The following is a 144,179-nucleotide window of genomic DNA, read 5'->3' as shown; positions in this document are numbered from 1 at the left end:
CACCTGCTCTATTCTTCAACTTCTTCCTCTTCTCCATACGGTTGACTTTCAATTCATCAACTTCGGGTTCGGCGGCTTGTGCCAGTCTACCAGCTTCACAATTTGAGAATTATCAAATCCCCACGTTTTGGGCGCCATTTGTAGCAAGGGAATGAAGGGAAAAAAAAGTACAGAAATAAAAAAGCTGCATCTTGAGGTTCATCAAACAGCGCGGTCCACTGCTGTTCGGCGGTGTAGCAGAAAAGAGATTCGCTGCTGGAAGGAACTCGTTAGTAGAGCTTGTGATACAGGGGAACTTGAGAGTCGTTGAAGAGATCCCGAGATAGATCTAGAGAGAGATCCAGATAGTGATGAGATCCTGAGATAGATGTAGATATAGATCCACCTGATAGAGATCCTGAGATGGTGTTGAGATCCACCTGAGGGAGATGTCTAGAGATCCACCTTGCATACAAATACATCTGATGGAAGATGCTTTTTAATTTAGAGGCTTGATGATTCTGTTCATTGTATAGACCATGATGCACGAGATGCTTCTTCACTGCTCGGATTAGGGATAGAGGTATCCGATCAGCTGGGTTTGCGGCACAGTTGGGCAGGTGAAGGACAGGGCATTCGAAGTCCCGATGACCACTGCCAAACATATGGGTGGTAATTACATTGATAAATTGAATGTGATCATTCGTCCAGTCACCCATTCCTATATCACTGGCCTTCCCATTAAGAAAATTGCCCACTTAATTCGTATTAGCGTTGCTAGTTTTAAGTTGCCCTCGAGATTAATTAGTTTGACTGTCCTAACTGAGCTTCGCTAAACTCCCATCGGCCTTATCCTAAGATTCATCCTTTACCATTCTCACTCTCATCCTCTCTCTACGTTCGTTCGTCATATATTCACCCCAAATTTATTTAGCGCCCCTCGAATTCCCTCCGATGGCGTTAGGTGCCTGACTAATAGCGATCTCCCCGGCGAGATAAATGTCTCTTTCCGAAATCCATATGCATGCTCCGCTAACCGGCGACAAAGATACTTACCGCAGGGCCGTCCAGAATAATTGCATAAATATCCACCCTACTAATTTATGGGATTCACTACACGACCGATAGACTTATGGTACACACATACACGATTTATATCCGACTTATCTCTCTACCGGGAGAGATTACCTATGCCCTCTTCCGGTCCGCGTGTAACATTCCCGTTCACGACCCAGGGACCCTAGTTCATATCCTGGAACTATCCTTAACCATGGGATTTACTATTCAAGGCCTTACGTGTCCTGGAGTACATTCTTCCCTCCCCTGAGGCTGTCCAGTACCGATTAGAGTACCTTTACGAAATAAGTATGAGGACTTATCCGGGACACTACGGCTCGCCTTATCCGCCCTTTGGGTGACTCACCCCTGACCTTCGGCTTCTTGCCTTTGGCATAACTTACTCTCCACTGCATACTGTGCCAATCTTCCCCTTCCCCCCTGCCGTAGAAACCTCTCACTGCCTTCTCACCCAGTGTTACCTAAGCGGGAAAATTAACAGTGGCCGGTACCACTGGCGGAAAACGTGCATATGCCCTGCGTACGTGACGGTGTGTCCCTCTTATTATTCCGGTCTGGACGTGGGTTTCGAGAAGTGCATCTGTGTCTCATACAGTCATGCTGGTAAACGTTACGCCATAGGAGGCGGGCAAACAAGCCGTCTGTGCCTCACAATGCCCTGTGCCAATATTGTTGGAGTAATTATTGGCGCTAACTCGCAAGAACGCGAATAGCAGAAACGCATAATTTAACCAAATCTAATCGTAATCTCAAGTCCTAATTGCTGCTACACGCGTGAACCTTATCATCAGTTCTCGTATACAATCCTAGCAGACCTTGAACCGCTCTTGATTTAATCAGACATATGATCTAGAACCAATTAACACGCATCGATCTGCCGTCTGGTTGTGATCCACCGTACCATAGTGAATTACTGAATGCTCAAACGGAAATGCCTCCTTGAAACTCGTTCGATAGCTTCTGATGGGCTACTAGTTACCTAAACAAATTATCTTTATAGAGTGCCAGAATATTGTCATAGGGTCCCTAGCCTTTCATAGGGAATCTAATTTAAATCATCCTATTAGCAGTAAACAATGCGCATCAAACGAAGTGCAGTCCTAGATATCATATAGCATATCATATTTAACTGTCTACGTTCTTATCCCGTTGCAACTTTCCGCAACTAACCAGACTCCTATACGTGACCTTCACCTACCGCCCGCGCCCCAATTACGGCTAACCCACTGCCCCTGTTGTGGCTGCTTCTCGCGCCCTCTGGCGGCTCAACGCCCGTGTCGGGAACGACGATTACGACGGCCGCCGGCCGGCGCCGCGTCGACAGTCGACAGTTGTCAAGGCCGCGCCGCGATGGGCGCGTCATCACTCGCGGTGCAGTACTGGTGTGTGCGGTCTCTTCGGGCCGGGAGATTCAACGGCTGTGTCAGTGAGTGTGAATCTGGTAAAATATCGCTTCGATATCTCCCTGTTCGACATCTCATCAGCTCCATTCCACGTAAGTTTTTTTTTTTTTTTTTTTTACTCCTGTCCCATTTGATCGTTTCCCAACAAAGCTGGTCCTTTCTAGTATTTATTCTACAAAGCACAACGATCGGTACCTATATTAGTCGCATATTAGTTCTAACCACAAACATTTCTACATCTACCTGTTACTCGACATTTCGCAATTTCAATGACGCAAAGTGACCATCTAAAGTCGCAAAGTGTCAAACCGTCAACCTCAAACCACTGCTCGCAACTATGCACCTAAGTAACAGGAAAAATTCCGCCGTACGCTCAAGCATTCGTATCTGTCGCAAATCATAATTCATAGCCATATTCATAGATCGATCGCATGAATCAGTCGCCACCTTAAAACATTACATTCCTTTCAAACGTATTTACCTGTTCTATAATTGATTTCGACTTCCATTTTAGCTTCCATTTTAGATTACAGCAATATTACCAATGATTTCGCAATGCAACTTTTAGTGAGTACAGCACGAATCTAAACCCTTTATTTCACAAACGTTCCAACCTCAAAACGCACCTGGCCATCGCCCATAATAAATCGAACGAACCATCTTGACCGAAGACAAAGACATTTCAACGTTGTCACGCATCCTGTCATCAATTTCAGCGTTCGTGACACTGAGCTACTTATGTAAATTTTCGGATCTCGCTCTTGGCCTAATCGTGAACTCCCACTGACAATAACGGTTTGCTGGCGACTCTGACATGACCTCGAAATTCAGATCCTAACATGCTACTAGGGTGTCTGGACCAATAAGTTCAAAGTAATTTAAGTTTTCCAATTCCAATTGAGAGTGCATTTTATGGTAACCGAAAATGTTTGGCAGTCGTCACGGCACGGCAACCGGGCAGAGGGGGGGGGGGGTTCAAGGATTGGGATTGAGCAGACTTTTCAACAACACTCACATTCTGGAGTTCTCTGCGCTTCCGCTTCTCAGTGTGGTCTCAAGCGTCGGCGGTTGTCCTCCGGCTGTGGTCGGTCGAACTCAAGAGGCTTCTCGCGGGTGACCCCGGACCGACGGCGGCCTCCAGATGGCGTCTCCGGCTCCGGCTGCAGACTGTGACTCTCGGCTGCTCGACTGTGATTCTGCCTCTGGTTGGGTGGCGCACCCTTTTATAGTTGGGGGGGGGAGGGGTGACTGCCACGCCCTTGCGACGTCATCTTCCTCTGCCTTCTTCTGGTGGGTGGGGCCGTAAGATGGCGCCCTCTGTCCTGTTTAGTCACCTTGCTCCTCTGTGCCTGCAATTTTTGGCCGTCGAATCGTCTTCGTGTTGAGTGCTTTATCATTTTAGTAATCGCTGGCATAAAACAATCCCCGAAAGGTTTGTGATTTTCGAGTTTTAATTTTGATTCTTCAATTTCATTTTATTCAAACTTTTGTTTCCTTCCGTTTCGTCTGCCGGCAACGCCCCTTGTGACGTCACTCTTGCTCCGCCCACTGGCCCGGGTGTGGCCGTAAGTCAGCGCCTTCTTCCTCTGCGGAGATCTCTGGAACTACCTCATGAGGCCATTGTGAGGTCGGTCACCCGGTTGTTTTGCCAGGGTCACTCACCCTGGGTTGCTGTGCCCGACAAAGGAGGCTGTGTGCTCCAGCCGGCATCCATCCTTGACACTGCTCCATGATCTGTTGACATCTTTTGCTGATGCAGCGTTATTTGAGGAGGTTCGAATCGCTCATCCTGCGGTAGCTGTCTCCATAGGCGGGCGTCGTAATGAGAGTTTAACGGTTGCCCATTGCGAAGACCTCTGGAACTACTGCGTTTTTGCTTGCCATAGGATCTTCCTGGTTGTGCCATTCCCACCATGTGACTCAGCGCGGTGCAGCTGTTGTGGTACCTGACAGAGTACGTGACAAGTGACAGAGTACCTTAACGTGCTCGCTCGCCGCCGCCGCCGGCCGCGGTCCTGACGTAGCTTGTTGACTCAGCTGTGCCTCGACGGTTCGTACTGATGTAGGCGGCATCGTCTTCTCGCAGATGTGTCTACTGCGGCTATTCCCACGGACAGTGCTCGTTGCGGGAGATGGAGAAAAGTGATGTGTGGGGGATGGTGGGCCTGGTGACTGGGGGGGTGAATAATGAGAGGGGAGGGGAGCGCAGCAGCAGCGCTCCGCTCAGCTGTGCGTCACCCGGTAGCAGCGATGGGTGAGTGAATGGAGGGCTAGGCCTGTGACCGGACTGCGAGGGGGGGGGGAGACTGCCGGACCAAGCCGTGCCGAAAAGATTCTACGTTAAATGTTAAAGATGTAGCGTGCTACAAAAGTGCCTGTGTAGAGTCGCCAAAGATAATCGATGCATACATACCTAAATACACCGCACCCGCCTATGTCTTCTGACCTGCGACCTGGGACCTGTGATCTCTGGCCTCTGACATTTGACCTGTGACCTGTGACATGTGACTTGGAACTGACCAGTAACCAGGGCGGTGGTGGGCTGATCTGTGACCTGTGACCTGTCCTCTGCGACCTGTGCCCTGTGACCTGTGACCCTGTCACCTGTGATCTCTCACCTGTTGCTTTTGACTTGTAATCTCTGACATGTGTCCTGCGCCTTATGCTGACCTATATGTCACTTGTGACCTTTGAACTGTGACCTCTGCCCTCTGAACTGTGGCCTCTAGCCTGTGACCTGTGACCTCTGATATTTGACTTCTGACCTGTGACCTCTGCCCTGTCAGCACGCTGGGCGGCGGCGAGCTGAAGCTGCGCCGCTGCCGGCCGGACCTGATCCGCCGCTGTGACCCGGACTGGCCGCACCTCTCCGACCATGTCAAATGCTCGGCCTACACCTGGATCGTCAAGGGCTCCGAGTCGGTGAGTCATAGCGTCCGAGTCGGTGAGTCATAGCGTCCGAGTCGATGAGTCAAAGCGTCCGAGTCGGTGAGTCAAAGCGTCCGAGTAGGTGGGTCCAATGCTCGGCAGTCGGTGACTCCAGTGTTCGCCAGTCAGTGACTCCAGTGCTCGGCAGTCGGTGAGTCATAGCGTCCGAGTCGGTGAGTCATAGCGTCCGAGTCGGTGAGTCAAAGCGTCCGAGTAGGTGGGTCCAATGCTCGGCAGACGGTGACTCCAGTGCTCGGCAGTCGGTGACTCCAGTGCTCGGCAGTCGGTGACTCCAGTGCCCGGCAGACGGTAACTCCAGTGCCCGGCAGTCGGTGACTCTGATCGGCGGCGGCCCGACAGCCCGCTCGCCCTGAGTATCACCTACCTCTGCCCGGCCTACTGGCCTCCCTATACCCCCGGGATCGGCACACGCTCGGAGTCGGAGGACGCTAAGACGGCGCCGTGACGCTCATCCCGGACAGGCCCTTCCGTCTAAACGTGTTATTTCGGAGGATTGTCGAGATTGGCGCGAGAGAGAAGATGGGACAAAGACGGACATCACGGCAGATAGCAGAGCCGGGGACTTAGTGGGGATGGGTGAGCGCCGTTATCAGAAATATGGAGATAAGTTTCATCATTGGTTATCTCCTTACACTAGCCACGGTGTTTTCGTTTGCCAATTGCCATCTCCAGTGCTTCAATGATATTGTTGCGATTCCAAGTCAAAGAAGGTATAAATACACCAGGCGGATGTATTTTTTGTCAACAAAACCCAGACAAACAAGATGATCACTTGCCAAAAACCCCGGCTATTGAGGGACTCGATATAAACAGCGACCAATCGCAACTGGCGTAGAAATATACTAGTGAATCTCCAGAGACGCTCGAGGAACCCCAAGAAAATACCGCCCTTGAATAGGCTGACAGCCGTGTGGAATAGCGACCTTGCAAGGCACGCTCAAATGTTACAAACAGCTCCGTGAATATGCTCGCCGAACAGGCCGCTCAGACTAGTACGGCTTACATATTCACGGCGCTGTGCTATCGGTGGTTGGGGCAAAAAAGCGAATGAGGAACGAGCCGGACAGACTCAGTCCCAGATTTAGACCCTCGAATGTATATGCGTCGCCGAGTAAGCCGACAGCAAGCCTCTCAGACGAGTCTGCCGACGTCCCCAGCAAACGCATATAACATTCGAGGTCCCAACGCACCAGCCGCGACAACAGACATTGCCCGATTGCCCTCCGCCGGCGCGCCCTCACCCGACCTCACCTCACAATCACGTGGTCAGCAGCCGACCAATCACTGCACGAGTCCGCGCCGCACAGCCCCGCTCCAGCGAGAGATGCTGTGCCGCAATACAGCGGCCGCGCGGCGGCCGAGGAGAAATACGGGCGGCCGAGCCGACACAAGCGGGCGAAAAGACGATAACTAAATTGACAGTTCTAACATACTCCCCACCAAAATGGGGCTTGCCCCATTTTCATAACTAAAGTCCACTTCTCGCATCACCGGCGCACCACTCTCATGACTGTCCCGCGCAGACCGCCGTCATAGAACTGGAGGTCGCCGGCCGTGGCTGCATCTGTGTCAACGCTCAGCTGGAAGCCATCGGCGGCGGCGGCGGCGCGCCGCCAGCTCAGCGTCCTCCTCGTCGTCATCGTCGAAGTGCCTGCCGATGATGAGGACGGCTCTTCCTCGTACGTCTGCAGCGACTCGATGCGGTCCAGGCCGCCGCACTCATCCACCTGGAGAGCCACGGTGCCCTCCCGGTCCACCTGCTCGGCGCACCTCAGCACGTTCGACGGCGCGTCCATGAAGACCATGAGGTTGGCACCCCCGGCGGCCAGCAGGTCACAGCGAGGCTTGGCGGCGCCCAGTCGGCACAGCTCCGCCATCCGCTCCTGGGAGCCGCCCGACGTCAGGTTCAGGATCACCATCACCCGGACGGCCTCCCGCTGCGACCGGTAGTCGTCCTTCTGAAGCATCTCCAGGACGTCAACGGTGACACTAAAAAGACAAGAAAGATTCGTGAGTAGGGAGAACAGCAGATCGCATAATCCAGCGACAATATGGCGCTGCCAAGCTGCCATGCACTCAGCCGACAGACTGAGTTTGCCATCCTGCTACCGCCTATGTTGTCTTCCTGCGACCAAATAATCTAAACACTTAACTAAGCTTATCCTACAGTTAACCTACTATGCTTCTCAGAACCCACGAATCACTGCCAAAAGCCTCCCCACCATGGGGCAGTCTCGGGGATGAACCTCACTGGGGCGCGTTGCGGTGGGTTCACCCTCGACGGCGCCACCGATGCCACCGCCAGATCCCGCCGGGGTGCTTCCTCTGCACCGACGGGATGGGTCGGGGGCCGACGATCGAGGGCGCCTCACGGCACCACGACGGCCGGGAGCGGCGGCCATATGTCGGCCTCTCGTCAGAGCCCCAAATCGGGGGCGGCTCGTGGAGCTTCTCACTCCACATCAGTTGTGAGTTGGAGCGAGAGTCGTTCAGCTCATTGTCATGAATGCCAGTTGGGCTCGCGTCCCAGTCAGCAGCATCGGGCCGACTAGAAGGGCACTGGCTCGTGTGGAGACCATCATTGTCTCCACCTTTCAGCCCATAGTCAAAAATAGTATCGATGGCTCTCAGCCCATCAGCCTCCAACTGATCCTGTAGGACGACCTGATGCACGTCATCAGCCGCTACGAGGACGTCAACCTCACCGCCCCGGAAATCATCAGCCGTCTGGATCTCAGACGGCAACCGAGGTGGCTGAGCAGTTGGGAGCGATGAGCACAGCACGTCTGTGCTCTTCATGTCAAGTTTGACTGACGGGCTTTCGAAACGACTTTCAATATCAACCTCATCTCGATCATAGGCGCAAGGCTGCTCGGTTCTCTCATGGAACCCGATACAGGCAAATGTGTCGGAGCCCTTATCAGGTAGTCCCAGCTCCAGAGCCAGGGAGCTCCTGACATAGGAGGCGTCAGATCCTCCATCAAGGAGATCACGTGCCGGCGTGCGGCCATTGAGACCTGCTGCCACAACAGCAGCGGTTTGCAAGAAGCTCTTTCCTGTAGAGCTGACATTATATCGGTGACGACTGGGCAGCTCAACACCGTGCGTCTCAGCCTCTGCACAAGTACCCGGAGCAGGAGGCTCAGGAGGCTGGAGTGGTTCAGCATCAGGGCTCAACTCAGAAACTGCTGAGGGTGAATGCTGCGTTCCAAGCTCCGCATCATGCAGCAGCGAGTGATGCTGGCGGCCACGCTCAGCACACGGACTGCCCAGACATTCCCTGGCCAGGTGTTCAGAGTCGAGGTCTCTGGTGGTCACCGAGAACGTTGCTGGTGGGTCAACAGCAGAGCATTCACTATTCGGGCCCCTAGCAAGCTCTCTGACCCGAATCTCCTCCTTCAAAAACACCAGGAAGTCATCAAAGTGGTGACTCGATCGCCGGGCCCACTCCAGACGCCAGTCTTCCGGGATATTGCCCTTCACCATGGGCAGCAGCAGGCTGGATAGGCTCTTTGAGGAGACACCCAGAGTGCTGAGAGCTCTCGTGTGCGCAGACAGGTGATCTATGAAGGATCGCATGGCCTTCAAGTCACCGTGGCGGACTGATGACATGTTCATCAGCTCCTTCAAGAGAGTCTCCCGTCGCACATTCTCGAGGTCAAATCGCGCTTTCAGAGCTGACACCGCCTGCACATACCCGTCACCCGTGACTGGGATGCCCTGAATGGCCCTCAATGCCGCTCCGGCAAGATGCGACTTGAGGACCACGAATCTCTGAACGTTGGCATAGCACTGGTTGTCGTGCACAGCAATCGAAAACAGTTCCCAGAACTCGGGCCATCTCATCACATCACCATCGAATGTGGGAATCGCCACGGTGAGAGATGATTTAAAATCGGCGCTACCAGCTGCCTTCATCGACTCTGCCCTGAACTGGGCCTCCTCTGCCTTCTCGAGGCGAGTCAAAAGGCGAGAACCGAGGAAAGCCTCATCCTCCAGAGTCTGAACATGATTTGTCTCATCGGCTTGACCCTGTTTGTCCAGCTGGACCTGCAAGCCCTGCAACTGAGTCTGGATCTTCTCCACATGGTGGAGTTTTAGGGCAAGTTGGTCCGGGTCTAGCGCTTTCCGATCTCCCTCCCTGTAGGCTCGGAGATCGTTGCACGCTTTAGTAGCCTTTGTGCGGAGACGCGACCTAGCAGCCAGTAGCTCCTCCATGTTTGAGTGAAATGGGAACTAAATCAAAGTACAAACTGGACTGTATGTTCAAAACAAACCATCAATTTACCCAGTGGACTCAACAAATTAAATGTCCGGTAGCCATGGGGACTGTGTCCGCCACTGAATAAATGATCCGGCCCCGGTGGACTATGTTGCGATTCCAAGTCAAAGAAGGTATAAATACACCAGGCGGATGTATTTTTTGTCAACAAAACCCAGACAAACAAGATGATCACTTGCCAAAAACCCCGGCTATTGAGGGACTCGATATAAACAGCGACCAATCGCAACTGGCGTAGAAATATACTAGTGAATCTCCAGAGACGCTCGAGGAACCCCAAGAAAATACCGCCCTTGAATAGGCTGACAGCCGTGTGGAATAGCGACCTTGCAAGGCACGCTCAAATGTTACAAACAGCTCCGTGAATATGCTCGCCGAACAGGCCGCTCAGACTAGTACGGCTTACATATTCACGGCGCTGTGCTATCGGTGGTTGGGGCAAAAAAGCGAATGAGGAACGAGCCGGACAGACTCAGTCCCAGATTTAGACCCTCGAATGTATATGCGTCGCCGAGTAAGCCGACAGCAAGCCTCTCAGACGAGTCTGCCGACGTCCCCAGCAAACGCATATAACATTCGAGGTCCCAACGCACCAGCCGCGACAACAGACATTGCCCGATTGCCCTCCGCCGGCGCGCCCTCACCCGACCTCACCTCACAATCACGTGGTCAGCAGCCGACCAATCACTGCACGAGTCCGCGCCGCACAGCCCCGCTCCAGCGAGAGATGCTGTGCCGCAATACAGCGGCCGCGCGGCGGCCGAGGAGAAATACGGGCGGCCGAGCCGACACAAGCGGGCGAAAAGACGATAACTAAATTGACAGTTCTAACAGAAATGACTCTGCATAAAGTGTGATCCAGTGGTCTGGGCTTTTCTCCATTCTAAGAAGTTTGCGTTGTTTATGCTGGACTCTGCAGCGCTATACTGCATAGCACAACGCATCGTATGTAAATCAAAGAATAAAATTGCCAAGTGTAGCAAAGTGTTCTCTGCAAACTTGACTCGTGAAGAAAGGCTACGCAAGGCCACAAATGAACGGAACCCAATACCCACGGGTAAAAAATAACCCTTCTTCGCGTTGCGGAGCACGCGGGTAACCCTAGTGTATACCTATTGTAGAATCACTTTCCGTAGATTGTACCTCTGTAAAATGAACATTGCATGACCATGCACAACACTTAGGCATAGATAGGCAAAATTATTACCTATATTGTGTGTATCAATTATCTTCTTGCATTTCTTTAGATCATCATCGCAACACGAATATTGCCAATGCGAACTCGTACGTCGTTTCGCCACTCGACGTTCATTTTAGAACAAATAATCTCAGATGCTGCGCACGAGAAAAGTCGCTTTTACCAGTCGCTGTCCCGGAACTGAGTGCCTTGAGCTCATGTAGCGTTCAGTGTCGGAGAGCTGCTGATCTCTGGTCAGAGCTGGTCGGCTGCTCCCAGCCCGCGGCTGGTGTGAGTCGCGGCCCCTGAACAGCGCGGCTCTGCTCGCCGGGATGTAAATGACGGCGCGAAAAACGCAGTTCACAGCGGCGGCTGACTCAGCGGTGGCGAATTTTTCCGGGAAGCTGAAACCGGGGCTCAGCCGACTCACACGCTCGCAAACTTTGCAGAGGCATAATGCACCATAGGATAATGCGCCGACCTACGTAGCACCGCTGCCCTTTGGAAGGCAGATCAGGGGAAGGTGTCATTTTGCCATTTTGCAGCTATACACCGACGGAACGATCACTCTGAAACTTGCAGCGATTGGTTAGAGTAACAGTATGTATAAAATGTTTATTTCAGATTTTTGATATCTGTGACCTAAGGTCAGGTCACTTTGCGACATCTCTATATTATAAGTCAATGAGAGAAAATTCAAATGCGCCTGTTTTGGACGAATGTTAGGTATTCTAAACCCTCTCAAACATCAGTTCATATGTACACATAATACACTGAATCGGGCAATTGCACCTGTGCCCCCTCTGTGTGCCCCTGAGGTCATCTCAGATCATGAAAGGTCACCAGTAGTTTTTTTTACTATAACTTTTGATAGACACATGCTAGAGCGGCGAAAGCACGTCAGATGTGTTCAGCTGAACGATACGGATCGACTAATATACAATATGATCCTTTCCGGTCAGGTCATGATTTTGACCTGGGGTCAAATTTTAAAATGACATTTTAAGGTGAACGGATAGTTCTTTCGACGTGTCTCGACGAGAGAAACACGATGCTGGCAAAATAAATGTCGTGGCTCTCTTGGGTCAAAAGTTACTACCGAAAACTTGTTTCGTGAAAACGGCTATTTTAGAGTTTTTGCCCTCTGGAGGCTAAAAAATATGAGAGCAATAATCAGAAAGCCCTTTGAAAGAGCTATCAAATGCGCTTTTCTGCAGCGCTCTAGCTCTGTTGGTTCCCTAGTTATCCGTCGGGTGTTTAGAAAATTGCTGAAGTAGACAAAATTTGACCTTTGATAACCTCTGGTGACCTGACCTTTGCCCTGACCTGAAAATGACAGCAGTATTTCCGCCATTATTTTTGACGTCCTTTCTATTGCCGCTTACCACGTGTCGCTACGTGGCCCAGGAGCATGACACGGAAAACTCGGGGGGCTAACGCTATAGTTAAGCCTCCTTGGATAATGCTCGCGCATTGCAGGTGTGCCAATAATAAAGACGGTCTCTGGTGTAGGATAATTACTAGAGCTGAATTCTACCCAGTGCTGCCAAAGCCTAGTTGCAGCACTTCACATAATTGGGTTTCTCATGTGTGCATTTCTGCAAATTAATTGCTGTGGCGTTCTTAGTGCGCTTAGTGTTGAGTTTTGAAGGTACTTTAAATCCTCTCCTTCACCAGACACGTTGTGCCTTTCTCCGCCCCTCTTGTCGATCAGCAGTCCCCTCCCTCTCACTGTAAAGTGTCACCGGAGGCGAGTTGTGTCGTTCGTTCTCGGCCCCTGTTATCGTTCAGTAGTCAACAGCAGACCAGCGCTCTCTCTCTCTCTCTCTCTCTCTCTCTCTCTCTCTCTCTCTCTCTCTCTCTCTCTCTCTCTCTCTCTCTCTCTCTCTCTCTCTCTCTCTCTCTCTCTCTCTCTCTCTCTCTCTCTCTCTCTCTCTCTCTCTCTCTCACTCTCTCTCTCTCTCTCTCTCTCTCTCTCTCTCTCTCTCTCTCTCTCTCTCTCTCTCTCTCTCTCTCTCTCTCTCTCTCTCTCTCTCTCTCTCTCTCTCTCTCTCTCTCTCTCTCTCTCTCTCTCTCTCTCTCTCTCTGTCCGTCGCCGTTCACCGTCTGTCCGTTCCCAGGTGCGCTACAAGAACCCGCACTGCGCCGCCTGTAACGGCCACAACGAGACCGAGTGTAACGTGCAGCCGTTTATCACGCCCGTGACGCCCGGCGAGCGGTTCGCCGTCTCCGCCGCCGTGCTGTTCGACTTCTACGGCGAGAGTGTGGGCCTGCAGCGCACCTGCAGGTCAGCAGCCGAGCGGCCCGGGCGGGGCAGGGTAGGTCAGCAGCCGGGCGGCCGGGGCAGCGCACCTGCAGGTCAGCCGCCGGGCGGCCGGGGCAGGGCAGGGCAGGTCAGCAGCCGGGCGGCCGGGGCAGCGCACCTGCAGGTCAGCAGCCGGGCGGCCGGGGTGGGGCAGAGTCGGGGCAGGGCAGGGTCAGGGCAGTAGCGGAGCAAATGGTCAGGCCACTCAGGTCAGGTCGGGGAGAAAGGGCGCGCATATGCAAGTCAGGGTGGTAGGCCGAGATGGGTTGGTAATTCAACAGCATTCTAATGGTAAAATGTCGCCGCTCCCCGGATTCGAACCCCGGCCCGCGGTGACCGGGTGTGCCCGGCCGCAGCGTCGGTGAGGTGTGGGACGGCCTCTTCGAGCGCTGTTTCCCGCTGCACTGCGGCGCCAACTTCGTGCTCTCGGGCGACGAGTGTGTGCCGGCGCCGGACGCGTCCAACGCCAGCGACACGCTGCTGTCGGCCTGCGCCAAGATCCGGCTGCAGCCGGCGCAGTTCGAGCGCCGCGCCAACGGCTCCGTGTTCGTGCTGGTCTACGACCGGCTGCTGGCGCCCGGCCAGTTCGAGGAGGCCGACGGCGGCGGCCTGCTGGTCTGCGCCGCCGACCCCGCCGGCGACATCAGCTTCAAGTACAACCGCGTCCAGGAGCACATCTCGTTCGTGTGCTTCACGCTGTCCATCGTCTGCCTGGCGGCGCACATCCTGGTGCACACCTTCTTCAGCAAGCTGAGGAACCTGCCCGCCAAAAACCTGCTGTCGCTCTCCTGCGCGCTGCTCATGGCCCAGCTGCTCTATCTAACCGGTAAGAACGGTGACCCAGCTGCTCTATCTGACCAGTGACCGGTAAGGACAGTGGCCCAGCTGCTCAGTCTGACCGGTAAGAAGGGCAGCTGCTCTGTCTGACCGGTCTGTCTGTCAGAGCAGCTGCCCTTCTTACCGGTAAGAAGGGCCAGCTGACGGGCTTGTTTGCACACGCCGCCCAGCCTGTTGACCAGTGCCCTATTAAAATTAGCTCGTCACTTGCCCTGGTAGTGAAATTCTTAGCTTCTTAATTCGTAATTACGGTGAACTGTTTGATGTTTCTTTTCCCTCTAGTCATTTCCGTCGCTGCCGCTCATTAGGTACCGGAAACCGGTAGGTCCAGGCGGTAGGCCTCCCCATGTCTCCTAGCTAGTTAGCTACTTATCGGACCGTCTCAGGCGGCGTTTCCAGGTCGGTTTTCCCGCGTGTTTCAGGAATCGTGCAGAACAGCATTTTCTCGCTGTGTTTCCTGTTCGGCATCAGCATCCACTACTTCTTCCTGGCCGCTTTCTTCTGGATGAGCGTCATGAGCGTGGACGTCTGTAGGGCCTTCACCAGTGACACCTACCGGTCAGTCAGTGTACTTCTGCTTTGGAACCTGAACGCTCCATGCACATCGGCGCTGCAGTCGAGTCGAAACGTAATAAAATTATCATATATGCAGGAATAGGTAGGCATGCCTAAGGCGGGTTACGGACAAAAGTACGTATCGCTAAAGTACGTAGGACAAAAGTACGTAAGCAAAAGTACGTAGGATTAAAGTACGTATCGCAGAAGTACGTACAGTATAAAGTACGTATGGACAAAAGTACATCAGGGACAAAAGTACGTATCGCAGAAGTACGTACAGTATAAAAACGTATGGACAAAAGTACGTCAGGGACAAAAGTACGTATCGCAGAAGTACGTACAGCATAAAGTACGTATGGACAAAAGTACGTCAGGGACAAAAGTACGTATAGCTAATGTACGTAAGGTAAAAAGTACGTATGGACAAAAGTACGTCAGGGACAAAAGTACGTATCGCAGAAGTACGTAGGGTATAAAGTACGTATGGACAAAAGTACGTCACGGACAAAAGAACGTATAGCTAATGTACGTAGGGTAAAAGGTAAGTATAGACAAAAGTACGTCACGGACAAAAGTACGTATGGCAGAAGTACGTAGGGTATAAAGTACGTAAACGTATGGACAAAAGTACGTCACTTACAAAAGTACATAGGTATAGCAAATGTACATACGTAGGGTATAAAGGTAAAGACGCAAGGTAAAGACCTTGGGCAAGACGCCCCAGATAATTTATTTTGCTACATAGGCCTACCTAAATTTTGTCCTACATCACCTGGAAGGCCAAATTTGTGCTCAATGTGTTTTTTGGACATTTTACTTTAAATTCCACCCCTAAAATTTATTCACTTATGATCGGACTCCCAGCTAGGAAGTGATTTGTGAAGCAACTGCAAATGGGGCATTTTGCCCCAACACCAGGGCAAAACGCCCCACGGCCTGAGGCAAGAAGCCCCATACTCTAGAGTCTAGCTTAAAGATTAAACATGGTAGTTGACTAAATCTTATATGAGAGGTCCATTAGACCGCTGGAGGCACGGCACTGAAGTTAGCACCTTCCATCCTATCAGGTGTTCAGCTATGACACTATTGTATGAGCAGGTTTTTCACGTGCCTCATAAGGCCAAATAATAAATTATTGCAAAGCAAATCAGTTAACAATACACTTCCTTTGCCATACAGCTGCTGAGAAAAATACATATAAATGCATAGAAACTTGCTGTTCGCCAGCTACCGAACATTAGGAAGTGGGTAGTCCGAACAACACATGCGGGTAAAACGCCCCATGGAGCTTTTTGCCCCGCGACCTACTGGGGCGTTTTACCCCATCACGTAGTTCGGTCAGCGAACAACGCCTTGCGCTCCAGCAAGACATGAAGACACGAACCAACGCGGCATTATAAGCGTTAGACAATAGTTGTTCAAAATACATAAAAGTCGTTAACCTGATGTGGACTACAAAAGAACGCGATGATGCATAATCAGATGACCAAACATAAAAATCACTCAAAAACACATTTTTGGCTATATCTCCCCAGAGAGCTATCACAATTTCTTTCCAGTCTGCTCATATAATGATCATATAGTGCACGTTTAACAGAAGAGAGGATCTTTCCCCAGAACCCTGTCAGTTCCGAGAAACATCGGTGAGGCCGCCAGGCGTTTTACCTCGGCGGGGCGACTTGCCCCGGTCTACCCTACATGTGGACCAAAGTACGTCACGGACAAAAGTACGCATAGCAAATGTTCGTATTGGGTATAAAGTACGTACCCCACCCATGGGGTACCTAAGTTGATCAATGCGTAATACCTTTCTTATTCTTTATTTTATGAGCATTTGTTACAAGGCATAGCAAAATTTCTCGATGAGTAAATGGGCGAAAGGGACAAAGCTATACTATTTGGTACCTATATGAATTTATCATGAGTTCCCTGTAGTATGGCAACAGGGTAGCAATAAAGAAAAAGTGGCTCAACTTACACTACTATACCCTACTTCTAGCATACGTACTTATACACTACGTACTTTGGCATACGAACCGTACGTACTTTTGGCACACGTATTTTTTACACTACGTACTTTTGCATACGAACTTTTGCGTACGAACATTTGCGTACGTACTTTTGGCATACGTACTTTATACACTACGTACTTTTGCAAACGTACTTTTGCGTACGAACATTTGCGTACGTACTTTTGGCATACACACTTTATACACTACGTACTTTTGCATACGAACTTTTGCGTACGAACATTTGCGTACATACTTTTGGCATACGTACTTTATGCACTACGTACTTTTTCATACGTACTTTTGCGTACGAACATTTGCGTACGTACTTTTGGCATACGTACTTTATGCGCTACGTTCTTTTGCATACGTACTTTTGCGTACGAACATCTGCGTACGTACTTTTGGCATACGAACTTTAGCGCCTACGTATATTTGCGTACGAACATTTGCATACGTACTTTTGTCCTACGTACTTTAGCGATACGTACTTTAGTCCTAAAATCGCCTAAGGCTCGATAAGCAAATAACTCAGTAGGTATGTTTTAACTCAGAGTATCCAACATTGATTTGCTGAAGGGAAAGCAGCACACTGCTCATGCGCACTGCGCTGCACGAGCGAAGCCGAATTCCTTCGGTCACAGTAGCGGCGGAAACCTTCAATTAAGGGGGGGGGGGCACCGCCGACTTTTGGTCCCATTCTTTCCATGCAACAGCCAATAGGGCTAATGTTAAAATGCAAAAATCAAAGGAGGCACTGTGCCCCGGTGCCCTCCCCGTTCCGCCGCCTATGTTCGGTCAGTGGACAGTGAGCCCAAAGTGGGCCACGGAGACTGCAACTGTCGGTGCTAGTGTCCGTGGGGCGGACTGTGCCGCAGGGCACCGCGGCGCTGCGGTACAGAATATGTACCTACAGACCGATCGGTGTTAGACTGTGCCGCAGGGCACCGCGGCGCTGCGGTACAGACTATGTACCTACAGACCGATCGGTGTTAGACTGTGCCGCAGGGCACCGCGGCGCTGCGGTACAGACTATGTACCTACAGACCGATCGGTGTTAGACTGTGCCGCAGGGCACCGCGGCGCTGCGGTACAGACTATGTACCTACAGACCGATCGGTGTTAGACTGTGCCGCAGGGCACCGCGGCGCTGCGGTACAGACTATGTACCTACAGACCGATCGGTGTTAGACTGTGCCGCAGGGCACCGCGGCGCTGCGGTACAGACTATGTATGTACCTACAGACCGATCGGTGTTAGACTGTGCCGCAGGGCACCGCGGCGCTGCGGTACAGACTATGTACCTACAGACCGATCGGTGTTAGACTGTGCCGCAGGGCACCGCGGCGCTGCGGTACAGACTATTTACCTACAGACCGATCGGTGTTAGACTGTGCCGCAGGGCACCGCGGCGCTGCGGTACAGACTACCTACGCCGTGCCACAGGGCACCGCGGCGCTGCGGTACAGACTACGCCGTGCCGCAGGGCACTGCAGACTGCAGTAGAGACTACAGACCGGTCGGTAGCAGTCGGACTGAGCCACAGGGCACTGTGACTGGAGTGCTGCGGTACCTACAGACAGGTCGCCATCGGAGACGATGGTGTCAGCGAGCGACGGGAATGTAGCGGCATCCTGAATGATTAGAGAAAGGTCTCTCTCTGGATGCAGAATCACAGATATACTCTTTAGCCCAGCGCCCTGTTGAGGTCTGGTAGGTTCCTTCACAGGTCCTGTTGAATGGGGCCCAAAGCCGTATCTCCCGTCGTATCTCCGGAACCAATAGTCGTCGAAAGAGCTCATCGAGATGCACAGGATAGGATATCGATGACCCCGATATTTGACCTGTGACGTCACAGGGAGGTCAAACAAGGTCAAATCTGTCTAATTTGGCATTCACGAGAAGCCGGTCATAAAAAAGAAATTTAGGTATCTCAAATGGGTCTGGATATAATGTATATCATATATCTGACATGTGGATAGTCAACTGAATGGATGATGACCTGTGACGTCACAAAAAAGGTCAGCCTCGACCAGTCAGCAGACACTTGTGTGTGAATCGTATGGAACGGCATGCCGAATTGTGAATATTCGAGTCTTAATGAAGGCATGTCACACCTATGCAGCCACAAAATTCTCCTTGACCATTTTCCTTAACCCTCGCCCATGTAGGGGGGGGGGTTGGTGCAACCCCCCCCCCTGAGGTTTTTCGGAAATAGTGCAAAAACGGCGGCGCGCAGCGCCGCCAAATTTTGGCTACCTTATGGGGCAAACCTTGCGCATCTTTTGATAAAAAAAAATTTGACCGGGTCATGTCAGGTCACGGAGTTATGACGTCACAAAGGGAACAGCCTCCGGCCGGATTTTCACAAACTGAGTGCCAACGCCCGAGGTTTCCTGCCGGTGGTACGGACATCGGTTGATGGATCGTGATGAAACTTCCCATGCATGTTGGGGCAAGTATTGGCTATCATATGGTATAAGAAACTTGACCGGGTCAGGTCAGGTCACGGAGCTATGACGTCACAAGAGGAACAGCGTCCGGTACTATTTTTGAAAAGCGCCCGAACCACTATTTTGCTAATTCTTGTCACCTCAATGGGAATATGCAGCAATATTAGCTTCTATAGGAAGCAAATGGACCTTCCAAATCCAAAAATACAATCAGATTTCAAAAATTTAAATTTTGATTTTTCGAATTTCTGCCGCCGACTGTGACCTTGCCGACTTCCGGCGCTCCCAACGCGCCATTTTTAGAGTTAGGGAAACGAAATACATACCAAACGATAGAGAATTGATCAAGGAACACGATAGTGAAGGTTTCAAGTCGATATCTTCCACCGTTTTGCCGCAATCGCCGCGGAAAGTTGAAAAAGTCTATTTTTCCGAAAATTTGACCTTTGACCGGTCAAAAGTAGGTCAAATGTTGACCTAGGACCAAAAAATATACCACCAATCGCGAGATCTCGGCGAGAGCAATCCGTTGGTCTTTTCCGCTAAGCTCTACGACGCTCCGTTTTCAAACGCCAAGGGGGGGGGGTCGCACCAACCCCCCCCCCCCCTGCATGGGCGAAGGTGGCAGATCGCCGTTTACGGGCGAGGGTTAATTTCGAGTCGAAACTCGCAGCCGTGTCTGAGTTATCAGCGAAAAACCATAGAGACGCACGGGCTTTTGAATCTCCAAACGAGTCGCTGGTTAACAACATCATAATTATGTTTCAAGCATGTTTGGTGCCTTCGTAACATGTTACGAAGCTGTCAGAGGCGGTTGACACGTAGGCACTACGAATACCCGTCACGACCCTTACTGGTTGACCTGACCTGACCTGACCCGACCTGGTCTAAATGCTTAAAAATATCATCTGTGAGTAAAGTAGCACGATATTAGTGATCCAAAATTTTGCCCGAATAGCCCCCATTGTAAAATATGATCTATTTCAACGTTTTTGTGTTCTAACAGCTCAGTTCAGATCGATACAAGATGAGTTTGATGTTTGCTTGCTAAAACACTTAGGTCGGGTCATCGGAGGTCAAATAAGGTCAAACTATTTGCTAGTAAAGTGGATTAATTTGCGCTTAACCCTCGCACGACCAGGCCATTTCTCATAACACGAACGACCAGGGGGGGGGGGGTTGTTACGACCCCCCCCCCCTGGCGTTTCGAAACGGAAGGTTGTAGAGCTTAGCGGAAAAAACCAACGGATTGCTCTCAACGAGATCTCGCGATTGGTGGTATATTTTTTGGTCCTAGGTCAACATTTGACCTACTTTTGACCGGTCAAAGGTCAAATTTTCGGAAAAATAGACTTTTTTCAACTTTCCGCGGCGATTGCGGCAAAACGGTAGGAGATATCGACTTGAAACCTTCACTATCGTGTTCCTTGATCAATTCTCTATCGTTTGGTATGTATTTCGTTTCCCTAGCTCTAAAAATGGCGCGTTGGGAGCGCCGGAAGTCGGCAAGGTCACAGTCGGCGGCAGAAATTCGAAAAATCAAAATTTAAATTTTTGAAATCTGATTGTATTTTTGGATTTGGAAGGTCCATTTGCTCCTTATAGAAGCTAATATTGCTGCATATTCCCATTGAGGTGACAAGAATTAGCAAAATAGTGGTTCGGGCGCTTTTCAAAAATAGTACCGGACGCTGTTCCTCTTATGACGTCATAACTCCGTGACCTGACCTGACCCGGTCAATTTTCTTGCACCACACGATAGCCAATGCTTGCCCCAACATGCATGGGAAGTTTCATCATGATCCATCAAACAATGTGGGTATCACCGGCCAGTGGCGGATCCAGGGGGGGGGGCAAAATGGGCATTTGCCCCCCCCCAAACGGCATGATTTTAACATTACGCCTATGGACGATGCATGGAAAGAATCGATAAATTTTTATGGTTTGCCCCCCCCCCCAAACCTCTGAGCTGGATCCGCCTCTGTCACCGGCAGAAAACCTAGGGATTCGGCGCACACGTTTGGTAACTGTCGGCCGGAGGCTGTACCTCTTATGACGTCATAACTCCGTGACCTGACATGACCCGATCAATTTTTTTCGGCAAAAGATGCGCAAAGGTTGCCCCAGAGGGTATTGAAAATTTCAGCCCGCTACGACAAGCCGTTTAGCGTGCACTTCGAAAAAACCTCAGGGGGGGGGGGTTGATACAACCCCCCCCCCCTAGGCGTTCTAGGGTTAATTAATGAATTTAAATTTACTTAATTAGGAAAAATGTCAGGTCACTTAGACTGGCTAAAAAACATACCTACCATTCGATGCGCAAGAACGCGCGAAGTTCACTGGTGCTTTTGTTTTTGCTCTATCCTTACCAGATCAAAAATTATAGGCCAAAACCTTTGACCTGTTTTAGCGATTTTTTTTTACATTTAAGTCCCCACACCCACCCCACCCCAGCCCCCCTAAATATTGACTAGAGCAACCAAATCTGCACAGGGGCGGGATGTCCTATGGGCCCACCTACCCTGTACAATTTGGTGTTTCTAAGTGTCATAGGAGCCAATCGCCAGGGGGTCGTACCCCCCCCCCGCCCCTGGCCGTCCACGTTATGAAAAAGGTCCTGGCCTGGCGAGGGTTAAAACACGACTACCTACCTAGCCATTGATGTCTAACAGCAACAGCAATCGTGACGGGGGATGACCCATCTATTCTGCTGACACCAGGCGCTGCACCCTGGCAGTGCCGCTATCCTACCTATATCAGTTTCCGGACCGTTAATGCTTCTGGAAGGCTATCCCACTTCTTCAAATTCATCCTGGCATCGCGAACTTTGGCCCCCAAACGTGCCAGCACGACACACATCCACACATGCAGCATGACGATGCCGCTGGGACAGGCCGACTCGGACTGAACGGCACCTTATTCACCACCACAGGAGTCTGTCAGCGACAGCCGACTGCTGTTGAAGGTGAACAATACGCCCGGCGGCAGTCAGCGGTCGGTCGGCGGGACCATCTGCCGCGGTCCCGGTCCGGTCCCGGTCCCGGTCCCGGTCTCGGCGCCGCCGTGGGACGGCAGTTGGCACGTAGTTGTGGTGTGTAACACCTGCTGAGCCGCCCACTGGAGACACCGCCCGCCGGCCGCCGGACTGAGAGACGCGGCCGGCCGGAGTCGGTACCGGAGACAGACCCACAGGCCGCCGGGCTGAGTCGGTACCGGAGACAAATCCGCCGGCCGCCTGACGGAGCGCCGCGGCCGGCCGGAGTCGGTACCGGAGACAGACCCGCAGGCCGCCGGAGTCAGTACCGGAGACACCGCCCGCCGCGGCCGGCCGGAGTCGGTACCGGAGACAAATCCGCCGGTTGGCCGGAGTCGGCACCGGAGACAGACCCACCGGCCGCCGGACTGAGAGACGCGGTCGGCCGGAGTCGGTACCAGAGACAGACCCACCGGACTGAGTCGGTACCGGAGACAGACCCACCGGACTGAGTCGGTACCGGAGACAGACCCACCGGACTGAGTCGGTACCGGAGACAGACCCGCCAGCCAGAGTCGGTACCGGAGACAGACCCGCCAGCCAGAGTCGGTACCGGAGACAGACCCGCCGGCCGGAGTCGGTACCGGAGACAGACCCGCCGGCCGCCGCACTGAGAGACGCACGGAGTCGTTAGCTACGTCTGCCAGAGTCCGAGGCGGGAGAAGTCACTTCTGACAGTCGACACCAACCGACGGGAACAGAGAATGGCGCTGTTCTGGCTTGCGCTCACGATCTTCATAACATTACGATATGCTAATGCTGAAATCAGCATTCCTTATTCTTCATGTGGAACGAAATTGCAGAAAAGTTTCATGAGTGCACGGCAGTTAACACAGCACAGCACAGTCTTATTTGAACAACACCAGGGTGCATTGGAGACTAGTAACCAGGGATGCGGAGCCGCGGAAATTTCAGACGGCTCCGGCTCCGGCTCCGGCTCCGGAGAAAAAATCGGCTCCGGCTCCGGCTCCGGCTCCGGGTGAAATGTCATGGCGGCTCCGGCTCCGGCTCCGGCTCCGAGTAAAATGATCCGGCCCCGGCGGCTCCGGCTCCGGCGGCTCCGGCTCCGGCTTCTACTCAGTACATCCCCTATGCGATCAATTAAATACGGGTGGAAGAAAAAAGGCGATGGGATTGGTACACGTTGCTTCTGTATTTGTATAACAAGGCTATTTTGAATACCACATTGTTTTACGCCTTGTACTGTCAAACCGAACTAGGTAAATAATTGTTTCCTCGTAAGAAAAGGAGCCGGAGTCGCCCCCTTTTTTGACGGCTCCGGCTCCGGCTCCGGCTCCGGCTCCGCATCCCTGCTAGTAACCAATCAGAGACAAGCCGACGACCAATCAGGACTAGCCGATAAGCGAACAAAAAGTAGCCGATAACCAATCAGGGGTCAGCTAATGACTCTGGCGACAACTGGGATGGATCCAACCCCGCCAAGGAGAGAAGAGTCGATAGAGTTGACTCCAAGTGAACAGTTTGTGCTCTATTGGGTTACAAACATTACATCGATCGAGCCATTCTAGTGTTTGTTCCTCTGTGCGTCTGTTGTGGCCATTTGTCCTCTGACTGTATGCCCATGTCCCACAGCCCGGACGCCCGCCGCAAGTCGTTCCGGCTGTACTCGCTGTATGCCTGTTGTGACCCCTCTGTTCTCTGTGTGCTGTACGCTGTGTACTGTGTGATGTGTGCTGTGTGATGTGTGATGTGTGCTGTGTGCTGTGTTCCCACAGCCCGGACGCCCGCCGCAAGTCGTTCCGGCTGTACTCGCTGTATGCCTGAACTTGTGACCCCTCTGTTCTATGTGTGCTGTGCGCTGTGTACTGTGTGGTGTGTGCTGTGTGCTGTGTGATGTGTGCTGTGTCCCCACAGCCCGGACGCCCGCCGTAAGTCGTTCCGGCTGTACTCGCTGTATGCCCGTTGTGGCCCCTCTGTTCTCTGTGTGCTGTGTGATGTGAGGTATGATGTGTGTTGTGTCACTGTGTGCTGTGTTCCCACAGCCCGGACGCCCGCCGCAAGTCGTTCCGACTGTACTCGCTGTACTCGCGGTGTGACCCCTCTGTTCTCTGTGTGCTGTGTGATGTGCACTGTGTACTGTGTGATGTGTGATGTGTGATGTGTCCCACAGCCCGGACGCCCGCCGTAAGTCGTTCCGACTGTACTCGCGGTGTGACTACGCTGTTCTCTGTGTGATGTGTGATGTGTGATGTGTGCTGTGTTCCCACAGCCCGGACGCCCGCCGCAAGTCGTTCCGACTGTACTCGCTGTACGCCTGTTGTGACCCCTCTGTTCCCTGTATGCTGTGTGATGTGTGATGTGTGATATGTGCTGTGTGATGTGTGATGTGTGCTGTGTTCCCACAGCCCGGACGCCCGCCGCAAGTCGTTCCGACTGTACTCGCTGTACGCCTGTTGTGACCCCTCTGTTCTCTGTATGCTGTGTGATGTGTGATGTGTGATGTGTGCTGTGTCCCCACAGCCCGGACGCCCGCCGCAAGTCGTTCCGACTGTACTCGCTGTACGCCTGTTGTGACCCCTCTGTTCTCTGTATGCTGTGTGATGTGTGATGTGTGATGTGTGCTGTGTCCCCACAGCCCGGACGCCCGCCGCAAGTCGTTCCGGCTGTACTCGCTGTATGCCTGTTGTGACCCCTCTGTTCTCTGTGTGCTGTACGCTGTGTACTGTGTGATGTGTGCTGTGTGATGTGTGATGTGTGATGTGTGATGTGTTCCCACAGCCCGGACGCCCGCCGCAAGTCGTTCCGACTGTACTCGCTGTACGCCTGTTGTGACCCCTCTGTTCTCTGTGTGCTGTGCGCTGTGTGATGTATGCTGTGTGCTGTGTTCCCACAGTCCGGACGCCCGCCGTAAGTCGTTCCGGCTGTACTCGCTGTATGCCTGGGGTCTGCCGGCGCTCATTGTCGGCATCGCCATCTTCATCGACCAGTCGGGCGTGCTCGCCTTCTACCGGTGAGTTCCAGCAGAGTATACAGTGTCCGAGAATATACAGTCCGAGTGACAGCGATAGTGCCATAGGGTGTGGGACTTCCAATGAGCTCACACTGGCCAGCCTGAACTTCCGATGGATCTCTCATCTCACTCATCTGGCCTCTGAATGCTATCTCATCTGAACTCTGAATTACCTCCATTTGACCTCTGACTGACTTTTTGGTTGACCTTTCAGCTGATCTTTCATCTGACCCCTGATCATCTCTCAACTGACCTCCGGCTAGCCTCCGACCTTTGACCCCTTCCTGTGCCCAGGCCGGCTCTCATTTGAACTGCGGCTGACCTCTGACACTGACCTCTGACACTGACCTGACACTGAACGTTGACCTCAGAACTTTGACACCGACCTTTGACACTGACCACTGACCTCTGACACTAACCTGACACTGACCTCTGACACTGACCTCTAACACTGACTTCTGACACTGACCTCTGACACTGAACGTTGACCTCTGACCTTTGACACTGGCATCTGACACTGACCTCTGACACTGACCTCTGACACTGACCTCTGACACTGACCTCTGACACTGTCCTCTGACACTGACCTCTGACACTGACCTCTGACACTGAACGTTGACCTCTGACCTCTGACACTGACCTTTGACACTGAAAGTTGACCTCTGACCTTTGACACTTAACTCTGACACTGACCTCTGACACTTAACTCTGACATTGACCTCTGACACTGACCTGCGACACTGACCTCTGACACTGACTTCTGACACTGACCTCTGACACTGACCTCTGACACTGACCTCTGACACTGAACGTTGACCTCTGACCTTTGACACTGACCTTTGAGACTGACCACTGACCTCTGACACTAACCTGGCACTGACCTCTGACACTGACCTCTGACACTAGCCTCTGACACTGACCTGACACTGACCTTTGACACTGACCTCTGATACTCACCTCTGACACTAACTTCTGACCCCTGTCCAGGGACCTGACCCCTGACCTCTGACCTGTGACCTCTGACACTAACCTGACACTGACCTTTGACACTGACCTCTGACACTAGACTCTGACACTGACCTGACACTGACCTTTGACACTGACCTCTGACACTAACTTCTGACACTGCCCTCTGATTCCTGTCCAGTGACCTGACCCCTGACCTGTGACCTGTGACCTGTGACCTCTGACCTCTGTGCCACAGGCCGCGGTACGCCACTCACCTGTGCTGGTTCAACAACCCGTCGGCGCTGGGCCTGTTCTTTGCGCTGCCCGTCGGCGCCGTCATCCTGGAGAACGCCGTCCTGTTCGCCATCACCGTGCACGGCATCTATGTGCAGACGCGCGCCAGCAGGTGAGCGTCGTCAGCAGAAAATTGAACACGAGCCGGACAGTGTCCTCGGCGGCCCCTATAGGCCGGGCGCTGGCTCGTGTTCGGCATTTGATTAATTACATGGATGTGAAGAGAATTTGGCTGTATCTGGCTCTCCGTGTAAAATAAGGGTCACGACGGTGGCCAATGGAGCGAACCACGTGACCTTTCAGCGCTTGAGCCAGGTTAGAGCCAGCGGCCATTGACCACAGTCCATTAGGCGGTGGGCTGTTTGGTACCTCAGCGCGCTGCGCTGGTCGCGGTTCCTAATGGTCGAGTGATTTGACGGTCAGCTGAATCCGCCTGTGTGGAGCTGGTGACCCGTGTCGTGGGTGCTTAACTGCTCTGAAGCCAAGGCGACTCGGAATGATATACGGGTAGTGGAAGTTCCTAACAAAGTCTCACTGGGTGAGCCATACTATCACCCAAGACAGACACCCAGTCACACGATTAACGACCGCCTCTGCCACCGCCAGGTACGCCATGACTCGGTCAGAGAGCATGGTGCGGTCCAAGGCCGGCAAGCAGCGCGAGGCGCCGCCGTCCACCGGCGCCCAGCAGGCGGCCAAGGGCACGCCCGCGCTGTCCAGCCGGCAGGCGCGCACCGAGAAGATACGGTTCGCGCTGTACCTCAAACTGGCCCTGCTGATGGGACTTGGATGGGTGAGCGCGAGTGACGTTCTTTGGTATTTTGTCAATATATACCCGCTTTGGTCAACTTTTACTTCAGTCACTTATTCCTAGAAGAACTTGGATGTTGAAATGATTGAAACTTGTGAATAAGCTGCTATCTGAATGTGTAACAATTTCCTTTTTTCTATATAAAATATCTGAAAGGATGTACGATGGAAAATGAAGAGTTACGCATACTTATATTTATTCAGCTGTTTCTAAAGACGTTCATTCAGACAACACGTGTGCTTACATGAATTGTTACTCAGTTGCCGATTTTCACTGACTATAAAGCCTCTAAAAATGCTAAAAATTAAACAAAATGGACGACACGCCCACCAATGTCTCGTGCGCTGTACGTCCCACTATGTCCGGCAGATTTTTGGCTTCGTAGCGCGGTTCGGCGGCCCCGACTGGCTCTGGTACCCGTTCCTCATCTTCAACGGCCTGCAGGGCACCTTCATATTCGCCGCGTTCGACCTGAAGCGCAAGGTGCTGGCGGCGGTGGTGGAGCGCGTCACCGGCCGCCGGCCCGGCTGGGCGGCCGTCAGCAAGGACAGCGGCCCCAGCTCGGGCTCCTCGGGCCGCACGGCCGTCTCCAAGCTGTCCCAGAGCAGCCAGGACGGCGCGCGCGACTCGCGGCTGCGCAGGCTACCGGCCGCGCTGCGCGACAAACTGTCGGCCGGCTCCGGCCGCAGCCGGCGCGCAGCGCCACAGCAGGACTCGCCGAACAAGAGACGGTCCGGAGAGCAGAGCTCACCCAACAAGAGGAGGTCTGGGGAGCAGAATTCACCGACCAAGAGGAGGTCTGGGGAGCAAAGCTCGCCAACCAAGAGGCGCTCAGGGGAGCAGGGTTCGCCGCAGAAGTCCCAGGACCCCTCGCCGACCCGGCGCCGGACGCAGGAGTCGCCACTGAAGCCCAAGCGCACCACGAAGCCGGACTCGCCGCACCAGCGGCGCGGCCAGCTGGTGCGCGCCCCGTCCGAGCTGGCGGAGCCGCTGCTGCTGCAGCTGGTGACCCACGGCGGTGCAGCTGGCGCCGGCCGGGAGCCGCCGCCGCCGCGCCGCCAGCTGCCGGGCGCGGCGCCGCCCCCGGAGCGGCGCTCCAGCCGCCGGCGGACCCGCGACGACTCGCAGCTGGCGGAGCCGCGCGCCGCGCCCGAGCCGGGCCGCCGCGCCGGCAGCTTCGAGTCGCTGCCCAGCAGCGAGCGGCTCGAGCACAAGATCGCGGAGGCCAAGCGGCTGCTGCGGGAGCTGGCTGACGAGGAGCCGGCGGGGAAGCGGCGCGCGCGCGACAGACGCACACTGGGCCGGGGGCCCGGAAAAGTGCTAGAAATTATTTGTGATTGAGTTGTTGATTTCAGCGACAAGCAAACATGCTAAAAACGAAGTGGGGCTGCTTAACCCTCGCCGGACCTATTGTCGGACCCCCCACCCCCTCGGCCGGCCGAGGGGGGAGGGTTGGTACGACCCCTTTTCGCCGTTTCGCCCCTAATGGAGCTAGAGCCTCGCGGAAAAAACAAGCGTGTGCGCCGTTTCAAGACGGAACGATTGATACCCGATTTTAAGGTCCCATGTCAACCGGTAACCTCTGAGGTGAAGTCAAAAAGCCCAAGGTAGGGTTTGGTTTTTGGTAAATAATTTCGCATAAAATGGCCGCAGAGCAGCGATTTTGGCACCATCGTGTTTGCCTGGCTCAGGCGCGTCGAATGGTATACTTTTTGTTCGGGTGAGGTCAACTTAAGGTGTTGACCTCGAGTCAAGGTCAGGTCAGAGCCCATCAGGCCACGAACTTAATCGAATGAGGTCGTATTGCATATCATTCGATTCAGGAGGTCTTCCCGAGTCCATTGGTGGCTTTCCCGAGTCGCTGGCTCAATTTGATCATGAGTTATTGACAAGAAACTCCTATGACCGTAGTGACGTCATAAATGACGTCACGGAAGGTCAAAAATGCAAAAGTAAAGCATCGGATCTTGCAAGGAGTGCATGAAATCACGATTCCGTGTGCTTGAGATAGTTTGAGATCATTCCATGCGCAAAAACAACAGTTTCCTTATCTCCCCATTTACTTTTAATGGTGATGTCACGTGACCTCGAAGAGTAGCAGGCATTAGCAAAAATTGCGAGTAGGGCATGACAGAAAGATGATTAGTGGTTTGTATGGCACGGTCATTTTTAGCGGCTCGAAATAACATTTCTCAAAAAGTCTAACTTAAGAGCAAGTTGTTGTTGATTATCACTTACTTGTGTTTGGGGGTTAATAATGACTGAATTTTTTAGTTTGGCCCAAAAAATTTGACAGCATTGTGTGCGTTGATCAATTCTGAGCTCAGGGACATATATTTTATTCAGATTATAAGCGTTAGTTTTTCACAACTTCCAGCGCTATAAAGAATGCCGGGCATTCAGTAGAGCGGCGAGGTGACAATTGCCCCTACATCATGTGGTTTACTGGCGCATATCTCGAAAAGTAGCAGGGAAAAGCAGCAAAGCACCTATATGGAACGAAAGATGAGTACTCAGCGGCTAGTATAAGATGTTTATTTTTAGCTGCTCGAAATAACGTTTTTATAAAAGTCTATTTAAAAATTTAGACATGATTTTTATTTAGGTCTTGCAGCTGCTTGCAAAAAGCTAGCTTATCTTGCAGAAAAGCGATGCAATATGTAAGAATGTTGTTGGTACAGTGAACAACAGTGCCCTGACCTAGTCTGACAGAAAACTGCGTTCAAAACGACAACTGGTCAACTAATAAATATCAACTAAAGATTAACATTAAAATCGGCAAATGTGGTGGCCACTAGCGAGTCTAAATAGTCTTGTGTTTGGTGACAACTGACCACCTCAATTTCGACCTTAGGGCAAAAATGGCATCGGAATCATATTCTTCGATCAATTTGGGATTAAATGATACCTATTTTGTTCATATTGCGGACAGTCAGTTTGGGGGAATTTCTAGCGCTTTTTCGGGCTGCCGGCCTACAGTGAGACGCCACGGCGCAGCGCGCTCCCCGCCGGGCCAGCACGGCGGCCGGCGGCCCGACGACAGGCGGGACAGGGACCGGGGCTCCGCCAGGGCCGCCGGCACCAGCCGCTTCCGGTAAGGGGGGGGGGGGCAGTGGAGGTAGCCAGGGGCGTACGGAGCCGAGTGGTGGTTGTAGAAACAGGATCAGATAAGATGGTATCAGATCAGATTGTAGCAAACAGGATTTGTTCACGCGCATGTACATGTACATACATACTCGTATTGTATGACAGCCTAAATTTAGTACTGGAGCGTAGCTACTCAATATTTGCGGACGACTGCTGCCTGCTCCTTAGGTGTATAGTCGGTCAAATATGTGTCTTTCCCGGCCGGCCCTCCCCACGCTGGGCAGGTCGGTAACTTGGCTGAATCCGCCGGCCGCTGCGAGTACTACGGAGGGGAGGGGACAGGTTGTGCGGTTGCCGCGTCGGCCAATGAGCGCGGACCTGGCGAGCGGGCTGGGGCCACGGCGTGTTGACCTAATATGGTCAAAGGTTCATGCCCTGCGGGTATGGTCTGCGGCCAGCTGGCCCACTGATTGAGCCACAGCACCGGGTCGCGGAAAGGTTTCGATAGGTATCTGAATTGGAGAGTGGAGACCGTTAGCTTGAACTTGAGTGTAGTCGCTCTAGGTTTGAGATGCCGTATCACTGCATCTGCATATCAACAGTTGTAGCTTTGGTGCAAGTTCAAACTTTTTGTGACGTTAGGTCACTCAAACCGACCTGTTGACCTGACCTTAAGTCATATAAGGTCAAAATTCGCACACAGTATGCGCAATAGATGGAAACACAGGTATGCAAAATTTGGTGGCGCTGCACGCCGCCGTTTTTCGGCTATCTGCGAAAAACCTGGGGGGGGGGCGCAAATCGCCCCCCCCCCCGGCCCGGCGCAGGTTAAGATTTTCAGTAGATATGGCTTAACGCTTTCCCGTTAATGCCAAAAAAATGAAAAAAGTTTTTGCTTTATCAAAAAATAACCGGTCATAATTCGATTAAATATTTCTCTTGCGCTAATCATCATATCACCAAGCATTCGATCGTATCAAGAGCAACCATCTTAATTTTTAGGTCAGCGACCCCTGTTGAAACACCAGATAATCCTTTGATAGCTCATAGCACTCAGTCTACAATTTACACGGCGCATGAAAGCACAGCCATCATTAGACCATCGCGCTGCCCTCACATTCGTTAGATTCCTAACGCATCCGCTTGCTCGCCTCTCCCGGCCAGACCCGCCGGAGCACTCGGCGGCGAGGCCGTCCAGTGCTGGTCTGCGGTCACTCTCCAGCCGGCCGCTGTGTAGCTCCGCCCCCCGCGCGTGACGTCACAGGGCCGCCAGAGCCGCCAGGGCAGCTGGGGTGTGGGCTCAGCCAACTATCGAATCCAGACCGTAGCGCCACTTGGCGGCCGGGAAAGATACATATTTGACCGACTATACATGACCCTACCTGTACTTACTTGTACTCTTCCCTAGCTGTGGACTGTGGAGAGGATGTTGCAATGATACGGGATTAGTCAGATAAGAGGAGGCATATTTCAGAGGTCTATCCATCTGTCGTTTTGTACTACTGTTTCGGTAAGCGTTCGGTGTGCCGTGCAGGCGCTACTGCCAGTACCTAGTGCAAATGGGTGGATTTCGGAGCCTAGAACACGGTTATGCCGCGTCAGTAAGCGTTTAATTTCTTGTTCAAAAATAACGTGACATACCTATTTTGTCTATGAAGGGATTTGCTTAGCAGGTCTTACTGACCTAGGAGTCAGGATTACATTTGATCCTCGCCCCGCCAAGAAAATTTCCTTTTGGGGATGACCAGACAGAGGCGAGTGCCTATATTGTACTACCCCGAACTGAGAACTTACTCTTTCCTGGAGCGTGAATCCGCTGGGAGAGAGTACCTATGACCAATTTCTTTGATGAGATTTGCAAGTTACACGATGGGATTTCTAGATATGTATTTATATAGCGACCCCGATCAGTTCTAGCATAGGCTAGCACGTAGTGGGTTAGGGACTCATAACCCGCAGGACTATGGACACAATATACGCGTATGACCGATTGTGCTGCTGCAAGCTCAGCCACTCTGCAGTAGAGGTGGCAAAAGATGAAAATTTTGGGAACCAGACTCGAACCAGACCCGGCTGGACATTTCTGGGACCAGTCGGACCCGGTCTTAGTTGGAACCGGAACCAGTTGGACCCGTTCCCCAAAAGTCAATTAATACAAACTACTTGTAGGAATCATTAGTTGCATCATGTAAAACAGCCTATTTCCCACTGGGAATACTCATGAGTTACTGTGTGCAAAGAAACATTCACTTCATATTTTGCAATAATGTGTAGTGTGCAAGATGTATAGTTTATGGTAGGACCCGGTTGGGCCCGTCAGAAAATTTCCAGGAACCGGTCTGGACCCATATGGGTCCAGACTGGTTCTTTGGACCGGGTCCTCGGGTCCACATTTTGCCACCTCTACTCTGCAGTGAACTATATACCTGCTGCCTGACACCATTGAGGGCACCCCCAGGGCGGCAAGAAACTGATACCTATGTGTGATGTGTGTCCTATTGTGTATTTTTGGCCAGTATATAGGTATATGATTGTTGGCTGTTGCCCGTGTCTTGCGCCGAAATAGGAGATGCTGATTGTAGATGCTATAAGTGGAAGATGTTGCTCTTGTGATGTTGTTACCGAGGCCCTTGCCCCTTCCGACACTGCTCGATAAGCCACACAGGCTGTATTGGTCCACCGCCGCACACCGAATGCCCGGCGCGGCCGCGCCGAGCACAGCCGGCCAGCCGGCCGGCTCCGCCAATGCCCCGCGGCCGCGGCCGGGTCGCACGGGCGAGCCCAGCGCGGACAAACTAGAGGCGCGCCACAACGCAGAGGCGGTTCTACTTAGTCCGGGCTTATCCAGGGCTCCCCTCAGCGAAGTGGCGCGACGCAGTGTTTAATTACGCTCCACAACAATGTTCGCGTGATGCGTAATGCTCGCCTGCACGCATAGTTGTAGCAATAGGCATAATTCTAGTCAATTTGGTGGTTGGTGTAGTAGGCTCTTGTGATTGTTCTTTCACCACTTCTCCGCACACAGCTTCTGAAATGTTCAGTTCCGTGTTGAATTTAGGCAGGTAGATCCAAGATTAGGTAGATCTGAGCTCTGCTAAAAGCATAGTCCGGGCTTGGATGCTGTCTGACCCGAGACATCGTCTCGGAGTGTCAGTGTGTCTACGAAGCCCGGCTCTCATTGTTGTGTGGTCAATAAATAACGAACGGAGAAGCGAGGGTGAAATAAGCATTTTTATGTTTCCGTAATATTGGATTCTGCTTTTTCCGTGACTCAAGGCTAATTTTAGAGTAGGAGGGAAAACGACGACTCAGGTAGGTAAGATCGGAAAAAGGGATTTTCACTGGGTCGGCAATAAAGATTAGGGGCGGTATTTCGCATCTGATGGGGGCGGCACTTAGCATCTGATAGGGGCGGCATATCGAACTTTGATGACTAAGAAAGGCGCAATCGACATCTCTTTTATAACCCTTTCTGAGTAATTACTCAGATTTAACCCGCGTCCTGTCGGGCTATCGGCGGACCCTACCACCGTAGGGGGGGGGGGCGTTTCAGCCCCCTAAGATCTCGGCAATTTACCGGCCGATTTTCGCAATTCAAACGGCGTTCGATAGACCCGCCGGGGAACTACCTTGTGACCAAATTTAATTGACCTAGGTCAAGCCGATGACGTCACAGGTCAGGTCAAAGGTCGGATTTTCACCGTTCACAGGCATTTCAAGAAATGTGTTGTGAAGTCGAGTAAATTGGTAAGTTATTGAAAACCATCGATGGTACATTGTTCGTCAAACACATACATTGCTCTCTGAGGTCACTGATACCAGGTCAGGTCACAGAGGTCAGGTCACTAGGGGTCACAATATGAAAGTGTCGTGTGATAGGGTAGCCTGGGGCAAGACGCCCCAGATAATTTATTTTGCTACATAACTTTTGTCCCACATCACCTGGAAGGCCAAATTTGTGCTCAATGCGTTCTTTGGACATTTTACTTTAAATTCCACCCCTCAAATTCATTCACTGATGATCGGACTCCCAGCTAGGAAGTGGTTTGTGAAGCAACTGCAAATAGGGCGTTTTGCCCCAACCCCAGGGCAAAACGCCCCACGGCCTGGGGCAAGAAGCCCCATACTCTAGATTAAAGATTAAACATGCTAGTTGACTAAAGCTTATATGAGAGGTCCGTTAGACCTTGGGAGGCACGGTACTGAAGTAAGCACCTTCCATCCTATCAGGTGTTCAGCTACGACACTATTGTATGAGCAGGTTTTTCACCTGCCTCATAAGGCCAAATAATAAATTATTGCAATGCAAATGTTAACAAAATACTTCCTTTGCCATCCAGTTGCTGAGAAAAGTACATATAAATGCATAGAAACATACCATTCTTCAGCTACCGAACATTAGGAAGTGGGTAGTCCGAACAACACATGAGGTAAAACGCCCCATGGGGCTTTTTGCCCCGCGACCTACTGGGGCGTTTTACCCCATCACGTAGTTCGGTCAGAGAACAACGCCTTGCACTCCAGGAAGACATATTTTAACACGAACCAGCCCGGCATTATAAGCGTTAGACAATAGTTGTTGAAAATACATTAAAGTCGTTAACCTGATGTGGACGATAAAAGAACGCCATGATGCATAATCTGACAACAAAACATAAAAATCACTCCAAAAACACATTTTTGGCTATATCTCCCAAAAGAGTCATCACAATTTCTTTCCAGTCTGCTCATATAATGATCGTATAGTGCACGTTTTATAGAAGAGAGGATGTTTCCCCAGAACCTTGCCAGTTCCGAGAAACATCGGTGAGGCGTTTTACCTCGGCGGGGCGACTTGCCCCGGTCTACCCTACATGTTTTATGGTCCATTTTACATGACAAATGCGATTAGGTGGGTCAGGCAGCCTTTGGGGACAGCGTTGGTCGCATTTTGGTGAATGTCAGGTCAAGGTCAGGTCAAATTAGGTCAAATTTCGAAGTTGATCTTTTTGCATAAAATGGTTATCGATTCGATGCAACTCGTCATGGGGAGTCTAATGATGGTCTTTGTTTTTTCCTACGTGGTCTAGAATTGCCAAAAATTGAGTTTAAAATTTGACGTCATCATTATTGAACAGTTTTTTCGTTAAAACTTGGCCAAAATACGAGATATCGATCTGAAGTTTCGTATGTAGATAGAAGACGGTAGTTACTATTACATATATTCCGTTTTTTCGGAACTCAAAAAACGTTTTTTGATTTTTTGGCTAATATATCTAAAAAATGCTTTTTTATTGTTAGGGCTCAAAACTCAAAAATTTGAAACATCTGAGAAGGTAGTTTTGTAGCCCTGTCAATTCTACACCTTTCATATCTTGATCATTTTTGTTTGCATCTTCAAAGCTGAAGGCTTGACAGCTCTTCTCGCGAAGGTATTTTTTCGGTCGAAAATGGCAGAACATGACGTCATTCTGACGTCATTTGTGGCCAACCTATCATAGTCTCTGGAAAAAGGTTTGGTCAAAATGTGTAACATTGGTGTCCGGAGGGGTGCTGAAAGTTTGGTAGCGATATCTCCAGCCGTTTAGGAGATATCGATGGAAAGGAAAGTGGGGGCCGTTTCGCCCCCCCCCTACGGGGCGCGGGTTAACCCGGCAGGCGGTGGGCCTACCAGCCACCTTCCGCGCGGTGGGGGGGGGACATTTTTTTGCCCCCCCCTATCTCCGAAACTACTGGACGGATCCGGAAAATTCAAACGGCGTTCGATAGCCCTGTCAAATTTGTTGAAAGAAACCAAATTTCATGGACCTCGGGGTCACCGATGACGTCACAGGTTAGGTCAAAGATAAAATGTTTCACCGTTCACGGGGCTTCTAGGAAAAACGCTATAACACCGAGTAAAACGCATTTTGTTGAAAATCAGCGATAAGGCGTCAGTTGTCTAGTACATATGTTGCTATTAGAGGTCACTGGTCATACCAGGTCAGGTCACAGGTCAGGTCACCAAAGGTCACCAAGGGTCACCATATGAGCCCAACTTTACTAAGGTTATGCGATGCATGTTTTATGGCCAGTTTTTCATTTCCAACCCAATGGTGTTGGTTATAAGACCATCTGGTACGGTTTAGGTCACTTTCTGGTGGAGGTCAGGTCAAGGTCAGGTAAAAAAAGATCAAATTTCAAAGTAAATATATTTTTGCATAAAATGGGTATGGATACGATGCAGCTCGTCACGGGGAGTCTAATGGTGGTCTTTGTTTTGCGCTACGAGGTCTAGAATTGCTAAAAATTGAGCTTGAAAATTTGACGTCATCAATTTTGAACAGTTTTTTTCGCTATAACTTGGGGCAAAAAAGAGGTATCGATCTCAAATTCGGTATGTCGATAGAAGGCGGTAGGGACTATCACATATATTCCGTTTTTTTCGAAATTCAAAATACTTTTTGGATTTTTTGGCTATTATATTCAAAAAATCTATTTTTTTTATTTTTTTGGGGTCAAAATAAAAAAAAAATCGTAAAACCGAAACAGCAGTTTTGTAGCCCTCTTGATTCCACATCTTTTATGTTTGAAACATTTTTTCTGTATCTCTAAAGCTGTAGGCATGACAGCTCTTCCCGCGAAACCTTTTTTGGGGTCGAAAATGGCAAAAATGACGTCACTCTGACGTCATTAGCGGCCAACCTATCATAGCCTTTGAAAAAAAATTTGGTCACCATGTGCGCTAGCTGCTCCCGGGAGGGTACTGAAAGTTTGGTGACGATCGGCGCAGCGGTTTTTGAGATATATTGAAAAAACTAAAGGGGGGGGGGGCAAAAAAATGCCCCTCCCCCACCGCCTGGAAGGTTAACCCTCGCTCCGCTGGGGAGCCAACTTGGCCCCCCCCCTCTGTAGTTTTTCCTGAATAGCAAAACAACGGGGGCGCGCAGCGCCGCCAAATTTTCAGTACCTTCCCGGGCATCAATTTGACACTTTCACACAAAATTTCAATTCTTAGGTCACCTTAGGTCAGGAGTTATTAAGGTCAAACTGAGGTCACGTTTGAGCAAAAATTAGCAAAAAAGATGAAATATTGAAACGCAATTTCAAAGTTCTTTATATGCAGGCATCGGGAAAATCCTTTTTGAAAGGATTGCATTCCCAATCCACATTCCTTGTGCCGAAGTGGATTGCATTCCTACCCGCAATCCCCTTTTTTCACTTGGATTGTGATCAAATCCGCAATCCTTTTTTGCAATCCTGTTGTATCATTATGTGCACTAGTGGATCTGGGGGAGGGAGGGTGGCATATGGCCGTGCCTCCATCCCCAAATCACCCATTTCTAGTACCTAGTCTAGGGAGGGAGGGGGGGGGGCATATGGCCGTGCCTCCATCCCCAAATCACCCATTTCTAGTACCTAGTCTTGCGAGTAATTCCTATCTAAGGCACAGGTATTTTATGGGAAATATTTTTGCGTCAAACACCCCCACATTTAAACCTCTACCCAACCAGTGTTTTATATTTTTTTTTTTTAACTCGCCCTCAAATACGTAATTTTGCCCTTCCTATGTAGTTCATCAGCGTATATTATTTTGAGCGTTTAGATTAAAAGCCTTTAAATTATTTCAAGTTTCGATGTAAAGCCCTTGATAGCAAAGTACATTAAGCCGATGAAGCCGATCTCATAATTTTCAATCGCAACTAACCATTTCAAAGCACTTATCAAACACAATCCGGATTGGATTGCAAAAATTGGAAATATGATGCAATCCAATCCGCAATCAAATCCTGTTTTTTGGAATGGATTTCAAATCCAGGTGCAATCCACCAAAAAGGAATGCAATCAGGATTTTGCAATCCTGCAATCACAATCCTACCGATGCCTGTTTATATGGTAATATAGACAAAAAGCGGCGCTACAAAACTGCTATCTTGGATTTTCAAAATTTTTAAATTTTATCCCTTAAAAATAAAAAATATATATTTTTTTTAGAAAAAAGCAAAAAAAATCCCAATTTTTTCCGAATTCCGAAAAACAGAATATATGTGTCCCTTCGCTCTCCTATACACATACCAAATTACAGACCTCCTTTTTTGGCCAAGTTATAGCGAAAAACTGTTCAAAATTGATGACGTCAATATTTAAGTCAATTTTTAGCGATTCTACACCACGTAGCGCAAAACAAAGACCACCATTGAACTCCCCGTGACGAGCTGCATCGAATCGATACCCATTTTATGCAAAAATAGCTATTAAATTTGACCTAATTTGACCTGACCTTGATCTGACCTTCACCAGAACATAATCTAAACTGACCCCAAAGGCTGCATGACCCACATAATCGCATTTGACATATAAAATGAGCCATAAAACATGTATCACATGATATTTTCATATTGTGACCCTCAGTGACCTGACCTCTGTGACCTGACCTGGTATCAGTGACCTCAACAAGCAAAATATTTGCTTGACGAACATTTCCCTATCGATGATTTTCAATGAAATGCATTTTACTCGATTTAACAACGCATTTCTTGAAATGCCTGTGAGCGGTGAAAATCCGACCTTTGACCTGACCTGTGACGTCATCGGTTTGACCTAGGTCAATGAAATTGGGTCAAAAGGTGGCCCGGTTGGATAGCCCTGTTGGAACTATCCAACGAACAGGGCTATCCATTATCCAAGGCCGTTTGCCGCTTGTCGCTATGTTACGTGGTTCTCGAGATCTTAGGGGGAGGGCTAAAATGCCCCCCTCCCCCATCAGACCGCGTTGCTCGACAGACCCCATCAGGGCGCGGGTTAACCCGCGCCCCGTAGGGGGGGCCGAAACGGCCCCCCCCCCCCCCTGTCCTTTTCGGTCGATATCTCCTAAACGGCTGGAGATATCGCCACCAAACTTTCAGGACCCCTCCGGGCATCAATTTTACACATTGTGACCAAAAATTTTTTCCAGAGGCTATGATAGGTTGGCCACAAATGACGTCAGAGTGACGTCATGTTCTGTCATTTTCGACCGAAAAAAGACCTTCGCGAGAAGACCTGTCAGGACTACAGCTTTGAAGATACAGAAAAATGATCGAGACATAAAAGGTGTAGAATTGACAGGGCTACAAAACTGTTATCTCGAATTTTTGAAATTTTTGAGTTTTGACCCCCAAAAATCAAAAAAGCATTTTTTTTTTATATATTCGCCAAAAAATCCAAAAAGTTTTTGAGTTTCGAAAAACCGGAATATATGTGATAGTGCCTACCGTCTTCTATCTACATACCAAATTTCAGATCGATACCTCGTTTTTTGGCCAAGTTATAGCGAAAAAAACTGTTCAAAAATGATGACGTCAAATTTTCAAACTCAATTTTTGGCAGTTCTAGAACTCGTAGAGCAAAACGAAGACCACCATTAGACTCCCCGTGACGAGCTGCATCGAATCGATACCCATTTTATGCAAAAATATAAACTTTGAAATTTGACCTAATTTGACCTGACCTTGACCTGACCTTCACAAAAACGTGACCTAGGCTGGCCCCAAAGGCTGCCTATCCCACATAATCGCATTTGTCATGTAGAATGGACCATAAAACATGTATCACACGACACATTCATATTGTGACCCCGGTGACCTGACCTCGCTGTGACCTGACCTGGTATCAGTGACCTCAGATAGCAAAGTATGTGTTTGACGAACAATGTACCATCGATGGTTTTCAATAAATTACCAATTTACTCGCTTTCACAGCACATTTCTTGAATTGCCTGTGAACGGTGAAAATCTGACCTTTGACCTGACCTGTGACGTCATCGGTTTGACCTAGGTCAATGAATTTGGTCACAAGGTAGTTCCCGGGTGGGGCTATCGAACGCCGTTTGAATTTTGAAAATCGGCCGGTAACTTTCCGAGATCTTAGGGGGGGCCGAAACGCCCCCCCCCCCCCCTACGGGTGGTAGGGTCCGCCGGTAGCCCTACGGGGCGCGGGTTAATAAAGACGTGCCAGAGCGATGAAAATACCTTAGCTCAATTACCTTGACCTGAGGTCAAATTTTCTAAATGACCATTGAAAGACAAAGTATAGTTCATTCGACGCATCCCGACGACAGGGTCACGGTGTTGCCAAAACAAAGTCGTGGCTTTCTTGAGCCAAAACACTTTTTTTAGAGAGAGAAAAACAGTATTCATCAAAACGACTCAGTAGCGGTGGGTATTTAAACACCTCCCGTCCCGGCGCCAGTTGAGAGTTTTGACCCTCTACTGCTAACACCAGTTATACTACGAGTATAGGTGAGCAAATCTTCCGTCTAGCTGCTTGGGAGCCCCGTCGTGCTCTGTGGCGGTGACCCTGTTAGCAATGCATGAGCGCGTGCACTGCCGACTGGGAGTAGCACGCCGACATATTTTCACCAACCATCGAACGCTGTCGACTCACTACGCAAACAGCCACACTCAGTCACCGTGTGACCCGCACCTGCACATTTCCGCCAGCGTTCTCCATTCGGCAGCGTCAGCCGCCGTCATCCCACGGCTCAATAAAAGCGCGGTGGGAGTCTATGACAGCGATCGGCCCCATCTATCCGGGTCGCCGGTGGAGGCCACCGTCAAACCGCGGCTGACAGGTCACTCTCGGACGGGCATTCCGATGGCATTGATGGGCGCGCTGGCGGCTCGACAGACCGGGAGAAGTGGGGCGGCTCCAGTGTCCGCCGCGGGACCATCCTATCGCTGCGATGACAATGCTGAAGCTCGGGCTGCAGCGGCGGAGAGCGGCCGGGCGCCGCCGCGCCGTTCTCCGATTCCGGGTCGGCTGGTGACCTGCTGACCGTGACCAGGCCGGGCCGCTCCGACTGCCCACAGCTCGCCGGCGCGGCCCAGCGCCGAATGTGGGCCAGCCGGCCGGCCCGGCGCGTGTCATGGGTCGACTCGGAGCCGTCCTCAGAGCCGGCCAGGAGCCGAGGAGGCCGACGGTGGCGCCGCGCGGCGGCCGCCGGCGCAAACTGGGCCGGCCCGTGTCGAACTGTGTCAGCCGGACCGCCCGCGGTCCGACGGTGGCCGAGCGAGCTTCTCACTTCAGTCGGGCCGGGCAGACGACGCGGAGACGGCCGTACGCCGCGTGCCCTGGTGTGGTCGCCGAGTGGTGCTCGCTGAGACAGCGACAGCCAGAGGTCCCCGACCTTTGGAGCCGTGTCCTGTGGATGGACTCAGGAGTGTCGAGTGAGCAACGCGTGGATACCGCTATTCAGAGGGGACTGTGCGAACTGGACCGAGCGCCGGTGCTGGTTTTCACGCTATATCGGTGAGCCGAGCCTCTTGTCTCGCTCTGAGGCAGGCCGAGCCAGTGAGACACCGAGTCCGAGGCACTGAGACACCGAGTCCGAGGCACTCGGCGTCCCCGGAGTGTCAGTCGAGTGCTAGCCCTTCCCGACAGAAGGGGACGGTTTTCGGCGAGCCGCCGGAAGCTTGGACACCAGGTCGGCGAGATGCCGTCTTACAGGTAAGACCAGCGGCGGTCCGCGGGGAAATGTGTTTGGAGCCCGACCCACCCGCCGGACGCCTCTCCTTTTCTACAGGAACCGGACAGACCTCTACTACTGGCGGTGACAAACGAGTTCTGCACGGCACTCTCTGTGATGATCCCCGGCCGGCATAGCTGAGACGTGGGACGATGGGTTTTCTCCCGTGCCTTGGAGATTTTCCGCAGCCGATAGTGGTTTGTCTGTTTTCATCTGTGATGCTTAGGTACTTACAAGGCCATGCACATTACACATGCAGCGAACTTCTTATTCCATCCGTCCTTTTTTATCGTGACAATTAGCGTACCTTCATGATTGATCACACTTGTTTTAGTTCAGCCGGCACCCCAAACTAAAGGGTCCTTTTGTGTTCGGTTAGGACTACGTGCTCAGCTAGCCCTCCGAGAGCACCACCTAAGCGCCTGGGTGATCTGTTTCACCGAGGCGCGCCTGTCCAGAGCGGGCTGGTCTCAGCTGCCGCGGTGCACCATTGGGTGGTCGAATCAGCTCAATGTCCCATCTTATCCTTTGATTCCTACATCTAAATGGCATAACCCAAGAAAGCAAAGAAAAAATGAACGTTTCCCTGAATGTTTCTCTAATTATTTACTCGATTCACTTCGATGGGGAAAGTAAAGCATTTGCCAACACTGCTCTGGCTGCTCCGTTTCGAAGTATTGTCGTCGTCGTCGTCCACTGTTTGACCGCTAGGACGGACAGGATATGCAATATACAGTGTATGTACAGTGTACACCGTGGTTGCAGGCGAGCCTCTGCACAGGCTCGCCTATAGGACAGGCTCCGGAGTAGCGGTGCTAACGGAGGAAGCCGCGCTCACCGATAAAGCCCCACCGGCCACGAGCGCGATGGCCGGTCGGCCTACTTTTCCTTTCGGTTACCCGTGGTCCTCGATAGGTCGTCAAGAGACACAGGAACCTTTTCTTACCAGAGAACCTCCATGCAGAGCACTGCACCAATGTCCAGCAAGCTGCCTGTGATGCTCTGAGCGAGAACCCCTCCGACAGACGCTGATCTCTCGCGTGTCGGCAGCCGCTGCTCTCGCAGACAGGTGGTCGGGCGGACACTGACCTCCAGTGACCTTGCGCGCCGTCCTCAGCGCTGACCCAGTGCGGGGTTGGCAGCGGGCCAGGACCGCGGCCCGCTGCCGCGCCGCACAGAGCTGCGACACAGACCCAGTGGAAAGCAGGCTGCGCTACACGGTAATAACGCCGAAACGGCGCCGATTTTGAGCTAGCGTCGTTTCGTGGAATAACAGACTCGGGCCTGGCGTGTGAGAAAAGCCAGCGCGGAATATGGGAACGCTGGTCGCAGTTCAGTGGTCATGTCTGAAATAAGCAGGGACATCTTCCCGATTCTCGGTATGTTGCTGTAGAACACACTGGACTTCGGGTGAAATGTACGGCTCAAGTTACCTACTTCTACCGTCCCCCCCCCCCCCACCAACCGTCCACCGTCCACCGTCCACCGTCCACCGTCCACCACCAACCGTCCACCGTCCACAGCTTACTGTCCACCGCCCACCGCGGCTGCAGCCGTGTTCATATCCGCGGGCCTCGCCTGGTTTCAATACGGACCACGTGCGAGATCCGGCTCAGTGGGTCCGACGGGAGAGAGAGAGAGAGAGAGAGAGAGAAAGAGAGAGAGAGAGAGAGAGAGAGAGAGAGAGAGAGAGAGAGAGAGAGAGAGAGAGAGGGAGGGAGAAAGAGAATGGCAGCATTTACCACAGGGAAGGATATCAAAACATGCCAACTGATTACCGGCCTAATACCAGCACCAATCCTTTTCATGTGCTGCGTATTTTTCCCTGGCAGTGCGGTTGCCTTCACAGAAGAGTGCTACGATAATCAATATCTCGAATCTGCCAGAGTTCACTGCGGAGACACAGCGGCGACGTCCAGCGCAGGATGACGAAATGTGGCGCACGGCTGCGAGCAGTGACGCACGGGGGCATCGCACGGCGCGTCGGCCGCCGCCTGCGCTGCACATAAGCTCGATACTGGGTCACCGGCGCGGCGGCGTCCCGGTTGGCAGGGAAGGACCGTCACGGGGTACTGGACAGGGGAACTGCTGGCGACAGGACAGACGACTGACTGTGAAAGACGAACTGGGAGTGAGAGGGTAGCACAGGGATGTTTGAGTGATAGATACTTGCTCTCTGTGATAGAGCCTAGAGGGATATTGAATGTGACAGGTGGGGAACTGTTCTTGTTCAGAGGTGACTGTCGCCTCTGCCGTCTCTCAGAAATAACTCAGGCCTGTCCTCGCCTCCCCGCTGTCCGTTCTAGCCCGGTTTCGAGACCCCTATACCGCCTCCGTCCCCGCTGCCGAGGTCGGTAGGGTCGCGGGGTCAGGGGAGGGAGGTCAGGGTCACACTGCGCGCCGCCCGGGGTCACTGGCCGCCGGGGAGGGGGTCAGGGTCACACTGCACGCCGCCTGGGGTCACCGGCCGCCGGGGAGGGGGTCAGGGTCATACTGCGCGCCGCCCAGGGTCAGCCAGCTGACCCTGACCTTCCGGAGGTATATCGCAGACACGAACACCGCCAAACAATGCCGCGCAGCCGGCTGAGCCGCCGCCATTGTCGCGGCCCAGCCTGCATTGTTTCGCTGCCGTTAGCGAAGATTGATAAATGGTCGCCCCGGTGCAGGTCTTAGAGACGCTCCAATAAGCACGTACTTTGTACTGGCCAAGAGCCCCCATTTACGATCACGCCAATGTCGCTATGTGAGCGCTCCGCGTGGTTGTATCTAATGCCAATGTCTCCGTTTTTTTTTTTTGCATAGCACCTGAGGCAGGCGGCGGAGGTTGGGTCTGATGAAGAGATCATCTGATGGCGTTACGGAGGGGAAGCGTTACGATACAGATCACAGACAGTGTCCGACTGTCCAACTACACACCTACTACAGGGCAGTGACGCAGGTCACGCAGCTGCCCGGGATGATACACAGATAGCTGTCCAGCTACACATCTACTACAGGGCAGTGACGCCAGGTGCCCGGGATGATACACAGATAGCTGTCCAGCTACACATCTACTACAGGGCAGTGACGCCAGGTGCCCGGGATGATACACAGATAGCTGTCCAGCTACACATCTACTACAGGGCAGTGACGCCAGGTGCCCGGGATGATACACAGATAGCTGTCCAGCTACACATCTACTACAGGGCAGTGACGCCAGGTGCCCGGGATGATACACAGACAGTGTCCGACTGTCCAACTACACACCTGCTACAGGGCAGTGACGCCCTGAATGCGGCCCGATAAGACACCGCTCTGCAGTGTAGAAATGCATAAGATTTCGGCAGTCAACTGCAGGAGAAACACATCTGGGATTTTATGTGTGCCCGTTTATGACACGTGTCGCACAGAAAACACGAGAAAAAGCGGGTACAAAGTGAGAATAAAAACCTCAGAGAATACGTTAAAGAAAAAAACATATAAAGGGAAGCGGGGGTGTGAGAAGAGGCAGGCAGACAGGCAGAAAAGTAGACATAAACAGGCAGATAAACAGACAGGCGGGTAGGCACTAGGCAGGCAGATGATGTGCCTAAGACTGCTGTACTATGTATGGGCATCAGACAGCGAACAGCTCTCCCGCTACACGCTCAGGCCCGGGAGACTGCGATAGAACAGTAGCACGTAACACCAAAGACTGCATCGCGTCCCTACAACATAACACCCACCACCTAATCCGGCTCAGGCATTTTCTTCTTACAAAGACTTGCAGCTGTAACGCTCACGTCATTGTAACAACACAGTAGGTACACAGTTACCCAGTGATAAGTGCACAGTTGCGCCGCACACTAACAATACAGACGCCTGTGGGTGGGCCGTCACTTCCTCATTTGTGTTAGGCGTTGGGTAACATAATAAGCAGCACCTAGCAGAGAACAAGCGCCAGTAACACACAACGACAGCGTCTGATTTCGGGAACATTTCATAACCCGTGGTTCTCCCTTCAATTTCAAACAATTAATGGTAAATAGTATCCAAGTACCACATCCCCTTCACCCACCAAACAAAGCAGGTGGACAATAGCCCGTTACAAAGCACACCATCTTTCCGAGAAGAGCCCTGGGAAAGGGTAGCGCAGCCTGATGCCGTCCAGAGCCGCCCATAGAGCGCGCGCTTTCGCTGTGCGCCTGCACCGGGCGCGGCGGCGGCGAGCCCAGGCGCGCGCGATCGGCTATTATTGGACGGGTCACGAAAAGAAACGCGCCGCCCGTCCCCGGCGTCACGGTAGTGGCGTTTTCGGCGTCACGGGGCGTCACGGACAGGACCGGCCTGTAGGTACAGACTCGGCTGCGGAGAGGGAGAGTGACGGTCGGGGAGGGGGCGGGGCGAGGGTGAGGGGAGAATAGGCCTGATGGAATGCGATTGTGATCATTGTGGTAAAAGAAGCGAAGCATTGAAGCGCAGTTTGTGTATTCATATATAATTGTATCCATCTTACCACGCCAACGGACCAAATTCGAATAGGGAAGACCAAGTGGTGTATTTGTATGCAGAAAGGTCTAAAAGAGGAGGGAGGGGATCAAGATAAGGAGAGTAAAAGAAAAGGTGTGAAAAAGATGAAAAGTTATCTCCCCCCCCCAAAAAAAAAAAAATCCGATTGTTCTATGGACTATGTGTAAGAGGCTTCCGCCATCAAAGACCTAAATTTTTAAATAACTGAAAGTTTAGATGTCAATTGTCAGCATTAAGCGCCAATGTCATTACGTATGTAAAATCCTTGCTGGACCCTTCTGTTTTGTACGGCCGAGACTGGGAGGGAACGACCCCTCGGGTCGTTCTGCTACTAATGGAGGTAGAGGCGGTCGCGCAGCCCTCAGCTCCGCGGCAGCTCCTAGCTCGACTGTCCTCAGCTCCGCGGCAGCTCCTAGCTCGACTGTCCTCAGCTCCGCGGTAGCTCCTAGCTCGACTGTCCTCCTCAGCTCGGTTCTGCCTCGCTCCTCGGCTCGGCTGTCCTCCCCAGCTATGCTGCAGCTCCTCAGTCCTCAGCTCAGTGTATTTCAGCTCGGCTGCAGCTTCCAGGCTCGGTCCATCGCAGCTCGGTTGTTCTGCTCAGCTCAGCTTACATATCCTCAGCTCCGCTCGGCTGCAGCCCTCGGCTGAGTTGCCCTCCCCAGTTCGGATATCATCAGCTCAGCTCGGCTCGGTTACTCTCAGCTCAGCTACAGTCCTCAGCTCGGCTCAGCTCGGCTGCAGCTCTCGGTGCGCCGAGTTCCGCCCATTCTCCACGGGCGGCGAGCACGGCGCAGCGAGACGAGCAGAGACGCGGGATGGAACGCCGAAATGGGGAGAGACTCGCCACCCTGCAGCGCCGCGGGTTCCAGCCCAGTGAACTATGCGGAGCGCTTGTCCCGAGTCATGTCATTTTCACCTCCAGTCAGCATTTTACAAGAGGCGTGTCGTTTTGTTTTCACTTTGATTCAGGTAATTAGTTAGTTATAGTTCTGTCAAATAATTAAAGCGAGACGCAGCACATCGATACCCCAGGCCCACTCAGACGATTAGCAGCCAATAAGCCGCGATAGCTGGACAACGCATCAGGCGGCTCTGCGCACAAGGGCTTCGGCGCATGTGTTGATTGATAGCAATCCGCATACAAACACACACACACACACGCAAACACACGCTCAAAACAGTAGCGGGATGTTACGGCGCCGGTTTGTGCTCCACTCACTGTTCCACATGAAGACGTCGTTTTTTACTTGTTAGCTCAGTCGCAAACACTGCATTTGTGTCGGCAGTTAACTGAAAACGAAACTAACACCCCCCTTTACGGGCAGCGGCAGCCGCCGTTGCGTGGCCCATTGCCGGCTCTTTGGTGGCACACAGTGCGCGCCCCAGTGCGTTAGAAACCGACTGGTGCCCTGTGTGTGCCACGGCCCGGCACGGCTGGGTGAGAGGAGCACCATTAGAGCACGCTACGGTGGCGCCGAGCCGCTCCGGCGACCACCCGGGGGGCGAGCGGCCCGGGCCGGACTGAGAGAGGTGTCCTTCGATTGTCTGGCTGTCTTTATTGTGTCGTTCGACTGTCGATTGTCTTTATTGTCTGCCTTTATCCGGTCAGACCGCCCGGGGGGCGCGAAGTGCCTTTATCCGGTCAGACCACCCGCTCAGCTGCAGCCCACTGCACATCGTGCTGAGAGGTGTCCTCACCAGCTCAGACCACCCGCTCAGCTGCAGCCCACTGCACACCGTGCTGAGGGGTGTCCTCACCAGCTCAGACCACCCGCTCAGCTGCAGCCCACTGCACATCGTGCTGAGAGGTGTCCTCACCAGCTCAGACCACCCGCTCAGCTGCAGCCCACTGCACACCGTGCTGAGAGGTGCCTTCACCAGCTCAGACCACCCGCTCAGCTGCAGCCCACTGCACACCGTGCTGAGATGTGCCCTTATCCGGTCAGACCACCCGCTCAGCTGCAGCCCACTGCACACCGTGCTGAGAAGTGAGAGGTGTCCTCACCAGCTCAGACCACCCGCTCAGCTGCAGCCCACTGCACACAGTGCTGAGGGGTGTCCTCACCAGCTCAGACCACCCGCTCAGCTGCAGCCCACTGCACACCGTGCTGAGAGGTGTCCTCACCAGCTCAGACCACCCGCTCAGCTGCAGCCCACTGCACACCGTGCTGATGAGGTGTCCTCACCAGCTCAGACCACCCGCTCAGCTGCAGCCCACTGCACACTCTGCTGAGGGGTGTCCTCACCAGCTCAGACCACCCGCTCAGCTGCAGCCCACTGCACACTGTGCTGAGGGGTGTCCTCACCAGCTCAGACCACCCGCTCAGCTGCAGCCCACTGCACACCGTGCTGAGAGGTGTCCTCACCAGTCACCATGGCTCAAACCGGGCCGGTAGCAGCCACACCGTGCTGACAGGTGTCCTCACCAGTCACCAGCTCAAACCGGGCCGGGAGCAGCTGCGCGCTGTGCTGAGAGGTGCCCTCACCCACCCAGGCGGAACGCTGCGTGCAGAGATGAGCACCAGCCTCCGTGTGTGAAATGGCCTACTGCACGTGTGAAAGCAGCGCGTCGCGGTCCAAAAATATGTTGGCTGGCAGTTGGCACTGCTTTGCTCAGTTGAATAAGCTAACTGTGCTAATTATTGGTTACCCAGACGTGAGTGAAAGACGAATTCTGATTGCTCGTTAGTGGTTTGTTTCACTTGCCCCATGCATACAGGAAATGGATCACAAAAGTGTGATACTTTTACCAATAGTTATACCTAGTTCTCCAGTTGTTCAGTGCATTCAGAATGAGAAATAATTGGAGGCAATCAATAACTGTTTGACTTTTCAAGAAGTGGAAGAAAAAATGTCAGCGTTATTGATAAACTTTGTCGTTAGGCTCATTTCCAAAGCTTCTAGTTTTATCCAGGCCTGCGTTCGTATGTGAATCTTCCCATGAGCGGCCAATCTGCCGCCCCCGTTCCGCTCCGCGCGATACACCGGATCCGTGCATTTCTCACACCCAGTGCAATGTCGGCTCGCTCTGTCGCCTTTTGGGCCTCCGCAGCCAGATCACATCCGGTATATGGCGACTGCGGTGCGCTGTTCCGCTGGAACCCGGCGAGATTCCTGCCGAGAAATTCCCGCCGCCCAGAGAACCTAATTCCGGCTAACCGAGTAAGAAAGTGGCATAGCCACAGCAGCCAATTCCGCGGCGGCAGCTCACCATGTTCAGAAGGTAACATCAGCAGAGTTGTGGTCGACACGGGTTAATTCCTGGTTTGGACCGGCAAAAATGGCTTAGTGCTGGTGAGCGCTCCAAGCTCTCTGACTCTCTGACAGGTGTCCCGGCTTGGCCCTACGGATCCGGCCCAGGCCAGGTTTTGATGGTCTAATTACGACCGTCCAGTTCTTACACAGACGCTGTTTATGGTCTCTGATAGCCTTACGTATCTAGAGCAAAGCTTTTCTTACTTGGACTCATTCCAGGCCGCAAGTCAACCATCCCGTAATGTACCACCATCCCTATCAAGGCCAGCTTTCCGTGATGTGTATTTACAGCAAAATATAGGTGCTTGTGTTTATTGTCCATTTCTTTATCCTCAGGAACTATTCAGGTCATGCTCCCCTAACTCCTTTGATAACCATCCATGTTCTGGTCAGACAACCAAGCAAGGATTTATCAGACTGAAATGGGTAACCAACCTTACATTCGACATCTGGAAAATGAGGGATAATTATCCGGAATCACCGGTACTTATTTGGTATTGCAGGACCATTGATGCAATAAGTCGCCTTTTTATATTGCTTATGCTTCAAAAATGGCTCTTTTATTCGTTGTCATGTCCGTTGTACACAGTGTCCGCCTGAAACAGAGATTGTTCATGAGGTGATCCCGGAAAATCATCCCTGATTATCCGGATGCCGAATGCACGCTCCAAGTAAAACAAACTTATGTTAATTACCCGCCGCTGGCCTCAGCAGCCCGCACTGCCTCCTCTGGCTCTGCTGGTCACTCGATGGACACTGGACGCTGCCTATTCGCCCAGCCCGCTCACGTGCCGCGCGGCGCCCTGACCGCGGTGTTTCCGGTATTCCGAGACTCGGCTCGGGCTCGGCCGTCAGCCAGATGACGCCTTTTTCGGCACCGAAAAACGCGCCGCGCCGCCGAGAATAACGTGTTGATTTGACACGCTCCGTGTCAGCTGCGCGCGCCGGCAGGACGCTGCGATATTCCGAGCGCATTATCAAAGCGTTGCGGTGTTTTACATGTTGTAGCAGAACATCCCGATATTTTACGCCCGGAAGAACATTTTGTGGTGGTGTGCATTCTTGTAAAACATGCCGTCACTTCATTCGAACTGTTGGAGCCACGCAGGCGTTTCGGCGCCGCTGTGACCCACCGGACTCAGTTTGGGCGCCGCTGTGGCCCGCCGGGCTCAGTTTTAGCGCCGCCGTGGCCCGCCGGGCTATGTCTCGGCGCCGCCGTGGCCCACCGGGCTCGATCTCGGCGCAGCGCCGGCCGGCACCAGTACGGCCGTGTCGGCAGAACGGCACAGGTGGCGGCCGGCCGCGGTTAGTAGTTATAGTACCGTTCGCTGACCGCCCGGTCACACAGCTCGGTGTCGGCTGGGTGTGGGAGTACACACAGCTATAGGTGTCAGCTGGGTAACCGTCCGGCCACACAGCTCGGTGTCAGATGGGTGTGGGAGCACACACAGCTGTAGGTGTCAGCTGGATAACCATCCGTACACACACACCCATTTAGGTGTCAGCTGATAGCTCGCGCCGCGCCGGGGTGAACTTTGCCCGGTGCCGGTCAGGGTGTCTCCTGTCCTAAAGGAGGGACTTGGGGTGCACGGCTTTCGTCGATGCTCGCGCCCTAATTCCCACGCGCCTAACATTGTATCCATAGGCGATATTGGAGAACCCTGTAAAAGGACGTAGCCAAGATGAAGCTCACGGGCGTATGATGCTTCCTGGACAAGCTTCGGCACGTCTAAAAAGTGTAAAATAAAAAAAGATGATGTTCCTAACCCAACAATGCCTTACATGTAACGCTGGACTCCTAGAAATGAACTCCAAACTCCAAAGTCCAGACTGCGTGCCTGCTAACGCTGTCTCACCTCTGACTGTGAGCTCGGCCCCGTGGTAGCGTTACGTTAGCGCCATGTGGCTGTGGGTGACAAATCACCGGCTGATCTGTCGCCGCCGGTGTGAACTCGGCCTTAGTGTGCACAGTGCGAACCCGGTCTGTAGTGTTCAGTGTGAACCCGGCCTCAGTGTGGAATTGTTGACAGAGCTAGCTCGGTGTGAGCTCGGTTTTATCACGCGCCAGGCTGCCGACAGCTGCTAACGACAAACGGAACTGTTGGCGCGGCGCAGGCCTGCCGACAGCTGCCGTAAATGGTCAATAAAAGGTAGCGGGAGCAGCGCGTAACAGATGCCTCCTGTCGCACAGACTTCTGTACTGAGCTTGTACATAAACGGCGCAGGAGAATCGGCGATTAGCCTGATGACGTGTTACGTGATACCGCTATTAACTACGCCATTTGTTCTGGGATTAATGACGTCAAAAGTGGTGGGATTCTGGGGCTAATGACGTCATCAGTGATGGCAGCGGATGACTGGAGCCGAACCATTAGTTTCGTTCCGTTTGTAGTGACAGCGACACCAGCTTTATGTGGGCGCGACGCATCGAAAACGTATGAGAGACGCCGAGCAAATGAATATCCTCGTAAGTAACTTCCCACCGCTCAATCTAACTACTTATGGAATAGATAGCATGTGACCAGTACCATTGGTCTAGCTGCCCTCCATTCCCGTGCGGCACTACAGGCAACTGATGAACTGATAGGTCTGCGAGTGACGGACGCCGTGTGGAGTTCAGTGCCGTCCAACTGACTCAATACCCCAACTGCCGAGGGCTGCCAGGGATGCCTGACAGTTCCCTCCTCCGGCCTCTTCCGCCCTCCTCTGGCCTCCTCTAGCTTCCACCGGCCTCCAGCGGCCTCCTCTGGCCTCCGCTGACCTCCGCTGGTCTCCTCTGGCCTCCGCTGGTCTCCTCTGGCCTCCGCTGGTGTCTACTGACCACGCCGGCCTCCTCCGGCCACTCCGCAGCCTCTGCTGGCTGCCAGTGGGAGAAAGCCAGGCCGGCGACCCGGCCCGAGGCGGCGCCGGCGTTCAAGAGCAAATTAAACACCGCCACTGGACATATAATAGCCGGAAACGGGTGACCCACATACGGAAAAATATCCAACGTAGGCCCAGCGTCGGTGGCCACTTGACGGGCCGATGACACGGTGGGCAGGGGCGTGGTGAAACTGACTGATAGAGCGATGGAGTATGTATCTGTTAGCCACCCCCAGTAACACTCGGCATCTCAATTTAAACATTTGCCAAATATCAGCACTGCTGCATGAAATATAAGTGTACTCGTCGCGACTCTCCGCCGGTCATCCCATCAGAACTGACGGCTCTCGCGTCCAGTGTGACCCCGTTAGAGATCTGTCAATGGACTACCAGCTATCGTACAGGCTCCGATAATAAACCATTTGGTATATGGTATTTCAAGGGTTATGTTTTAGGGTTTTGGTAGTTAATGGTTTTTCTAGCAATTTCCCAAGTTCGATGCGTTTTGGCGTTCATGTCCGACGCCCGCTATACAAGTACATGTCCACTATATTGTCCGCTATATGTCCGCTGCTGCCATTGTCGTTGTGCAGTGTGGAAGGAAAGTCTCCGAATGGTTCAGGTTATAACTGCCTCTTGTAGGCTCACTGGTCCTCTCTGAGCTCCTCTGGGGCTCAGCCGATATGCAGCATTTACCGCTGACAATGTTGTCATAGAAACAACGGAGCATCTAGCCAGCGGACTATTCGTGTGCTCGTGACAGTTTCCGTGAGAAGTCCCGTCTCGGACTGCTTTCCACCTCATGGGAGAAGCAACAGAGGTTGGATTCCCGTATGGGAAAGTGATTCTGTTATTAGCTGAGTTTCCGATAAAATCATTGGTGGACGGTGGACGGTGGACTGTAGATGGTGGACGGTGGACGGTGGGCTATGGACGGTGGACGGCGGACGGTGGACTGCGGACGGCGGACGGTGGACGGTGGACCGTGGACTGTGGACGGTGGACGGTGGACGGTGGACCGTGGACGGTGGACGACGGACAGTAGATGGTGGACAGTAGATGGTGGACAGTAGATGGTGGACAGTGGACGGCGGACGGTGGACTGCGGACGGCGGACGGTGGACGGTGGACCGTGGACTGTGGACGGTGGACCGTGGACGATGGACGGTGGACGGTGGACGGTGGACGTCAGAGACAGCCACCAATTTATGCATTGAAGCGCAAATTCTCAGTGCTCAGATCCATCAGATAGTTATAGCAGATGCCAATTCACGAAGGTCGATAGCGATTCTGTAAGTGGCGAGAGGAAATCTGGTCCCATTCTGACAAAACTAGGTTAGGAGGATGATTGAAAAGTTCAAAGTGTGACTACAATGCCTCGAACGGCCACGTCACATATTGGACGATGACAAGAAAATCATCATATACGCCTTGTAAACACAAATCAAAATCATAGTAAAGAAGAGGAAAACGCCTATGATTTGGTAAAAAGGAGGCAATCGGCTGCATTTTGGCGACAGACCATTCTCAGCAGCGGTCGACACTGACGGTGCAGCGGCCGGGGCAGGTGTCCGACCTCGACTGACCTTGACTGACCTCGGCCGACCTCAGTGGTCCTCGGCTGACCTCTTCTGACCTCTGGTCTTCATCTGACCTCAGCGACCTTTATCTGACCTCGACTGACCTCAGTAGTCCTCATCTGACCTCGACTGACCTCAGTGGTCCTCATCTGACCTCGACTGACCTCAGTGGTCCTCATCTGACCTCAGCGACCTTCATCTGACCTCGGCTGACCTTGACTGTCCTCGGTCACTCAGTGCCGACTATCGGTGACTACCGAGTCACTCAGTGCCGGCTCACATTGGGCGAATACTGAATAGAGCCAGCCAGCTTATGGTCAAAAGGTAGATTCAGACCCGCCTCGCCGTCCACAGCTGACCATTTCACTTCAGCCGATTCATCAGCCGAGAATGAGCCAAGGGAAAAATGCGAGATCGAGGGACTTCTGTAGTGTGCTACTGTACAAACACCTTGTGGTACTCAGGCTAGGAATTGTTGATTGTTGGCGATGATAAATGGATGCAATCTAGGTAGTCGTTTCAACGTAGATTCCATTCTAACCACAGCTCTGAATCGTCAGCGGAACAGAAACCGGCCCACGGAAGTGCTATGGACGGTAACAGGTTTCAGTTTCGCTGTGCAAAGACGACCGGCACGCGGTGCACCTACAACTCGCATGGTGTCTCTCTCTCGCCGGAGAAAATGGAGAGTTGAGAGCGCGGCTGGTCTGACGAGCATCATCCTCCGGTGGGGACCGGTTACCAGTGAACCAGTTACCGGCAACCAGCCGGTAAACCGACCGGGCCACAACAGGCTGCAGCTGACGAACCGGGCGGGACCGGACGGGCGAGCCGCGGACCGCTCCAGAAATACACCGGCTCTCCGCCAACGGCACACACGGCGTTATGCAACAACGGCCGGGGGATTTCGGCAGCGTTTGTCTGAGTCCTGGAAGAGCTGGGATACATCGAAAAAAAAAATGCATTTAAAACGACAAGAAAATTGCCAGGCTCTTCTAGAATGTGCGGGCGAGGGTTAAGCTTGTAGTTTCTGGAAAGCATTATTAAACCATTTCAACTTTCACTATTGCTGCCAAACAGGTAATGTATGTACAGCCCACCGCTAAAGTAATGTAGGGTTTTACCAATCTCAACGGTTGGCATTGACAAGGGTGACGATACATATAAGCTACATTCAAAGTTTCATTGTAGTCTGGCTAATCGTTCCTAAGCTTCAGAAGCAGAACATACCCATGACTGAAACCACACATTACTTCTGCTGTACTTCTGCTGTACTGTACCGTACCCGGCCCGATATCCCTAGATAATTGTCTCTTTTTGCCTTCCTATTTATAAGAAGAAGTGACAAAATTTACAAATTAACCCGGCCGGGCCCGGGGGGGGGGGGGTAATCCCAACCACCGCAGCCCGGGGGGGGGGGCGTTTTTCGCCCCCCCCCTGTCTAACTCCGTAAATAAGGGAGCTACGGAAACAAAAGCGATACCAAACGAAAGGTCCTTGCGAGACGATTCTAATGCACCTAAAATTTTTGACCTCAGGTCAATTTTCAAGGTCAGAGGTCAAGGTCAAAGGCCAAAACCGGCACATGTGTAGTGATCTCAAAGTAAGCCTTCTAGAGGACGGCAGGCTGCATCAAACCGGCAAAATTGGGTGTAAAACGAAAGAAGAGAATCTGAGGATTCTGAAAATGTGCTCCAAATCAAAGGTCAAGGTCAAGGTCACGCTCAAAATTGACCTCAAACTTGGCACTTTTTCACACATCTTGCGTGCTAACTTCCAAGATGTTTTGAAATGTTTTGAGGCTTATCAGTTCCCTATTTGTGGTTCATCTTACGATACAAGGCTGCTCAAAGGTCAAGGTCACAGAAGAGTATCCCTGCTAGAGGCTATTTCACTGATTCAAGTTAGTAATAATAAATAAGACAATTTTGCCATCCGGAAGCTCTAAATGAAGGCTTAGAGGAAAATAGATGCCAGATTCGTGATCAGCGGGTACAAATCCATCATAAACGACCTTTCATGTGTCAAGGTCAACCAGAGGTCATTCGAGGTCACATGAGGTCAACATGAAAGTTGACCTTTTCCGAACAAAATATATATCATTCGGCGCGGCTTGACAAGGCGAATGCGATGGTACCACTGCCGTAGCTCTAGGACCATTTTTGTCGAAGTTATTTGCGAAAAACTAAAACCACATTTCGGGGTCGTTGACCTGACCTCTAGACCTCAGGTCACCAAAACTATTTTTCCATTTTTTTCTAGGCCAAACGCTACACAGCCGTGCTCGTAATTTGTCTTTATCTCTAAAACTCTATTTTTAGCAGCTATTTGAAGTTTGCGTCTGTGACGCCGATTTTTGCCGTGCAGGGGTCTAGAAAATTGGACCTTGTGACGTCATCAAGGGGGTTAGGTCCAAATTTTTTACTTCAGAAGATGTCAAATTGATGGGAGAAAAGGTACTGAAAGTTTCGCCTTCCTATCCCTAAGCGTTCGGGAGTTATCGCAAATATTCGCCAGGGGGGGGCGAAAAACGCCCCCCCCCCCGGGCCCGCGAGGGTTAAGAGAAGGAACTACTCTCCAATGACCAGGAACGCCCAGGTAACGCCACGACACGTCTTATTTCGGCCTGGCCGCACCTATCTCCGTCTAATCGCCGAACAGCGCGCGAGATGCCTTCCTGAGCACATCTGATCAACCGTCACCCACCCGGAAAGACCGCTCTGGAGGAAGCGTTGCGGGTCTTCCGCTCCAGTGCCCTCCCCATTGTCTGATACGCTACTGGTTTTAATAATCTTATCATGGTAAATTAACTGAATAAATGGACCGCGCCAGTGCTGCAGTGCCACAGAGCAAATTAACCCTTTAAGCAGACCGTGTCATATGCCTACTTTGCAATTTGCAGCACAACGGCATGTTGATGCCAGAACTGCATCCGATCTCACCTATGTACCTCGGCGAGACCTATGTGACACGCGCCACCCTTTGATCGGTTGCCAGGCATTGCCGCATGATATAGGACATCATAGAAGTATTTTAGGTATTTTTTATTATTTCACTATTCAGCAAGCATTGCTGCCCTCGTCTCAACCCGACCGAATCAACCCGACTGACCATTGATCATTCAGCAGCACCAAAAGCGCCAACCGCGAGCCCGACCGCTCAGCCCCTGGCCCTGCGACCACGGTGATGGGCAGTAGCGCCGTGTCCCTGCTCCTACCCAGCCTCTGATGGGAGCGCCGTGCTCCCGCTCCCTCCCCCGGCCCTGATCAGCCCACCCAGTCAATAGCCGCCGCCGCCGGCACCTGCCGTCGTGACCGTCCGACCGTCACGGGTGCCACCGGTGGCGAGCTCGGGGCAGGCACTCGTTAATCGCGGTCACGACCAGCGCGGGGCGGAGCTGGCGGCGAGAGCCGGCGACCCAATAGACGCCAGTCGCCACTGCCAGCACTCCCCGGGGCAGCCGCGGCCGGCGACCCAGTGGACTGGACACCGCGCCTCCCCCGGGACAGCCGCGGCCGGCGACCCAGTGGACGCCAGTCGCCACTGCCAGTACTCCCCGGGACAGCCTCGCGGCCGGCGACCCACTGGACGCCAGTCGCCACTGCCAGTACTCGCCGGGGCAGCCGCGGCCGGCGACCCAGTGGACGCCAGCCAGCACTCCCCGGGGCATCCGCGGCGCCGCCGGCAGCGCGGTGCGTGCCGGCTCGTCAGGAACGCCGCCGGTGCGGCCCGGAGCTCCGTTTTTACTGCCCAGCTGAGTGGATAAACGGCGCACGGCGCCGGAATAATGCCAGCGCTGCGGCTCACTCAGCTCCGATGGCTTAATGTTACCACTTTATCAGTGAATCACCTTATCATTGTATCACGCAAACGTTATCACGGCGTGATCGTCCTTGATTTGATCGTCCTGGTTTGATGCATATTCCCGGCGGCTCTGTGAGTGCACTGAGCAGCTCCTGAACTAGCGTAACGCGACGAGCGTCTTCCCATGAATGCAGCGTCACGGGCGCCCATCGGCTTCCGGAGCATCCTAGGCCGCAGTATAACGGGTCATTTCCCACGTGCGCCACTCGGCGGGGTGACCTTTGGCCGCAGCTCGACCCCTGCATACCGCGGCCGGCTACGAGAGTCAGCATAGCGCCGCTAAGGTGCTGTGGGTCGCCACGTCCGCGTGATCACGAGCACCCAGCTCGAGCCGGGAGCAGTAGTGGCGGAACACCTTTAATTAATGGGGGCGGGGGGGGGGGGGGGCACTGCCGACTATTGGTCACATTCTTTCCAAGCAACGCCCATAGGGCTAATGTTAAAATGCCGAAATCAAAGGGGGGCACGGTGGTCGGTGCCCCAGTGCCCTCCCCGTTCCGCCGCCTATGGCCGGGAGATGCAGCGACGCAGCCATTCTGAGCCAACTGACCAGTCCTCACTAGCTTCCTTTTACACGTTATTCTACTGACCAGTGACAAAGGGACCCGGGATATTTACTGGTGTAACATAGGAGCGCGTGAATGAACAGTGATCGAAACACCAGGGGGCCAAATAGACGAAGGGGCATCATGGTCCCAATTATCAGAAACTTATTAGTTATTTTTTCATCCGGCCTAACTGGGCACAAGTGTTTGGAAAAGCTTAGCAATGTGAATTTGACGTGAAATGAAAATCTGCAACAAAATCTGCCCTACACAATCCCGACAAGCAGCAAATTTAGGTAGGTATTTATTTACATGACGGGTGTAACCTTTCTTTTAACCTTTTCTGTAACTTCTGTCGCTTCCCGTCTATCCTCCTTCCCTGGCGCTGTATTTATCACATCCTGTGCACCTCTCGTCATCGACGGTCCCACTCGTATTGCAACTCACTGGTAGCGGCACTGCTGGCCCCGGCTGGCAGCCTGGGAGCCGCGCGGCGGACGGATAGCGGGCTGCGGCGAGCGGCGGCGCACGTCCAGTGACGTCACCGCTGACCGGTCGGGGCTGCCAACCGCAGAGCTGGGAGAGCGGCGGCCGCCGGAGCTGGGCTGACGGAGGCAGGCAGAGGCGCGGCACCGGGCACCGGGGCGGCGGAACAGAGGAACTGGGAGGTCTTATCGACTTATCGAACTGTGGGGCTGAGGAGGGCGACGTGAGGGCGGATAGAAGACAGCAGTAAACTGGTAAAAAAAATAAAGGTATATCTACGCCCGTTGCTTTACATATTTTCCGTTATTTACATTTGACATTGTCGTGCACTAGCTCGTTAAAAGTAATTTCTAGGCATATTTCAAAAGTATTTCAGGGACAGATCGCAGGCGGAAGGGGCTTCTGGGGCCAAGGCCTCAACCCGAAAAAGATATGCCGCCCTGCAGAGCCACGAATCGAGGCGCCGCAACCCCATAAACATTCCCATATCCGTAAACATCAGAGGAAGGGAGAGGAATGAAGCTAACATGGGTGGAGAACCTGCCCCGGCCACCCCGGCCGTGGCCGGGGTAACTTTCAGCCTACCCCGGCGCGGCCGGGGTAACTTTTCGACTCTTGTAAATCCTAGAAGCTGTCTCCAAACCAGAAAAGAAAACTCGTTCTTCAAATGTTCACTGCCATGGCCGTAATATAGCAAATCAGGTAACTATTTACTAACATACCATAAGCTCCAACCCCAGGAGTTGGGACCCGCGTGTGGCCGCCAATGCCAAGACTGCTCTCAAATCGGGTTCAGTTTCGAAAATTTGGCGCGCCTTCGGCGCACTTTTTTCCGAACCAATGCTTGACCTCACTGCCTTCGACTGGCCTGCCAGTGCCACCAACCGCAACCATACCCGTTAACGTTTATAGTGTAGCCGTCAGGATGCTCATAAACACCGAGCGTCCACCATGCTTCGAACTCGGATTGTCGTAACCGGGACGCGTGCTCTCGCCACGCGTAGTTCAGCGATCTTATAGCGACTGACGAGACTGGGACCGGTCGATATCCCTGGATCGACCCCCCTGTTTGTCTTATAGGAGTTTGAGCTGCCCAACATTGAAGAAAGTTGCGTAACTGGATGTCAGTGACCCATTTTAGTGCTTTGGTTCGAACGTTCCATTTTCTCTGTAAATTTCAACATTATACGATGTCGGATCCAATGTCGGATACGATACGCTCATCCTTTAAGAAACACAACATCCAATATTCCATTTCCATGGGTCAGAATAGGGGTTTGCTTATGATGACCGTTAACAACAATGTGAGCATACCGTCTTTCCGACTATTGGTCGCCGGCCGGGGTAACTTTATAAAACATTCTCCACCCATGGAAGCTAATCTAATTTCCACTACCTATAGACGCTTTATAGTGTCACTGCTGACAGTAACCGACTTGCAGGAGCGATGGAGAAAGAAACACACAGGCTCTGTAACAGTGCAATCCATAACAATGGTCTTGTAAGATCTCCGTTACACTATTGACGCTAGTAAGAGTGAGCGGATGACCGAACATCGTTGCCCCTGCACTGGAAGGTAGGCGCACACTTTTCATCAGATAGTCGCTATATATTTATTTGAAGATGCCAGTCCACAAACTTACCTGAAACTCACTGCCCACTGACTGCTGTAAAACTCAACCACTCAGACTGTTAGACTGGACGGCAGACGGCGGACGATGGGCCGTAGAATGTGGACAGTGAGCGGTGGACGGTGGACGGTAGACGGTGGACGACGGACGGTGGACGGTGGACTGTGGACCGTGAACGAACTGTGGAGTGTGGACGTTGGACGGCGGACGGTGGACGGTGGACGGTCAGCGGTGGACTGTGGACTGTGGACGGTGGACTGTGGACGGTGGAGCCAAACGGGCAGGATTAGAGTCGGGCAGAGCGTTGGCAGCTTTTTCGTCCCAATGTAACCAGGTCAGTGGGTTTCAGCCATCATGTGTGTCCGGCAGTCGTCTCCGATTTCTGCGCATTTATGCATGCCGCTCAGCCGTGCATTCAGAGAGCTGTAGCCGGGCCCAGGCGCATATCTGCGCGTTCCGTTACACCGACGGACTGAGTACGAACTGGGACGGCGGACTCCAGCTCAGCTGCATGCAGGGAGTTTTGCAGAGGAGGCGGAGATGGGTCTCCAGAAGTGATGTCAATTACGGAAAATCGGAATACCGATACCAAACCAAATGGCAAATACCATACCAACCAAAACCGTGGAGAAATATCCAAACCAAACCAACTTGGGAACATGAGGGAAATACCAACTTTTTACCGATTTCTTAGCCTCTTATACATTAGTGGGGGTTCATGATACCAACAAAATACCAAACACATTAGGATTGGAACACCAAATACCAAGTTGGTATCGGTTTGGTATCGGTAGGTATGCCAAAAAGTCGGTATCCGATTGACATCTCTAGTCTCCAGTGCGGCCCACACCGGCCTAGTTTAGGCAGGATGCCGGCGGGTCACACGCCACACGACGGTTGGTTTGGTGGATCAACAAATTTGCAAATCGGGTGCAGTTGCTGTCGGAAATTGTAATGTCACTCATTAAAGGGACCCTCCCACCTTTAAATTAGTTTTGAGTTGAGATAGCCAAATTGGTGGCCATGGCCTGAAAATACCGGTATGGGCACTCACAACATCGAAAAATGCTTTAACCCACGAGCCGCTGGGGGGGGGGCATAAAGTTGCCCCCCCCCTTTACCTTTTGTAAAATATCTCCGAAACCTGATGAGCTACGAACGTGAAACTTGGCATAGCTTCAAATGAATACCTAGGCAATGTTTGAGGAAAGTTTGGTGGTTGTAACCCCTAAGATGACGTCACAGTGACGTCATAAAGTTTTGTCGTTTTCCGATATGGACAGTTTCTGATGACGCTGAGCATGAAACTCGACTGTAAATGAACTAGACAGCACCTGCTGTCATCCTAAAACATCTTACTACACTTCCATCGAGTTTCTGACCAATAATCGGCCCTTTATATTCGGTCCCATATATGTGATGTATCGTGAGGAATATGAGAGTCGCAAATCTATAATTTCACTTATGACGTCACCGTGACGTCATTTCAAATGGGATCGACACCAAATTTGGACACAACCTCGGCTAGGTATTCAGGAAGATGTGTGCAAAGTTTCGCTTCTCTACCTCTTCGCGTTGCGACGATATCGTCGCAGAAGTAAAGGGGGGCAACTTTATGCCCCCCCCCCCCAGCGGCCGGCGGGTGGCGCGGAGGCCCAGCGGCCGCCGGGTTAATTCGGAGATATGGAATTTCAAACTTGCAGTTTTCGGATTCTAAGGGGCTAATGCATTGGTATGCCCCCTTAGAATTTGTGACGTCAGCGGAGGTCTAACGATTTTTAAATCTTTTACTAAAACGTTTGGTAGCATGCGGTGGTATATGCTGCTTTGCGCGCAACAAATGCCGCACTTTCAAATAAAGTCGCTAGGAACAGCGGAGATCCCAGAAAGTACCTAAACAATAGTAAAAGTCTAATATCTTGAAAACCGGTGAATATTTTTCGATGAAATTTGGTAGATATTCGTTTTCGCTCTTCCTGAACCGAGCGACATCACTTTCATGCCAATTCATTAACTTTTTTGAAGGTGGGAGGGTCCCTTTAAAACGAGGGGAGCTTTCCGGTCCTCACTCAAACTCCTAAATTCCAGTTTCCCGGCCCACCACCAGCCCTTGCGTCGAGGACATCTCTTTAAAACTGCATTGTATTGTATTTTATTATATTATATTGTACACTAAAACTCATCCATACAGCACCTCTGGCTATTCTTTTCTTGGATTCGAGTCAATGGATAGCAAAAATGAAAGACGCAATCACATACAGGCTCGTTCAGGCATCGCTAAACCTGAACAAGCACTTGCACGCTATACAAATGGCTCAGAAGTCAGACCAGATGTCGCCTCAAAGAACTCCTAAAAGCGGCCGGCGCGCGGTGGCTGCTCCGTGACATTGATTGGCAGCGCGGCCCATACATGGAACCTTCTTCTTCCGGACTCGGATCTTATCCGGGGTAGAGCTAGGTCCGCTCCACTCGAAGTGCAGTCAATTGGCGTAGGCTTTTGGTGAACTAGGCAAGCCGTGCTCCCGGCGGTGCCCTAGTAGCCACTGATATCTGACAGTCACTGACGTCACTGGGTGGCGATTTCTGGCGGTGCGGCCGGCGCCGTGAGAGCCGGGTCGGCCCGAGCACCGACCGGGCGCGTCACCGGCGTCACCGGCGGCGGCGGCGGCGGCGGCGCGTCCGCCTCTCTCTCAGCTGGCTGACCCGAATTCGGCCCTACGCCACCGCCGCCCGGATGGGAAAAACGCCGCCGCCGACGTGCGCCGCGATTCGTCGCCGCCGCGCCACCAGTGTCTCCCCGGGATCCGGGCCGGGGCGTGACGCGCAGCTCGGCGTGACCCGGTCTCTGCCGAATCACGCCGATAGATCCGTCTCGACCGATACGATAAATCCGATAGATCCGTCTTGTGTTCCGGGCTAGTCGATCATCAGTTGGTCGGACTGGACCGGCCGGCGGCCACACCGAGCACCGCAGAACACAAACACCCCTGAACACGGCGGTTTCAGAGACTCCTGTCCAGATCCCTTTCAAACTACTTGGTGTAGGTACTCAGACGCCGGCTGGCTGAAGTTCTCCTAGCCACCAGAGCCGGCTGAGCCGCCCACCGGCCGCCGTGGTTTGACGTCCGTCGACCCCAGCCCGTCGTTATTAGCCGTGGGGCGGTCACAATCCATCAATGGCTCGGCGACGATCAGATCCGCCTCGATAGCGCACAATCGGATAGGTATATGTAGCTGCCCAATCTGGTCACAGGCTGCCGTTCAGCCGCGCCCAGGGCTGAAAAAAGTGTTTCGGTGGTTGTCGTCCGAAGGAAAACGGGGTTATTTGGTTGTCGACTAAAGATGTCTAACCCGCGCTCCGCTGAGGGTCCTTGATTTCCACGACCTGCTGGGGGGGAGGGGGGGGGTCCAGCATCCCGTTCTTTTAAACTCTGATCCTGGGTCAATATAGTGACAAGCAGTAAACGGCATTCGAAAGAACGTCCAAAATAAGACGACAATATGTCAATCCTTTTTAGGTTAAGTCAAAGGTCATGTCACCAGATGTCAACTTTTTTTCGAAACACAAGCACACAACTCGGAAACCAATTATAGAGCTACGGCGCCGCGGAAAAGATTCGATAGCCCTTTTGAGTTGACCCTTTCCGTGACTCTTCGACGGTGCCACTGGTCGACTTCTACTCACCTTCTTCTACTCACAAAACGTGCTCAAGTAGTTAGTACATGCACTTTAGCCGTGCAGACGCCACGGACCCTGCGTGCGAATACATTCTAACATTCCTCTCCTTGATAGCGCAGGGCGCTCAGCTGTCAGGCTTAATGTCCAACGATTCTTATTTCTCGACCTCGGAAGTCCCGAGACGCCATATCTTCGTGGGCATGACATGGGGTGCCCTCCCCGCATCAAAATATTACCGCGTCACTGACGCGGTCCCACTGCGGACATACCCCCAAGGCGCCGCCGGGGGTGGGTATATGACTTCACAAAAGGAGCCCCACCGGATTGGAGGGGACGCTAACTGACCGCCGGCCGGGGGCGGCGCTGAAGGGTGCGGGCAGGGGCCGGCCGAGTCCTGGAAGGTACTAGATTTGCCAGACCCGTGTTGCCAGTGGACAACCACGGCGACCACTTGGTATGTCATTGGTCGCCTTTATGAGGGTCACCGGTCGGCCGTCCGAACGATGGTCGAACGACGCAGTATATACTAAATGGCTACGGGAAGTTGGAATATGTCTGTACTCTGTAGCTACCAGAAACTTTTCCACTGAGATGCCACCGCGTAGGGTGGTAACGGACTCGAGAATTGCGAGTCGATTTGATGGAGGAGGGGCAGAGAATGGTTTGCGTGGGCAGAGGCGATTGGGTTGGGTGGGCAGAGACGAATGGCCTGCGCGCTTCTATCCGCACTAAGCGGGAGATCTAAATCAGTTCAGGCGCTGCGTGTGGTCGCCATAAGATCGTCTTCTCGGTTGTCGTCGACAACGACAAAACGATACAATTTTTCACCCCTGGCCGCGCCGTCTCCGGGAGTTCACGGTCTGCGGGAGCAGCAGTTCATTGTGCCGGCTGTTTCCCATTCCTCTGTGTTACCGTGGTGTGACTCGTGTTACGCTCGGTCCTTTCCTTTCATACCGCGTCATGTGTGTCCGCTGTCCAGTGTCGGTGCCGTACTCTTGCTGTCCTCCGCGCCACATTAGGTAGGTATCTCATCTGCGCGCTACTCTGCTTTAATGTGCTTACTGTCGTCTCTGGTCCTGAAACTGTTCTCCGGTAGTTATTCAGTTATTGTTGTCTTATCATTTTACATGTCATGGATTCGTTACAAAGACACCATAGTTATTAGTTCTCATGCATAACATCCGATGCGTACTAGCTTAGCGATTCCTGCCTCAGTCCGTCTGCATCCCAAGTGGCGCTACTGATGTCGGGTAGGAGCGCCGGCAGTGTCGCTGTCGGTTTAGGGCCCCTCTGGATGTTACTGCTGCTGCCAGCTTGGGACGCCCAGCGCCGCTCCGCTCGGCCGGAGCCGCGCCGCCCGTGCCCGGCCCCCGCTCTGGCCCAGTTCACCCGAGCGGAATGGCGCCGCTGGGAACTGGGCGACCAATGCAAATCCGTGAGCGGCGCGTCCCGCTGACCAGTTTCGCGCACTGCCGGCACCCCTGTGCTCTCGGGTGCGGCGAACCGTACCCCGCCGGCCGCGATGGGCGCGCTCACGCTAACACGAGCTCTCTTTTTTCTAGGTTACCGGTGTGGGCGGCGGCCGCGGCGGTACTGCTGGTTCTGCCGCCGGCCGCCAGGTGTCAGCACCCGGAGGTGGCTGCAGGCGGAGCGCCACCTGTCTCAGGAGCGGAGAGCCGGTCCCGGGAGGGCGCTGCGGCCGGGCGGCGGGAGATGGCCGGAGCAGCCGACTACGAGTCGCTGCTGTCGGAGGCCGCCGCCGCCTGGCTGCAGCAGCAGCACGAAGAGCAGGAGGAGCCTGAGGTCCCCGGCCTGCCGTCCTCACTGCGCTCCCCGGCCAGTGGAGGCGGCAGCGGCGGTGGCGGGGGTCTGCTGCAGCAGCTGCTGCGGCCGGCGGCCGGCGGCAAACAGGGCGACCTCGGCTCCCTGCTCGGCAGCCTGCTCTCCTCCCAGACGGGCGGCGGCGGCGGCGGCGGCGGGCTGGCCGCCCTCCTCACCACCACCACCGCGCGGCCCACGCGCATCTTCGACAAGTACGTCATCCGCGACGGCAACCCGTTCGCCACGCAGCGGCCCAAGACGCCGGCCGACGGCGTGACGCCCAACCCGCTCTCCTCTGTCACCTCGAAGACCACCGAGGCCGACGAGGCCGACAAGTTTGACGCCGGCTTCCAGATCTTCAGCCAGATCTTCTCGGGCAATAACGCCGTGGACGGCGGCGCGGCGGACAGTTTCGCGGACGCGCCGGCGCTGCAGCTGACCACGACCAGCACGACGCGCGCCACGCCGCCGCCGCCGCCGCCGACGGCCCGGCCCGCGCCGGCGGCGCCGGCCGGCTGGCCGTTCTACACCACGCCGCGACCGGAGCCGGCCGTGACCTCCCACCAGCCGCCGCCACCGCCTCCTCCACAGCAGCCGCCGCAGCAGCCGCCGCACCACCAACCGCAGCAGCCGCCGCACCACCAGCCACCGCAGCACAACTTCAACGGCTTCAACAACGGGCTGGACAAGCAGGACTTTTTCCGTCCGTCTCCGCCGACGCGGGCCCCGCGGCCGCCGGGCGTGCCGTTCTACTATAACCCGGACGCGCCGCCGGGCGGTCCTCCGCCGGCGTCCGCCGAGCCCGAGCCGCAGATCCAGCTGGGCGTGCTGCTCTCCTCGGTCACGCAGCTGGTGCGCAGCGACGGGCCCTCCATGATCGCCGCACTGGGCGACGCCTACACGTACATCCAGGAGGGCAACGTGCTGGGCCTGCTGCAGGGCGTGGTGCCCGTGTTCAGCCGCGCCACGCCCGTCATCATGAACATGCTGAGCTCGGTGGCGCCTGTGGTGGAGAAGTCGGACCTGTACGGACCGCCGATCCCCGGCTCGCCGGGCCTGGGCGGCCTGTTCGGCTCCTTCTCGGGCCTGTTCGGCGGCGGCCGGCGGCGGCCGCAGCGCCGCCAGCCGCTGGTGCGCAACACACCGCCCGGCTACTCGCAGCCCTTCTACATGGGCCAGGTGATCGGCTCCGGGCTCAAACTGATCACCTACCTCATCAACCACGGCACGACGGTGGTGCGCGCCCGCGAGCCCAGCGACTTCACCTGGCTGCGCGACGCGCTGCAGCCGGAGAACGTGGCGTTTGTGAGGGACTGGCTGCTGCGCGCCACCTCCGGACAGTCGTGAGGGCGCCGCAGTCACAGCTGCCACGGGTCCGGGCGCTCACAGCGAGCTCACGGGATCGGTGAGCTGCCCGCTGTGGTGAGATCTCTGTGAGACGGTGACCGCTCTGCTCACAGCGGTGAGAGTCTGGGCTGGGCGAGCGGACCGGGTGAGGAGAGGCCGCCAAAGTGAACACGCGCGCCCTCCAGCTCTCCCCGGGGTCCTGCCGACCGCCGGCGGCTCTCTGCCTGATCAGTGAGTCCGTGCTGTCCGTGCTGTCAGGACAGTGGCATCACGAACCGACTGAGAGAGCCGGCCTCAACCACAGCTGGTCTGCTCATCCGAGGTGAACTCGACTATACGGACTGACGAACTGGGCTCGTGTGTCGATGCCACGTGCGAAGCGGAGTGCGCTTGGCCCGCGAACTCGGAACGAGCAGACCCGTGCTCCGGTGTGACCGGCGCCGCTCAGGAGGCCCCGGGTGTTGTTTGAGACACTGACCTGACCACAGAGACAAGGCCAGTGACTGGTATTGAAGAACGTATCGGACGAGGAATCTCTTTTGTCTCCGACTGTCTCTTGAAGTTTTGTACTCAGCTCAGAGACAGAGCATGGGATTACGTGTGCGTATAGTTATTTATGAAGGGATTCTTGGTGTATATTTATTCATGTATGTAGGCATGACGCCTAAATACAGATGGAACTTCAGGCGCAGCCAATGAAAGTAGCTGAATGGGTGCCATTTACTCGGTAAAATGGCAGTGCTGGTAAGGTGAATGCATGCTCCGCTCACATGTAAGACACAGCTCTGCCTGTGTCGACATTTGTCACTTCAGAGACGCCGTCTCGCACCGCACAGCACGACTTCGTATCGACGTTGTTATTTGTTACGGAATTGTTGTCTGTTATCGTTGTTGTTGGATAGCTGTTACGTGGTTTGCTACGGTACTCAGACATACAGCAAAGCCGGGCACATGCTGTAGGGAAGCTGCAAGTGTAAAGCATTAATGTATAGGTACCCAGCAATGAGCTGAGTGAATGAATGAATGAATGAATGAATGGATTGATGGATGGACGAAAGAGTTTAGGAACAGATTCACGATTAGCGAAGTTCTGAGTGGGAGCTTGTGGCGCCCACTCCGTCGTCGTTTTAGGGAGGAGCCTTTGTAGGCATGCCGTATTTATAACGCCGAGCTATTTATTTATGCCAGTGTGTGGAGATGTTACGTGCAACCGATGACTGTGGTAGCGACAGACCTGTCACCGACTGAGACGGACAGACTGGTGATACAGTGACGACACGTGACATTCTGATCACTGATGACTGTATATGTGTATGTGTATCATGGGTGAACTGGCAATAAAGGGACCAACCTGGTGAAAGTGTGGCTCTGATCCGTGCTCCAAGGACGGAAAGCGGCGTTTGGACACATCGCAGGACATTTCAGCAACGCATCAATTTACATGGTGGCGTGCCCCAGTCTAAGAGGTAGCCTGGGTCCTAGTGCGGTCGGGTCAGTCGCACTCATAGGTAAATGGCATTAGCCTTACAGGCGGGGGGGGGGGCATTTTTTAGCTCCCCCCTTAGTTTTTTTGATACACCTCCAGAACCTCTGCGCCGATCGTCACCTAATTTTCAGTACCCTCCCGGGCATAATTTTTACACATTGTCACATTGTGACCAATTTTTTTTTTTTCAAAAGTTACGATAGGTTGGCCGCAAATGACGTCAGAGTGATATCATTTCTGTCATTTTCGACCCAAAAAAGGTTTCGCGGAAGAGCTGTCAGGCCTATAGCTTTGATGATGCAGAAAAATGTTCTAGACATAAAATGTGTAGAATTACCAGGGCTAATATATCGTATTCCCGAAATTTTTAAAAGTTTGGAATTTGACCAACAAATATAACAAACTTGTTTTTAAAAATATAATACCAAAAACATCCCAAAGGTTACCTATTCGATTTGCGAAAAAAGGAATACATGTAATAGCCGCTAACGACTTCTATTCACATACCACATTTTAGATCATCTTTTTTGGCCAAGTTAGAGCAAAAAACTTCGAAATCGCTGACTTCAAATTTTCAAACGCAATTTTTAGCAATTCTAGACCACGTAGTGCAAAACAAAGACCACCATAATACTCCCCGTGACGAGCTGCATCAAATCATCATCCATTTTATGCAAAACTATCAACTTGGAAATTTGACCTTTTTTTACCTGACCTGACCTGACCTGACCTTTTTTTGACATGACCTCCACCAGAAAGTGACCTAAACCGTACCTGCTGGTCTTATAACCAACACCATTGAGTTGGAAATGAAAAATTGACCATAAAACATGCCTCGCACAACCCTAGTAAAGTTGGGTTCATGTGCTGACCCTTGGTGATCTGACCTATGACCTGACCTGGTAGGATCAGTGACCTCTTATAGCAACATATATACTAGGCAACTGACGCCCTATCGCTGATTTTCGACAAAATGCGTTTTACTCAATGTTATAGCGCATTCCCTAGAAGACCCGTAAACGCCAAACGGTGAGACATTTTATCTTTGACCTGACCTGTGACATCATCGGTGACACCGAGGTCAATGAAATTGGATCTACTTCGGCAAATTTGACAGGGCTATCGAACGCTGTTTGAATTTTACGGACCCGTCAAGAAGTTTCGGAGATACGGGGGGGGGGGCAAAAATGTCCCCCCCCCCCCGCCGCGCGGAAGGTGGCTGGGAGGCCCACTGCCTGCCGGGTTAAAGGTAGTGTGCCACCTTTGAAAGATTTCCCATTTTATTTTTCCTAGGATAAGAAGCTTCTGTTTTTACCTAATATCGCAAAAAATAATAATGGGCCTGGAATAGTGCCTTTTTCGCCTAAAAGTTTATCGGTTTTTCGATATGTATAACAACTGTAGTGGGCTGACCTGCAAACAGGCGTCGGCAACAATCGCGAATGCGGCGCACATGTGACAATAAGCAAAGGTCATTATAGAGTTACGACGTACGGGAATGAGTTATCAGCTGTCTAATCGTAGACAACACAATGTCGAGCCTTAAACTGTAAGCCTGTATTGGTATTGTTTCTTTTATTTGGCTGTCGAACACTATTTATGGTTTGAAATATGATTTTATGTAAAATAATTAATATGAAAAAGCCGTCTCTTAAGTTATGACCCCATTTCACCACACGCAAGTGGCAGAAATGACAATGATCAGCTGACGCATTTTTCTTGGCCGAAGTCAGAGCGCGCGGCCCGACGCACCACCACCGCACCACAAAGTATGAGCAGAAGCCGCGCCCAAAGCCAGGGCCCCGGTAACGTGAGGTAGCCGAGTCGGGGCAGCGTGCGCTGACCCAAGCCGGGGCCGCAGCTTTGGGCACGGTCTACCGCATCCCTGCGGGCAGCCCCGGGCTATCACATGACACCGGGAGGACGAGCGGCCCCGGCTTGGGTCAGCGCACGCTGCCCCGACTCGGCTACCTCACGTTACCGGGGGGGCATTCCACGTCAAATCAAACACCGAAATCCGTCATCCCCTTCGATTTTTCTGAAAATTTGTAGGCAGACTGGGCATGGTTCAAAACTGAGTTACGTATAATATTTTCGAAATTTGATAAAGTATCGCTGAGATATATGTCATCGAATATAGCCAAAAATGCCACACATCAATTTTTTTAATGTCTATAACTCTGGTGCCTTTTCTGGTATCAAAATGATATTAACAGGGTCTTGTAGGCAATTGATAAGGCTTTGATTTTTAATAATAAAATTAAATTGAAGTGACCTTGAAATGCATTTGACCTTGAATTAAAACAGAAAAATTTAAATAGCAAAAAACACGTCACCTTCGATTCGGGTAATTTTTACATATTATGTCCGTCACAATGTTCCTAACCATCTGTGAAAAAATTGGAGTGGGCCATTCATAACTCTCGCGGCAAACGCCGTTTTCATGCATCAACATCACGCAACCGCGCGTGACCTTGAAAGACAGTCAAGACATGCTTGCTTGTGTACACTTTCTGAAATGAATGATTGCTGATTAGTGATATCCCAAACTCTGTGAGAATGGAAATACATGGTTATCGTAGTCAAGCACTCAAGTTCCATAGTAAAAGTGTCTCAGGCAAACGGTATTTTGCGGTGAATTTTGAGCCGTGCGGAAATGCATCATGAAGTCAAAAATTCAACGAAAACATTATCACGCAACGATATCTTCACGTCTTTTTATCTTCACTATACGAAAGAATATACATTTTTGAGTATGTATGGGGAATTTCTAGTTAATCCAATAATAAATATGGCAGTTAGAGACCTGCTAAGAGTAACATGTCGCCGGCTGAGGCGGGATCGGCCGACGCGGGAAACGCAGCAATCACAATTTTGTGTTTACACGTTCATATTTCAATTGTTTACCGACAGATTTTCAAAATTCTTACACCATAAGATTGCCTGTACATTTCTTAGTCTTCTCACAAAATTTGACGCGAATCGAACGTAATCAGCGGTAAGGAGCGCGATGTAAAGACGGAACCGTTCCGTTCCGTCCCGGCACAGTCTACAATTCAGGCGGCGGCTAGCGGTCGGCGCCGGCTGCCGAGTCGCCGTGTCGCCGCGGCGACAGGATGTTCACTTTACACCGCTATTACTAGACCAGTTGTGAACCGATTTTCTTCTTGCTTGCACGATGAGATGTGCAATTCAATTTTGGACAGGTAGCTATAATTAATTTCGCATTAATACTATGAGATATTGGCGAAAAACAGGAGGGGTGGGGCGAAATTCACTCTTCCCCCTCCAATGCGCGTGCTAACATACGTTTGCATATGTGCCATTTTCTTCAAAACTTATGAATGGCCCACTCTAATTTTTTCACAGGTTGTTAAGAATATGGTAGGCAATATAATATATGAAAATTAGCTAAATCGAAGGTGACGTGTTTTTTGCTATTTCAATTTTTGTGCTTAAGAACCGAGTTAAGCAAATTTCAAGGTCATATATTTAAGTAGGTGCAATTCTAAACAAATGCTTAAGAAATTACCTAAACAGTAAGGTTTATTTCATTCAAATCAAACAAGTACAACCAAAGTTATGGTCGTTCAAAAATATAAAGATGCAACATTTTGTAAAAATTCGATGCCCTATATTTAGAAGACCTGTGGTCAGAATGTGTAAAAAAACATCGATGTAATGTTCGGGGCGACACAGGAACTCGCTCACAAATTTATAATGAAATCGCTGATGGTAAGGTGCAAAACAGCCGATTTTTGTTCGATTTGACGTGGAATGCCCCCGGGGCCCTGGCTTTGGGCGCGATCTACCGCACCACCTCACAGGCGTGTTCGAAACCGCAGGAGATGATGATGAACGGGTTTATCGAAACTTGATTGGATGAGCCTATCGGTAATAGCGATTTCAGTGTGTGCATTTATTGTTCATAGTGGTGTGAAATGTGGTTGGGGTACGACCGACAACCCGTCGGGGCGAATTTCGCACTGGGGTACTCAAAATTTGAAGAATTTAAGACGTTTCCATGAGTTTTGAGGGTATGGATAAGTTCTAAAAATCCGGTTCTCCTTATCTGGGCCATTAACTCCATACGGTCCAGGAAAGCTGGCACACTACCTTTAAATGGGATGACCAGCAGGTAGCAACTTTCCATTGCGAGAGCATGACCCAGCTTCTGGTATGGTAAGCTCGAATTTGACCACCACGTCCCATGATACCACTTTCAGGTCTATTGTGAAAAAAATCAGTTTCCTCACAAATGAGTATGGAAATAGAGAAACATATTGGCCGTAGCCAGCGCGCCGTTTCCCTTTCATGCCTTGCTCAGCTACACAAAAATGTAATCAGCATCGTGTCAGACAGGAACTTTTCGCATCCCTCACTCAAAAAACTCACCGCCAAGCAGCATTGCCTCGTCGAGAGAGTGCAAAAGCGCTTTAGCTGACAGGGTCCTATTTTTAGTCTTCATAACGGTGATTACCTTCAGTATCACTTTGGTAAGCGCAGCTCAGCCCTCACCTTGACTCTGGACCGCTGCACCTCTGATCCCATCCCAGAATGACGTCTGTACCCGTCAGAGGCGTGGCTCATTTCGGTGTCAGATGTCAAAGGCTCAGCCGCCGGACGGTTCTCCGAAATCGACAGACCACCTAACGGTCAGTTGGGAGAAGGACTACCTTTTCTAGTAAATCGCCAGCTGTCTACTGGCAGTTGAACATATGAGCCCAGTGACGTATTTTGGTGGGATCGGTAGTTGGAAATTGAAGGTTCAACGTTCCGTGCTTCTGACTGAGAGAAGACGTCCAGCTGCTGCACCATGAATAATAGGTTATGTATTCCACTATTGGCGGAGAGATAGATCAGCTGAGCCTTGGATCAGCTTCAGGACAGAGCGAGGATAACAGGTTATGTATTTCAAGAGCACTATTGGCGGAGAGATAGATCAGCTTCAGGGCAGAGCGAGGATGCAGCCTGCTGCAGTACTGTGTCGCACACCATACACAAATAGGTATATGTACATGTTTAATCGCTATGGCTATTACTTGTAGCTAAAGGTATCATGCGTCGTAACAATGCTCATAATGCACTTGTTGAGCTGTCTCATAACACGCACGATGGGCGGGGGTAACGCAACAGACTATAACGAAGTATCTCAGAAACACCTACCAGCGTCGCTAGCTGCACGGCTATGCGATAATAAAACATTACAGTGTGTGAATGGAGAGTGGGGCTATGCGTTACACTTTTTGGTTTTCTGCACTTAGCGGCCAACCTATTGAATGCACGTGTGCCAAATTTGGTCACATGCTTGCTGAGTCAACTTTGAAAGCACATGCAAACTTTCACTTATATACAACAATTCACTTTTATGTGAAAGGCAGAAAACCAAAGCAAGATTTTTGGGGAAAGTTGAAAAATTGTGGGGCAAGTTGATACACAGTGTGGGGTAACATGTTACACTTCTTTTCCGTAGTTTCTTCATCATTACAACGATCCTTGACCGTCTTATCGGAATTGATCGTAAACCTTCATTATGGGTATACAGGGTGTAACGAAATTATCCGGACATCTATTTTTTCGCCATATCTGCTCGCAAAGTTTCTTTTTTAATGTTAGAAGCTGGAAAGTTGGATGAATGCATACCTCTGATAGCTGCTCTCAATTCAGCAGTGACCCTGACCTTGCGAAATGACTCTTGCTCTGAGTAAGAGTCGATTCGCCGACGGGTTCATTTGATAGTTTTCGTTTAAGGCAATGGAGAGAAGGGAGTTCAGTCTCTCGTTTCGTAGTAAGGCTACGTGTTGGTGGCATGGTGGCATGAGCCAGAAGCTGGTCTGTCAGCAGCTGGACATCAGCAGCAGCCAGTAGCACATCTGCCTGAGACGTAATAAGCTTGGACTTGGTGGCAGACTCAGCCCGGCCTCGATCGCGAAGGGCGCCCTTTGCCAAGTGGTGAGGAGAGTTGTCAGGATAGCGACAAGGAAACGGCACCAATTAATCCGCAAACTGACTCGAATTCTTACTAAGGCAGATAATAAGAGGTCCCACATCATGATTCACCGTTACCCGCCCTTTAGCTTGGTTTTACTGCTCTTCAAAGTGAAAAGCCAATGAAATTGACGGGAAAACAACCAGTCCACCACGTTTGGCCTCAGGCCAGGGCGTGTCCACTGGTCGAAGGAAGACATGAATGAGCTGGCCTGGTCAGATGGGAAGCTGTTCGAGCTGCGATGTCCGTTGAGCCGTCAAATCGGCCATGTGTGGGCTGCCAGCAGCTCAAACATGCCGGCCGTCGCCGGCGTCAAACATCCGGCCAAAATTCAGACCTGGAGCATGTTCAGCTGCTGTGCAATATTCAAGCTGTTCATGACGCCACAGAAAACCACTATCAGTGACGAGTATTACCGGCGCAACATCATGGCTAGCGATTGGTTGGAGCCACTGAACCAGACGGCACAGGAGGGCTCGGTTTCTGAACGCGTACTGATGCCTGATTCAAGTCGCACAGTCTTCATGCGGGGCGGCGCACCACCTTCAAGTCCCTAGCAGTATGAGACGTGATGCCGAAAGGACCTATTGTTCTTCTGGGCTAACGGGCTATGGCTTGGAAATAGTTCCCATCCCAATTCCATCGATATCTTATGGACTATTGTCCAGCAGGAGATGAATGAGGGGACACCCGCCACCAGCGCCGCCCAGCTGTGGGCACAGGTTAGTAAGGCGCTGCTCTACATGAAACCCACTGTGCTGGAAAACCCAGTGGCTGGAATGCTCCAGAAATTTGTACCTGCGCTCTTATGAAAGGTGGCTACATAATCATTCAAAAGGGAAAATATCAGATTGTCTTGCTTCTTAATTACAGCGCGACGAAAGGTGTCCGGATAATTTCGTTACACCCTGTACACTAAAGTCTAAACATGCTTTCCTTCTTATTGGAAGGCAGGGGCAATAAAGCATACAGCATTGCTGAACTGCACAGGCATGAAAAGGTTCATCAAATATGGCTAAATTTCTTATTTGCCCTTACTGCGACACCGAGGGCACAATGCATTGCCATACTGACAGAACTTTGATTTTCTGCACGAAATTTATGCCCAGGTAAAATGGTGCACGCTACAAGTATCTTTGTGCAGTCATCTTTAAACATGCCCCGGCCCTGCGTCGGCCGACTTTCACACGATTAAATTTAAATGTTTGTTTTCCCGAAGAGGCTAGTGTTTTTCACTTGATAATCTTACAAAAGAAATGATCACTTCATTTTGTGAACATGCATTCAACAATCTTACACGAATAACCTTGACAAAAATCGAGCCAAAGTGTTGACTAGCAAAAAATACTTTTGGTGTCACAACTTACCCCGGTGCGCCTACAGGGCGACTTGGCGTTCCACCAGGTCTGAGCCTGCAGTGACATGTAAAACGTTCGCAACCTTTCTGCTATCGTAAATATTGGCGCGATATCAAGAGCATTTTTAAAGATATTTGCTTTGTAACAACTTGCCCCTGTAACAAATAGCCCCACTCTCCCCTATCATAAAACCTCAGCTAGAGATGAAGGATGTGCAGCAGTCAGCACTGTAATTCTACGCTGCGGTAAGCTGTTCTTACACTCTCTTGCAAATGAATTATAGTAGGCCTATACCGTACTTATGGCTCCCTGCATAGTGTGCAGCTGAGTTGACGGAATTCAATTCATGAAATAATTGACATTTTGTGACATAAATTCATTTTACCCGCGGATAGCGGCGGAACGAAAACGTATGGGAATGTGGTGTAAGTTGAGCCACATTTTCTTCCATACGACGTCTTGATTTTGACACCATGCTACGGAAAGCTCAAAATTAATTCATAGGTATAATAGCTTGGTCCCCTGCTTGCACTCACTTACTTCCCAAGACATTTAGCAATTTCTTATAAGAAATGTTCATAAAATAAAGAATAGTTAACATAGGTAATACACGTTAATCATTTTACCCCATGGGTGCGGTAATATGATCCATCCCACGGGATAAATTGATCAATTGGCTCTGTTATAACCGTTTTAATTACACCAATTTTGAAACTTATCGTAGGGCATGATTCATGTGGGCTTTGTGGACCCCCCCCCTCGCCAGTCACTGGCGCTATGAAAATTACCCTAGTCATGCGTGGGTTTACACGTTCGGCGAGTTTTTGGTTTGGATCTGTTCAGCCCGGCCATACCTGGTTGCGTTTGATGTTCCCCGCCCAGTATCCATGTATCCGTCTGGCCTCAGAGCGCTCTCTGCGTGTCACCTGCGCACACAGCTCGGGCAACTCGGACCGCCCAGAAGACGTGTTTATGGTTGGCCGCCGGCTCGGCCGCCGTCTGCCGGTCAGTCAGTTTGTCCGTCCCGGTCCGTCTGTATCTGTCTGTCCGTCTGTCTCTATCTGTCCGGCTGTATCTGTGTCTGTGTGCCGTCTGTCCGTCCGTCCGTCCGTCCGTCTGATCTGTGTCTGTGTGCCGTCCGCCTTAGCCGACCCACGGCGGTGAGGCGGACCAACAGCCCCCGACCAACCGGGTCATTGCCAAGGTATGCTGACATAAGTCCGGCACCAATAGGCCCCGGTCAAGGCCCACTGGTGGGATATCACTGCTCGGCAGCAGCTCAGCCGTTTTAAGCCGCCGGCTTTTTAGAACAAATGCTCGAGAACACCGGAAGGACATCATCATTGCGTGTTTGTGGTTGGAAAATACAAGCGAGATAGTGCAGTGAAGCTGGAAAAGGACCAAGCATAGTAGTGCAGTCAGCTAAACAGTCTGTCTCTGTCCTCATGGAGCGGACATTCCGGCCTCATGTAACGGGCAGGCACTTAGGTACTCTGACAGCCACATTTTACCGTCTATAAGTGAATGGATGGTCACCAGTAGGTAAGTGAAGTTAGGACTGCGATAGGTGTGGATTGAACTTGAATGAAACTAGAACTGAAATCTCAGAATGGCCAAACAAAACGTGTCTTAACCCTCGCCCGTATTGGTGTTTTTCCAGCCGCGAACGTATAAGGGGGGGGGGGGGTCCGTTGGACCCCCCCTTGCCGTTTCGCCCCTGATCGAGCTAGAGCTTCGCGGAAAAAAAACGAGGGTGTTGCCCGTGACGAGAGGAAGCCGATGATACCCAATTTTAAGGTCCTGGGTCATTGGTTGACCTTGCAGGTCAGGTCTGACCTTGCAGGTCAGGTCAATAACCCCAAAGGCGGGAAAATCGGGACCTGTTAGAACGTCGTAAAGTGTGGCTGTTATGGGGTTTTTCGGGGTGCTGATCACGAATATTATGTTAGTTTTGATCACAGATGATGTCTTCATGTATTTAGTCCAGGTCGGGTCAGGTCAGGTGTGGGACCGATTCCCTTCTTCCATATCATGATAAAGAGAGTACACGTTCAAGCTTTGTTACATAGAAATAGCCGTCACTTTCCCCACGTGTCGGCACCGTCCACCGACCCGGCGGGTCGGCGGACCGGTCCTTCATTGTGCAACCACCCTGCATATAACGCACAGGCACTGGCGAATCAGAATCAGAACCACAGTTGCAATACAAGTCTCGGCCCGCTCAGTCGTCTCTCCTATCCGCGCCTCCGCGACATAATGGTGGCAGCGGCGGTCGAGGGGACTTGTGCCCCTCACCACGGACCCCAGCCTCTACATCTGCACTGACATCGCAGACTGGTTAGTCCGTGCTCCGTGACGGTGTATCGCCCCTACGTCACGTCATCGACTAGGGAGCTGACCATCCTGGACTCGTCAGACGTCATCGTCCAGCAGCACCGTCTCCAGTGAGTAGCTCTGCCCAGCAAGACTATCTGCCCTGCGGCAAGGTCATCAGCTACCCTGGACTATTACGGAGCCCGCCGACAGCGCACGGCTCATCAGCCCGCGCCGTCCTCCTCAGCATCATCGAGTGATGGACACCACCTTGCTGAAGGACTCAAGCTCGGAGGAGAGAAAATAAAACAAAAACTTCAACGCTAAATTCAAGACAAATTGGCACCGAAATCAAGCAAATTCACCCATTATGAACTTTTGCTGTATTTTCGTCAAAAAAGTGACAGTGAAATTGTGCTGTGAAATTTATTTTAACTTCGATGTGTTTCAAAAACCGTACTGTTTCATTATCCGTTTTCGTCAGTGTTCTGTCGTTTGTTGCACTTCATTGTGGTTGCTCACCCCAAAATTTACGGAGAAGTTGCAAGTGCATTTAAATTTTGCCTGCACTTTGCCGTGTCATTTTGACACTAGTAAACGTAAAAAGAGCCTGTTCTCAAAGGTATGAACATTCAAATACGTTAATCGTCGTCAATTCACTGAATTTATATTGTGTTGATATTCGGCCAGAGATGCCGAGGGCCATGGAGATGCCCAGGGACGGTCCCCGCCAAGAGTGCGGAGGGATCGCCCGGTAGTAGGTGTAATTGTCACGAAACTTACTTATCTGTTCATACCATTTTGTGATACGCTCATATGGAAATTTCTTTCTCCGTCAGCTAAACGTTTCCTCTCTTTGTTATGATCGCTTCGGTTCCCTACGCTTCCCTGGGGGAGGGAAGATAATGTGGGACCGATTCCCTTCTTCCATATCATGATAAAGAGAGTACACGTTCAAGCTTTGTTACATAGAAATAGCCGTCACTTTCCCCACGTGTCGGCACCGTCCACCGACCCGGCGGGTCGGCGGACCGGTCCTTCATTGTGCAACCACCCTGCATATAACGCACAGGCACTGGCGAATCAGAATCAGAACCACAGTTGCAATACAAGTCTCGGCCCGCTCAGTCGTCTCTCCTTCCGCGCCTCCGCGACACAGGTCAGGTCTACCAGTAAGCGTATTCGTAGTAGGTGGCAACCGCCTCTGACAGCTTCGTAACATGTTACGAAGGCACCAAAACTACTTCGTAAATGTTCATATGGTTGCTAAATTCGAATTCAGCTCCAAAAACTGGCCTAGAAACATGTAAAACTCGAAAAAGTAAACCGAGGTCATCAAAGGTCAATGACCTGACCTGACCTTCAGGTGACCTTGACACCCACCCTAATGCATGGGGGCAACATCATATCACATGTTTGAACGCTTGAAACCACGAAAAGACTGCAAACGCGCGGCTAATGCGAGCCGACATACGCCGAATCGCGATTCCAGCCAAACATGGTCTCGAAAAGTAGGTCACAGGTCAAAGGTCATTTGGGTCAGGGTCATGAAATTTTCAGGGTAGGTGTGAAATTGATGAACGCGAGGGTACTGAAAGTTTCGTCGCGATCGGCCGCTTTTTACGCGAGATATTCGCGAAAAACCATGGGGGGTCCGTTCGACCCCCCCCCCCCCCCTATACGGGCGAGGGTTAAGCTGTAACTTTCCCTGTATTTCAGTTGATACAAGTATAATAACACGGAACAAAAATGATAGACGAACGCGTTTCGGCTAAATCGCCGTCATCAACGTCAACGCGTTCGTCTATCATTTTTGTTGCGTGTTATTATATGTAACTTTCCCATTGCCTATCCAATCTCCACATCCAACTATCGACGCCACGGTATTCTGGGCCTCTCGGTTTGTAGGGGTCCTGGGGGTCCACCTGCAGTTCTGCAGATACTCACTTACACTGAGGCGCAGCCTCGTACATTAAATGTTGAACAATGAACATCCAACAGGAAAACTTTTAACATAATCAACGCATTAGATAATCAGCTACCCATTCGCCCATACAACATGCTCACTGCAACAAAATTAGACGGCCTCTGAGTGACACAACAAAACAATTGAGCTTGGACGCAGAACTAGGACAAGCAAACCCCAATGCCACGCGAAACTGACATTTACAGTTTTCCCGATAACGTCTGTGTGATATTCCAAGTAATATCACATGAATTATCGTCAAGGGGCCGGTAATAAAAGGAACAGTCACCATTGTGAAGTCGTCACCTCAGTCTTACGGCGGGCTATGCGGGGTTTTCCCGCCCTGTACCGCAGCGTTTGACCGCTCTCATGGCACATGTCAGCTGTCTTTGTTATCCCCAGTCTACAGATGTGTGTCACAGGAATTATTCCAAAGAGGGACGTAACAGCTGTAATGATACAGGGCGCAACAATGATCACGTCGGAAGACTGTTTTCAAATGATGACCCTTTGCCTTACAGCTGTACGGCTACTGTTGCCTTTTATATATGTCATACCTACTTGTGATGCAGTGTATGTACAAACCAACCAGGATGAAGCACACCTCATATTTACATAGTCTGACGCCATTGATAAGGTTAGGTACTCGTTCTATCGCACGTTATTGCAAGTGCGAGTATGTTGCATCAAATGTGCGTGATAATTTTATTTTACCTTGACCATATTTTAATGCCCATTACCTTCTTTACCTGAAAATCCGCGATTAGAGTGACGGCGTTCACCGCAAGGCGACGGAGCCTTCCTGCGAACCTATCGCGTGCTCTGGTGATTGGCAGCCGCCATGGCCAGGTCAGCGGTCGCTGACGTCATCGGCTGATCGGTGACGTCACCTGTGATCAGCCGGTGGTCGATGGAGATCACATCAAGACAACCATAGTCGGCACCTACAGCAGGTGAAAGCTTAGCCGCCGAGATAGTGATTCGATCGCAGAATACCTGGTACTTGCCTTCGCCTTCGAAGTAGAGATTATCCGCCACCCAGCCACCACCCAGGCCCAGTTATTGAATGACTGGATGAATGACCCAAGAATGCCTGGCCGCAGTGGGTTTGACGAGTTACGCGTGCACGCAGCCTTCTACAGAACGTATAACAGCATCAAATTCGTCACCGTTTGTGCGTCATCGCTAAGGTTTCACCGAGAGCGGGGGCGGCCGGTGCGCAGCAGCTGCGGCGAATCGTGCGCACAACAGGAGTCGCTGGGATTACCTGCCGTCAACACGGAGCCCAGATTATAAACATCACCGACGTAACCTGGGGCAACTGGAAAACGGCATCGTTTTCATCCGAGCCTGCTGGCCTGAATTATAAACCAGTAAACACATCGGTGGACCATAAACTTGAATGTGTACAAGTCTATAATAAAATGCCGCCATGAAAATACACCGGGTGAGAAGCTTTCCATTTTATGTCGTTTATTTTTTTCTTCAAATTCCTATCAAATACATTTTGTATACAATTAAATCAACGTTTTTATCGAGCGTTCAACAGCACAAGTGGGCCGGAGTTCCCCATGCTGCATTAATTGCTGTCTCACGATTTAGGGAAAACTGCACCATGACAGGACGGTGGGATGTTTTAGCACCCGCGGGACCGGTTCGTATTCTGCTGTGTCATTCTCAGGACGTCAGCAAAAGTCGGCAGGAGAGGCGAAAATTCACCGAAAACTGTGAACTGAAAGAGAGTACTTATACCTATACCACGGATCGGCTCAACATGATATCCGTAAACAAGGCGCAAAAAATACCATGGAGTGGAACGCTGACATGCATAAATGGAGCACTAGGTTTTGTCTGCAAATTGCTCGCTATTCGATGTGATCAGTTTTTGGAGACATGGTGGATAGCCGTTGTTTCTTTTCCTTTCAATCCCAACCCATGCACGTGCCACTGTACGAGTACTTTGGGAATCGGCCGTGGAGATCGGGATATGAGCCCCGCAGCTCCCCAGCAGGCAGCCACCGACTCTGTCCAAACGGCGGGGGTATAACAGAGCTGGCGACCGCAGCGACAGACGAAACGATAACACGAGCTGCCGCCGCACCGGGCGCAGCGCAGGAGCCGGCGGACTGAAAGGGCCGTGACGAGGCGGGAGCTGCAGTCACTGCAGGGTTATCACTGCGCCGGATGAATGCAGGATTAGCACTGGTAGCGTTACTAGGTGCTCGGCCCTCCCTGAACAGAGGGGCGCTGGCCTTCAGCAGTGTTAATTCTGACAATATCGATAACGATGTGACAGTGGGGTTGTCCTGATTGGTCAATGATAGATACATATGCGAAACTTGGCTGGTAGCGCTGGGCCGACTTCTTTATGGTTTGCAATCAGCAGTTCACCTTTTATTTTACTTCACACTAGTGGGAAACGTTTTTGGCTCTCATCTATCAGCCAATCTTTTTTGCGTGTGTGAAAAACTTATTTTAAAATGACCCTTTTAGACATCCCATGAAAACACTGTCCTATGTCCATCGTAAAAACGTAGAGCTACAAGAAGATTACCACACAGTACACATGTTCCACGTCAATTTGAAAATTCGCCATGCTTTTCTGAACATGATCAGATCAAGAACCCCTGCACCACCCTGCCCCCTATACCGCCGGTTCAGCTTTGAAGTTTGAACGTATCGGGTTGGCCCGCCCGCCGAGGCTCGGCTACAGGGCGGGCGCCGTCCGTGCGGTGCCCCTCCCCCTCCCATAGGGGTTTTTCGCGATAGCTCGGAACACGCTGGAGATAGAGAGCTGAAACTTGGCATACCCGACCCTTGGTTCAAACTGGATCTTGTGACACCAACCGCATTTTGCGGTCAGGTCACTTATCTATGACGTCATATGTGAACCTCTGCACGGTCCTCAGATGCTTCAACTTCGCAACGCCCTCAGTGCCAGAGCAGCTTTCACAAAGAAATGAAACTTACAGGACCTAGTACCTACTCTCCAGAGGTCTCACAGCTTGTATATCCCGGATTTTTCCTAAAGGTCACATGAGGTCAGGTCGGTTATGTGACCTCACCATTAGGTATGAGTCAAAAGGGAAAACGAAGCTGCTATTTTGGCACCGGGAACGATTTCAGACTATCTCAAGCACACAGAATCGTGATGTTATGCACTCCTTGCAAGTTGCGAGTTCTCATGCTTCAATTTTGCATTGTTGACCTTGCGTGACGTCATCTATGACTTCACTAAGATCACAAGCGTTTTCGTCAATAACTCCCGATCGAATTGAGCTAGCAAGTCGGGAAAGCCACCAATGGACTTGGGAAGACCTGCCGAATCGAATGATATGCAATATGACCTCCTTTGAATAACTTCGTAACCTGGGGGCTATGACCTAATCTTGACCCGCGGTCAACATCTGAACTTGATCTCACCCAAACAAAAAGTATACCATTGGACGCGTCTGAGCGAGGCAAACATGATGATGCTAAAATTGCGGCTCTGCGGTCATTTTTTGCGAAGTTATTTACCAAAAACCGAATCCGTACTTTGGGCCACTTGACCTGACCTCAGAGGTCAGCGGTTGACTTGAGACCTTAAAATCGGGTACCAGTCGCTGAGTCTCGTATCGACGCACACGCTCGTTTTTTCCACCAGGCTCTAGCTCCATCAGGGGCGAAACAGCGGGGGGTCGTACCAAGCCCCCCCCTCTTCGGTCGGCGCCTATGTAGAAAACGAATGGGTCCGACGAAGGTAAGGTGTCAATTTTGAAACCAGAAAAGCATTTTGCGTGGATCCGAGCGGCGCTGGGATTAAGTTCGCGCTAAAGTGGTGTTTGGCCACACTGTGCAGCTGACGCGGCTAGGCGCCGTTCTGAGCCGCAGCCGGCTGGCGGCTCCGGGTACCCGTCACGTCGGGAAACTCCACCCACAGACGACCGTGACGTCATCACCCTGAGTGGTGACGTCGCCGTGCAGTCCACCCGGCCGTCTGGCATCAGTTCGCCGTGTGAAAGAAATGGAAAACAACTAACCACAGACGGACAAGCACTTCAAATTGTTCCCAAGATGTATGGCACATTATCGCTCACTGGCCCGGGGAGGGCGTTTTTCGCCCCCTCCCTGACGAATATTTGTGATTCCCGAGCGCATAGGGATAGGAGCGCGAAGCTTTCACCTTTCCTCCCTTCAATTTCACATTTTTTTATAGTAAACAATTCGGACCTATCACCTATCCCCCTTGACGTCACAGGGTCGATTTTCTTAGACCCTTACACAGCAACTTTTGACATCACAGACGTGAGCTTCACATAGCTAACAAAAATAGGGTTTTAAAGGTAAATTCAAATTACGTACACGGTTTTGTAGCGTAGGTATGACGGAAAATGCAAAACATTTTTTTTTTGTAGCCTGACCGCCTGAGGTCAGAGGTCAGGTCAACGATCCCGAGCTGTTTTTTTTTCTCTCTCTCTCTCTCTCTCTCTCTCTCTCTCTCTCTCTCTCTCTCTCTCTCTCTCTCTCTCTCTCTCTCTCTCTCTCAAAAAACCTGCCTGTATTCTACAACAATAGTCCAAAAGCCAAGGCAGTGGTACCAACGCATTCGGCTTGTCAAGCCGCATTGAATGTGTTAAGAATCCGTCCGTTCGTTGCGCCGGTATACTAAAAGAACATACATGGATTTGACCTCAGTGCTGTATTGTGGTGCACCAGCTTCGACACCAACAGGCATTGCAATCTCGAGAGGCAGTCACCCTATCACCAAACGATCGGGTACAATTGTGATATGGCACAAATCATATGCAACTCATTGTTTTCCCTCATGTGCTCACGGAGGGGCCTACGGACAGCCCCTCTAATTTCGCCGTGAAACGTGCACCCAGGCGAAATGCACGGTTATATGTAACTTGGGAATAGGGAGCATTGATGATGCAGCATAGACGGCGTCAACTAGATACACGGCTGTTATCTGCATCATGCAATGCTCCCGTCTGGATTTGGGTGCCAAAAAAGGTTAGGTGTCAATTTAGGCCGAGTGAACCTCTCGAGAAAGGACCAACAAGTCCGTTTCCTGCACTCGGCGGCCACAAGTGCTACGGCCCGGAGAGCCCGGCAAGGCTACTCTGGAGGCTAACGCACATTGCGACCGACCCGGTCCAGACAAATGCTGAGACACGAGTGGCCCGCTCCTCCCGGACAGACCGGAGGTCACTGCGGGTCACGTGACATGTGAGCGACCGCCAATCACCGCGCCCGAGCGCCGCGCCCGCAAACATACTGCGCCGCACGGCACGCCAGCGCGACCGTAGCCGGGCGGCGACACACACGCGGCGAACAAAATTACGACCGCCGAACACAAATGAATTATTGCGCGAAAATGAATTATTATACAAACCCAACATACTCCCCACCAAAATGTGCGTCTCGGGAGCACATTTTAAAATACATGGGCACATCACTGACAAACTACTTAAAAACACTTCTCGCGCACCGGATTACGTCTGTCGCGGTCGCGCATCACTTGCGAAAGTGTCCATGTAGTGCGTCCGCATCCATCGCCCGCCAGACGCACCGGATGGCACGCCCCTTTCGCTTACGCACCGCTACGACGGTAGTGGGGCGTCACTGGCACTGCTCAGCGGCTGCACCCGTGGGCAGCCAGATGGGACGCATCAGCGTCCGCCACGATCTCTTGGACGCATGTACGTCGGCGACAGCTCCAGGGGGCAACACCCCTAGCTCGGCTGGCTCAGGACGGCGCTCCCCGTCGTGAGCGACGGAGTCGCCGACGTAGTCACCGGCAGCCGCGCCTCCTGCCACGAACCACGTCAGGTCAGCAGCACACGATACGTCCATGCTGTGGGAAAGAGACATGCGTGAAACATAGCTTTGAACAGTGCAGGAGGACCAATGGTTCGCGTGGAAGCCAACAGACTTGCCACGTCACGAGCGGACACGCTCAATGAGAACCCTAAGAACGAAAGGCTCGCGTGGAAGCCGACAAACTCTCCACGTCATGGGCGATCACGCTCATGAGAACCTTGCATCTGGCGAAGTTCAAGGGCGTTGGCAAATGATATCAACCAAAGTTAAATTCAATTCCTTAAAAAAAAAGCTAAATCAACTGTCCAGACTGAGTGCACACTGCACAGTGCACAGATTGCAGGAGGATTCCACGACTCCAGCCTCACCCCCGACACATCTGTTCTGGGGGACGTCCGGTCTGCCCAAACGGAATCCGGCAAGACCTCGGACGTGTTTCCGACAAGAGCCATGAGCATGCTCTGCTCCTTTGGTCATTTGGGTTGACCACTTCAAAGACTTTCTCATGCACGTCTGACTGCAGGCATTGGAGTGCCCTTTGGTGGGGGGACCAGAAAGCTTCAAAGGCAATCGGCCTATGCAACAGCTTCTGGCCTTGCTCAAGATTCTGCCTCGTCTCGGCAGAGACATCCGTCAGATCAGGCGCTTGAGCAGCAGAACGGCTCCCCACCGTGCACGAGCCCACAGCGTCAGACTCGGAGAGTTCCATTGGTGATTGTTCATACTCAGCATCAGAGAGATCAACAGCTGCATTCGTCGGCACGCCATCGCCGTGCGTGTTGGACATGACAGCTTTCTCTCTGCTGAGACCATCTGGCAGTCGGCCAGGCAGTGTAGTAGACCTGATGGGCACAGGATGCTCTTCGGAGCTCTTCACCTGGCCCACCTCACAGGGTTCATCCACTTCGAGTGTAGGCTCGGACAGGAGCCCTGGGTTTGAGATGATGGTCTCATCCTTGTCAATAATTCCAATGGTGCCCACGTCAAACGTCATCTCCTTTTGTTGACTGTGGCAAGCTGGATGATCGGGCTGATCATCGACCTCAACACTCAACCCCGTCTCTCGGGGAGAATTCTGTACTGGTGAGATGCTGGCAGCATCGGGTGACGGCTCTGCCGCCGGAACCTCAGAGGGGCCTCCTAACGAGAGGTCCGGATCGGGAAGCAGGATGTGATATTGCCGGTCACATTCGACACAGGGTTCTGCTTCGCATTCACATCGGTCAAACTGGTGATGCCCCTGTCGACATGCGCCACAGGCCGTCTTCCTCGGCCTTTGAGGTGGCTGTGTCCATTTATTCAGGGGCTCACGACGCGCGGTCATGTTTCTCATGACAAAAGGCGTCGAGGGTGGCACTTTGGCGGAAACGGCCGATTCCGACACCTTGGCTGACTCGCGGATTCTTATCTCTCGGTTGAGAAATTCAATAAAGGCATCGAAGTCACCACTCTCCTTCCTGGCCCATTGCAGTCGCCAGTCCTCCGGAATTTTGCCTTTCACCACTGGAAGGAGAAGGCTCGAGAAGCTCTCGGTGGGCACACCGAGGATGTTCAGAGCGCGTGTGTGAGCACAAAGGTGATCAATCAGGGATCGCATGGCCCGAAGGTCACCATGGCGGACTGACGGCATGTTCAAGAGCTCGCGCATCAGAAGCTCTCGCCGCAACTCGCTACGATCGAAGCGCTCTTTGAGGACTGCTACAGCCTGAGCGTAGCCTGCACCTGACACCGGAATCCCTTGGATGGTGCAGCGCCGCACCGGCCAAATGCGACTTCAATACGACAAACCTTTGCACGTCAGCATAGACTGGGTTGTCGTGAACAGAAATTGTGAAGAGTTCCCAAAACTCGGACCATTTCATCACGTCGCCATGATAAGTGGGAATCCTCACTGTGACAGATGTCTTGAGGTCTGCATTTCCCATCAAATTTCGGGAGTCGACACTCCGAGCGGCAAGTTCAGCTTTCTCGAGCCGAACGAGTAGCCTGGAGCCGAGAAACATCTCATCCTCCATGTTTTGCCTGTGACTGGAATCGTCAGGCTGACCAAGCTTGTCGAGCTGGTCCTGGACCTGCTGAAGCTCGTGCTGCAGCTTCTCCAAGTGATGAAGTTTGAGAGCCAGCTGATCCACATCAAGTGCCTTTCGATCCCCCTTTCGGCATGACCTGAGGTCGTTACATTGTATGGTTGCCTTTAAACGAAGCCTCGTTCTTGTGCTCAACAAATCATCCATGATGAACTAAACGGATTTTAACAAGGAGGTAAAAGTGGACTGTATCAAACAAGAGTATCAACGTCTGTCCGGTTAACAAGGTACAAATTTTGAAACCGAAAAGACTATCCGGCCCCGGAGGACTATGTTAAGAATCCGTCCGTTCGTTGCGCCGGTATACTAAAAGAACATACATGGATTTGACCTCAGTGCTGTATTGTGGTGCACCAGCTTCGACACCAACAGGCATTGCAATCTCGAGAGGCAGTCACCCTATCACCAAACGATCGGGTACAATTGTGATATGGCACAAATCATATGCAACTCATTGTTTTCCCTCATGTGCTCACGGAGGGGCCTACGGACAGCCCCTCTAATTTCGCCGTGAAACGTGCACCCAGGCGAAATGCACGGTTATATGTAACTTGGGAATAGGGAGCATTGATGATGCAGCATAGACGGCGTCAACTAGATACACGGCTGTTATCTGCATCATGCAATGCTCCCGTCTGGATTTGGGTGCCAAAAAAGGTTAGGTGTCAATTTAGGCCGAGTGAACCTCTCGAGAAAGGACCAACAAGTCCGTTTCCTGCACTCGGCGGCCACAAGTGCTACGGCCCGGAGAGCCCGGCAAGGCTACTCTGGAGGCTAACGCACATTGCGACCGACCCGGTCCAGACAAATGCTGAGACACGAGTGGCCCGCTCCTCCCGGACAGACCGGAGGTCACTGCGGGTCACGTGACATGTGAGCGACCGCCAATCACCGCGCCCGAGCGCCGCGCCCGCAAACATACTGCGCCGCACGGCACGCCAGCGCGACCGTAGCCGGGCGGCGACACACACGCGGCGAACAAAATTACGACCGCCGAACACAAATGAATTATTGCGCGAAAATGAATTATTATACAAACCCAACAGAATGACATGTATTTTGTTTGGAATAGGTCAATTTTCATGTTGACCTCATGTGACCTCGAATGACCTGTAGTTGACCTTGACACATGATAGGTCTTAAATAATGTATTCGAAACCACTGATCACGAATCTTGAATCCATTCTGCTCGAAACATTCATTTTTTTAACCCTCGGGATAGCAAAAACAAAAATGGCTGAAATATCACGACTGACTGGAAACAGTGAAACAGCCACTAGGAAGGAGACTCTTGCGTTTGTTTTTTTAAGTGAGGAAAACGACTAAAATTTGCCCATTTCGGTCGCAGCGGGAAAGGCAACTCGCCCAAATGCCTCTCCCATCTATTGGTGGGAGATGCATAGATGCATAGATGCAGCCAGTGCAGTGGTGAGCCGTGAGGCGATCTCAGCGTTCCGTGGCCCTGTCGGCGGCCGGCGGTCCGGCGGCGCGGTCGGAGGAGCCGATATAACGGCCACTGGCCGGCAGACGGCACCAGTCGCCTGCCCGCAGTGCAGCGCGAGACACCAGTCGCGTACCCGCAGTGCAGCGCGAGGCACCAGTCGAGTGCCCGCAGTGGAGAGAGAGGCACCAGTCGCGTGCGCGCAGTGCAGCGCGATGCGTCTCCTCATTGTGAGTGACTGCGCCCAGCCCGCGGCCCGTAGAAGCCCAGACCGGCAGGATGGTAGCGCGCCGTGAATATTACGATCGTGGTGTGGTGCTAGTGAGCCGATACTGACGTGATCATATATGTTACAGGGAGTATGCGATTTCAGTTAGTTTGCAACGACCCTAGGGTGGTTGTAACCTCCCTGAACGATCAGTTTGTTTGCAACGACCCTAGGGACGTTACAAAATAACTGCTCGTTCCGGGACGTTGTAACGAAACTAGGGTCGTTGCAACCTCCCTAGTTAGTATGCAACGAACCTAGGGTTGTTACAAAATAACTAGGGAGTTTAAGAATTCATCGAGTCCCGTTTCCCGGAGGACCGTCAACAATCTTGTCCAATGAAAATATTGTTCAATCTACATAGTTCAGTTTAAAGAAAAGGAAAACAAAATTTGAACATTCAGCTCAGGAGCATATGCGGTGCCCTGCCGAATCGAATAATATGCAAGATGACCTCCTTTGACCAATTTCACGACCTAGCGGTCTCTGACCTGACATTGACTCGAGGTCAACACCTCAAGTTGGCCTCATCCCAACAAAAAGTATACCATTCGACGCGCCTGAGCAAGGCGAGCACGTTTATGCTAAAATCGCGCTCTGCAACTGTTTTTTTTAAAGTTATTAATCAAAAACCGAGCCCGTGTCTTGGGTCACATGACCTGACCTCAGAGGTCATCGGTTGTCCTGAGACCTTAAAATCAGATACTAGCTGCTGTGTCTCCTAACGGCACACACGCTCGTTTTTTCCGCGACGCTCTAACTCCAACAGGGGCGAAAAACGACGAGGGGGTCCGTACCAACCCTCCCCCCGGCCGGCGCGTATGTAAAAACCAACAGGTCCTGCAGGGTTAACTCTCGCCTTATTGGTGCTTTACTAGCTGCAAACGCACAGGGCGGGGTTAGGTTATTGGTTGACCTTCCAGGTCAGGCCAGTAAAAGTGGGGAAAATCGGGACCTATGACCTGTTAAAACTTTGGAGAGTTAGGTTGTTACGAGGTTTTTCGAGGCGCTGATCACGAGTTTCATGTTAGCTTTGATCACCGATGATGTTTTGATGCTTTTAGGCCAGGTCGGGTCAGGTCAGGTCAGGTCAACCAGTAGGCGTCTTGCTAGCTGTCCATAATAGGTGTTAACCAACACTGACAGCTTCGTGACATTGTACGAAGGCGCCAAAATTACTTCGTAAATGTTCAAATGGGTGCTAAATTCGAAGTCAGCTCCAAAAACTAGCCTAAAAATATATGAACCCAGAAGAAGTGAACTAAGGTCATCAAAGGTCAATGACCTTGACCTGACTTTCACGTGACCTTGACACCCACCATAATGCATGGGACCACCATCATTTCACATGTTTGAACGCGATCGCATAAAGACTGGAAACGAGTGGATAATAGCCGTTTTTACGAAGGGCTTCCTGGCGAATGCCCATCTAATTTGAACAAATCTGCACCAAACGTGCACCTAATCTGCACAAAATGTGTACTAGATGGCAGTCGTGAAATACTCCTGAGCTGAATGTTCAAATTGTGTTCCCCTTTTCTCTTAAACTGAACTAGATTGAACAAGATTTTCATTGGACAAGATTGTTGACGGCCCTCCTGTGAAACGAGACTCGATGACTTTCTAAACTCCCTAGTTATTTTGTAACAGCCCTAGGTTCGTTGCATACTAACTAGGGAGGTTGCAACGACCCTAGTTTCGTTACAACGGCCCGGAACGAGCAGTTATTTTGTAACGTCCCTAGGGTCGTTGCAAACAAACTGATCGTTCAGGGAGGTTACAACCACCCTAGGGTCGTTGCAAACTAACTGAAATCGCATACTCCCTGTAACATATACATAGTGAGCATTGTGCTTTGAGCCGGAAACAATGGGATTGCTGACTTGGTTGGTAAAATTGCACCCTAATTGTGAAACATGCGTTCCTTAGTGGTGGCCACTTAATAGCTGGGAAAATGTTCATTTTTAAAACAAGCATGCTAGAGACGGATCACATGCTCACATGATCACATGATCCCATCAGTACATGATGTTCAAGCAAAGCTCTCCATTTCTACGATAAGACAAGTCCCACTTTTTCCAATGAACGCAAAGTCGTCGTTTATCTTCCCTGTCCAACAATATCTATCTGTTGTTATAAAATGTGTTGCAGTAATGAAATAAGTGGATAATATTCAGGATCCACTTATTACCCTAGATTACTTTACTAATACATATACCTACCTGAAATATGTCATCATAGATCGCGAGATACCTAGTGCTCTTTTGAAACCATTTCTGGTGGCGCGGGAGATCAGTTTTTACTATTGTACCTATACCAGTGACGGCAGAACACCTTCAATTAAGGGGGGGAGGCACTGCCGACTTGTGGTCCCATTCTTTCCATGCAACGCCCATAGGGCTAATGTTAAAATGCCAAAATCAAAATGGGACACGGCGCCCCTGCCTCCCCCCCCCCCCCGTGCCGCCACCCATGACCTATACGGCATTTTCATGTTTAGGTGTCGATCAGCAAGGGCGCAAGTGTTTATAGTCAGTTATACAGAAATTATGCCTACAGTAATAAATGTTTATCAAACAGCCCGTGCCTGCAATGAGAACGTAAACTACTAGACGTATGCAGATTGCTGCATAGTTGACCACTCATCAAACTGAACAGCATACAGTGTAAACAACTTCAGACGACCGTTCAGTGAGCTTTTGATTCCAAGGGGCAATTTTAACCCCGACAGTCTAAATCATTAACCCGAAACTTTGCTTGAATACCGCCATTAAAAGCTGTAATACCTGAGAATAGCACACGACTGATAGAAGGGGTACATTTTTTGTGTGCAAATAATTCAAATAGCTCGCCACGCTTCTGTGATATATTTCGGCTGTGCATTTTACCAGTCTTTGACTCGTTCTGACGTCAGTATTACAGCGATTAATTAGACAAACCCTCCGGGAATCCCCGTGACCACTGTCTCCGGCGGCGAAATCTGCAGACCAGATTCCGCAGAGGCATCCGAGCGTAGCACATGATCACGGCCCGTGCAGCTCAATATACCGAGGTCGTGCCGGTCTCCGTGTCTGCCGCGCAGCCCGGTCGGGACGGGGGGGAGGGGGAGGGTTTTCACGGCTCCGCCGCACCATCAGTTGCCAGCGGACTGGAAATCCCGCTCCGTTCGACCATACCGCCGCGCCCCGGCCTGCCCGCCAGCCGCGTCCACCGGGGCAGCGGCGGGCGGCCGCCGGACTGCCGTGACCCGTACCTCACAGCCCCTCCGTGACGGGACCCGGCCTCACAGACCCTCCGTGCCGTGACCCGGCCTCACAGCCTCTCTGTGGCGGGGTCCGGCCTTACAGCCCCTCTGTGGCGGGGTCCGGCCTTATAGCCCCTCTGTGGCGGGGTCCGGCCTCACAGCCCCTCTGTGGCGGGAACCGCGCATCTCTGGCCCCTCCGTGGCGTGACCTCTGCTTTACGAGGCCGGGGCAGGAGGGCGAGGGAATAGAGGATTACAGTGGTTGCTTGTGGCCAGACGGCACCGTTTTTCCACTGCTCGACCAGTACCTGGCGGATCCACTTATTCTTGGAACGGGGCTTTTACGAGGACTTGTGTGGATATCATTCATTTGAACATCACGTTCAGCGTGTTGGGTAATTCTAATACGAGGAAAACACAAATTGTACGTCATCTACCTGATCTGATGGGTGCCACGGACAGACGGGCATACCATTCGGATGACACATGCCACCTGAGACGTTGGCAGTGGAACGTAAAACTGGAACGGGCCTTCCGTGAACACTGACCTGTTCATTGTTTCTCCCTGAGCACTGATGCCCCGAGCACTGACACCCGATCCCGTCTCTCCGTGATATTGCATCTCTGTGACGCCTGCCGTTCGTCGGCAGCTGACGTGTCTGGTGGCGGCGGCCGGCCGGGCCTCGGGCCAGGTCTGCGTCTCGCCCATCGAGTGTAAGAGCCTGGACAACCTGCAGGAGCTACTGGCCAGCACCGGCGGCGCCGGCTTCCCGCCGTGCGACCTGTCCGACGGCTCCCAGGGCGTGCTGTGCTCCACGCCGGCCGAGGGCGACATCGCAAACAGGTGGGTCCCCGCCCGGCTGACCTGACCTGACCTGAACTGGTAGGTGTGCAGACGACTGCCCGATCTCCGGTTGACAGCTGGGGTGGCAGGTGCGCAGTAATGCGATAAGTTGCAACTCACAGCTGCAACATTGCCAACCATCTACATGGCTGTCACGACCACTGACCACCACTCTGTTCGGTCTCCAGCCTCACCGTCCGACTGTATGCCGCAGGTTCGGCGGCGCCGCGGCCGCCCCGGCCGCCCCCGGCGGCGACTCCATCTTCTTCCCCGGCCAGGGCCAGGGCGGCGCCAAGGTGAACGTGCTGGACGTGCAGCCGCTGACCAGCCGCTTCAAACAGCAGCAGGAGCTGCTCATCTCGGCCGCCCAGGAGGTGAGGGAGACGGCCGGCGGCGCAGCGAATAGACGAGTCAGGCGACGTCATGATCGATTCTCACCGCTATTCAATGTTCAGTAGCATCTAAATTTCCCCAGTAAAAAGCTAAAATACTTTTCGAATCAAGCGATCAAAAGTGATCCGGGAACATTAAAAGATCTCAATCAACAAAGTGGAAGGTGCAATCGAAACTGTTCAGCCGACATAAAAATGGCCAGTACCTCATCCAATACCAAGAAACAGCCTTCCTGCCAAGCTGTGCCCCTTCCTTCACACCGTACCCGCCGCTGACGGCCCTGCCTACCTCTGACCCGCAGGAGGCCAACCTGATCGTGACGGAGACGGAGCAGCAGCTGGCAGAGGTGGAACGCGAGGTCGCCCAGCTGTCGCAAGCGCAGGCCAACACGCCCGAGGGCCTGCAGCTGCTGTTCGCTAAGCCGCAGTCCAAGGAGGTCGGCGTCACCGCGCGCAGCTCCATCAAGGCCGTCCAGGTGCTCAAGAGTCTGCAGGAGAAGAAGAAGGTGGGCACCAAGGAGCTGCAGTTCGAGCAGCCGCTGTTCGGCGCCGACATCGCCAACCGCGGCAACTTCCAGCGCTTCCCGGCCGGCCTGGACCGCATCCCCGGCTGCACGCTGCCCGAGCAACCCGCCTGCCAGCCGCGCGAAAAGTTCCGCCGCATGAACGGCGAGTGCAACAGCGACGCCGAGCCGCGGCTGGGGCGCGCGCAGACCGCCTTCTCGCGCTTCTTCCCGGCCGAGTACGAGGACGGCATCTGGCAGCCGCGCTCCAAGGCGCTCAGCGGCGACCCGCTGCCCTCGGCGCGGCTGGTCAGCGAGCGCGTGGTGCGCACCACGCCCGTCATGGACCCCTGGAGCTCGCTCTCCGTCATGCAGCTCGGCCAGATCCTCAACCACGACATCATCTCGACGGCAGCCTTCACGCTGGAGAACGGCGGCGGCCTTTTCTGCTGCAACCGCGACAACACGATGCCGGCCGAGCCGCTGCACCCGCTCGGCTGCAACCCGATCCCGGTGCCGGCCGACGACCCGTGGTACGCCCAGTTCGGCCGCACCTGCATGAACCAGGTGCGCTCGCTGCCGGCGCCCTTCGAGAACTGCATCGCCGGCCCGACTGGCCAGCTGAACCAGGTCACCCACTTCCTGGACCTGTCCACCGTCTACGGCAGCAGTGACACAGACATGCGCCGGCTGCGCCTCAACGCCGGCGGCCTCTTCAAGATGAGCGACGGCAACCTGCTGCCGCAGTCGGGAGGCCGCTTCATCTCGGGCGAGGGCCGGCTGAGCGAAAACCCCGGCCTGGCGTTCATGCACACCGTCTGGACGCGCGAGCACAACCGGGTGGCCAACACGCTGAGCCGCCTGCACCGGCACTGGAGCGACGAGCAGCTCTTCCAGGAGGCGCGCCGCATCGTCATCGGCGAGTATCAGCACATCATCTACAACGAGTACCTGCCCGTCATCCTGGGCTTCAAGTACACCCGCGAGCACGGCCTGGACCCCGAGTTCGGCCACTCGTTCAGCTACACCAATGTCATCGACCCGCGCGTGACGGCAGAGTTCTCCACGGCCGCCTTCCGCTTCGGACACGCCCAGGTACGCGGAATCCCTGCAGCGTCGGGGTGTGGAACATTCGCAATGCTAACGGGTATAAACGTGCTTGAAAGTCCTAAAGATCTTATCCACTGGGATTCAAGATTCAAAGTCAAGTTCAGATCTGACCCTGATCCTTCATTAACTATAAATCACTATCACTTGTCAATGATAGAGCCATTATATCAGCTAAATCGTTGTTAATCCCAAAGAGTTAGCTACAATTAAGTGACGGACCGGTGGACCAATCCCAAAGCCGGTAGATAACGGGACCCTCACCTCACCAACACGTTCATAACACGCCGTTATTTTACCACCAGATCCCGGACGTCTTCCAACTGATGACCCAGAACGGCATGAACCTCACCGCCATCGCCATGGAGGACTCCTTCTTCCGCGAGGACATGCTGAAGCTGCCCAACTTCATGACCAACCTGGCCACCACGTTGACACGCCAGAAGCAGCGCATGGTGGACAACACCTTCTCGCCGGCCGTGCACGAGAAGCTGTTCGCCTCGGGACAGCCGTCCGGCCTGGACCTGATCGCGCTCAACATCAACCGCGGCCGCGACCACGGCCTGCCCGGCTACGCCACCGTGCTCGAGAACTGCCTGGAGCGCACGCTCTCCGGCGGCTGGGACGAGATGAGCGAGTTCTTCGAGCCGGACGTGCTGCGCCAGCTGCGGGCCGTCTACCAGAGCGTGTTCGACATCGACCTCTACATCGGCGGCGTCTCAGAGAAAAAGGTGCCCGGCGCGCTCGTCGGCCCCGCCTTCCAGTGCATCATTGGAGAGCAGTTCTTCGCCACGCGCTACGGAGACAGGTAGGTGCACGTGGAGGGCCACCACGGGGAATAGTCTGCCGGGATAGAGCTATTTTTTCGATCAGCGTGAAAAAGATGATCAATTGATCAACCATGATGTTGTCATCAATAATGAGCAAAATTAAAAGAGTTCGAAATGGCGCGTTACCAATCAACTCGCTACGCAATGATCGGAAGCAGGCAGCAGCAGCTATTTCTGATCGTGTACGCCGATCTGTCAATGCGCTGACGTCGCCCACCTCTGTTCTGCAGGTACTTCTACGACAACGGGGACATGCCGCACAGCCTGACGTTCACCCAGGTGCGGGAGATCCAAAAGGCCAGCTGGGCCAGGATCCTCTGCGACAACGTCGAGGACGTCAACGTCATGCAGCCGCTGGCCTTCTTCGCACCCAACCCGCTCTTCAACGCCGTGCGCCACTGCCGCTCATTCGCCATCCCCACCGTCGACCTGCGGGCGTTCTAAGCACGCTGACCTGTGCGCCTTCTAAGTGCTCTTCTAGGTGTGCCGACCGGCGGGTATTCTAAGTGTTCTGACCTGCGCGTCTTCTGGGTGCGCCGACCGGCGGGTGTTCTTGAGCAGCCTGAGCGCTTCAATGGCAGAGGTGCAATGTCTTATGAGCGACGGTTGACGTGTAGCACCTGACTGGTCAACACGTGGGTGTTAGTGAGCTCGAGGGAGGGCCTTCTAGTTGGTGGCGCCTGAGGTGACATGTGACAAGAGAGGAGGACAAGGACCTGCAGGGGCCGAGGTATGCGGAGGAGAGGGCATTGGCAATGAGGCGCCAGGCAGGGGGCGGGTGCGATTTCGCCGAGGATTGGGCCAGTTCTGGATTCGGTGAGATCGTGACGATGCGGATGGCGGATGACGGCGTCCCGCGGCCTTCTGTCACCCCAGGCGAGTTATCGAGCACGGGCAACGACCAGGCGTTGTAAAACCACCGCACAAAGAGCGATAGAAGGCCTTCAGGTTCAGCGTGGTACTGTGGGGTCCTTGTGAGTTGCCACGCCAGTTGTGATTAGGATGATATTGTGAATACATGCTTTTTATGACGAGGTGTTCTAAGTTCCTTGAGACAAGAGGTTCACTTCATAAGGCAGCGTTACGTATAGTTGACGTCTGCACAAAAAAATCTAACTTCAGTCGATGTGCTGAATCGTGATCAGTGATGATGTTTTCAAAACACATCGCATTTGTGTTCATTAGGAAATGTTGTACCTAAACGTTGTTCACTAGAATGAGAACAAAACTCTGCATTACATCGGGGAAACGAGACTACAATGGAAGGCAGAAGGCGAAAGTTCAAACTGGTGTAATTAGATACAAAGAAAATATTGAAGTATTACAGAAAATTGTCGTTACAAGTGATGCACATGTTCAACATCACCGTTACATGCAACAAACAGCGGTGAGAGCCCACACCCGGTAACCCTGGGCCGTCAGCGTTTTCAGGAACAGTGGAGCGCGGTGAACCGACGGCACGGCGCTGCACACAGATCGTATCGCCGTCACCAAATCCAATTAGGTGGCCGTCTCGCCACGATGACTGGTGAATTATGCGGCAGCCGATCGTGTGCAGCTCGGCCGGCTGACGTCGCCGGTATTTCCACCCGAGTCGTGACATTGAAATCGGCTAAAACTGTGGGCTGAATGACACTGGCACAGAGCGCCACACCGCAAAATACAATGGAATTAGCAACCGAGCATGCACAGCACAGCACGCACTCTCGGATAGCGTGCCTCCATTCACCTATAGGTGAAGAGAGCGCAAATGTCAGACCTCTGAGAACCATAAGCCGTCTTTCTTCGCCCGGCTGCGCCTGAATGTCAGGGTCTTTGGCTAGCACTATTCTTAGATGCTCACCGAATCCATGTCGCCATTTATATCTTGACGTCACGATAATGTCACGTTATGAACTCAATCAAAGCAGATTATAAATGCTGTCAAAAATCACTGAAGCATTGCAAACAAACATTGTTAAAGCAATAGTTATATTTAATCCACGCCAGGGCGGTAGTACGATCGTACAACACATTTTTTACGCATCCCAGTGTCGTTCGAAAGAGCGTCAACATGATCGGTCATTTTTCGCCACGTCAAAGGTACGAAACCAAATGGGGTCACATAAGGCAATTTTTTCTCAAGATCATATTCTTCGGCGAATTATTCCACAGTCCGTGAGCTCTTAGATCGAATGTCATAGAAAAACAGACTCGATATATCTCTTTTTGAAACATTGTTGATACCGTAAGGTGGGGCTATTTGAGACAGTGGGGCTATTTGAGACAGTATTTAAAATTGCTATAAAATAAAAACCGTTTGAAATTTATGCATATTTTTTCTCAGGGATTTACTGCTCGATTCCACACCTTCCTGAGCAAAAATATCACATAAAAATCAAACGCTCTTCATTTTATAGCGATTTTAAATACTGTCTCAAATAGCCCCACTTTACGGTAGCAAAAATGCAATCATGTCTGACCTCAGGTCAGTAAGATACAAAAAAGTAACATAAGACAAAAAGTGACAAAAAAGTCAAAATGGCCTACACCACATGAAATTTAGTTTTACCAGCATCATGTTTTCCTGGCGAGACGTGCCGAACAAATTATGAGCTGACCCTAAAAGGTCTTTTAAAAAAAGGGAAAAAAGTGTGAAATATGGTCAAAACCATGACCTAAACCGTAAGGTCTACTTGCAATCAGCCGGTTCGTATTTATTGCGCTGGACACATCGTATGTAGTAGTATGTATAGGTACTTCAATCGCTATAAGCGCCAAAAGCATGGCTCTACTGACAGTAAGGTATGTAAAAATCTTACCGGTGACCTTTTCCCGTATGCATACGGTGCAATACTGGATATTCAGCGTCTGTAGGCTGATCCAACTCCAAGGTTGGCCAATTCCGGTTTGACCGAGCGGTGAATCCGACCTTATCGAGATCTGGCCTCACCATACTGACGTCGAACGGAATGGATTAGTGATCAATTCCACCAGTAAACCGCTATTGAGATAGGTAAATATTATCATAGCCAACATCCTGCCGAAAACGGAGATTCACAGTCATCCACGCAGCATGCAGCATGGCTTATCGGAAGGTACAAAGTAGGTATGACCAAGATTACTTCACTGGTACGGCTGACAACATCCAACGTCTCTATTTCCAAAAATATGAAAACGAATAAACAAAACAGCTCCAGCAAAGCATCCTCATTCCGTTTGGAGGAATGTTTGCGCCTCCGTTGCTGAACGTTCCGCTGTTGAGGGCCGGCGGCCGGCGGAGGCGTTACTCGGGCCGCCAGAACCGGTCCACCCGAGGGGGGGGGGAGGGGAGGCACGGCAGTCACGGAGCTGCATGGCCACGCCGGCAGAAGGGGGTGCTACACCACACCGGATGACGGCTGGACATGCGATATCGGGAGACACCATGGGTGGGTGTCAGGCGTCGCAAGGTACGGAATTCCCGGCTGCTGAAATATTTCCATCCGCCCACTCACAACAGCGAGTTCGAAACATCCCGCCTATGAATTCCGGCTAGGTCTTAACTGTAAGTATCTAACAGCGGAATAGCGAGCGAATTGTCATCGCCGAAGTCAGCTATTCCTCGGTCATCTTCTCTTGGCAGTCGGCAGTTTCACCGACTGAGCAATGTGTATATATCAGTCGGCGCGGCCTGCACTCCCGCGTCTGCTGCATACGGCGCCCGTGAACAGGCTGCTATGTTTGACACGCGCGGGTCCCCCGGCGGTGCCGGCTGCAGACTAAACCAGACTGCACGTGCAGGGCCGGGCCGCGAGCGGGCCGGAGTGGCAGCCGACCCAGGCGCCCAACCCGTCAGTGCCCGCTGCGGGCGAGTGTAAATGTTATTGCTGCCTCGTCTGGCGGCCACATATGGCCAGCCTTCCGCAGATCTAATCGGGTCGCGATCTTCTGTGACGTCTATTCGTGGAGTATAATAGTGACTAAATCAGAACAGTGACCTTCCCATATGACGGCACGCGCGCACGCGTACGCACCCGTGCACTACATACGTAACATAATCAAAACGAATGGGAACACGGCAGACTAAACTTAGAAAGATATCGAACGTGTGCGTACGTACATTTTCAAACATTCCAGATATAATTCAAGCAGAGCCTTATTAGCTTGCACAAAATTCCTCAAGGATGTATGTACCAGACTGCAATGACTGGAGCAAAGTTCGTTCCTCACCGCCAGTGGCAACATTCAGCAGAGCGCAGATCACGGCATTCTGCATCCCGCCAGACTAACGTGGAGACCAGTGGCAACATTCAGCAGAGCGCAGATCACGGCATTCTGAATCCCGCCAGACTAACGTGGAGACCAGTGGCAACATTCAGCAGAGCGCAGATCACGGCATTCTGTATCCCGCCAGACTAACGTGGAGACCAGTGGCAACATTCAGCAGAGCGCAGATCACGGCATTCTGCATCCCGCCAGACTAACGTGGAGACCAGTGGCAACATTCAGCAGAGCGCAGATCACGGCATTCTGCATCCCGCCAGACTAACGTGGAGACCAGTGGCAACATTCAGCAGAGCGCAGATCACGGCATTCTGCATCCCGCCAGACTAACGTGGAGACTAGTGGAAACATTCAGCAGAGCGCAGATCACGGCATTCTGCATCCCGCCAGACTAACGTGACCAGTGGCAACATTCAGCAGAGCGCAGATCACCAGGGCCTCGGCTAAGGAATTTTGACTACTGGGGCAAATTGTCAAAGTGTGTTGGCGCCCTGCTGGGGGGGGGGGGGGGGGGGGGTGAACCCCAGCGGTTTTTCCTGCGGTTTTTCGCGGATATCTCAAAAAGGACGTCGCTCCATCATCCATCAATTCTACACGTGTTGCAAAAATTTCAGACCAAGGTCATTCAAGATCAGGTCACCAGGTCACTTCAAGTGACTTCACCTCATAAAATGTTTCAATGTATGCCGTAGCTACACCGAGTGAGCGATCGCTTTGAAACTTTCAGCGATTGATAAGATAAGGGCAACAGCATGTACACAATTTTTATCTCGGAATTTTCATATCGGTGACCTAAGGTCAGCTCAATTTTGCGACCTCTATTATAAGTCAATGGGAGAAAATTCAAAACCACCTCTTTTGGACGAAAGTCATTCTAAACACTATAAAACACTGTACGTGACTTTGACACACTGAACATGAAAATAGCACCCGTGACCCTTGTTTATGCCCCTGAGGTCATCTCAGTTCACGAATGGTATCTAACAGTTTTTCGCGAATAATTTTTGAAAGAGGCATGCTAGAGCGATGAAAATGTCTTAGTTGTTGTTTGGCTCGACGATGCAGATCGACTGATATGCAACATGACAATTTCCGGTCAGATCATGACCTTGACCTGAGGTCGAATTTTCAAGTTGACCTTCAAGGTCAAGCTGTAGTTAATTTGATGCGTCTTGTCGAGAGGAACACGATGTCGGTAAAAGAAAGCTCATGCAAGGCATGAGTCAAAAGTTATTGCAGAGTAACTGTTCCCGGAAAAACATCTATTTTGTTAGTTTTTGCCCCTTGCAGGCAAAACTGTTGACGTTAGGTCAAATCTAAGAGAAATAACCAGAAAGCAATCTAATATGGCTATCAAATGCGCTTTTTTGCGGTGCTGTAGCTCTAATTGGTTCCCGAGTTATGCGTCGGGCGGTCGGCATCTTGTAAACTGTCGATATTCGACCTGAAAATCGGCGAAATTTGGCCATCACCATGACCTGACCTCTGACCTGACCAAAAAAGTTGCCGAAGTAATTTCGTCATTATTTTTGACGCTCTTTCGAACGAAGATGGATTATGGGGTGCAAAAAGATATGTTTGCCAATGCACGCCTATGTTTTTGGATGGAAATTGAGGGTGCAGCTGCACACCGTGCACTCCCTCTTCCACCGCCCCTGATTTCTTGCCACAAACGTCTTCAACCGCTCCCGAATGAAAGAATGTACGGTAATACGGATATATTCTCATTTTGTGGAGGTTGGGCAAAGCCTGACCACTACTGGGGCATTCCTTGACTCTACTGGGGCATTTGCCCCAGAAGTTAACATGTTAGCCGAGGCCCTGCAGATCACGGCATTCTGCATCCCGCCAGACTAACGTGGAGACCAGTGGCAACATTCAGCAGAGCGCAGATCCTGGCACTCTGCATCACGCCAGACTTACGAAAGGCTGGTCCATAGACCATAGACCACATAATTAGATAAATAAAAAAAGTTGACCTTTTCCTCGACATCAAAAATGTAAAAAGCCGAATAATATATTTTAAAAAACGGTGAGCTTTCGGCCACTGGCCTTTATCAAACCAACGTGATAACAATGTTAAAAGACGATCCTGTGAATAATCTGTCTGCCATTTTTCAAAAACCGAAGATCGTGATATTTTAGGAAAGGCGCTACTCATAAGGGCAAACTATTTGATAGACCGATTGTCTACATAGTGTCCGATGTACGTAACATACATAATATACAATTGTACACGTAGCTGTCAAACACACATCGTATGGAAGGTATGTACACTAACGCCGATGTACATCACACACATAACAAAATAATATACACATACACATATTAATCGATTGAGTTGAAAAGGCTACACGCTCACAAGATACACATGATACAGGCGCTTACATGATTGGCCACGACGAAAGATTTGAGTTTATGTGCGGGCGGTTTGCTTTTATAAGTAGGGATTCTGCGATTTTTCTGTCCGGGTGGTCTTTGGAGCGATAAAGGACGCGAACCTGAAGAGGAAGGGATGATTTGTTTAGCGGCGCGCCGGGGTGGTGCTCACGGAAGTGGTCTCCCATCGGGGTCCCTTCGGATGCGCTCAAGGCGTCTCGTAAATGTTCGTTAAATCTTAGTCGAACAGGTCGTTTTGTCTCGCCAATATATGTGCCGTCGTCACCCTTTCCTTCACACAACTTACAATTTAGCCTGTAGACGACGTTCTTCTGTGTACAATCACCTGAAAAGCTCACCGTTTTTTAAAATATATTATTCGGCTTTTTACATTTTTGATGTCGAGGAAAAGGTCAACTTTTTTTATTTATCTAATTATATTCAATATGTTCCTCGCTCGAGCACTTAGTAATATGACCATAGACCACTATGGTCTATGGCTGGTCATGCTGATATGCCGTAAAACGGCAAACCACAGCACAGCTATACCAGCAACTTTGGCAACTTTGCCAGCAACTTTGCTGAGACGAGTGAGTTGGGTAGGGCCGGGCCAGAAACCAAACGCCAGCCAGGCCAGCATTACCAACTAGGAAATTCGTCGACCGTTAGTATGTTTATTGTTTAGCTTAAAAGGTCGCTACTGACTTTGGCCAGCTAAGCAGCTAAGGCTAAAAAATGTAACCCGCTGATGACAAAAATTATAGGTATCAGTCAGCTGCCTAACTAATATACATGTACTTTCACATCAGTTGCTATCCTTTCGCGTGACTGGATAAACATTTGGAAATTTTTACAAACCAAAAATACCGCCATAGCGCGTTTTTTCTTGTTGGCAAAACTGGCCTCAGGTTATAAAAAACACACACAAGAACAAAGCAACATCAACATACAACAACAAAGACAAAAACTGCAAGCTTGGAATTATTAGTTCCTTTCCCATCCAGCGAAAGGTCGTTTGACGCTCGAATAGACTACCTACAAACCATAAAAAATCAGCAGTTATGTCGTATTAGCGTTATTTCCTTGCCAATAAAGGAAAGGTCACTTAATTTGAAACATCCCACACCTATTTATAAAACGGACAGCTTCCCCCGTCCGGTCACCACCGTTTCCCGCGGCCCACACTGCCAGTGGCAGTCCACACACGGGTGCTGAACTGCCCGGCGGTCTGTGAGAGCTCAGCTGACCCGCGGGCGCGCCGGCGCGGTACACAGCCACACGCCCGGGCCGCCGGCGCCCAGCGCGCCGTGACGTCATCAAAACATCCCAGTGACGTCACGCCACAGCAAGGCTGTACAGTATACACACCCCGGACCGCTCGGCTCGCTGATCTTTCCACATGTTTTCCGAGCCCGAGCGTTCCCCGCCGCCACTCGCAGGAAAATCGACAAATAACATCACGTCAGAGGAAAATATAGCGGCCCGCCAATTGGAAACAAGCACCGCCGCATGCCGTAAAGGTCAATTACGTCACGGGTCGTCGAGGAAACACAGTTCGCGAGCGAGTCATCTGCTGAGAATCGGCCCGATAATCACACGTGGAGTGCACACGTGTTGTCTGACCCGGCAGAGGCGCCACACCGACCAAAGGCCGCACGTGCACCCAAACAGTCTTGTCTACTGACAGGACATCCAAAGGAGAATAAACTGCCGATGTCTGCACGCAAAATTGGACAGTCATTGTGCATAGTCACCCTTGTTTGTACCGGCGCTTAAGCCTCCATTCGATGTTACTGAGCGGTGGATAAATGCTAAAATGCCAATAATTGGTGCCAAAATATGCAAAGGATTTACCTTGGAATAGGTATTTCTTCTCAGTAATATTGCCCACTGTCCACACAGTCTCCGTGAATCACGTTTCTGAAGAGCGACCCGAGCAGGCTCCACGCTTTTACATTCACCCGAGTAGGTATACTCTGCTGTCCTTTCGACTAACTGGTTTCCGATGCAAACTAACCCCGCGTTCGATGTCTCTCGGACAGGCGAAGATTCTACTTCGTCCCGCCAATCACGTTCCATAACCGCAGCCGAGCCCCCGCTGACCTTGAACGCGATGGGCCGGACGACGTAGAATCTTCGTCGTCCGAGAGACATCGAACGCGGGGTAAATAAAGACTGCGTAAAGTTGACCAGGGCCTAGCCACAACGATTAAAGATGATTTGAAATAACAAATCAGCTTGGTTTGTACCACTGTATTGTATTTTACACTGTTACTGAGCGGTGATCGCTGAATCACGGGCCTCATACAGCCTAAATCGCCAGTTCGTGTTTTGTACACGTCGCACCAGACTGGTCTCTAATTGAATTTTCATAGTTTACTCACACACCAGCGCGTATTTCGCTAGATAGCCGAGGGATCCGCGGGTCAACAGCAGACATTTGTATTTTGTACCCTGCTCATAGCAAACGGCAATGACACACCAGCCTAAAGTCGCGGAATTTCGGTCGAGCAAAGGCCAAAAAGCCAAAACACAAAAAGAGCAATGTGTAAAAATTGACAATGTTGGTTTCGGCCACACTTAGGTGTGGCGTCACTATGTAGATGCAGAGGCACTTCGGAAACATGTGAAACCAGCATTTCATCAACACAAGTAACAACATCCACAGCGAAATTCACACAAACAGAAAACAACGCATCCGGTCGCGATACCCCATCAAATTCCCCCTTATGAACAAATGTCCCAGCCCTGGCAGTACATTAGAACGTCCAGAGATGTGAAATGACGTCACACTGTGCCCAGTGCCCGCATAGTGACTTCACACTGTACCCAGTGCCCGCAGAGTGACGTCACACAGTACCTAGTGCCCGCGCAGTGACGCCATCAGCTGTGGTCGTCCGTGTCGTCGTCGTTATCGGCGGAGCTGCGCGCCACGTCGTCGTCTGACTGAAAAAAGACAAACAAAATTAGAATAGCACACACGAGATGTCGTCAAGCACAAGGCGTAGTGGTGGGAGACAGCGCTTAATGTAAAAGGCCATGCTGTCCCCAGCATTTGCCAACTTGTTTCCTTTAGCTTAAAACAACTTTGAGGTTAGTTCATTAATATTTTTAGTATAGATTTTGTCCGAACCTTTCCAATGGAAGTCTCCAACGGCAGAGCACCCACTAAAAGGAGCTTGTTGCGTAAGCCGTGCCCCCTACCTCCCGAATCGCGTAATTCCTGTCTATGGTAGAATTTAGAGTGTGAAGTTTAACGTACGCACAATGCCGCGTAAGGCTGGTCCCCCTCACTTGTAACTCGGATGTTGTACTCGTATAGTCAGCCTTCAAAGTACTGTGCATTGGTGCAATGGGTTCGTCAAGCCTGACCGAGGAAGGGCTGCTAAAATTGAGTCACCGAACCTATGGACCTGTGAGATGGATGAGAATCCCAGTTGGTTCAGTGACTCTCAAATTTAGCAGCCCTTCTTCAGTCGGGCTTGATGGATCCATCGCAGCGATGCGCGGTACTTTCAAGACTGACTGTGCACTCCGCACCTAAAACAAAACCACCGCTTGCCACTTGGTGCCTGCGGTGAGCTGAGCCCGACATGTAATCGATCAGAGAGTGTCGAAAATCGCATCTCTGTGACTTCCGGTTGAATCCAAAATCACAAGAATCATTTTAACGCTACATTGGGCTTTCATTCATTTTCAGCATAAGATTGTTCACTGTGCGCTAACGTCATAACAGCAAGAAGTGGAGATGCCGGGGATTGAACCCGGGGCCTTTCACATGCAAAGCGAACGCGCTACCACTGCGCTACATCCCCCGCGCTCAACACTCCACCGAAATGGTGTATACGATGGAAACAAGCGTCTTACAAAATGTACCAGCGTTCCCTCTCACCAATTTGACTGCGGTGAGGCAGACTCCGTTCTCTACGTCTCCCGTCTGCCCGCCGGCCCCGGCGCACACCACGGTGATGAGACAGCGCTCCGGCGCGGCCCGGTACAGCCGGCGCAGGCGTTTGTCGAGCCGCGCCAGGTGGCGCCGCCGCCGGCCCGCCGGCCACGACCAGTGCAGCCGGTCTCTGAGCTCCATGTGACACAGGGTCAGGTCGGCAGAGCTCACCAGCCGGCCGGCCCGGTCACACGCCTGGCAGCCGAACACACCGGGGACTGTTAGCGGGGTGGCAGTTGGGGCACCACAGCGCGCTGACAGTGGGGCTACTACGTGTTCATTGGACATTACTTGAACGTTTCTTACTTACGATAGGTACCTACTTGACCGTTATTGAACATTAGGGTCGAAATGTGCTTATCATGGATAATGTCACGAGTCCATGGCATGATGATAGGTCGTGGATCGGATTACGGCTCAGGTAAAAGGTTAGGGCTCGTATAAGGGTAGTTGGTAGTTGACCCCAACGGACAGTCGACCGGTCAGGTCAGGTCAGGTCAGGTCGGAACTCGGAAGGTCCTTGAGTCGGGCAATATCTGATCATATCAAGATCCCGCCACCCGATCGAACAGAAGTCACCGCCCACCCCGCGGGCTCGGCTCGGGTACCCACCGCGGTCACCATTGGATGCCCGCTAACGCCGCCGCTAACGGCCGAGCAGCAGGAGGTGACGGCGGCGGTGGTAGGGACTCTGGTGAAACTAACATAGGCGCTGCAAGTGGAAACCATAGCCTCACCCATGATCTCAGTCATTAGATGATATACAGCACACGTTACAGAATTACAAACAGGTGATACAGGAGGTTTCCCTCACGAGGCACTACTGTTGTTCATAGTGGCTGGTCGGTTGTAGTCTATTTTAGGAGGGCAGAGAGCGCTGAACCGTCTATTTTTAGGGACACCGGTGGACACCTCGGAGGCCCTGCTGCGAGGAATCGGCGCTTCGCATCTAAATGGCATCAATACCTCATTGATAGCCAGCGACTGGAATTGTCAGCGCGCCACCGCACACATATAGCCGAATGCTGTTGAGCCAGGCCGGACTATCCCGAGGCCCCGCAGTCGCCCACAGGACGCCGGCGGGTCTGTGTGCTTTCGCTGCCGGTTTCCACGGGACGGCAGCTGCAGAGACGCCGGTGCCACTTTCAGTCGGGAGATGGCCGCCGATCCCACAGAGCCGGTGTACGGCACAGGAATACTAACCGACCGCCGGCGGCTGTTGGCCGGGATGATAGACGCCGGTCATACGTGCAGGGTACTGCCATCAGCAGCAGTGTTGGGACAGGGTGGGAGCCGGCCAGATACCTATCGCCAGGAACCACCGGGAGCCGTCGGCAACCACCGGGAGCCGTCGGTAACCACCGAGAGCCGCTGCAAACCACCGAGAACCCCCAGTAACGCCCGGACCAAAAGGAGCCGCCAGGTACCCGTTGGGAGCCGACGGGGGCCGGTGCCAGGCCGGGAGAGAGGGCCTCAGGTAGCGGCGGTGATGGTCTACGGAGCTCCCCGGGAATACCGACAGATGGGCCGGAGGAGAGCGGACAGCCCCACCGCAGAGCGCAGATCACACCCGGCATGATGTCAGGCGGGCGCCGACCAATGGAATTGAATGGTAAACACACTTCCCAGTGCAGTCAGGTACGGCGGGTTTCCCTCTCTAAATGTACACACAGAGCATGCATTATGGACGGAGCGGATCTACACACGCCCTGGTGAGCACTCAGACACCGACTATCTGCCCGGCACAGCACATCGCCCTCGGGGCCCAGCCCAGTCGGTGAGAGCCGCCACTGCTGGTGACCTGGTGCAGACTCAGGGACAGGTGACTGGGGGCCTGGTGCAGGCTCAGGGACGGTGACTGGGGACCTGGTCCAGGCTCAGGGACGGTGACTGGGAACGTCCAGACTCAGGGACTGGGGACCTAGTCCAGGCTAAGGGACGGCGACTGGTGACCTGGTGAAGGCTCAGGGACGGGTTGCTGGTGACCTGGCCCAGGCTCAGGGACGGTGACTGGGGACCTGGCCCAGTCTCAGGGACGGGTGACTGGGGGCCTGGTTCAGTCTCAGGGACCTCCCCCTTCTCACTTGCCAGGTGCTGGGGACCTGGTCTAGGCTCAGCCTCCCCCCCCCCCCCACACACACACACACTGACCTGGTCCGGGCTCAGGGACGGGTGACTGGGGACCTGGTCCAGACTCAGGGACGGGTGACTGGGGACCTGGTCCAGGCTCAGGGACGGGTGGCTGGGGATCTGGCCCAGGCTCAGGGGCCCCTTCTCACCTGCCGGTTGCTGGGGACGTGGTCCAGGCTCAGGGACGGGTGGCTGGTAGCCTCACACGCCACGCGGTAGATGTCGGCCCCCGGTCCGGAGGCCACGATCGACGCTGGGGACACGGCCAGTGGAGTCAGTACTCAGTCGGGGTGTGGGCTGGGCGGCATGAGCTGAGGCATGGTGACCGTGCCGGTCAGTGTAGTGGAGTGTGAGTGCCGCCTGTTTGAGTGAGACAGCGCGCCTGGCAGGCAGACTGGTATAGTAAACTCCACAGCCTAATTGATATCGCAGCCGTCCCAGACTGATGCATAACCAAATCAGAGCATCACTCAGTACAAACGTTCGAACGCGGAGCAGACATGGTGCAGCATTTATATACATAGAACCCCGGGTGGCCGGTATGGTACAGTCCCAGCAGGCTGGCACCTTCAGGACACAGGTGTTAGCATAGATTACTCACTGGTAACGCCGAGTCCTCCATGGACCCACCCCAGGAGGCTGACGTAGTTACTAGCATAGAGTTAGTACACTCACTGGTACCCGCCCCAGCAGGTTGGTATAGTTACTAACATAGAGCTGGTACACTAACTGGTGACGCCGACCTCCTGGACTGGACACGCCCCAGCACGTTGGTGTGGTTACTAACACAGAGCTGGTACACTCACTGGTACCTGTCCCAGCAGGCTGGTGCAGTTACTATGTAGAACTGGTACACTCACTGATAACCGTCTCGGCAGACTGGCGTAGTTACTACCATAGAGCGGTACACGCACTGGTAGCCATCCCAACAAGCTGGTGTAGTTACTAACAAGGAGCTGGTACACTCACTAGTAACCGCCCCAGCAGACTGGTGTAGAGAGCTGGTATACACAGAGCTGGTATACTCACTGGTAACGCCGACCTCCTGGACCCGCCCCAACAGACTGGTACAGTTACTAGCATAGAGCTGGTATAATCAGTGATGACCGTCTCAGCAGACTGGTGTAGTTACTAACACAGAGCTGGTATACTCACTGGTAACGCCGACCTCCTGGACCCGCCCCAGCAGACTGGTGTAGTAGCTAACATAGAGCTGATACACTCACTGGTAAGTGGTAACGCCGACCTCCTGGACCCGCCCCAGCAGGCTGGTGTAGTTACTAACATAGAGCTGGTACACTCACTGGTACCTGTCCCAGCAGGCTGGTGCGGTTACTAACACAAAGCTGGTACACTCACTGGTAACGCCGACCTCCTGGACGCGCCCCAGCAGGCTGGTGTAGTAGCTAACATAGAGCTGATACACTCACTGGTACCTGTCCCAGCAGGCTGGTGCGGTTACTAACACAAAGCTGGTACACTCACTGGTAACGCCGACCTCCTGGACGCGCCCCAGCAGGCTGGTGCAGTTACTAACACAGAGCTGGTGTACTCACTGGTGACGCCGACCTCCTGGACCCGTCCCAGCAGGCTGGTGCAGTTACTAACACAGAGCTGGTACACTCACTGGTGACGCCGACCTCCTGGACCCGCCCCAGCAGGCTGGTGCAGTTACTCGCATAGACCTGGTACACTCACTGGTAACGCCGACCTCCTGGACCCGCCCCAGCAGGCTGGTGTAGTTACTAACATAGAGCTGGTACACTCACTGGTAACGCCGACCTCCTGAACGCGCCCCAGCAGACTGGTGTAGTTACTAACACAGAGCTGGTACACTCACTGGTAACGCCGACCTCCTGGACCCGCCCCAGCAGACTGGTGTAGTTACTAACACAAAGCTGGTACACTCACTGGTCACGCCGACCTCCTGGACCCGCCCCAGCAGACTGGTGTAGTTACTAACACAGAGCTGGTACACTCACTGGTACCCAGCAGGCTGGTATAGTTACTAACACAGAGCTGGTACACTCACTGGTACCCAGCAGGCTGGTATAGTTACTAACACAGAGCTGGTATACTCACTGGTAACGCCGACCTCCTGGACCCGTCCCAGCAGGCTGGTGCAGTTACTAACACAGAGCTGGTATACTCACTGGTAACGCCGACCTCCTGGACCCGTCCCAGCAGGCTGGTGTAGTAGCCGTCCATGTTGACGGCCGCCGGCAGCGCCGAGTCGTCCTCGGGCTCCGGACCGCTGCCGTTCATACAGGGCACGTAGCCACCCTGCGCCGCGTCCCCGTACGTGTAGCCGCGCGCCAGTTTACGCTGCACCAGTCGCAGAGCCGCCAGGGCGTCCTCAGTGGCGTCGTGGCCGGTCACATCGTTCTGTGGGGGGGGGAGGCAGTCAGTGACAAAAGAAACACTGTGTCAGATACGTCGCCATTTCGCCATTTTAAAACGAATCTTGCCGATGCGGCTTAAATAAAGGTAATGGACCATCGGAAGGCGACTCAGCGTCATTTTGTTCGATAGTTGCAGTCCTCGACATTTCTAAAGAGCATTGGCAACACCATTTATTAAATTCATCCATCCAGGCTTGCGTTCTTTGAGCAAACTCAAGGAAGGATTGAGCAAACTCGTGTCTATTTTTGGAGCATGTAAATCACGCCCATCACTAATTATTGATGTGGCTACCCTCTAAGTAAATGCGTTCGTTTGTTGAGATTCGTGGCTATGGCACCGGGTGTGAACCAACCCAGCCTGGGATCGGGTGGCAGTCCCCGTCCTCGGCCGTTACCTGTATAGTCTCTCCGAGAAACATGTAGGACAGCAGCGACAGCTTGGTCTTGCGGTGCCGCACCCCCGTCACGTTGAATATGACGCTCGTGTCGATAATGTACGGGTGCATCATCTGAGACAGAGGGGGGGAGGCAGGGAGGGGTCAGTTGGCGGCAGGCGGTGCCGTCGATCGGCCCCAGACGCACTCAGTGCTGCTAGGCGCTACCCGCGCAAGTAGTGTTAACCCTCGCCCCGTTGGGCTCTGCCGAGCAACGCGCCCTGTTGGGGGGGGGGGCAATTTGCCCCCCCCCCAAGATCTCGAGAACCACGCAACCTAGCGACAAGCAGCAAACGGCGTTCGATAGCCCCACCCGGGAACTACCTTGTGACCCAATTTCATTGACCTAGGTCAAACCATGACGTCACAGGTCAGGTCAAAGGTCGAATTTTCACCGTTTACAGGCTTTTCAAGAAATGCGTTGTAAAATCGAGTAAAATGCATTTCATTGAAAATCATCGATGGGGAAATGTTCTTCAAACACATATTTTGCTATATGAGGTCACTGATACCAGGTCAGGTCACAGAGGTCAGGTCACTGAGGGTCACAATATGAAAATATCATGTGATGCATGTATTATGGTCCATTTTATATGCCAAATACGATTATGTGGGTCAGGCAGCCTTTGGGGTCAGTTTAGATTATGTTCTGGTGAATGTCAGGTGAAGGTCAGGTGAAGGTCAGGTGAAGGTCAGGTGAAGGTCAGGTGAAGGTCAGGTGAAGGTCAGGTGAAGGTCAGGTGAAGGTCAGGTCAAATTAGGTCAAATTTCAAAGTTCATATTTTTGCATAAAATGGGTATCGATTCGATGCAGCTCGTCACGGGGAGTTCAATGGTGGTCTTTATTTTGCCCTACGTGGTCTAGAATCGCTAAAAATTGAGATCAAAAATTTGATTTTCGCTATAACTTGGCCAAAAAACGAGATATCGATCTGAAATTTGGTATGTATATAGAAGAGCGCAGGGACTATCACATTAATTCCGGTTTTTTCGAAATTCGTTTTTTATTTTTTCTAGTTTTTCTAAAATCTTTTTGAATTTTTGGGGGTCAAAATTTTTTTTTTGAATTTTTGGGGGTCAAAATTTTTTTTTGAATTTTTGGGGGTCAAAAACCAAAAATTTTGAAAATCCGAGATAGCAGTGTTGCGGCTACATGACCATATCAAGAACTTTGAAATTGCTTGGTAACTGTAGATTTGGTGAGCGTTTCAAGATTGCATGTTTTTTGCTCATTTTTGCTCGAACATGACCTCAGTTTGACCTCAATAACTCCTGACCTAAGGTGACCTAAGACTTGAAATTTTGTGTGAAGGTGTCAAATTGATGCCCGGGAAGGTATTGAAAATTTGGCGGCGCCGCGCGCCGCCGTTTTCTTGCTATTCAGGAAAAACACAGGGGGGGGGGGGGGCAAATCATGGCCCCCACCCCCAACGGGGCGAGGGTTAACCTCCTCTATAGATGAAAATAAAAAGGTTACGAACGATCTGTCGAGGAGAAAATTATGGATCCAATCAAAATTATTAAACATCCAGAAGCTAACAAAGAAAATTGAAGCCTTAGTTTGAGCTATGAAAATGCATTAAAGAAGACAAATGAGAGGGACACAGTCATTCAGCGCATGAAGTACAGTAGCGGCACCGCGATGGCAGAATACCCCGCACCTCTGTGGTAAACACACTCAGACGCAGAGGCCTAACAATTACCTAAATTACCAGATGACATTCTCAGCTTCCACCTGATGCTGTGGCTGGGCAAAAAGGGCCGCAGTGTTGAGAAAAAGGGGAACAAGCTACAAACTATGTCACTAACTGTACAACTAGACCTTGTTTCTCCCGAATCAGCCTGCTGGTAGCGAGACACCAGCCCGCGTAACCTGCCGTTCAGTAAACGGGTCACCTGCAGCTCAGCCCGAGTTACCTGCAGCTCAGTATGGGTTACCTGGTGCTCAGCCCCGAGTTACCTGCAGCTCAGCCCCGAGTTACCTGCAGCTCAGTACGGGTTACCTGCAGCTCAGCTCAGGATACCTGCAGCTCAGCCCGAGTTACCTGCAGCCCACCCCAGGTTACCTGCAGCTCAGCCCTGAGTTGCCTGCAGCTCAGCCCCGAGTTACCTGCATGGCGCGCAGGTCGTGGTTGAAGCTCTGTCCGATGAGGATGGCGTCTGCCGGCAGCAGCTCCCGCAGCGCCTTCTGCACGTCCTCGAGCCGAGTCGTCACCCCCTGCGCGCACAGACACACACACACAACGTCAGCCCCTGCGGGCACAAACAGTAGACACACACTCGCAAGTCGTCACCCCCTGCGGGCACAGACAGTAGACACACACTGGCCAGTCTTCAGACCCTGCGGGCACAGACACACACTGGTCAGATCCCCTGGGCCTTGCGGGCACACACACACACTGGTCACGGCCAGCGGACACATCCACGGGGTATCAGTCGTATGACACTTCTTTTGTGTGCATCAAAAAATCTGCTGTTTCTGCTATAAGCGGGAAAAATAGTCGATATTGCATTACAGATACCCTCGCATACGGTTGTCCAAATTTGACATCCACGCAGCACGCCCTGATCACAGGCACGCGCCTCATTTACCCATCTTGTAATGGGGGGAGGGGAGGGTGCTAAAGCAGCAGCCAGCACCCCACCACCTGCCACAGCACGCGAGGAACTAAAGACTGGAGATGCCGGGGATTGAACCCGGGGCCTTTCACATGCAAAGCGAACGCGCTACCACTGCGCTACATCCCCTGGCACACACAACTCCGAGGTCGACGACGGACAGCTGGTATGCTCGACTCGCGCTGACAATATGGGACAAATCACCCACTTGTTGAGATTCTGGTTGAACCTCTCAAAGTCCGCCCATTACAGCCTTTGGAGCAGTGTGAGAGGTCCCGGTCAGCAACGCATCATAACCGACTCGGATGCCGGATATGGGGGCCAGTCTAGGTCAGTGATTCATACCTTTACACTTGGGCACATCTTCAACGATCAATACCTCAGTAAGCGGAACTATGGTCAAGCGTACCCATTTTCGGGAACGCATTTTCGTTCCCATGTTTGGGAACGATAAACCCAAATATGGGAGCGCCATGTAGGTATTATTTAAAACAAAGAAAAAGAACCGTTAAATGACGTCCAAAAAATATAAAGCGATCGTGAACCGCCTGATATTTGTCTCAATATTGTTGGGAAAGAGTTTGATATTGTAAGGCCCATCGTAGTTTCAAATCGTTCCCCTATTTCTAAAGCAGTCCATCACCCGGGCCGCGAGCCCAAATTTGGGAACGCTCTCGTACACTGGCGCTGCAAGCGTTCCTTATTATGGGAACGGCGTACCCAAAATTGGGAACGATTTCACCGACGCCTTTCAGGGGCTCTTTTCATTAACAAGCATCATGTCCAACGTCGCAAATTATTGTTAACGCAACAATCACCAGATGACCTTTCCGGCAAGACCGTAGCATGTTTCGCCCGGTCTTCTGCGCTTTTATTCCCGTCGATCTCGCAGAGGGCACGCCCCCCTCTGCAGGATTACGTAATTCACAACGCTCAGCGATGTTCAACAAGGTCTTCCATACCTATATCCACCGTCCGCGCCGAGGGTGGAGACATGTCAAGCACCTGTCTGTTTATCACCGATAGTTGACGAGCACAAGGAAGTATCCAAAAATGGGAACGCTGAATATGTTACACCCTCAAAACACCTAGTCCCAATGAAAATCTAGTTTTTTCCTTTCTTGATGAGTGTAAGTGGCAAAAGGCCTGGTAGGATGGGCACGAGGAATGATCGAAATCAGCATAAAAATTATAAATAAGCCACACAGAGCGACCTATATAAGAGAAATTCCCCCAAAACGATCACGCTTAGAAACACGGAAGACAAAAACCACGCTCATGACGCTCCTTATAAAACAACTCTAAACAGCTAGCATCCAAATAAAATATGTCTTTCTGGGATGATAAAATACAGCTGAATAATTTTAAACCACTGAAACTGAGTTTACAACAGTAGTTCGGTAAAATCACTGACGTTCCATGCGGTCGTGCGCCCCGACACCAAATGTCACCAATATTACCCCCGGACTGTCCGCGTGTTCGCTTGCATATGTCAGCATCTGGTGTTGCTAGTATGGAACTTCATAACCAGGCGAAAATTATTATACTTGACCTCAAAATGTAAAAAACGCTTCATTTTCCTTAAAATTGCAAGTTAAATGTAGTATAACCCATGTTTTCACCATTCCGTCATTTCAAAAAATCATTAAAAATATCATTCGACGGTCAATTTTCTTGTGCAACGGTCAGATTAAAGATAATTTTATAGAGACTTAGTAGATACTTAAATTAGCGTGCACTTTTTTGAGACGTGATGCACTAATGAGTTTTAGTGGGCGAACGGCCGAAAAATTACCTTCCGTTCCCATAAATGGGAACGCCCGTTCCCATATTTGGGAACTCCGTTCCCAAAAATGGGAACGTTCCTATATTTGGGTACTCATGACCATAGTTCCACCTACTGACCTGGCGGCTAGCATGGACCTTGCCTCCATAACCGCAGCCTTGCACCAGTCTCTCCCTCTCCCCCAGACCCTCCCCACTACTAGAGACAGCCTCCACTCCACCCCTCAGCCTCCACAAAAGATTACTCTGCTTACAGCCTCGACCGGCCTGGGCCGCTCGGCAGTGACACCACAGCACCCTCCGTCCCTCTCTGCACCCACCTCCAGTCGCTCGGCGGTGACACCACAGCACCCTCCCCTCCGTCCCTCTCTGCACCCACCTCCAGTCGCTCGGCGGTGACACCACAGCACCCTCCCCCCCGGACCCTCCGTCCCTGTCTGCACCCACCTCCAGTCGCTCGGCGGTGACACCACAGCACCCTCCGTCCCTCTCTGCACCCACCTTCAGTCGCTCGGCGGTGACACCACAGCACCCTCCCCTCGGACCCTCCGTCCCTCTCTGCACCCACCTCCAGTCGCTCGGCGGTGACACCACAGCACCCTCCGTCCCTCTCTGCACCCACCTCCAGTCGCTCGGCGGTGACACCACAGCACCCTACCCTCGGACCCTCCGTCCCTCTCTGCACCCACCTCCAGTCGCTCGGCGGTGACACCACAGCACCCTCCGTCCCTCTCTGCACCCACCTTCAGTCGCTCGGCGGTGACACCACAGCACCCTCCCCTCGGACCCTCCGTCCCTCTCTGCACCCACCTCCAGTCGCTCGGCGGTGACACCACAGCACCCTCCGTCCCTCTCTGCACCCACCTCCAGTCGCTCGGCAGTGACACCACAGCACCCTCCGTCCCTCTCTGCACCCACCTCCAGTCGCTCGGCGGTGACACCACAGCACCCTCCTTCCCTCTCTGCACCCACCTCCAGTCGCTCGGCGGTGACACCACAGCACCCTCCGTCCCTCTCTGCACCCACCTCCAGTCGCTCCGCTGTGATGCCCGAGTACCGGGTCACGTAGTCGAGGATGGGGTTGTCCGGTTTGACCAGCGTGCCGTAGACGAGCTGCTCGGACTCGTCCAGTACGGAGATGCTGGTCAGCTCGGAGCCGCTGCGCGTGACGCACATCTCGCAGTCGATCGAGTACATCGGGGACTGGTCCGTCACCTGGGACAAGAAGGGAAGTCACCGTCAGCTGGGGTTACTGTACGACTGAGAGGGACAGCCAGCCATGACACATGAGGTCATCAGTAGCATCCCTTCAATCGAGCCACCGGCGTCCCCCCCCCCCCCCCCCCACACACATACTCAGACCGGGCGAGATGAGCGCCACGAACGGCGAGCGCCTCTTCATGACAAAATACCGACGTGCTAGCCATGTCACACATTAGACTCACTGAGTCCTGGTGCTGCGGCGTCACGCATGGTGGTCTCAGAGTCATTTATCACCTACGAGAGGCCATCTCTGACCAAGGCACCCCCAAATCCGGTCACTCCTCACTCGCGGTCCGTGCTTCGCCACTGTAATCACTCGCCATTCTCTACATGTCCTGATCGGACACCTCTGAGTCCCCACCAAAACCCCTGCCCCCTCTCTAACCGGTCTGTATTTGTCCCCCTCCCCGCCACTGGTTGTCCCCCCCCCCCCCGCCACTGGTCTGCATTCATTGTCCCCCGTCTCTCACTGGTCTGTGTTTGTCCCACTTTCTCACCGGTTTGTATTTGTCCTTGGTGGGCACGAATCCGGCGAACTGTTTGCTGTACTGTCCGGCGCCGGGCAGCGGGTAGCCCTCGTCCATGAGCTGCGAAATATCCAGCAGCAGAGCGGTCCTCCCGACGGCGGCCGGCTCCGGCAGGGTGCGCGGCAGCGGCGCGCCGGCGCCGGGGGACTCGGAGTCGCCCCACTGGCGGCGGATCAGACCCGCCTGCACCGCGCCGTCCAGACTGCCCAGCTCTGGGGGGACATATTAGAATGGATCACATGATACAGCTATCATGTATCTCAAGAACAGTTGTTTTCACGCAAATTGGTTTTCAAATGTGCCACGTCTGAAGGACTATATTGAAAACATCCCCGGTAAATACCTACAAATTACAGCCTATCGGTAAGCTAATATGCAGCTGGTACAGCAAGCAATGTCATCAAATACAACACTGCTATTGCCCCGGTGACACCAGCACCATTGAGCGAAACCGCCATCAGCACCCCGCACCACGGCATCACGCCACTAACCAACGACAGGACGTCCTCTGCCACCAGCACCGGGTGACTCAGTGGCGGTGTGGAGTCGAGTGATCACTCACGTTTGACCAGTGTTTGTGACACTACCGTTTGACCAGTGTTTGTGCCACTCATATTTGACCAGTGTTTGTGCCACTCATATTTGACCAGTGTTTGTGACACTTCCGTTTGACTAGTGTTTGTGCCACTCATATTTGACCTGTGTTTGTGCCACTCACGTTTAACCAGGCGGTGTTTGTGCGACTCACGTTTGACCAATCAATGTTTGTGTGATATAACACACCGGTTTGACCAGGCGGTGTTTGTGTGATATGCCACTCACGTTTGACCAGTGTTTGTGCCACTCACGTTTAACCAGTGTTTGTGCCACTCACGTTTAACCAGGCGGTGTTTGTGTGATATGCCACTCACGTTTGACCAGGCGGTGTTTGTGCGTCATGCTGAGCGGCACGTTCAGGATCTCCTCCGCCACGCTGGTACCATAGTGGGCCGGAGAGATCAGCTCCGTCTGACGGCAGCGGGTACAGATCAGGGATCATGGATCAGAGGTCAGGGACCAGTGATTGGGACAGCTGCTGAGGTTGGTCACGGTTAGGGCTAGATGTCAAGGCATTTTAAGGCAAATTTGGGTGGGTCGTTGCATCCTAGGAACCAAAAGTATGTTATGAATAATACAATATTTCAATCAATCTATATTACTATTTGTGGTGACGTAGTTTCTGTCTATTACGAAGGTCGCGACATGGTGCTACGTAGCGCGGGTTACAGGTCACACCGTTGCACCTACCGCGCTGAAGTTTGCGCAACTCATAGAACAAGGATGGACAACGTGCCTTTGATGGGTCTCAGCTCGATCGGATCGATAGCGAGCGCGTGGCGCGTGCCCAAAAAGTGCAAATTCGCGTCATAGACTTTACATATATTAATCGGCTGGCAAAAACGGGCGAAAACAGCCAAATTTGCCCGACACGGGTCCGGTCCCGGTGCAATATCTCGGTAACCGTGGGCCCGACCGGTACGGGGAAAACAGCATCGTGTAGAGAATCGAACGGGCTATCGAATGGTGTGCGGTGCAGGAGTTGGGACGCGCCACGTGCACCGGGGAGGACACTTTCTTTTGAAAAATGGACGTTTTGGACGGATTTTGGAATTTATATTAATTTCAGGTGATCGTCAGACGGAATGAGTTGAAACAGCGCCTATTAGCAATAAAAATGTACCGTCTCTCATGGAAAAATTGTGAAAAGCTAATTGATCAAAAACAATGTGGAAAAAATCGCTGAATTAAATGGTATTTGTCCAAAATGTGCCACTAAATAATTACACGGATTTTGCTGCTTAACCTGATACGTTTGGCAATTTGAAATGCTTTCATTAGAAAGAGCATTCAATTCTCTTCAAGATCCAATCATCACGTTTGCATGACAAGCAACAGTACTCTTAAAAATATAAATGTTTCAAACCTCTGCAAAACCATTTTTAGCGAAAATTATCTACGCCTTTCATTTGCCATAAAACTACGCACCTAAATTATAAAACACATTTGACAGATTCTGAAGTGGAAAGCATGCTTATCAGACACAGGCACCTCGATGCGGTGGATATTTTTTCCAAACCAAAACGTTTAGCCGTCAAAAAGCAATCGACCGAAATGGATAGATAACCCAACCGACACAAGAACAACCAAACACCCGCCGATCGAAAATACCCCTTTTCGCGTTGCGGAGCACGCGGGTCACCCTAGTCGCTTCTATAGCTGTGGCCAAGCGTTAAACTGGCAAAAGGATCATCAAAACTCGACGGTCACACGAGCCAAAGCATTACTCGAGGCTGTTAACTCATGTTTTCTACGTCTCCCCCCTCCCCCTCTCCACACACCTTCAGCCCGCCCTCCCTCCCCGTTACCGACCTGGTGAGGGAACAGCGTCAGGGTCGACTGGAACACATCCCTGTGCTCCTGGAGCTCCCTCAGCGACAGGCCGTCCACGACCACGGCCAGCGTGCGGCGCAGCCGGTCCGCGTGAGAGAGGTTACACCACCTGATACACAGAGAGTCCGCGTAAGACAGGTTACACCAACTGATACAGAGAGAGTAACAGGTTACACCACCTGATACACAGAGAGTCCGCGTGAGACAGGTCACACCACCTGATACAGAGAGAGTCCGCGTAAGACAGGTTACACCAACTGATACAGAGAGAGTAACAGGTTACACCACCTGATACAGAGACAGTCCGCGTGAGACAGGTTACACCACCTGATACAGAGAGAGTCAGCTGTGTGAGACAGGTTAGGTACACCACACCACCTGATACAGAGTCCGCGTGAGACAGGTTACACCACCTGACACACAGAGAGTCCGCGTGAGACAGGTTACACCACCTGATAGAGTCCGCGTGAGACAGGTTACACCACCTGACACACAGAGAGTCCGCGTGAGACAGGTTACACCACCTGATACACAGAGAGTCCGCGTAAGACAGGTTACACCAACTGATACAGAGAGAGTAACAGGTTACACCACCTGATACACAGAGAGTCCGCGTGAGACAGGTTACACCACCTGATACACAGAGAGTCCGCGTGAGACAGGTTACACCACCTGATACACAGAGACCGCGTGAGACAGGTTACACCACCTGATACACAGATAGTCCGCGTCAGACAGGTTACACCACCTGATAGAGTCCGCGTGAGACAGGTTACACCACCTGACACACAGAGAGTCCGCGTGAGACAGGTTACACCACCTGATACACAGAGAGTCCGCGTAAGACAGGTTACACCAACTGATACAGAGAGAGTAACAGGTTACACCACCTGATACACAGAGAGTCCGCGTCAGACAGGTTACACCACCTGACACACAGAGAGTCCGCGTGAGACAGGTTACACCACCTGATACACAGAGAGTCCGCGTAAGACAGGTTACACCAACTGATACAGAGAGAGTAACAGGTTACACCACCTGATACACAGAGAGTCCGCGTGAGACAGGTTACACCACCTGATACACAGATAGTTCGCGTCAGACAGGTTACACCACCTGATACAGAGAGTCCGCGTGAGACAGGTTACACCACCTGATACACAGATAGTCCGCGTCAGACAGGTTACACCACCTCACAGAGAGTCCGCGTGAGACAGGTTACACCACCTGATACACAGAGAGTCCGAGTGAGACAGGTTACACCACCTGATACACAGAGAGTCCGCGTGAGACAGGTTACACCACCTGATACACAGAGTCCGCGTGAGACAGGTTACACCACCTGATACACAGAGAGTCCGCGTGAGACAGGTTACACCACCTAGTGGCCACCTGACACAGAGTCCGCGTGAGACAGGTTACACCACCTGATACACAGAGACCGCGTGAGACAGGTTACACCACCTGATACACAGATAGTCCGCGTCAGACAGGTTACACCACCTGATACAGAGACAGTCCGCGTGAGACAGGTTACACCACCTGATACAGAGAGAGTCAGCTGTGTGAGACAGGTTAGGTACACCACACCACCTGATACAGAGTCCGCGTGAGACAGGTTACACCACCTGACACACAGAGAGTCCGCGTGAGACAGGTTACACCACCTGATAGAGTCCGCGTGAGACAGGTTACACCACCTGATAGACAGAGAGTCCGCGTGAGACAGGTTACACCACCTGATACAGAGTTCGCGTGAGACAGGTTACACCACCTGATACACAGATAGTCCGCGTCAGACAGGTTACACCACCTGACACACAGAGAGTCCGCGTAAGACAGGTTACACCAACTGATACAGAGAGAGTAACAGGTTACACCACCTGATACACAGAGAGTCCGCGTGAGACAGGTTACACCACCTGACACAGAGTCCGCGTGAGACAGGTTACACCACCTGATACACAGAGTCCGCGTGAGACAGGTTACACCACCTAGTGGCCACCTGACACAGAGTCCGCGTGAGACAGGTTACACCACCTGATACACAGATAGTCCGCGTCAGACAGGTTACACCACCTGATACAGAGACAGTCCGCGTGAGACAGGTTACACCACCTGATACAGAGAGAGTCAGCTGTGTGAGACAGGTTAGGTACACCACACCACCTGATACAGAGTCCGCGTGAGACAGGTTACACCACCTGACACACAGAGAGTCCGCGTGAGACAGGTTACACCACCTGATAGAGTCCGCGTGAGACAGGTTACACCACCTGATACACAGAGAGTCCGCGTAAGACAGGTTACACCAACTGATACAGAGAGAGTAACAGGTTACACCACCTGATACACAGAGAGTCCGCGTGAGACAGGTTACACCACCTGACACAGAGTCCGCGTGAGACAGGTTACACCACCTGATACACAGAGTCCGCGTGAGACAGGTTACACCACCTGATACAGAGACAGTCCGCGTGAGACAGGTTACACCACCTGATACAGAGAGAGTCAGCTGTGTGAGACAGGTTAGGTACACCACACCACCTGATACAGAGTCCGCGTGAGACAGGTTACACCACCTGACACACAGAGAGTCCGCGTGAGACAGGTTACACCACCTGATACAGAGTCCGCGTGAGACAGGTTACACCACCTGACACACAGAGAGTCCGCGTGAGACAGGTTACACCACCTGATACACAGAGAGTCCGCGTAAGACAGGTTACACCAACTGATACAGAGAGAGTAACAGGTTACACCACCTGATACACAGAGAGTCCGCGTGAGACAGGTTACACCACCTGATACACAGAGAGTCCGCGTGAGACAGGTTACACCACCTGATACACAGAGACCGCGTGAGACAGGTTACACCACCTGATACACAGATAGTCCGCGTCAGACAGGTTACACCACCTGACACACAGAGAGTCCGCGTGGGACAGGTTACACCACCTGATACACAGATAGTCCGCGTCAGACAGGTTACACCACCTGACACACAGAGAGTCCGCGTGAGACAGGTTACACCACCTGATACACAGAGAGTCCGCGTAAGACAGGTTACACCAACTGATACAGAGAGAGTAACAGGTTACACCACCTGATACACAGAGAGTCCGCGTGGGACAGGTTACACCACCTGATACACAGAGTCCGCGTGAGACAGGTTACACCACCTGATACACAGAGAGTCCGCGTGAGACAGGTTACACCACCTAGTGGCCACCTGACACAGAGTCCGCGTGAGACAGGTTACACCACCTGATACACAGAGACCGCGTGAGACAGGTTACACCACCTGATACACAGATAGTCCGCGTCAGACAGGTTACACCACCTGATACAGAGACAGTCCGCGTGAGACAGGTTACACCACCTGATACAGAGAGAGTCAGCTGTGTGAGACAGGTTAGGTACACCACACCACCTGATACAGAGTCCGCGTGAGACAGGTTACACCACCTGACACACAGAGAGTCCGCGTGAGACAGGTTACACCACCTGATAGAGTCCGCGTGAGACAGGTTACACCACCTGATAGACAGAGAGTCCGCGTGAGACAGGTTACACCACCTGATACAGAGTTCGCGTGAGACAGGTTACACCACCTGATACACAGATAGTCCGCGTCAGACAGGTTACACCACCTGACACACAGAGAGTCCGCGTAAGACAGGTTACACCACCTGATACACAGAGAGTCCGCGTGAGGCACGTTACACCACCTGATACAGAGTCCGCGTGAGACAGGTTACACCACCTGATACACAGAGAGTCCGCGTGAGACAGGTTACACCACCTGATACACAGATAGTCCGCGTCAGACAGGTTACACCACCTGACACACAGAGAGTCCGCGTAAGACAGGTTACACCACCTGATACACAGAGAGTCCGCGTGAGGCACGTTACACCACCTGATACAGAGTCCGCGTGAGACAGGTTACACCACCTGATACACAGAGAGTCCGCGTGAGACAGGTTACACCACCTGATACAGAGTCCGCGTCAGACAGGTTACACTACCTGATACATAGAAAGTCCGCGTCAGACAGGTTACACCACCTGATACACAGAGAGTCCGCGTGAGACAGGTTACACCACCTGATACACAGAGTCCGCGTGAGACAGGTTACACCACCTGATAGACAGAGAGTCCGCGTGAGACAGGTTACACCACCTGACACACAGAGAGTCCGCGTGAGACAGGTTACACCAACTGATACAGAGAGAGTAACAAGTTACACCACCTGATACACAGAGAGTCCGCGTGAGACAGGTTACACCACCTGATACACAGATAGTCCGCGTCAGACAGGTTACACCACCTGACACACAGAGAGTCCGCGTGAGACAGGTTACACCACCTGATACACAGAGAGTCCGCGTCAGACAGGTTACACCACCTGACACACAGAGAGTCCGCGTGAGACAGGTTACACCACCTGATAGAGTCCGCGTGAGACAGGTTACACCACCTGATAGACAGAGAGTCCGCGTGAGACAGGTTACACCACCTGATACAGAGTCCGCGTGAGACAGGTTACACCACCTGACACACAGAGAGTCCGCGTGAGACAGGTTACACCACCTGATAGAGTCCGCGTGAGACAGGTTACACCACCTGATAGACAGAGAGTCCGCGTGAGACAGGTTACACCACCTGATACACAGAGAGTCCGCGTGAGACAAGTTACACCACTTGACACACAGAGTCCGCGTGGGACAGGTTACACCACCTGATACAGAGTCCGCATGAGAAGGTTACACCACCTGATACACAGAGAGTCCGCGTGAGACAGGTTACACCACCTGACACACAGAGAGTCCGCGTGAGACAGGTTACACCACCTGATACACAGAGTCCGCGTGAGACAGGTTACACCACCTGACACAGAGAGTCCGCGTGAGACAGGTTACACCACCTGACACACAGAGAGTCCGCGTGAGACAGGTTACACCACCTGATACACAGAGAGTCCGCGTAAGACAGGTTACACCAACTGATACAGAGAGAGTAACAGGTTACACCACCTGATATACAGAGTTCGCGTGAGACAGGTTACACCACCTGATACACAGAGAGTCCGCGTGAGACAGGTTACACCACCTGATACACATAGAGTCCGCGTGAGACAGGTTACACCACCTGATACACAGAGAGTCCGCGTGAGACAGGTTACACCACCTGACACAGAGTCCGCGTGAGACAGGTTACACCACCTGACACACAGAGAGTCCGCGTGAGACAGGTTACACCACCTGACACACAGAGAGTCCGCGTGAGACAGGTTACACCACCTGATACACAGAGTCCGCGTGAGACAGGTTACACCACCTGATACACAGAGAGTCTGCGTGAGACAGGTTACACCACCTGACACACAGAGAGTCCGCGTGAGACAGGTTACACCACCTGACACACAGAGAGTCCGCGTGAGACAGGTTACACCACCTGACACACAGAGTCCGCGTGAGACAGGTTACACCACCTGATACACAGAGTCCGCGTGAGACAGGTTACACCACCTGATACACAGAGAGTCCGCGTAAGACAGGTTACACCAACTGATACAGAGAGAGTAACAGGTTACACCACCTGATACACAGAGAGTCCGCGTGAGACAGGTTACACCACCTGATACAGAGAGACCGCGTGAGACAGGTTACACCACCTGATACACAGAGAGGGCAGCAGGTTACACCACCTGACACAGAGTCCGCGTGAGACAGTTTACACCACCTGATACAGAGAGTCCGCGTGAGACAGGTTACACCACCTGATACAGAGAGTCCGCGTGAGACAAGTTACACCACCTGATACACAGATAGTCCGCGTGAGACAGGTTACACCACCTGATACACAGATAGTCCGCGTGAGACAGGTTACACCACCTGATACACAGAGAGTCCGCGTGAGACAGGTTACACCACCTGATACACAGATAGTCCGCGTCAGACAGGTTACACCACCTGATACACAGAGAGTCCGCGTGAGACAGGTTACACCACCTGATACACAGAGAGGGCAGCAGGTTACACCACCTGACACAGAGTCCGCGTGAGACAGGTTACACCACCTGACACAGAGAGTCCGCGTGAGACAGGTTACACCATCTGATACACAGAGAGTCCGCGTGAGACAGGTTACACCACCTGACACACAGAGAGTCCGCGTGAGACAGGTTACACCACCTGATACACAGAGAGGGCAGCAGGTTACACCACCTGACACAGAGTCCGCGTGAGACAGGTTACACCACCTGATACACACAGAGTCCGCGTGAGACAGGTTACACCACCTAGTGGCCACCTGACACAGAGTCCGCGTGAGACAGGTTACACCACCTGATACACAGAGAGTCCGCGTGAGACAGGTTACACCACCTGATACACAGAGAGTCCGCGTGAGACAGGTTACACCACCTGACACACAGAGAGTCCGCGTGAGACAGGTTACACCACCTGACACAGAGTCCGCGTGAGACAGGTCACACCACCTGACACACAGAGAGTCCGCGTGAGACAGGTTACACCACCTGATACACAGAGAGTCCGCGTAAGACAGGTTACACCAACTGATACAGAGAGAGTAACAGGTTACACCACCTGATACACAGAGAGTCCGCGTGAGACAGGTTACACCACCTGATACAGAGAGACCGCGTAAGACAGGTTACACCACCTGATACACAGAGAGGGCAGCAGGTTACACCACCTGACACAGAGTCCGCGTGAGACAGGTTACACCACCTGATACACACAGAGTCCGCGTGAGACAGGTTACACCACCTAGTGGCCACCTGACACAGAGTCCGCGTGAGACAGGTTACACCACCTGATACACAGAGAGTCCGCGTGAGACAGGTTACACCACCTGATACACAGAGAGTCCGCGTGAGACAGGTTACACCACCTGATACAGAGAGTCCGCGTGAGACAGGTTACACCACCTGATACACAGAGACCGCGTGAGACAGGTTACACCACCTGATACACAGATAGTCCGCGTCAGACAGGTTACACCACCTGATACACAGAGAGTCCGCGTGAGACAGGTTACACCACCTGATACACAGGGAGTCCGCGTGAGACAGGTCACACCACCTGGCACACAGGGAGTCCGCGTGAGACATGTTACACCAACTGATACAGAGAGTCTGCGTGAGACAGGTTACACCACTTGATACAGAGAGAGTCCGCGTGAGACAGGTTACACCACCTGATACACAGGGAGTCCGCGTGAGACAGGTCACACCACCTGGCACACAGGGAGTCCGCGTGAGACATGTTACACCAACTGATACAGAGAGTCTGCGTGAGACAGGTTACACCACTTGATACAGAGAGAGTCCGCGTGAGACATGTTACACCACCTGATACACAGAGAGTCCGCGTGAGACAGGTTACACCACCTGATACACAGAGAGTCCGCATGAGACAGGTTACACCACCTGATACACGAGAGCCCGCGTGAGACAGGTTACACCACCTAATACACGTAGTCCGCGTGAGACAGGTTACACCACCTGATACAGAGAGAGGGAGAAGGGGTAACGGTCCGCGTGTGACGTTAGGCGGAGATGGAGTGTTAGAGCGGGTGCGAGCTGTGGTCACGACACACTGGTGATTTCGCCGTCTTGTATTGCATCCGTGACATTCCGTTTACGAGTGTGAACGGAACGGGAGCTTAACGGTGTGAGCCAGCTTATTAACGCTGATAAATAAGTTCACACATGGTCGACCTTTTACACAACTGTCAACTAAATTTTTACCATTAAGCACTTGAACTATAGGCAGTTACCATTACATAAACATGGAAAAGTAGTGCCAATGACAATAATTTCAAATAATTGGCATTACGATTAGGAAACGCACAGTCATGTGCCAAAGTTGTACGCAGGGCGTGTGAAATTTTGTCAGCGTTTAATTTCACCGCGTGGGCCAGGGCGCCCCCTCCCTCGTCTCACCGGGTGGGCCAGGGCGCCCCCTCCCTCCCTCCATCGTCTCACCGTGTGGGCCAGGGCGCCTCCCTCCCTCCCTTCCCCTCGTCTCACCGGGTGGGCCAGGGCCGCAGGGCGCCCTCTCCCTCTGTCTCACCGTGTGGGCCAGGGCGCCCCTCCCTCCCTCGGTCTCACCGGGTGGGCCAGGGCGCGTGCTCGGGCACCACTGCGTTCAGCAGCAGCGTCTGTACGTCGCGCAGGAAGATGGGCGTCCGACTGTGGGCGGCCATTAGCAGCGAGGCGTGGTCGCCCGTACAGGACAGTCGGAACTCGGGCACACGCTGCCGGCACAGGGGGACCTCGGCGGTCAGCGACACAGAGGGCCGTCAGCGCCACAGGGGAGCGGCCAGCGCCACAGGAGAAGTGTCAGTCTCACAGTCACCGGCACAGGGGAGCGGCCAGCGCCACAGTCAGCGACACCGTCACAGTCAGCGCCACAGGTGAGCCGTCAGCGCCACAGGAGAAGTGTCAGTGTTACAGTCACTGTCAGAGGCACAGGGGAGCGGTCAGCGTCACAGGAGAAATGTCAGTCTCACTGTCACATTCACCGCCACAGGGGAGCGGTCAGCGCCACTGTCAGCGCCACCGTCACAGTCAGCGCCATAGGGGGACCTCGGCGGTCAGCGGCACAGGGGAGCGGTCAGCGGCACAGGGGAGCGGTCAGCGGCACAGGAGAGCGGTCAGCGGCACAGGGGAGCGGTCAGCGCCACAGTCAGCGCCACAGTCAGCGCCACCGTCAGTCCAGTGAGCAGACAATTGCATTCACATACATGCGTGACAGCACTGTTATAACATGACAAAAAAAAAAAACGAACAAACATAATTTCATGCTCGTCTACGCCTTCAGATCACGAGTCTAGTTCACTCAGATGTGCTGTCAATTATGAGAAGAAATTATTATGATTTTACATGAAGCCTGCACAAAACGTCATTTTTATGAAAGCTTGAACAAACATCACTTCGTTAACCCTATTCCTGGCGGGGGGGGGGGGGGCCTCAGGAGCCCCCCCCCTGAGGTTTTTTGGTTATTTCTCCCAAACGCGTTGAGCTAGGAAGCTCAAATTTTGACTTTTCCTAAAAGGCTTCTACGCAACATGTCTGAAAATTTTGAGTTGATCTGACCTCAGGTCAGGTCACCAGAGGCGGTTTGGTGACCCTACCTCAGAAAAGTTTGCAATCACGCCAGAGCTAGAGTTTTTGACCGATCAATTTCTTCTCTTCAGGGTTTAGTTAGGGTACCAGTATGTGCAATTTGTATATCTCGGAATTTTGATATCGGTGACCTAAGGTCAGGTCAATTTCGCGACCTCCCCATTATAAGTCAATGGGGGAAAAATCAACTCCCTGTTTTTACCTCTAAAACGGGTCGGAATGGCCCCATATACCATACATGACTTCATATACGATCAACCTTCACTACCTTGAGGTCTGTTTTGCTGTTGGGCAGCTGTGAGGTCATGTGACGTCATCAAAGATCACCAAAGGTTTTTGGCCAATAACTCCGTACAGGAACAAGATACAGACGCGTGGATGGTCTCATTGTGTTCAGCTCGTCAAGACGCATCGAATGATATACATGATGACCTCGAGGTCACGTGACCTGAGGTCAACCTTTGACCTTGACCTTTCGAGGTCAACATATATATCATTCGATGCGGATTGACGAGAGGATCACGATGATGCCCTCAGTTTGTTCCTATCTTGACTAATTCGAAAGTTATTCGAGAAAAACTCTCTCCGTATCTAGCGCCGCCATTTTGACTTTTTCGACCCCTGTGACGTCATCTTTGACCTGACCTGAAAATGACCTTAGTAAAAATTGTAGATCTTGGCCGTGCGTATCCGATGCCGTTTACCGCTTGTCGCTATCTTGCTTCGTTCTCGAGATCTCAGGGGGGGGGGCCGAATCGCCCCCCCCCCGCCAGTTTCTTGTCCCGGCGGAGCCCGCCAGGAATAGGGTTAAATGAGATACTAGCGCTATGTCAAGTTGTGTCCCGATATGATCCATAATCATTTCAGCTAATCATTCAGTCACATGGAGTCTATTCAGTTATCCAGCTCCACCATAGAGGTACACCGCCACAGCGGCAGCCCGCTCCCTTTCCACGCCACCTGTACCTGTTTTCGGCGCTTCTTGCGCAGCGTCTGGCGGAGCAGTCGGTAGTCGGCGGCCGCGGCCCCAGCCTGGTCCCGGTCCTTCTGCTGGTCCTGGTCCCGGTCCTTCCGCTGGTCCTGGTCCTGGTCCTTCCGCTGGTCCTGGTCCTCCCGCTGCAGGGGGGGGGGGGGACGGAGAGAGGTCAGCCAGGAGCCCCGGTAGCGGCCCACACAGCCCACAGCTGCTGCTTGTCAGATCAGTACAGGCGGCTTATCAGTCACGGGACTTAACACTGATGACACATGATCGACGAAACAAGACAGCATCAAATTGATGAGGAACACAAACAAGAATCATGTCAACAAACATGAATGCTAAATATGCTTAATAAAACAGCGTTCCATGAGTTTAAATGTGTGAATAAATAAGTTCACCACTAAATACCAGGGTTGTGCTTGACTCATGAGTCGAGTCAGAAATTTGACTCAACTCTGACTCAAATGAGTCAGGTTTGAGTCGAGTCGGATAAAATGTTGAGCTGTTGAGTTGAGTCAGAGTTGAGTCAGTAAAATAACTTTTGACATTGAGTTGAGTCAAAAACATTTAGGAACATGAGTCAGCTGACTCATCTTTCTAGAAACAACATATATAAGCTTTTCATCCCCCCGAAACAACTTAGGCCTGGCCCTGCTACCGGATTTTTTACCCCCCCCCCCCCATTCCTCAACAACTTTTTTATCTGAGTCAATTTTGAGTCAACACACTTGACTCAACAAAAAATTTGAGTCAAGTTTGAGTCAACTCATATTTTCATTGAGCCGCTTGAGTCATGAGTCGAGTCAAGGGAAAAAATCAGCTTGTTTGAGTCAGAGTTGAGTCAGGGCTTTCTGAAGTTGAATGATGAGTCGAGTCGGCAAATGTTTTTGAGTCGAGCACAACCCTGCTAAATACACGAGCGCGAGTTTGGGGCAGAATGAAAAAAAAATATGTGAGATTCCTCACAAAGCAATACACATAATGACCCGAAATTCAATCACCCGAGACGAGAGCCGATTGGAGCGTTCCAAAGCCGGTGGGCAGGTGACCCAGCTGCAGTGCCAGCCCCCCCCCCCCTCCCCCCGCGTGTTGGCGGGGTGGTGGGCAGGTGCCGCAGGTGTATACAGACCACCCGGTCCCCACCAGTCGCGGTGTGCCGCTGCCGCTCACCTCTGCACTCGTGGTGTCGCCGTCCAGCCGCTCCGTCTGCTGCGGCTCCCGGCGGGCCTTCTTACTGGGCACCGCCGTCTCCGCGGCGTCCGAGGCCGCTGTCTGAACCCAACAAACGCCCGTCACATATCGGTCACATATCGGTGACCCCCCCCCCCCCCAGCCACCGTGGAAGCCCCCTCCTCCCTCCCCCCCAGCGACTGTGGAAGCCCGAGCGCACCAGACGCCCGTCCCATCACACCGGGGTGCGGCCTCCCTTCCCGGCGCCACCGGCCGCCTGAACGCATCACACAGCCGCCGGGTATCGGCTACATCCGAGCAGCATACACCTACCGTATGCCGTACCTACTCTGAGGATCACGGCACATTGGAATAGTGCTTTCAACTATTAAACACAAACCCTCGCTTACCCTGATCGATCTACAAAAGTATAGTCCCATGAATCAGTAGCAAAGTGTCACCAACCGGTCCTGTTCACAGCCTCACATCTCCCTGTCAAACCCCGCTCACCTTGGCTGAATCATTTCTGACGACCAGCTCCAGCAGGGCCTGCAGCTTCTTCCGCTTCCGCTCCCGGCGACTTAGCGCCCTGGCCGAGGGGACGGCCGGGGCCGACTCTGCTGGGGAGATGGAGGGAAGGGGCAGAATATAGGTCACGTTCGGAGTGGGCGCCCTGGTGGAGAGGGAGGCCGGGAGGCGTATTCGCCAATTGTATTACACGAATCGGCCCACCAACTAGCGACATCTCTAGTGCGACGTCATAGCCATCCACCGCCACAATGCATGCATTGAGGCTAGATTTGAGTTGAGACTTTTTTGCAATTGTATATGGGTAACGGATATGTATGTGTCGTCGTAGCCGAGTGGTTAGAGTCTCTGTGTGGTGAACGAAAGGTCGGTAGGTCGATTCTTGCTTTAGCGGTTCTTTTCTCAAAAGAAGTCGGTCGTAGACACGCATTTTTGGCCCCTTCGTTCGCACGCCAATATCGTACGCCCAATAAATCTCTGACAAGTATTCATCTGATTAAGGAATAAGTTGCAAAAGAACTGCAGTTGCAGTCTATACCTGAACTACCAATTTTGTTACGGCACTGTCGATATTCGTCAAAGTCGGAAGAGCTATTATGAAACACACTCGAATGACAACGGATTCCTGTATTATTTCATCGATCAGATAAGACATGCATAGAGATAAATTGATGACAGCCGGCCGTGAGCATGCAACTTAACAACCAGTCCCAAGTTATCTTCATAAACGTCTAATATAAATCTTTTTGACTTTAACTAGATTCCAAGTAAGGGGACTTAGGTATCCCTCTGGCGGCTGAAATGTAAAAGTTATAGTTAGGGCATAGCTCCTATAGATGACGCTCTTTGACTGCTGGAAACTGATATCTCGTCCCGTGGTTACGCTAACAGCTATGCCGAACTTTTTTTGTGCATGGTGATTCTTACACGAAAAACTATCCAATAGCCTGCTAAGTGCTAACCAGCGTGCGATTTTTACTTTTCATCTTAGTTTTCGCTACTTCTAGGTACTTTACCTTGCCAAGTGCCCACCTACTTTCAAAAGGTCAGCGCCGCCCCTGTCATATGCTGCGTGCTATCACCCATTGGCAGTGAGAAATATTGATCAATGGCCATCGCCCAGCACCATTTGTCTTTCCATTCGCTACGTTCGCATAGTATGCACTAAGCATTAGTGATGTCAATCACAGAAAATCAGAACACCGATACCAAACCAAATACAAACAAAGACCATTGGAAAATACCGAAACCGAACCAATCGGTTGGACTGCAAATATTTATCTTATGCAACATATTCATAAGAAGAATGCCTACGTCTGATTTCTTAGGTGCACGCCGTTGCAAATGTATAAAAAAACGCACAATGACAGATGACACGAAAATTGAAGCCGCCGAGTGGATTCGAACCACCTTCCTCTGAAACACCAGTCAGATACTATAACCACTTCGCCACGGCGACAACATACCCTAGAGAGCTTAAATGTCGTTAATTTAAAACCAATAGACGCCACCAAGGGCGAGGATCGAACGTATGACGCCACGTTGACGTCACTCAAGAGGCACGCTATTGGTCGGCCGATTCGTGTAACACAATTGGCGAATACGCGGCCGGGAGCGACTCTGGTGGGGAGATGGAGGGAGGGAAGGGGCAGAACATAGGTCAGGTTCGGAGTGAGCGCCCTGGTAGAGGGGGCGGCCGGGAGCGACTCTGCTGAGAGCAAACAAAGCAGGTCATGCTCAGAGCGAGTGCTTTAGGGGCGGCCGAGAGGTGGATAATTATGCAGGTTAGGCTCGAAAAGACGAGTGGTGGCTGGGTTGGAGGAAACGAAAACTCCTCTATATTTCACTAAAGAAAGGCGCTATTGGATTGGATAGGCTGGAAGGTGCTGACGAATTATAAACGGGGCCAGTGAGCACCCAATGGTAAACATTTAAATCATAAACCAAATATTCATAGTCCATACACAATGGGGTTTAACCCAATCATCTACAAAGGCTTGGCTTGGCTAGGTACCTCGAAAGTAACCACATAGCAGCAACAAGATTAAAATCACTGCCGCGCATAGTAATAAAACTGTACAACTGTAGTGCATGGCAATACGACTAAAATCAGTCCAAATTCAGACTACATTCAGACCACTACCGGACCCGATCCCGGCGCCCACCTGAGTGCGCAGAGAGATCGGCCGCCGCTGAGGATGCCTCCTGCGACTGCTCCTCCGACTGGGCCGGCCCGCCACAGGTGTCCGCGGCAGCTGAGACGCCCGGCGACCTGGCAACGGACGGCCAGTCCACACGGCGGTGTTATATGGCATTGCATTGACAGACTTTTGGATTGTAATCAATCAGCTCACATTGGCACCTTCAATGTTTGAACATACATGATCACAACGAAACCAGTCAACAATGTCACCAAAAACCAGAAGCCAGACAGCTCAACAACGTCAGTATTTAGCAGGGCTCACGACACAATATGCAGAGTGCACATAGCAAAAGCACAACTGCTAAGTGTTCAAAGTCTTCTGAAGCATTTCAATAAACCTCACCTTCCCTCGTCTGCTGTGAGCTTCTTCACAGAGTTGGGAGACATCAGGAAAAACAGCGGGTTGTGCTGAAAGAAAAATATGTTACTTATACCACGTTGAAAAAAATGGACATAAAAAAGGGTTCACAATGTTTCGATTGAAAATGTTTTTCCCGGTCATAAAAATAAGTCCAACCTCATAAGCAATATTTAAATTTATGTATTTAATTATTATTCATATTAAATTAGAATTATTATTAGAATTATTATTAAATTTTATTAACAATTAAAAGTAAGACACACTGAACATGAAAATGGTGTCCGTGACCCTTGTTTATGCCCCTGAGGTCATCTCAGGTCACGAATGGTATCTAACAGTTTTTTCGCAAATAACTTTTGATTTTTGAATGCGACATGCTAGAGCGATGAAAACGCCTTAGATGTGTTCAGCTCGACAACACGGATCGACTGATATGCAGCATGACCATTTTCGGTCAGGTCATGACCTTGATCTGAGGTCAAATTTTCAAGTTGACCTTTCAAGGTCACGCAATAGTTCATTCGATGCGTCTTGACGAGAGGAACACGATGCCGGTAAAAGTAACCTCGTGCAAGGCTTGCGTCAAAAATTATCACAGAAGAACTGTTTCCGAAAAAAACGGCTATTTTAGCAGTTTTTGCCCCCTGCAGGCAAAACCGTTGACGTTTGGTCAAATATGAGAGAAATACTCAGAAAGGGCGTTAAAAGGGCTATCGAATGCGCTTTTCTGCGGCGCTGTAGCTCTATTTGTTCCCGAGTTATGCGTTGGCTTCTTGGAAATTGTCTACATTCGACCAGAAAATCGGCCAAATTTTACCTTCAATGACCTCTGTTGACCTAACCCTTGACCTTACCAAAACAAGTGACCGAAATAAGTTCGTCATTATTTTTGGCGCTTTTTCGAACACCGCCTTCTGCGTATCGCTACGTGGCTCAGGAGCCGAGTTAGAAGGGGGAATGTGTTCAAACACCCCCTAGCAGGGCGTAGAAATCCAGGACCCCACTCGGGCGCGGGTTAGCCCTCTTTCCGGAGAGTGGCATCGGGGCCCTGTTTCACCGGTGATAGCAGCACGCTGCTATCACACGTGTCAAATTGGGTTTCCATGGAAACCTCAACAAACCATGGCGTCGTCAAACTGTGCGATGTCATCAAATATTGCTGCTAACATCTTCACGGCCGTGCGAATGTATCAAACGCATTCAACGAGACAGCAACTCTGTTCCAAACGTAGCTATGAAAAAGCTCACGGATTACACGAAACGTCATTAGTGTGACGTCATCACATTACGTCAGCTCGCGCAATTTGATAGTAGCGTGCTGCTATCACCGGTGAAACAGGGCCCACATTTCACCTCAGGTCAACGGTTTAAGCTCCAGAGGGCAAACACTGAAAAAGCGGTATTCACGAAGCATGTTTTTCTTCACTAACTTTTGACTCAAAAGAGTCACGATATTATTTTTTTTACCAGCATCGTGTTTCCCTCATCGAGACGCGTCGAATAGACTGTAATTTAATCTTGAAAGGCCAACTTGAAAATTTGACCTTAGGTCAAGGTCATGACCTGACCGGAGAGCTGTTCACGGGCACCGCAAACTGCTGAGTGCAGTGAGTGCGGTGTGTGCAGCAATCGTATGACGTAGGGGATGGGTAGGTCGGTATGACGTCACACGGCTGCGTGCGGCGGACCGCACACAGCCAACGCTGTGGCCGGTCCCGAGTCCGACCGCACACAGCCATCGCTGTGGCCGGTCCCGAGTCCGACCGGCCACAGCGGTCGCTGTGTGCGGTGACGGGAGGCTGGCGTAGGGACGCAGTGGGCAGAGCTTGGAGCCTGTATACGGTCCTATCGCACACAGGCCCGTGAACAGCCCTCCGGAAAAGGTCATATTAGTCGATCCACATCGTCGAACCGAAAACATCCAAGGCGATTTCACCGCTCTAGCCTGCCTCTATCAGAGGTTATTAGTGAAAAAAACTGTTAGACACCATCCGTGACCTGAGATGACCTCAGGGACTTAACGAGGGATCATGGGTGCCATTTTCCGGTTCAGTGCGTCATGTTTACTTGTAATACGGTGTTTGAAAGTGTTAAGAATGACATTCGTCCAAAAGAGGCGCCTTCCAACTTTCTCTCATTGACTTATAATGGAGAGGTCTTATCTAGCTCTTATCAATTGCTGAAAGTTTTAAAGTGATTGGTCACTCAATAGTTAGTGTAGCTATGGCAGGCATTGAAACTTTTTGGGTGAGGTCACTTGACGTGAACTGGTGACCTTGGTCTGAAATTTGTATAGCAATTTTTGTAGCATGAGAGCAGATCTGGCTTCATGTCAATAATTTGTCAAAAAGTAAGCTTAAAACATGAAATGACATTATGAGCAGTTTATTTTCTCTAAAATACCTAACTTTTGACTTAATCACTATAAACAATTCCTGCTCCAGCATTGAGTCTGCTCCTCCAATGGTAATGCAATGATTTGACCTTAGGTCAGGGTTATGACCAAGCTAGAAAGGTTAGATAGGTCAATTTAGGAACAGCCATGTTGAAAGGGCCAAGTTGCATATTGGTGCAATAATTGTTGACACACAAAATGGAACATGAAGCATTAATGTGTGGTAATTGGTATCCTCACTGGGGAATATAGGCTGCAGGTGGGCATTCTCTTAGCAGACGTCGCCCTTGCTGCCATATCCAGTTAGGTAGGTTGTAGGTTGTAGGTTGGTTGGTTTTAGGTAAGGTTAGTTCAGGTTAGATTGTGTTTTGTTATATATTTAACTGTAAATAGACAATTGCTACACACGTGAGACCTAAATATGGTAGCAAGGGCGACGTCTGCTAAAAGAGTACCCTGCAGGTGTGGATTGTGGTGCCAACAGCTGATGGACGCCAGTGAAAACAGGGCGCCGGAGGGCATACTGAGTCACATCACTATCAGGAACTTCTCCCCCTCTCAATGCCTTCAAGATGCTGGATGCCACATGGTTAAAGCAAGTGAATTTCAAGAGCCTTGATCAAATCGCCCCAGGCACCCTGTTATCACCATTGTCCCAGCTGATCCAATGCATGAAAATGGCTTACCCTCAAGGCGGCTTCTAGGACCGAACATTTTGACATTATGACAGATGACAGCTCCACTGAACTTGGGGTTAACCTGAAAAATATCATGCATGAAGAATGGGGTTGCATCAGTACAAAATTGAGTGTGCACATTTTCAGCATCTTGGGCGGTGTTTCACAGGACGCTGCTACCACGCTGCTATCAAATTGCGCGAGCTGACGTCACACTTGTGGTAGTGTTGGAGCAATGGGCCTGTTGATGTTTCCATGGAAACCCAATTTGACACGTGTAAAAGCAGCGTGCTGCTATCACCGGTGAAACAGGGCCCAGATCTCATCAAAATCTAGTCAAAAGCAAACTTTCAAATCATCAAGACAATAAGTTTGTTGTTCCACCATCTTGACTTCTTACCACCTGACCTCCCTTAGCGGGCACCGTGCTAGGCAGTAAAACAGACCTTCCTTTTTCCTAGCATTTCAATTTTGTGACAACATTTTTATTCATATTGGCATGCGATTCACGACTGTTTTGACAATTTTCTGGGCCCAATTACAGTTCAAGTTCAGTAATTGTTGAGTTCCCAAGTCCTGACCAAATGGTTTGTGTATTTTGTTTTGTTCACTTAGAGGACATTTTCCCAGAGGGGTGTTCACGGGCACCGCACACTGCTGCGTGCGGTGTGTGCGGTACGTCCAGCAGGCGTGGGGGTAGGGGATGGGTAGGCGGCTCTGACGTCACGGCTGCGTGCGGTGGACGGTCCGCTGTGTGAGGGCTGTTCGGGTCCCTGCAGCATAGATCTGTGCTGCGTGCGTCATACTTGGGTGACGTCAACCGCCTGGCTCCGCCCGCATATTTACGTCTGAGGGCTGTTCACGGGCCCTGTGTGCGGTCGGACCGCACACAGCCTCCAAGCTCCGCCCACTGCGTCCCTACGTCAGCCTTCCGTCACCGCACACAGCGATCGCTGTGGCCGGTCGGGACTGGCCACAGCGGACCGTCCACCGCACGCAGCCGTGACGTCAGAACCGCCTACCCATCCCCTACCCCCACGCCTGCTGGACGCACCGCACACAGCGCACGCAGCAGTGTGCGGTGCCCGTGAGGGCTGTTCACGGGCCCTGTGTGCGGTCGGACCGCACACAGCCTCCAAGCTCCGCCCACTGCGTCCCTACGTCAGCCTTCCGTCACCGCACACAGCGATCGCTGTGGCCGGTCGGGACTGGCCACAGCGGACCGTCCACCGCACGCAGCCGTGACGTCAGAACCGCCTACCCATCCCCTACCCCCACGCCTGCTGGACGCACCGCACACAGCGCACGCAGCAGTGTGCGGTGCCCGTGAACACCCCTCTGGACAACGAGTTGCGGGGAAAAGTGCTGATTGTGTTGCAGTTTTAGGAGCCGGTGATTAGGCTGGATTTTTTGGTTACTTTTTCGTTCCGATTCATGTATTTCATAGTGTTTGGCTTTTGAATATTTTAGTTCTTTCAGATAAATATTACTTGCCTTACAACTTTTGTAAAAACGTTTCATTTTTTTTATAAGCCGACGTTCAGAGTCCTAAAAATACATCAGCACTACAATCATTGTAAACAAACAAATGGAGCACCACTTGGCTCTGTTCCAAGGCCATTTTTTGGTTTATCTGGTGATTTTCTTGCTCTTGTACGTCGTTTTGTTGGATGTTTTGAATCCCTTAAGATTGACTTATATCATATTTAAGAAGCATGTTGACTGAAAACAATCTGAAGTATCCAGGAGGCTGACAGAGGTCCTGACCTGAGCAATATCAATATCAAGTTGAACAAGTTATGAAATTTTGGTTGATAAACGCAAGTTGATCGGGCTCATATATCAGCAAGAAAAAGTAAAATTAAAAGAGCTTATTGTCCAAAAACAAGCTATAATATTGCAGACCTTGGAGCAATACTGAAGAGCACGCTGAGCAGGATCATGCCAGAAAATGTTGACTGATGAGCGCATATTGATGTATTGGTATGAATATTGAATGATAACTTACAACAGCAAGGTAAATTAGTGCTAACTATCAAGTTAAAATCTAGAATGAATGGACTTGGGCAGTTTTACTATGCTTAGATGCTATGCAGATTGTAATGTGCATCAGGTACTCAGTGTCTGGCAAATGAAACATGCGATCATTCCATTGCTACTGGAGGAGAAAGCTTGGATCACTAAATCCACTTTATGTTGATTTTGATTTTAATCATCATCACTGTATTTCTTGAAAAAAGGATTGTAGTAAAATTGTCAATGTGACAATCCATGCATGATGCAACGATGTGATCATATTATGTGTTCATAGTCATTCGTGATAGTCATTATTGGTCCAATATACAATGGCAAAGCTCTCAGTCTCAGCGTTTCTTCCTGTGGATGGCCAGCAGTGACTCAGAGCTTAGAAGTATGAGTTCTCTTCACAGGGCTGGGATAAAAAGTACTGCTACTGAGGGTAATCTTCCACCAATGAACTCCACACCAATGTACTTTGACATGGTATGAGATGTAGGCACAAGTAGGTAGGTGCTCAGTTCCTATAGTCAGTAGTTGTGTATGTTTAGTTGGGTTAGCTTAGATCAGATTGTTAGTTTTTTAATTTGCAAAATGTCCATAAAAATGTGACCTGAGCAATGAGCATACCTGAACCTGACTAACCTGAGAGCTGACCTAACCTCAATCATCACACATATTTGCAGCCTACCCAAGACCTGCATGGCAGTAGCACCCAGTTATAGGTAGTACCTATAGGTACTCACCCTAACTCAATCTTACCTGCTAACCTTCAACTTGCCAAAAGTTAGCTCACATTGCCAAGCTGTGTCCAGGGAAACAGTCAACTGAGGAACTGGCTCATTGGGTGGCTGGTGTGAGTCTGTGCATTTAAAGTGTTTCTTCTCTGAAGCTGCTCTGCACTGCTGTATGTCATGTTAGATGCTCAGAAAATGTGGGAAATGATTACTAAGCTACTTTAGTGCTTTGTTAATGCTCGAGACATGAACAAGTACAGATCCTGCAGGGTACAGCTATGAGTTAGGTGCTAGGTGAGTATGTTATGTGAATGTGCTGTTCCCTGTTTGACCGTAAGTATACAAACAAGCACAGGGTCACAGTTATATTCAATCTCCACATAAACATACAACAAAAACGGCCATATAGCCTAACTCCGAACACACCACAGATAACTTAAGCCTTTGAAGGCACAAAAATGTTTTGATTAACAGGACAGGTTTACAATATATCCTCTGTCCTTGGGGGATCTTGCTGCCAAGTTGAGGTATGATGACTGAACTTCAGGATTGATCAACCTTTTCTTAGCCACTGCTTATATACGAGAAAGACCAAATGCCTGTTTGTTTCGATTTACAGGACATGTATACAATATATCCTCTGTCCTTGGGGGATCTTGCTGCCAAGTTGAGGTACGATGACTGAACTTCAGGATTGATCAACCTTTTCTTAGCCACTGCTTATAAACGAGAAAGACCAAATGCTTGTTTGTAAACTGCGTTGAAAATTTAATGATCCACCTTCAATTCTGACATGAAGGCACAAATGAAATAGTTCCCTCTCCTTTTGGAATATACAAAGCAAAATATTTAATAAATTTTAGTGGATATTTGCTTCATATTTTGTAACAAACGCGCTAAAACTGCAATATAACAGCACTATATGCTTCTTGACAAAATGCATTAGTATTAAAAGTTTAGCCCTGATGGCATTCATTCTTGGTGGAAACGTAATTACAAAATATTTTGTATTAACTTTTGAATTCCGGCCGAAAACAGTGCACGGTTTAAAAAAGAATCATTCCATTGACGGTCCATTCTTGCGGTCCTGAAATCGCCACTATTTCCGGCCTCTCCAACGCAACTCGTTGTCCAGACGTAAATATGCGCTCCGCCCACTCTCCGCCGGCACGCCGCGGCCGAGCGTCGCTGCAGCCTATTTCAAACGCGGCGAACCGTTGCGCGGTTGGACTGGTGATTGTCGCTCAAATAACGTTTAAATTGCGTTCAAATGTGGTTAATAGCAATGTGCCACCGAAAAGAGTGATAATGATACCCAAAAAACAACATACAAACCGCTTGCAATAAGAAATATCGGACGGTAAACTTTAATCCGCGCCACTTTCGCCTCCTGCAGCACCGAATTTCGTGCTGCAGGAAAACGAAGCATGCTTCAGTAGGTGACGTCACACAGCCGGTGACGCAGTGGTGTGGGCGGGACTAACGGGCGACGAAGTCCTCACTGCGCATGCGTGCTGCAGCATATTTCATTTTGGCTGCGCAGCCGAACAGCCCAGTGGCCAGTCCCGACCGGCCACAGCGGTCGCTGTGTGCGGTGACGCAAGGCTGACGTAGGGACGCAGTGGGCGGAGCTTGGAGGCTGTGTGCGGTCCGACCGCACACAGGGTCCGTGAACAGCCCTCAGGCCTTTTAAAACGAAAAAGGACCCAGAACTGCAAGAATTAAATGCTTTGACGCACCAAAAATCACATTCATGCACACACACATGCATAAAATGAAAACCAACACAAAACACACGTGAATGATGTTCAAGGTTGAATATCAATATAAGGCAAGCCTTTGAAGGCACTAGGCATGCAAAAGGTATTATGACGTCACAAGCTCCTGACAAATTTCTGCAAAAAAAAGGTTTGTTACATTCTCAGGGCCACCTAAGTATACAAAACAACCAACACTTATGCATGAATATGTAATTTTCATTGTTCTGTCGGTGCGCTAGCCAGGAAGCCAGCGATTTGCAGCGCGAAGTTATCTGCAGATGGGCCGAGAAATACAGCTTCCTGTCAGCCCACTAGATGGCGTCATCTACGGCAAGAGCTCCATGGAAGATATTCATCGGGGACCGATTCCGAACCAGCAAATCAGGGAACAAGGCCATATGTGATGCCCATACAATGAAAGGAATCGCGCGTCCAGTAGGTTCAGCGGCTTAACTCAATATATTTAATTATTAGCAGACCATTGAATGCCTACCGATGTGCCGAAGGCTTATGCACAGTGACAAGTCCCCAGCTTCCTTCGACAAAATTGTGTAGGCGTCTTGCTCACTCAGAAAGTGATCTAAATCTGGGGCATTTCTAGATTGCCTTTAATTCTACAATAGGGTGTATCGTCGAATTTTGATTTTTTTTAATCGTCTTCACTACTAAATTTTATTGGTCCCTGGCATGTTTGAAGCCGTAGGATACCAATCAAAAAAATCTGGGACGTAAACCTAGCCTGCTGCGAGCGGTTGAACGGAAGCCTGTCGGGACGGCGCCAGGCGTTGAAGTCTCCCCGTTAGTTACGCGCACAGTTGTGAGTTGTGAGCTGAGCATTGCTGTCCCGTGACGCCTCAATATAGCTCAGGGTACATTGAGCGAGAAAATATAATATAGCGGAATTCCATGCATAAAATCGACAGCCGAATCAAGAACGTAGAGTCAATAGGGGTACTTCGATTACTAAAGCAGGCACGTAGGAAGAAGGAGGATGAGTAATTTCCAAGAGAAATGTGTTGTTCTTCCACAATCTCTTCCTATTAAAGGAGGCATTAACCAAAACATCCCCTTCTCCTATGTGCCGACAACCTGCATGTCAATGTTCTATGCAGTTTGTGCGATATTCTTGCTCAATAATGAGCTGCGGGGCAGAAAGCTTCTTAGGAAAGCTTGGAATAATCACTTCGACCCGTCAGTGAAC

General features: G+C 51.8%; 4 protein-coding genes and 2 non-coding genes across 10 annotated transcripts in view; 3 read left to right on the top strand and 3 right to left on the bottom strand.

Annotated features, from left to right (window-relative positions):
• LOC122368197 overlaps window positions 1–30,185 on the top strand; it is a 31,897-nt gene extending 1,712 nt beyond the window's left edge. Inside the window, exons 2-11 of the mRNA XM_043341911.1 lie at window positions 5,246–5,381; window positions 12,988–13,154; window positions 13,529–13,998; window positions 14,432–14,567; window positions 24,918–25,034; window positions 26,239–26,388; window positions 26,883–27,069; window positions 27,457–28,092; window positions 28,216–28,378; window positions 30,067–30,185. Of these exons, the coding sequence (XP_043197846.1) occupies window positions 5,246–5,381; window positions 12,988–13,154; window positions 13,529–13,998; window positions 14,432–14,567; window positions 24,918–25,034; window positions 26,239–26,388; window positions 26,883–27,069; window positions 27,457–28,092; window positions 28,216–28,378; window positions 30,067–30,185 (2,281 nt within the window). The remainder of the gene's footprint in view (window positions 1–5,245; window positions 5,382–12,987; window positions 13,155–13,528; window positions 13,999–14,431; window positions 14,568–24,917; window positions 25,035–26,238; window positions 26,389–26,882; window positions 27,070–27,456; window positions 28,093–28,215; window positions 28,379–30,066) is intronic.
• A 10,954-nt stretch (window positions 30,186–41,139) lies between these two features.
• On the top strand, window positions 41,140–68,554 carry LOC122368201 (formin-like protein 16). The gene is made up of 2 exons (XM_043341920.1): window positions 41,140–41,619; window positions 65,591–68,554. Exons 1-2 carry the CDS (start codon window positions 41,606–41,608, stop codon window positions 67,194–67,196), a joined length of 1,620 nt encoding a protein of 539 aa, XP_043197855.1. The 5' UTR covers window positions 41,140–41,605; the 3' UTR covers window positions 67,197–68,554.
• A 21,090-nt stretch (window positions 68,555–89,644) lies between these two features.
• On the top strand, window positions 89,645–97,867 carry LOC122368198 (peroxidase-like). Its single transcript, XM_043341912.1, has 6 exons — window positions 89,645–89,874; window positions 93,807–94,000; window positions 94,215–94,374; window positions 94,695–95,990; window positions 96,308–96,810; window positions 97,063–97,867. Exons 1-6 carry the CDS (start codon window positions 89,860–89,862, stop codon window positions 97,274–97,276), a joined length of 2,382 nt encoding a protein of 793 aa, XP_043197847.1. The 5' UTR covers window positions 89,645–89,859; the 3' UTR covers window positions 97,277–97,867.
• A 7,827-nt stretch (window positions 97,868–105,694) lies between these two features.
• LOC122368200 lies at window positions 105,695–139,097 on the bottom strand. 5 transcript variants are annotated; one of them, XM_043341915.1, is made up of 18 exons: window positions 139,047–139,097; window positions 138,475–138,547; window positions 135,376–135,440; window positions 134,995–135,101; window positions 132,812–132,921; window positions 132,302–132,403; window positions 131,119–131,268; window positions 129,136–129,281; window positions 120,972–121,101; window positions 119,474–119,570; window positions 118,533–118,774; window positions 117,799–117,987; window positions 114,479–114,586; window positions 112,330–112,443; window positions 111,686–111,917; window positions 109,682–109,785; window positions 107,349–107,597; window positions 105,695–106,402 (listed from the first exon to the last, which is right to left on the bottom strand). In XM_043341915.1, exons 2-18 carry the CDS (start codon window positions 138,508–138,510, stop codon window positions 106,340–106,342), a joined length of 2,244 nt encoding a protein of 747 aa, XP_043197850.1. In that variant the 5' UTR covers window positions 138,511–138,547; window positions 139,047–139,097; the 3' UTR covers window positions 105,695–106,339. The 5 variants fall into 5 exon arrangements, with proteins under 5 accessions (XP_043197850.1, XP_043197853.1, XP_043197851.1 ...); XM_043341918.1 differs by having other exon boundaries at window positions 132,812–132,918; window positions 139,047–139,079; XM_043341916.1 differs by having other exon boundaries at window positions 138,866–139,050.
• Trnaa-ugc lies at window positions 107,200–107,271 on the bottom strand. The gene has a single exon. It is a non-coding gene; the product is annotated as a tRNA-Ala (tRNA).
• Window positions 115,045–115,116, bottom strand: Trnaa-ugc. The gene has a single exon. It is a non-coding gene; the product is annotated as a tRNA-Ala (tRNA).
• Window positions 139,098–144,179: the final 5,082 nt, after the last annotated feature.

This window comes from Amphibalanus amphitrite, unplaced genomic scaffold (assembly GCF_019059575.1).
Source record: "Amphibalanus amphitrite isolate SeventyFive unplaced genomic scaffold, NRLGWU_Aamphi_draft 000931F_arrow, whole genome shotgun sequence".
NCBI lineage: Eukaryota > Metazoa > Arthropoda > Thecostraca > Balanomorpha > Balanidae > Amphibalanus > Amphibalanus amphitrite.
Note: the sequence above shows the minus strand (reverse complement) of the source record. Positions and strands in the feature narration are given on the sequence as shown.

Excerpts from the sequence above, each read along its gene's own strand:
- LOC122368200 (XM_043341915.1), bottom strand. The coding sequence starts at position 138,510 with ATGTCAAAATGTTCGGTCCTAGAAGCCGCCTTGAGG. Across the intron at positions 132,922-134,994 it reads CGATCTCTCTGCGCACTCAG|CAGAGTCGGCCCCGGCCGTC; the intron begins GTGGGCGCCGGG and ends CCATCTCCCCAG. Across the intron at positions 111,918-112,329 it reads TTCTCGGAGAGACTATACAG|AACGATGTGACCGGCCACGA; the intron begins GTAACGGCCGAG and ends CCCCCCCCACAG.
- LOC122368198 (XM_043341912.1), top strand. Across the intron at positions 95,991-96,307 it reads TCCGCTTCGGACACGCCCAG|ATCCCGGACGTCTTCCAACT; the intron begins GTACGCGGAATC and ends TTTTACCACCAG. Across the intron at positions 96,811-97,062 it reads GCCACGCGCTACGGAGACAG|GTACTTCTACGACAACGGGG; the intron begins GTAGGTGCACGT and ends TCTGTTCTGCAG.